The sequence below is a fragment of the Pezoporus occidentalis genome, unplaced genomic scaffold (genome assembly GCF_034315485.1).
Source record: "Pezoporus occidentalis ecotype Australia unplaced genomic scaffold, CSIRO_AGI_Poc_V1 ctg9, whole genome shotgun sequence".
Classification (NCBI taxonomy): domain Eukaryota; kingdom Metazoa; phylum Chordata; class Aves; order Psittaciformes; family Psittacidae; genus Pezoporus; species Pezoporus occidentalis.
This window is the reverse complement of record NW_026916262.1, coordinates 2,078-144,916: the sequence shown is the minus strand read 5'-3', so window position 1 is coordinate 144,916 and position 142,839 is coordinate 2,078. Positions and strand designations below refer to the sequence as shown.

At 39.5% G+C, this 142,839-nt stretch overlaps 3 protein-coding genes and 1 long non-coding RNA gene across 8 annotated transcripts; 2 read left to right on the top strand and 2 right to left on the bottom strand.

Annotated features, from left to right (window-relative positions):
- The first annotated feature begins 21,643 nt into the window (after positions 1-21,643).
- On the top strand, positions 21,644-42,782 carry LRRC72 (leucine rich repeat containing 72). Its single transcript, XM_062605013.1, has 4 exons — positions 21,644-26,859; positions 39,464-39,628; positions 40,901-40,928; positions 42,481-42,782. Exons 1-4 carry the CDS (start codon positions 26,733-26,735, stop codon positions 42,647-42,649), a joined length of 489 nt encoding a protein of 162 aa, XP_062460997.1. The 5' UTR covers positions 21,644-26,732; the 3' UTR covers positions 42,650-42,782.
- A 3,022-nt stretch (positions 42,783-45,804) lies between these two features.
- ANKMY2 (ankyrin repeat and MYND domain containing 2) lies at positions 45,805-67,171 on the bottom strand. 3 transcript variants are annotated; one of them, XM_062605012.1, is made up of 10 exons: positions 66,954-67,171; positions 65,262-65,326; positions 57,618-57,756; positions 55,667-55,765; positions 53,386-53,546; positions 52,093-52,307; positions 50,906-51,041; positions 48,632-48,760; positions 48,062-48,203; positions 45,805-47,339 (listed from the first exon to the last, which is right to left on the bottom strand). In XM_062605012.1, exons 1-10 carry the CDS (start codon positions 67,018-67,020, stop codon positions 47,119-47,121), a joined length of 1,374 nt encoding a protein of 457 aa, XP_062460996.1. In that variant the 5' UTR covers positions 67,021-67,171; the 3' UTR covers positions 45,805-47,118. The 3 variants fall into 3 exon arrangements, with proteins under 3 accessions (XP_062460996.1, XP_062460995.1, XP_062460994.1); XM_062605011.1 differs by lacking the exon at positions 65,262-65,326 and having other exon boundaries at positions 66,954-67,073; XM_062605010.1 differs by lacking the exons at positions 65,262-65,326; positions 66,954-67,171 and adding an exon at positions 58,448-58,693.
- Positions 67,172-67,325: 154 nt separating this feature from the next.
- Positions 67,326-125,608, top strand: BZW2 (basic leucine zipper and W2 domains 2). 3 transcript variants are annotated; one of them, XM_062605007.1, is made up of 12 exons: positions 67,326-67,347; positions 88,174-88,238; positions 94,630-94,806; positions 95,908-96,011; positions 99,317-99,382; positions 105,572-105,707; positions 109,334-109,443; positions 111,292-111,462; positions 111,944-112,090; positions 116,670-116,808; positions 123,403-123,525; positions 125,152-125,608. In XM_062605007.1, exons 2-12 carry the CDS (start codon positions 88,181-88,183, stop codon positions 125,178-125,180), a joined length of 1,260 nt encoding a protein of 419 aa, XP_062460991.1. In that variant the 5' UTR covers positions 67,326-67,347; positions 88,174-88,180; the 3' UTR covers positions 125,181-125,608. The 3 variants fall into 3 exon arrangements, with proteins under 3 accessions (XP_062460991.1, XP_062460993.1, XP_062460992.1); XM_062605009.1 differs by lacking the exon at positions 67,326-67,347 and adding an exon at positions 67,433-67,579; XM_062605008.1 differs by lacking the exons at positions 67,326-67,347; positions 88,174-88,238 and adding an exon at positions 67,458-67,579.
- LOC134156727 (uncharacterized) lies at positions 113,512-114,548 on the bottom strand. Its single transcript, XR_009962039.1, has 3 exons — positions 114,439-114,548; positions 113,988-114,092; positions 113,512-113,903 (listed from the first exon to the last, which is right to left on the bottom strand). It is a non-coding gene; the product is annotated as an uncharacterized LOC134156727 (long non-coding RNA).
- Positions 125,609-142,839: the final 17,231 nt, after the last annotated feature.

Sequence of the window (142,839 nt, the reverse complement as noted above, 5' to 3'; positions counted from 1 at the left end):
CACCCTTCAGAGAGAATGCTAACCAGAATTACCCATGCCTGAAATCTTGCTTTCTCCATTTTCTATGATGGAAAAAAAAAATCATGTTTCTCTCAATGGATCCAGAAAATACAAGGCATGTGTTCTGTAGAGATCCCAAATGAGAATTCGCTTCTTCATTGTCATTTATAAGTCTGTCAGGATCCTGTCCTCCATGTTTCTGAGACACTATAATGATGTCCAAAGGGCAAAATTTTGTGTGGAGTGCACACACCTGTCTAGCAGCACAAAACAGCCACAGGGAATAGAAGGGTATGCACTGACAAGTACAAATGACTGCCAGAGAGCCTTGTCCTTGCAAACCACATGATCACTGAACATGCACAAAATAAGAAGGAATTCCCAATTTTTCATAAAACTTGGGCCTGCCCAGTTTTAATAATGGCAGGAAAAGGCCAGAATTAGAATGAAGGCTGCACAGAAAGGTAGGTTCAAAATCTGGGTTTGTATTTTTATTGTTAGTCCCAAAAAGAAGACCATAAGAGCACTGCACTTCTGACTTGTTTCCAAATGCAGATACTTTGAGATTAAATACAGGCTCAGATAAATGACTGCAAAAAAGAAACTGACATTTATTACTTTACACCTTAAAACAGAAATGACTGTCAGGCTATTTTCTGTTAAGCAATAAGCATATTAGTAATGTACTTCAAAGCAGCATAAAATGTGATTTGGAGCATGATAAGAGAACTCCTCTGAAAGTGTGGTAAAATTGTAATAAATTCAACTGTTGAGAACTTGTAAGCTGTTGTGCAACAAGTTAGCATAGTTTTAAAGCTCGAACAGAAAACATGTTAGAGAACCAAGATATGCCCCCCCTCCCCCCCCCCCATTCTCTAACCAAAGTTTTTTTAAAATACTGAGGTTTTTCTATACTAAGCGGTACTTTTTAATTTTCACAGTAAATTACAGTTGAGAGATTGACTGGAAAACATAACATATATTCTCATTAATGAGAATGACTAATTAGTTCTGATTTATGTCTCCTTCATCTCCCTAAGAATTCATATTACACTTTTAATTTTCTCTACTTGCTCTTATGTATACATAATGTAGACAGAATAATTTAGGTCAGACTGTGGCTTCAAAGGAGGCAATTTATCACTTTTATCAAAAAAGACAGTAAATAGACGAAAAAGGGGGAAATAAGTTTATTTTTGAAATTCTAGAAAAGTGTACAGTAGAGTGAAGAACTGTCTGCAATAATAACAATTGCCACCTCTCCTTGAGCATTTGCAGTAAGATTTTAAGACCAGATTGAAGACGATGGGGATTATTACCATTCAAAACATGTTCTTTGATTTCTTGGTATGTTAAAGAAGACAGAAAAACAAAACAGGGCTTTACAAGTGAAAAAAGATGAGAATAACAGCTTGTTTATTGGGGTAACATTTTCGGCAGCTCTTAGGTGACACTGAAGTGTGACGCTTCTATTTGAAACCAACTGAGGGCAATAAAGCAGGATTTTTTTAATATATATAGGCACTGAAATCAACTGGACTTTGGTATCTACATACTTTCTAAAATGTTGCCCTCAGGAGTGAAAGTCCTTTTGATTTTCAGTGAGCCAGTCACTTAAATGCTTTTGAAAATTTTACCCTCAGGTTAAAATTCTGAACCTCCTCCTCAATGTTAAGCAGGCAAAGCCCCATCAACATGCCCCAGTTGCAAATAAAACAGAAATTGAGTAAAGGTTTTGAAGTCTGACTTGTTTCTTTACATGTAATTAACTGAACTCTTAATATATTACTATGTTTCAGTAAACTGCTTTGTGTTTCTAATTACGTGGTCTGAAGTGATTACAGTGTATTTAAAAAATGCACACTCTACAACAAACCAGCTAAGAAAATCTGGCATGGTGTCAGGATTTCCTAGGCAAACACTTGCCAAACCTGTTGTTAGATCCGAAGTAATAATTTAAAAACAAGCCTACAAGGTATCTGGAAGAGGATCCCTCCTTCCTTCCTTCTGCTCTGTCTCCCACTCCCTTACAAGGAAATTGCTTTTCCTTATCAAAACAGAACAGCTACTGACGTTTGTCTTCTGGTAAGAAGTCTATCCCTGCTACCTTCAGATTTTAGATTTGGCTAGTGTATATTCTTGTTAAAGAAAAATGTTACCTTCACCAGGAATGTTAGTGTCCAAATTCTTCAATCAGATAAACATGCGCAACTCCCTACTGAAATTAAGGAAGTACCTGAGGGCAAAACCTGGCCCCAAATTAGAATTTTAATAATTGTAATACTGTGTAATCCCTTCCCTGCCAAGAGACAGAAATGGCCCATCCTACACAACAAAGTCACAGACTTAGCACACACTCAGTATCAGGGTTTCTCTTATAGACCAGAATATAATTGAACAAAGTGTATACAGCTTATTTTATTAAAATAGATCCATGCAGTATGACAGTGCATTTATATAGTACTAAAAACCCCTCTTATCTGCACATGTAGGATCTGCTATAATCCAGCAAACGTTTCCACAGTACCACCCCAAACACAATCTTAAACACTGGGAACCTTAATGAAAATGGAGATGTGTCTCTCTCTCAAATGAGCTGTAAGAATATCTTGATATACTGGTTTTTAGTCTCAGCTACTGATAGTCAACCTTCCTACCTGAAGTTCATTTCTCTATGAAGTTCAGTTCTCTTTTAAGTACCAAACTGCTGCATGCAATCAATGAATGAGACACAATGAATGAGGCTGAATGAAATTAAGACACAGAACCAAGTATCACCTGCTGATGACTGCACACTGCCGCCCATTCCAGACTTCCTTTCCAGCAATTTGAATTAACTGGAATTCACATGTAAAAGAAAATGCAACAGAAAGAGCTGAGAGACCCCATGCTGACTGAAGATCTCCTCACCTGAATGCTCTAGGATCTGTTTTAAAACAGTAAAATTACATTTGTACTAAACTAAAGTTTAGTAAAACTTACTATGACTACAGTACAGCCTTAACTAATGAAGTGGCAAAATGCATACTGAGACTCAAGTTTTCAAACTCCTAGGGATAATTGCTTAACAATTTTTTAGGCATTTTTGCAGTGAGGATATTTAGTTGTTGCTGTTGACTCATACACAAATATAATGTATAGAAAGACATGCACACTCAGTTTGGCTAGAAGTGTGGAAAATGCTAATGCTATAAAGTCGAGAGGTGGGAATGAATTCAGTACACTCCACCCATTCTCCAGGTCATATGTAAAATTTAGTATTGAAAATACACTTCAGGGAAGTGAAAAACACTTCAGGGAAGAACAAAGGATGGAAATTCTTTGCAGCAGTAGGTGTCCAGATTTAAAAATCTTTTCCTGAATCCAAGTCAGAAAAAAATCTTCACACTCCTTACGGTAAAAATTTCAGAGCAAAAAGAAAATCTAACCACATGTTACTATTCTGCTTTTTTTTTTCTTTGATTAATCTTGTCTTTCAGTAATGTTGGTTCAACAGCAGCAGGATAATCCCTGCCTTAAGCATGACATTAGGTTTTAAAGGATTATTCATTTTATCTTATCTAAGCTTAGAAGTTTCTTGGTATGCCTTTACAGGAGTAAACAAATATTAGTTGTACTTGCTTAATCACAGATCTTTAGGCAAAACCATCCTCTAGTCTGAAGTGCAGTGGGATTTCAGTCCTTCAGCTAATGCTCTATATATCTATATGATCACAGCAAATTAGCATTTAGAATTAAACTGTTGTTAAAGTAATATGGTTACAAAACAACTTAACAATGAAGCTGCTGTCAGCAGAGATAATCAGCAATGATGAGTTTAAAATGACTGTTTCACCAGAGATTAAACTTTGTCCATACTTTTCATAACTGACTGTAGCAGTAGTTCTTGTCACAATTGCACCTGACATCAGTGTCCAGAAACTGAACAGGCCCTATAATGAATGTGTGTTTCCTGTACTCAAAACCTTGTCACTATTTATGTCTGTAATCTTCAGGCAATGAAGACATTCTTTTTCCAATGCAAACCATGGTTGTTGTGAGAGACATTTATTTTGAGACTTCAGTCTTAAGTCTATTTGGAATTACAAACTGGTTTGAATGACATACAAACAGTATTCAAGAAAGGAAATGTCAGAACATTTTTTTTGTTCACTTGGCCTTTCTGCAATTCTTCAAAGCTTTTCACAGGGTTGCTTTTCTAAAATTCATCCTAACTTGGGAATGTTATACAACTAAAGTTTTCATAACTGTGAACATCTGAAGTTGTTTTTCAGGAGAAGTATTTCCAATAAATTTCCACTCTGAAGAAAAACAGAATAATGGCCTCCCTTTTGTGAATTTTCAGCTAAAATGTAGCTCTCATCTCACACATTTGTGCCTGCCTGATTAGAACAACCTAACAGTTGTTACTGGAAGCGGAAGATCCTGCAGGTGAAAATCCCTGGCATGATTCTTCCCTGATGGTTACCAGACTGGCCTCCTGTAATTCAGGAGATGCACATTTCTTTTTTAAGGTTGGATGTAACAAGCCACCTTTGTATAAAGAGCCAGTAAAAGATGGTGTTTTGCATAATTTTTGGTTTTCTCTTTACTTGCTACTTTTGATACTTCTTGGGAGGTATGAAATCTTGCCTTCCAGCTTCCCTTCAGTTTTGCATCACAGATGCTCATTTCCATTCACCTGTTATGTAGCCGAATGGAATTAGCATCCCATACTGACTCCCTCTTTTACTTTTTCCATTGCAAATTCTGGTGAGCTGTTAGAGCATAAGAGGTGTGATGACTGCTTGGCATTTCCATGTCTGTCCACCTGGTTCCTTTGTGCAGGAAGTGCCTTTGGCAACCAACAGAGAAGACAAAGAGGATCAGAATGGTATTGCTCCAGAGATTTTTTTTTTTCACAGTTGAAGCTTCAAGGGAGGAAAAGCATTTGAGATACTTACTAAGGCTGCACACTTGCAGTGTCAGAAAGAGCCAGTATGTCAGGCAGGTCCGGGAGGCAATTTGGGGACAGATTTTGTAAAATAGGTATTCTGAGATGCTGTTAACTAGTAGGTGGCAATGCACTTCACACCCGTTTATGTCAAAAATGAGTGGAAAAGAATGTTTGTAATTTCTATGACAGATGAAAGTACCTGTTGCTGTGGAGCTCCTTACAGTAGTGAAGAACCATATCTGTGAGGGTTTTTTGCTTTAAAGAAATTACTTCGATAAAAATTACTTTAAATTACTTCTACTTCCATATGTACAAAGACTTACAGCATAATTTCTGGTTTATAGGTGTAGGAAATGCCAGTAAATGCTGTTATATCTCAAATGCCTAGGTTCCAGTTTTATATGCCTATATTCAGTTTTACATCTGCTTCTTACTTGAACTGTACCACATTTACATATGTAGCATGTCATAGATTGTGCACAGAATAGATACTTTGTGCTCCTCCTAAAAAATAATATGGAGAACATAAGGATACCTTACTCAGAATAAAATATTTTGTTCTGGGCAACCCAATCCATAATTCTTGTCAACAGTATCATTATAAGATCTATTAAGTGGTTATTTTATTACTATTCATTTAGTCAACAAGTATAAATAAAACCAAAAATGAATGGATATGATGGTTACTAAGGACAGCGGTATATATGGCCATGAAATACTTAATTTTATTTTACATTCCAGAAAACACTTACTGTTGAGAGTAAACTGTGTAAGATAGAACATTTATGAATTGTCAGAAGGAAGATCTATGCATGCTTTTTGCTGCCACATTAACTTACTTTAAGGGTCCAATTCAAACCTTTTTGAAGTCAATAGAAATCCTTCAACTGTCTTAAAGGGAGCTGGGTTTAGATTCTCCATGAAGTAACACCCTCACCGAGGGCAGTGCTCCCATGATCTGCGTTCACGGCGTGCACATTTCAAAAACTTCAAATCTGGCCAGTAGGTGGCATATGAGATCTCGACGTCTAAACCATAAATAAAGCAATGGCAGGGCACCACCAGCGCACAAAAAAGATGTTTCACAAGTTAAATCTAAAAGGCCAAAATGAACTATTACTATCTATATGCCCCAACTGATGTGGTCTTTTTATTAGCTTTTATTTAATTGGCATTATTGGATTCATATTTCCCTGTTAAAAAGAGTTCATCATCTTTATGAGGAGCATGGTTATAAAATATTTGATTTATCCAGCTCATTAAAACTAGTTTACATTTTTCAGTTTTTCCATTACTTAGTGTTTATTACTAATGTCAGCACACTTGCACTTATTATTTGATGGCAGTCCTTTCCAAGTCCTCGTTCCAAACATCTGAAGGAAGACTTTTTCTCATCCTTCTTGAAAGAAATTTAGTCTGCACAGAGGTCATTAGTGAATGCACCGCTCCCTAGAAGCCGCCATCCCCTCCTATATGCATTTCTTTCTAAGCACATTCAGCAGTGAGACTCCAATTTCAATCTCATGCCACATGAGAAACCTGCGGTTGTCCTTGGACGGGAGGTTTGGGAATCCTCCATTCCCATTTGAATCCTCTTTATATCACTAACTGTTCCTTGTTTTGATACAGTAGGTAATATAACAGTGACTTAATACCACATCACCACATAAGACTAAACACTACTTTGTGAAACTACAATACCTGAAAGAACTTGAAAATATCTTAATTATCCCACACACAAAGATTAAAGGAAGGAGGACAATCCCAGGAATACAGAGGCTGCCTAATGGAATCATACTTCAGGATTACTCTTGATTATTAAGGTCCTTTTTTGGCTAGGGATGTTAAAGAGGATCTGAAGTTGCTTATTGTTTGCTATATTACCTTCAGAAAACATCTGAGGAGCAAGAACGCTGAGTTTGCTCTCTAAATCTAGCCTTCAACTTTGTGGTGCACATCATCTCTGCATGGTAAAAGTTCAGGCTGTATCCTGAACCCTAATTGCTTTGGGATCCAGCATCAAAAGTTGGCAGTGTACTTGAAAATGTCTCATTAAACTGATCTTGTGATTTTGGGCCCATTACAATATTTTTTATGTCTTTGCATCTTTACTGTCAATTATGTGCAGATCTCAGAATATTCTCAAGATGTAACTCTTGCATAATTCACACCACAAACCCTTAAACTAATACCGGGGCAGGAGTGCCAGGAGGTGGAAAAACACGCACTATACTCAGAAACAGTGATTATATTCAGTGGCTTTATGTGGGGCAAGCTTTTGTTCAGGCAGTCTGCCTGGCCTGCCTGCAGGCAAAATCAATCATAGTAATGGTTCATCAGGTAGTACTGGGAAGTTGGCTTTCCTTTTTGTAAGAGTGTAGATTATTTAAAACCAAGCTGTGAGTGGGCTACATACAAAAGTGTAGATGGAAAATTTGTGGGACATGTGGCTTAGTGTGCACATGTGTGCAGTCAAACCCACTTTTCTGCTTGTAGTCTAGACATAGCCTTATGGCTTGGATTTGGAAATACTGAACCTCACATAGATGGAAGTAAGGTTTAATACCCCAAGGCAGATGGGTTGGAATGTGGAGAAAACCTAATAGTGCAAGTTAATTTAAAGTCTGCAGTATGACTGTGGTCAATCCTGCTCTTTTAAATGGGGAGGGGGGAATTTCATCTCATCAAAATTTGGCAGGTACAATTCAAGATAAATAGTTTGACTCTCTTAGTGACTGTGGGTTTGGAAACAAAATTAAGCTTCTAATATATTTCTGTAAATTTTCTTTCTGAATGTTCTGCTAAATACAACTTCTGTCTTGCAGGCAGCTATAATAATACAATCTTTTACATTTATAAAGTACTTTTCATCCTGAAAATTCCCAACAGACTTTGCAAACTGCATTCATTCAAAATCACCTCTAGGTGACTAAACTGCATAGGGAGCAACAACCAGGCATGTAGGCACAACACATACCTTGGACCATGGAAGTTTTGGTCAAAACTGCAAGACTAAAATTCTATCACTATTGAAAGAACAATACTTTTGTTACCTACATGAAACAGCTAGGACCCGGGATTTTTCAAAATACTCAATTGGTTATAAGCTCTACCAGTCCACTAAGGACCTGGGAAGGCAGAAACAGAGAAATGATTTGGTTGGCACTGGAAGAGTAATAGCCAGGATGTCTTAAAACTAATGCTTAGAGTGTTAGGCTTTCCTTGCCAGATATACCTGGATATCAGTTCCAGCTCCCCGTATTTTCAGTGCAGATGAGACAGTTGTCAGGTACAAAGCCTTCGTGAAGCTGCAGACAAGCAGAATCACTCTCTTACGAGAGGGTGATGAACAGAATGTTGCTAGCAATCATTTGCCAGACTGGTACACTCTGTTAAAAATAGAAAATACTAAACATAGCAGTAACTTCGAAAGACAATAGGTACTTCATGCAAGCAACTAATCCAAGTAATAGTATTAGGTAACTATACACATTAAGATCATAAGCTTTTTCATTACAGTGGAAATAAAATGGAGGATATAGTGAATAACTTACAAAACTGTCATATAGCTTTATATTTTGGCATCTAGCATCTTGAAAGATCCAAAAATCCCCGATACAAGTTAGAACTCAGATATCTGTTTCTTTAGAAGAAAGAACTCTCCCTGAGTTCAACTATAATTGTGCGTAAGTGAGGCAGGATCTAGCTAGCTGAAGAGTTGCTGCACTGTTCACTGAAATGCTGTCAGTTAAGACCGGAAAAGTAATGGACATAGTATATGGCATTAGAAATAGCAAACCAAACTGAAGCTGCATTTTTGCACACTGAGACAAAAGTCACAACAAAATAAAAAGGTATTTCACCAGCAGAGAGGGATTACACTGACTCTTGTTTTATGTACTATATCTACCTCACTCCTGCCAAAGGGCCAGTCCTCATCCAAGCATTTTAAGTAAATATCAATAGAACACTTATGGACAAAGCGCAACTCATATGGTACAGATAATAAACATAAACATAAAACATTTTAAAATGTACGTTTTCTGTTTCGCTTTCTGATTGTAAAGTATAATCTGCATACTTTTTGAGTTTTTGGAAGAATTTTCTTAAAGTTGGACCATTTTAATTTTAAAAGAAAGTAATGATAACAATTGATGTTGTTTCTTTGGACCTATTGTTCATTAAAATTGCTTTTTTCTTTTCCACACATGGTCTACTGGCCAACTTGTGTGTTGTTCCATGCCACAGGCTGTAAAGCCTTTTATACAGCATTTCTTTGTTTCAAGCATAACTGTTTCGAAAGACAAAAGGAACATACATACTCTATTCCTTTTTAAGTGTATGGAATGCAATTTTTTCTTGTTTCTGAGATTGCATTTGCAGGAGAACCATGGAAAAAAGAAATTTTGGCTGAAGTCTTTAAAAGAGACAAAAGAAAATCAGCTGTCCAGTCAGTTCACAAGGATAGCGTAGCTTCTATCATCAGCTTTACGTTTGTCTGAAGCAGACAGACACTAAAACAAGGCACTATTTTTCATTAGAGATCAAGAGTCTGAGACTGTGGAAGCCACAAAAAATTATGCAAATTATTAATTCTAAAGGCTACAGATATGGCAAAACATTTGATGCACACATGAGAAGTATTTAAATGTTGTTACTCTTTTTTAAATGGAAGAGTAAACAAAGCATGGATCCAATTTTACTGCATTTCATAAAGCTTTTTTAATATTGGAAGGCCAGGGGAGATTGCTAGATGATTATTGCAATACATCCAGGTACTTTTGTACTCAACTTCATAACCTGTATTTGACTAAAGAATGTATTTCAGGAAGGCACTGAAATGTGAAAGAAGACTTCAGCAGATGTAGAATCCATCTCTTCTGATAATTTGGACACTCACCCTTGCTACTGAGAGTTTATGTCTTATCTGTAGTCTGAAGATTTGGGGTTTTGTTTTTTGACTGCAAAAAGATTCCTCATCTTTAGTACTACCCGGTACTTTCCCTTGTAAAGGTACAGCCACACTAGGTTTCCGGAATCTTGAAGTCTTCTTTTATTTCTCTCTCATTCATCACTGTTCAGTCTCTCAAACAGCTACCAAACTACTCAGCTGAACACAGTGGAGTTATTTTTGTCTCTAAGAATATGGCATAAGGCCTTTTATACACAGACTACAAAACTTGAAGACATTCAGGACAAAAATCTAATTTAAGAACAATATTGTTAAATTCTCAGCAGTATCAAAGAATACCTTACTAAAAAGTTATATGTATCCCCACCTTTTACAAATATTGCTTCATCATGCAAAGAGATACTGCTTGAAAATTAATTCTTTGAGGTGGACCTCCCTTACCCCTGTTTTTGACATATAAAGATCATAAAACAAGAAGTGTGCCCTTTTCAGGCTGGTTGATGGTTTTTCATTGCATGCTAGTCATTTGTACCTCTGCACAGTGCAATTACACATTCTTTCAAGAAACACCTTACAACAGGAATTCCAGAATCACAGTATCACACAGTATCACAGTATGCTAGAGATTGGAAGGGACCTCAAAAGATCATCTAGTCCAATCCCCCTGCCGGAGCAGGAACACCTAGATAGTGTTACACAGGAATGTGTCCAGGCGGGTTTTGAATGTCTCCAGGGAAGGAGACTCCACAACCTCCCTGGGCAGCCTGTTCCAGTGTTCCGTCACCCTCACTGAGAAGAAGTTTCTTCTCAAGTTTAAGTGGAACCTCTTGTGTTCCAGTTTGCACCCATTACCCCTTGTCCTATCATTGTTTGCCACTGAGTAGAGCCTGGCTCCATCCTCGTGACATTCCCCCTTTATATATTTATAGACACTAATAAGGTCACCCCTCAGTCTCCTCTTCTCCAAACTATAGAGACCCAGCTCCCTCAGTCTTTCCTCATAAGGGAGATGCTCCACTCCCTTAATCATCTTTGTTGCCCTTCGCTGGACTCTCTCCAGCAGCTCCCTGTCCTTCTTGAACTGAGGGGCCCAGAACTGGACACAATATTCCAGATGGGGTCTCACCAGGGCAGAGTAGAGGGGAAGGAGGACCTCTCTCGACCTACTAACCACCCCCCTTCTAATACACCCCAGGATGCCATTGGCCTTCTTAGCCACAAGGGCACAGTGTTGGCTCATGGTCATCCTGTCATCCACTAGGACCCCCAGGTCCCTCTCCCCTACACTGCTCTCTAACAGGTCGTTCCCCAACCTATACTGGAACCTGGGGTTGTTCCTGCCCAGATGCAGGACTCTACACTTCCCCTTGTTATATTTCATCCAGTTATTCCCTGCCCAACTCTCCAGCCTGTCCAGGTCAATACGGGCACGAGACCGATAGCCAACAAGTACCGTAAGGGAAAGTTGAAAAGGACTTTGAAGAGAATCATCAGACTGTTTTCACTGTAATGTACTGGTTTACAAATAAATAATAGAGATCTTGCCTTTGGTTCTAAAGCTGGACACAAATCACGGAGTTGGTGTTTTCATGCACATGAAACTAATGTGTTCCTAGAACTTGCAGGGTAAAGGTTGGTGTCATTTGATGTGAACTGAGGGCAAGGTTATATGTTCAGGCGAGTTCTGTGGTTTCAGACCAGAATTTTCATCACCTAGAGGTATATTCCTTCTGCATTTCATCAGGACAAACTCTTGAACCTGCAGAAGGTCTTAGTAGTTACACTGATGCCCCACATACCAGCAGAGTGCTACCGTCCAGGTAGTGAATGCTGACATTTTAAACCACGCAAGGGTACATACAGTTGCTCCTCATGTTCCATAAGTGTTGTAGAAGTCACTGAGAAGTTTAAAAAGTAACTTTTACTAATAAACAAGGATTAAATACAAAGATTGGAAACTAATCAGAAAACTGGAGACAGAATATAGTGAATAGGAAAATGGAGCACAATATTAAATAGTATTAACCTGTTTAATATATCTATTTCATATGCACATCATGACTAATCACTTTTATATCAAATTATTTGCTCTACCTCAACCATTTCATAGAAATCTATGACTTAAAGCCAAAATAAGCCTGAGTTCTTGGGGTTTTTTGCTGTTTGTGTAAGTATTACTTACTTGTCATTCTGGGCAGTTAACCACATAGGAGGTCACTCCCCATGAATCACATTGCTTGAGCGGTGTCTAAAAGATGGCTGAGGTCAAGGCACAGAGCTATGCTGAGGGAATTTCTGCTGGGAGAAGGACTGATATGCACAAGGCAGGAGCAGAGGCTGGCCATGGAGCAGCAAACAATGGTAGCTCCAGAACATTCCTCCTCATCCAAAGCAGATGCTGCAAAAGACACCAGGAAAAGAAATACTGACACTCTTCCAAGATAACTGAATCAGTCACAGCTGTGGGTGTGGGATCTACATGGTACGGGGTCAACCTCTCTTACGATTACGTATCAACGTATGATTGTATTCTGTAACCCATGATTATGTATGTATTTGTCCAACAGAGAAACTGCCTGTTAGCAACAGTTTTCATACTGCAGAGGAAAGAAGAAACAGCAGGGAACAATATTTTGGTGAGAGCAGTGCCAAAGGTGAGGGGAAAAGTTTGCAAACCTATGCAAGTTAAACTGAAATGTTGAGCACTGTAGCTCTTAGTGCCTCAGCAGATGTGACTGGGCACTTGGTACAACTGAGAATTGGACTATTAATTTAAGAACCAGCTTTAGGCTCCTAATTTGGAGTAAGTACTGAAAGTGTTGTCTTAAGTACCAAGAGTTTATGAAGAAGCATTTTGTACAGATAGTAGCATAGCCTGTTGCCATGAGCTCTTTCAGTTTAGTCCACAGATACATAATGAACAACACACTACAGGAACCACATATTCTATTTTCATTCTCTCTTTTGTTTTCCCTGTCTTACTATTCTGCTATGAATTTAAAGTGATACTGTGTATCTCTGTAAGCAAAGAACCAGATTACACTCAAATACAAACCTGTAGCCCTATTAAGTAAAACCTTAAATTCTCATCTTCTGGCTTTCTGTGAGATTTTTTTTTAGTCTGTCACGTTTCCTTTCCCTATTGTAACTAGTGACTCCATGGGATACCATTAGTGAAGACTCACTAGAATTCTCCATTGTAAGATCTTCGTTTCATGCTGGCTTTTGTCCTAGCAGGAGATAAACCATCTCCTTCACTTTGTCTGGGACACAGATGGGTATGGGCAACATTCTTCCATTACTGAGTCATTAATCAAAAGGATCTATTTTTCCACTTTTTAGCGGCCTCCCTTTTTCAAAATTTTGTCATTGAGTAGACTGTTGAGTATCTTCTATTTATATAAGCCTGATCTTTTCCTCAGCCAGCTTGAAATGATTAGTTTAGTGTCAATGTTCTCTAAACCACACAGTTTTCTACACTTTTAATAAAATACGGACACTTGAGAACTTCCTGCCTCCATGGCTCATGGAAAGATGAAAATGAACAAAATGCAATGCAGCAATGAAGGGCACCATTTACCCTGATTTTTCCAGATACGGCATTTTGATAAATTATAAACCTTTTTCCTTGAACGTTAACTTATTGAAAAATATTTTGGAGTTTCAAAAACTCAGTGTTGGTATCGGTGAAAGGTGTGGAACCATTCCTCATTCTTCCAGGCATCTACTAAAGGATATGTTGTGGGACACCATCTGGTGGATAAATGTAGTTAAAGCAAATACTTATATTTGCAAAGATCTTTTCTTTTGTTCTAGAAGTTCATATTTGCTCTGATATCTTATACTATCGTTAGTCTTATCTATCTCACGCTAAAGGAAGGTTGGAAGTGAATCCACTATTCCTATAAAAAGCCTTCACAAGTATGGCCCCTAAGTAACCCAGAATGTGAAAGACCTTTGTGCTTAAAGTACTGAAATGTAACTAATTTTGAATGTTGATGATACTCATGCTTGCATTTCACCACTGATATTCTAGCATGTGCTTATGTAGTATTTATCACGCTTTTATTCACATCATGAAACCATCTCAGATCATAGAACTAGTTTACTTTTGGATGAGATCAAACTAGAAGATGCATTTCAAAAGCACACCCAACATTCTCCAGCCACAGGACCAGGCTAGAAATACCCCTAAGTAAACCTTCCTGAAATGTGTGGTGTGGATGTTCTTAGCATGAACTCCTTCCTGCCACAAATCCTTTCCCATTAGCCTGCACTACTTACTAATGTAGGCCTCCTTCATGTGGCTCACCTGAACGTACCTGCAGAGCAGAGACTACTTAGGCTTTGTGAATCTGACCGGAAACTTCAGTCCATCCAGCTAAGTGAACTTCAAAATGGGAACACAGATGGGGCAAGCTCCTGTGTGCCTGAAGCTTTGTTACATGGAGGTATATAATAGATAGGGTGTCTTTTTTAAAATTAAGAGACAGAATCCCATCTGTGTAAAATTAGTTATAGATTAGTATTGCCTATCAGATTAGTTCTTGCATTTAAATAGAGCTCTGAATTTTATTTTAAGTATGTAAAAAAGGTTTGACTGGGTCAGACAAATAGTCTGTCCAGCCGAGTTTTGTGTCTCCAGCAGTAACAAGAAGACAGGCTATTCAAAGAATAACAAACCCAGCTGTTTTCAGAGGTCCACTCCTCCTTCCCCTCCCACAATACACCATTGTTGTGTTAGGGATGCCAGCAGTACACCCCTATCCTATGGAGATATTTGTCTAATCCCTCTTTGAAACTGTTGACATAGTTTGCCTCTACAATCTTGTGTGCAAGCGAGTGCCAGAAGTTCACTACCTTGTATTTAAAGAAACATTTTGGTTTATCTGTTGGCTGATGTTGTTATTCTTATGAAGTTCTTCTATTACAGGATAGAATGACCAGAAGTTCTGCCTTCATCCTATCCACTCTTTTCATGACTTTATAACACTTCATCACTTTTTCTTCACAGCCTTCTCCTTGCACTGCTTTTTGCTCTCTCCTCATAAGGTAGATGCTCAATCCCTTACGAAGTTGCTCTTAAAGCCACATGTTGTTACACATCGTACCATGACATTTTTAAGTTTTATGAGAGTTTCTCAGCAAATTCTGGGATTCAGTTGGTGAAAAGAAGACTGAAGATTTCTGTATTATCAATCTGATAGCTGCTCTTCTAGAAAGACAGGTTACTTTTATTTATTGTTTATTCCTAACAGTTCAAAACAGTAATTCTGGAGAATAGAGTTTTATTTTCCTCCTCACTGATTTCAACCTACTATTTTGTATGCAATGCTGTTCATTAACTCCAAATTTAAAATTTTAAGGAGTACCTTATTTTTGCTATAGCAAACTAATATATTTACCTGTGTTTCTGTAAAACTTACACTTTCCTCTAATGTGCTATTTGGCTGTTCTTTTAATGCATTTATCTATATCTGCAGCTCGTTTAATTATGTTATGCTCTTCTGGAATGTCTTTAAAGTTTTCCTCAAAGGCTCTGAATCATATATATACAATGCCTTCTCTGACAGTACTTCTCCTGCTCTGGTAGCTTTGGCTGAACACTGATTTCAAAAACTTTCCTTTTCACTTTCATTTTTCCACCTCATATGTTAGTGGTTTAATTCTGCATAAGTAACAACTATTAGGTACAAGTACAGAAGCTTGTGGCCACAGGTAGCTGTCTTCTTTTCTCCCAGGTGAAAAATACAAACATTGGGCTGACTGTTACTGATTTATAGTACACAGAGGCCTCATTCATTCTCATTTCAAGGTCATCGCCATGTGATCTTTGAAAAACTTGCAGATAAGCATCGAGAAGTCCTCATGAATAACAATGACTAAACTGTCAAGACAGTAATAGTATGATTGAAGACAGCATCTTCTAAATGCAACATATACTAAGGAATGTGGAGAAAACTTCCACGCCTTAACAGTTATGATAAAACAGGATGTGCCATTTTTAATGTAATGGTGAACTGGATTACTGATTGGAATCAAGTCTTAAATGAATGGCTTATTTTAGCCAAGAAGAGAGGGGATCTGACATTTTGAATGAAGCAGAAGAATGTGCAGGAAGCTCAGAGAATATAATATCTTTCTCTGGCTCCTTTGTTCCTCTGCAGGAGCCACTGTATAGTATTCAAGAAAATTCCTTGATACTGCTAAGTTTCATACGAGCAGATTGACAGGATGCACAGTTTGGCACAAATGTCTATTTCTGATCAGGATTACAAATAGCAGAGGTGGCAAAGATCTGCTCTCACCTATACTGGTGGAGTAAGTCAAGTAATTGTTCAGGGAACTGTACTGCAAACACATTTAGTCCTTTGCTTTCATATGGGGTTCAGAATGCTGCAAAAATCTCATGGTATGCCACACAACTGTGAGTTCCATGCTGCACGCATCGACTAAAAACGTGGTGAGGCTGAGACAAGAAGATACATCCAACAAGGTTCTAAAGAGTGATAAACTGGGTTTATTTACTTCCTACATACATTTCGTAGATATAGGATGCATGTGAAAATTGGATGGCAAAGATTCCCATGCCCAGTACAACTAGGAATGTCATGTATACTAATTAACCAAACAGAAACAAGAAAATAGTTTGTATGTATTTTTGAGGTGCATACAACTCACAATAGAACAGGTTTCCAGTCTCAGCGCCAGATAAGCCTAGCCAAAAAGGATAATTGATTGGTTTTATGCACCATTGCACAGTGTCTAAAGGCATTCATAAATCTATGGTTGACTGCATTTTGAATATTGCCAAAACGAATACAATCCCCTTGCTGTTGACCAAGATCATAATATTTATATTGACAACGGAGACATTTGAATTATACATAGTCCCATCACATCTTTTCTATAAAATTAAGAGTCCTTTATGTCTAAAATCAAAAGCAGATTGCACAGTCTGGATAGTTAGGATTTTGTCAGCATTTTTCAATTAAAATTGCTTATTTGTTGCTAAGTTGTGTCTTTTTCATATACATATGAAAATACATTCTCACAGTATGGACTTGGATTCAATTCTACTTCCATTTTTTCTTGTATGTTCTTATAGTAAGCTATCTGCCCTCACAAAAAGAGATATAAAGAATTTTTTACTTTGTGAGGCTGAGAGAATAAAGCAATGTTATATTTAAAAATTGCCTCAAAACTTATATTAAATAGGGAGATATCTTTCAAGAAGAGTGACCAGAATCCCCTTGACAAAGCACAGGCCGAAGGACAGTACTTTCCCTGACAAACATCCTGCTTTTCAGCCAAAATTGGGTATAAAATGTTACTTCAGAATTTCTGGTGGAACATGAAAAAAAATCACTGTATTCTGTTAGTGTCCCAGGCAACAAGAATGCAGGATCATTTTTAATATACCAATTTTCAGGCACTTAAAAAAGGTGTTCTCAGACTTAAACTTCACTGCATGCATTTAAGTATTTTTAAAGAAGTTTTTAAAACTACGTCATTAAAACATGTTTAAATCAACCTTCTCTTTTTTTTTCTCTTCATGGAGCCCTCCTATTTGGGCGTAGAGTTGAGAGTCAGTAGATCTTGATTTTATTTCCATCACTGCCAATCTGTGCTTTCAGAATTCTGTGCTTTTAATTCTCCATACATGAAACATGGATAAAAATAATTTCCTCGAATAAAGCTTCAGGATTTATTGGTGTAAGTATCTCTTCACACAGAACAATGGTATTCATTTTGGTTGCTGGGCTTACAAAAAGGCTGTAAGGTATCTAGATACTCTAGAACAATTTTGAGACCTAAATTATTTGATCTTTCTTTGAGGGAACAGCTTAACAAGCCTTCACCTGCATGGAAGGCAAATAAGCAATCCCAGGCCAAGGCAAAGACAGCACCAGCAACACTCATCTTCTTTATGGAAGATTTTGTTGCGAAAAAGAAAGGGGCAAGTGGAATAGCCTCACCACTGCAGTATATCCAGTGAACCGTCAGTTACAGTTTGCTCATGGAAGGCTTAGACTGAAACTCCTGACGCAAATCTGGCAGAGGAGTGATTTGTGTCCCTCTGTATTCATTAGATTTGGGGCACAGAAGACTGCAGAAAAAAGCACACGCAGAAAGATCAATGCTAGTGATATGTTGTGCTGATACTAGGCACTCCCAGGGACAAAGGGAGTCCCTTTAAGTACAGTGTCCCTGCCCAGAAATTACCTCTGAATGTTCTCGTCACTCTTTATGGACAGAGGAAAAGGGCAGTGGGCTACTTTGGGCACCCAACTTCCACAGAAGTCACAGATGCAAATTTCATTTTCTGTTGTCTAGTTTAGTTTACAACCTGCCCTGTAAAATTATTTCAATTAATTCCCTTCTAGATACCTAATTTTTCCAGGGCATTGAGCATGGCAAGTTCACACAATTTTCTGAATTTCTGTAAGTGAGAGGGTTTCCAGGAGTCAGGCACACTAATACTAAGTGTTATAACCTGTATGTCTCCCTTTTAAACCTAGATAAAGGTCTGCTTGTGAGTGTTAGATATCAAGGTGTTACTGTTTCCTGTGTGAAGTATGCCACTGAAGCCAGGCATTGCTTTCCCCTAATTTTCACACAGTTACATTTCATAATGGGATTGTCAAGACAGAGGCACTTCCTTCTAGTTTTTTGATTGTACCTTTATGTCTCTATGATTGCACAACTTCAATCTTTTCTTTCTTCTTGTCTCCCATTCTTTCACTATCCTTGTGACACAAAATGGCATCTGCTGAGAGTCAGAGTATAATGAGAAGCAGCACAATTAAGAACTTTGAAGACTGACAGTGAAATCCTGCAGAGCACTGAGGGTAGAGGTGTTGCGCTCTGGTGTTGTCAGGAGGGCTGCAAAGGCACTTGTCCACACTGGCTGTTCTGCAAGAGCCACAAGGTCTGATTGCCTTGGCAAAGAGACTGAGGATGCTCTGAGATTATGGAGCACTGTTTTGGAATTTTACTGGTAGCAGTTCCAGACTGGAATGCCAGAGCTGTTTATGTATGTGATTAGCACAGTAACAGAGAGGGGAAAAAATAAAAACCCAGGGAGCCAGTTGCAGTGATGGCAGTTTAGCTTGTTCTCATTTGTGGCAGGGTGTTTTTGCTAGTGATTATTTGTTAAAAAACAGTATTTAACTGCAATCCCATCTACCCTGGAGTTAAATTTTCAGCACTGCTTACTAGTGACCTAGCATTGCTTTAAAAACTATTCAGATTTACTGGCAGTTATTAATGTTCTACTAGTACATGCTTTAAACCATTCTGAGAGTTAAGATGTTACTGCATGAAAACCTTGTAGATACACATCCAACTCCAGTATTCCCAACAATGGTAGACACAGGAAAACTATCCCAGTGCAGACTAGGCAATATTTTATTCCTGGCCTTACAAACTCACTTTAATACTGTGTTCAGTTTTGGGCCCTTCACTACAAGAGATATACGAGGGTGCTGAAGCGGGTCCAAAGAAGAGCAACAAAGCTGGTAAAGCATCAAGAGCAAAAGTCTTATGAGGAACAGCTGAGGGATCCGGAGTTGTTTAGCCTGAAGAAAAAGAGGCTGAGGGGAGACCTTATTGCTCTCTACAACTACCGTAAAGGAGGCTGTAGTGAGGTGGGTGTCTGTCTCTTCTCCCAGATAACAATAGGGCAAGAGGAAATGGCCTCAAGTTGTGCCAGGGGAGGTTTAGGTTGTATATTAGGAAAAATTTCTTCACTGAAAGGGTGATCAAGCATTGGAACAGGCTGCCCAGGGAAGTGATTTTAAATACCCCGAAGGTATTTAAAAGACGTGTATATGTGGCACAGACATGGTTTAGTGGTGGACTTGGCAGTGTTGGGTTAATGGTTGGACTTAATGATCTTAAAGGTCTTTTCCAAGCTAAACAATTCTGATTCTATTATAATATTGTAACCAAGGCATTTACATATGTAAAGTGTAGTTTCAGAAAATGTGTATGCTTTTTATTGTCTTTCACACTGAAAACAAGGACTAGATCTAAAAGCTATTCAGATGTCTAGAGTTACAAGGAAGTATCTAACGTCACCTTCCAAAACACCCAGGATAAATCAGTTTTCTTAGTCAATAATATTGCTAAACAATCAATCATTTTTAGGATTTTTTTAAAAACTTAATAGACCAGCACTTTGTACCAGAGCATCAAAAGGGAAAGTGCAATTGAAAGATTCCTAATTTTACCCCAAGCCACTGTATTTTTACCTTGGGATGTTTGATGAAGGTTGAAGAATGAGTACAATCTGTTGAAGCTGCATTCACACTTCCATCTTAGAAACCTGACTCTTCTCTTACCACTTGGGTATATTTGCAGTTCAGACAGAGGAGTCTGGAACAGGGTGTAAAAAATAAAAGTCCTAGACATAAAGAACGAATTAGAAAGTAACAAGGACTAGTGGCTTTTCAGAGGATGGATGTTTGGACTTCCTGAAAATCTGAAAAATTGAAGTGCATTGAATAGGAAACTAAAACTGTATTGTTATAGTGATAATCTAGCTTGAATTTCCTGGAGCGTATGTTCTTTGCTTAGATTTAAAAACCGGGTAAATCAAGGATTAAGGTTATCCTTCTAGATATACTAATTTCTTCTGGACTATGGGGACTAGTATAACCAGGGTGGGTTTTATATATATCTTACACAGCTAAACTGGATCAATACTAAATATAATAGCTATATAAAATACATATGTATTATATACGTATATAATTCCACATTAATCTATGATTTTTTTTTATTTTTTTTTTTTTGTAACCAGGGAAAATAATCATGAGGTAGACTAACTGGAAGGCAAATAAACACCAGCTGCTTTCTGAACTGCGTGATAAAATGGTGATGGTCTTGGACACCAGAAGCACAACAAGCAATAAACTTATGTCACTATTAAAAGATAGCAAGGAAACAAAGAAATAAGTAGAAGGCATCCTCTCCATTTTGCAAAAGTATTTGAAGCATCTGAACTATGTCCTTCTTGATCAGAAAATCTTAAACATTTATGTGAAATGCTTTGTTTCAAAGTAGTATTTTTTAAATCCAGAAGTTCAGATCTTACAATTCTCCTTTCCCTTCTGCAGTTATGTAAGTTTCCTGAATCACTAGAACTTCCTAAAAATGTTTAGCTTTAACAAAACAGTATATTTGAGTAATATTTTTAGGTGAAAAACTTTGTATCACCTTGAATGAACTAAAATAACAAAACTGTCTATGTATGTATGTGTGTGTGCCTAGAATTTTTTTTTTATTGCATGAGTATACACCTTTGAATGAAAAGCTATTTGCACTCATCAGTGAGTGGACACACAAAACAGGGAGCTTCCTTGTATCAATAACCTTTAACTTACAGCAAATCTTCTGTTCCCTCAAGGCAAACAATCAGGTAGCTCCAACACCTGCAAGTACTGGAAACATTTGTCTGAGAAGGAATCAAACTAGTGGGAGCCTGGGGAAATACAAATACAGTAAATGGATTGAAAATACTTCAGCTGGTGCTTAGATTGCACAGTCACGAAGTACTACTCTTTGCTAACACAGAATCCCAAAGACTTGCCAAAAGTTACCATACCGTGATGTTGGAGCAATTATCAAGTGTATTTAGAAGAGGAGAAAGCTGTATTATGGATTAAAACAGTGTTCATACACCAAACTGTATGAAGGTAGAAAAGCTCTGTAAGATGACAATGACTCTAAAAAGACTCTAAAAGTCTGCTGATACTTACATATCTATCACTTTTTAAAACACAGATATTTCTGTAGAAGTGAAGTGGGCTTTACCCACGTGATTTTTATACCCGTGCACATCTTTGTAATAAGAAATCACAAAATCAGCCTGACAGGCATAAAAGCCAAATTCTCAAAGCTACTAGTGTACTAGTACTTGGACTAGAAGTCCAAGTAGTTGTCTAAAAGCTCTTTTAAATTCCTGTAGTTTGAGTAATTCCTCTGTGTTTGACACATCCAGAGTTCATACTGGATTCTAATTGTGCTCTGCTACAATGACTGCTACTTGTTCGAGTTCCCTACCACTTTTACAGACATACTTTGAAGTATTTTTCTCCCCTGTAGAGTTTTGTGAACTTGAACAAATATCTTTGTTAGTCATGGGCCTAAATAACACCAACACACATCGGTATATATACCATGCCTACACATACCATTGCAAGCAAATACTGTGAAAAATTAGAACATGGGCTTCAGAAAACTTTAATCGAGATTTATTAAACCATTCCTACATGACAATGACAGCAAAATCATCATGTCTGACAGCTCTAGAAAAAACTCTGAAGTCAATATCAACTATGTAGTTTTTGAGAATCTTGCAGCTCATGAAGCTGCTTTTCAAGCACCTTTTCCATCCCTTCATCAGTCAATGCTCCCTGCACCATTTTTCTCATGTAGGCAAGAAAGAATAAACAGAATTGAACAGTTGTGAAACATAATTATGCTATTTTCATTCTGCTAATTAACAATAAAGTAACAAATTATGAATGTGATTATATGAACATAGGAGGAAAATAGTGGACTTTATCTAGAAGGTCTGTTCCAGGCCCAGATCCTATTTTCTGAGCAGGACAATACTGTAATGGTGGCTGTTGCCATGTACACAGATTTGGGACAACTGAGAATTAAACCAGTAAGTAACTGCCTTTGATACACTGCTGCAGTGTCCAAATACCAGTCAAACCTTTTACTAGCTTTAGCTACTTGCTAGTACCTTTAGCTAAGGTACAGTACCAAGTATATGCTAATAATTAGAGAATAAGAATACTAGTAGTAAATAGTGTATAAGTAATTAATTCATACAGCTTAGGTCAGTAGAGCTTTGATAGACTAAACAGAAGTTACAGGATACCAAAAGATCAAATCGGTGAGACAGAGGAGTCAGGGTTTTTCCCAAGACAGAATGCATGAAGAAACACTTTCAGTGCCAGGCAGCCAATAACTATAATGTGTCCCATATTTAGATTAAGATACATGATCAGTATTATATAAATTAAGGCTTTTTGTTTGATTAAGATAATAATTTTAAGAGTTCTGGCATTGTGATTACATTCCTTTACCCTTGAATCAATGTACATGTAAGTCTTACATGTATAAATTCAAACTCTTCTTCAGACTAGTTTTATTCTGTATTTGCATCTAATCATTTGCATGTATTTAGTATTACAGTATGAAATCACTACAGGGCATCTATTTGCCATGTTATATCTTCATGTCATTAACTGAACAATTGAACTACTGTACTTGTTACTGGGAATGCCTATGCTCTCTGAATACGTTGCCTGAACCCTCATAGTCCACAGATGGTATTAGGGGCCAGCAACAGATACAGACCTTCCAATAACCAAGGGAATTAATTTAGACCTGCTTTTGTGCATCTCTGCATGGCACAGTCTTGCACCACATAAACAGAACCTCATTGTCAACATATTAAGACAGAACACTGAAAGTTTGCATCTGAAAATTACTCTGGCAGCCATAACAATTAAAAAAGTATTTGAAACCGAAAAGTTTATGGCTTTTGTCTATATCTGGAGTTTATGGACAGTGGCAGCCCAGTGACAAAGTAGTCTCTGAATTAATAGGCACATTTCCATCAGACATCAGTAAGAACAGTATTGACTTCTACATGTAGCGAACTCTGCAACCATTATCTTTTTAGAAACTATTACTTAAAGGCTAAGGTGGTCAATTTTGTTAGGAAGCACTATTAGAAGTTTTAAACATGCATAATGTTTTTCAGAAAAATACAAACAATGTTAATAACTTGATTTCAAGTACTGAATACAGAAGTTTTACTTATGTGACTAACAGCAACACTTTTATAAATAACTTCTCTATTAAAGCATCCTTCCATGAAGCCTCAGGCATTCCAAACTTGCACATAAATTCCAGTTATCATGTTCTGGAAAGCATATGTGATCGTAGCAATGGAGATATATATATGTGTGCATGTATATATATGTTAGGATAGATACAAACCGTTGTGGAAGTGCACATACAACATTTTGAAACATTGGGATGTAAATTTGTAAGACTAGAGTAACAGGATCGTTTAACATATATCATGGTTTGGGTTGGAAGGGACCTTAAATATGATCTAGTTCCAACTCCCTGCCATGGGCAGGGACATAATGTTGTTTACATACTCATAAAGCACTGCAGCAGACAAGAATTTCTTTTCTGGCTGTCAATCAGACTTGGAAGCTTAACTGCAAGAATACTCCAGCACACAGAATGGCCAGAGAATGCTGAAATAAATGAAACAGATTGTGCTGATAGGAAGGTAAGACAGAGCATTTATACATCTGTTGGAACTCTTCTCCACCAGGCCTATCACATCTGTGATACTGGTGGTCTTTGTTCTCCAGGGTAGTATTTAGCTGTCAAGTCAGACTGAAGCTGGATTTGAATGAGCTAGGCCATCCATATGATGCAGTCTGCTGAGACAAGTTTGCCATAGGCTGCATGCAGGCTGTTTTGCTTTCTTCCCTGATATTTACTATTCTGTAACATTGTGTCATTTATATTACACATAATACTAGAAAGACTAAAGAATTCAAATCTCTTGTTTCCCAGGCAGTAGTCTAACCATTCAAGGTAATCATTAGCTTCAAATCAAAAATAGTCTGAACTGTTTAAATACAGGGTCAAGCTTGTATTATTTACTGGAAGAATAAAAAATCTCCCAAAATTCTGCTCCTGAACTTGTTAACGTCACTGGGATGTTGCCAGTGCCATCAGCAAGATTAATAGTATGAGTCAGAGAAGCAAGTCAAATGCCTGAATGCTTTAGACAGCACAGAGTATTTGAAACATCTGCACAGGGCTTGCAGCTACTGGACCTACAGAAGACCTGCCCTTGTGGAGCAGTAGCTGGAATGCAGGTGGGATATCCTGCTGATCTTTCCTCGGGGTTCTGATAAACACTGATAAAATATTTCCGGTAACAAGAAGAAAAAAGGAAATACGCATTGATCTACTATATTTTGCATTTAGTTCACTTCTTCCCAAGTGAAATTTACTTTCAACCTGAAAAGCAAGTTAATTTTACTAGCTTTTATGTAGCATTAGTATAACACTGGCAATTTTAAGTTTGTCCCACGTAATTCTTTTATTTTTTGATGGGTTCTGTAAGTATGTGTATGCAGAACTGTACAAACTTGTGATATGGAAAATAATTCTGCTTTCTTGGGGGGTTGGACCAGATGACCTCCAGAGATCCCTTCCAACATGAAACAGTTGATTCTATAAAATGAAGATGCAGTTTTTAAAAATACCTTTTGTGAAAAAGCCATACAGTACAGAACCTTTGAAAGTATTTTAACTGCATAAGATAGTAAACGAACGAACTGTGCAAGTACCATACTGTAATGGTGTATATCGTATCCATTTCTTAGAAAAAATGGTGACTGCAATCTTACTATTTTATTTTTCCTGCTCAATCTTTTTCTTTTTACACTAAATATACTGCAAAAATGCAAGCCTTGCCAGGGAGATGCATTGAAACACACTCAGCATTAAATAAGGGCCAAGAAGACTGCAAAGTTTAAGTTATCTATGTGAAAATAGATTTTACTTAAAATATTTGGGACACTGCATGAAGCAAAAATCTTACTAGTAGATTCAGAAATATTATTATTATTATTGTTGTTGAAATTATAGTCATTATTCTGAATATCCCAAAGGATAAGTGATCATTCATTTATGCACAGCAACCCAGGAACAGGATTAAACAGGTGATAGGTTATGTATTCAGGAAAAGGACAACACCAAACCAGTGCAAAATATGGTGTCAGTTCAGTCTGAATACAAAAATACTAATTTTCTGTCCAAGTTCCTTTAAACTTGGTGTGGATTTTAAATGCCAATTGCAAATGCAAGAAAGAAAAAGAGATGAATTTTACTGAAGTTTAAACAGTCTCTATTTAGGCATCCAGACCAAGTCCATAGCTACCAGTTAACTCATGAAGGCAAGCACCGCAAAAGCCCAAAACAAACCTCAACCCATGTAAGTCACACCTTTGTGTTGGAAAGAATCAAAATATCTTCTAAAGGTCTCCCCTCTCACCATACTTTAGATTACTAAATTTGCTTGTTCTATCATGTTATTTGGAATAGCTGATAATTTTATAATGGAAGTTGACTTTATCTCACCTTTCACAATTCTGAAGTGGCAGCTTTACCGTTCTCATTGAAAACTCAGAACTTTAACACAAAATGCAACAAACACTGATCTGTGTACCAGTTTTTCCTTCGCCAGTACATTTCCTTTATGTTTTTTAATACCCTAGAGATATTTTTAGAAGCTAAAAATAAGTGATTAAACACATCTCTGTTGTCAGTTTTATACTTTTAAAATGTCTGTCTTATTTGAGGTTTCTGTTTTTTTAAAGCTACCTAGCTGAAATGGAAGCCACCCACACATTTTTTTTTTCTCTGAAAATTAGGTATTTGCAATATAATACTTGTGCTGTAGCCCCATTCCTCCATCATACACACCACATCTAGTTTCAGTGGTCTGAACAAGCAAAGGCATGCACGTAATTAATTCCATGAGGGGCAGCTTATTCATATATTTGCAGACACAACTCTTGTTCTTTGTATATCAGTTGCACATAATTTACAGTGACTATTTCTGCTAACTCAAGTGCTCTCTGTAAATTAAATTCTAAATAAAGCTCCAAGTTTTCAGACATATTTTTGTTGTAGCTTGATCAAACATTTTCTATTGTTCTACATGCCCATAAGTGCACACACGCATACACAAACAATGGAAATGCCTTTTTCTGGTTTTCAGCTTGTGCTATGCAGTAAAACGGTTATAAAAATAACAACATGGCAACAGTTGCTTGCACATGTGGATGTCATAAAACATTCTGTGTTACTTTACAATCAAACGCGCTGTTGCAGCGACAGGCCTGTTCCAGAAGTGGGCACGGAAGGCATTTTCTCTGGCACCAAGGTGATTTGCAAGTTGCAAATAAGGGATACATACGGTGTGGATTAGCTGTAAATTAAAATCACAAGTGTTTTCTTTGTAAGTGACATTCGTATATATGCACATAGAATATATATATATACATACACACAGGATTTGTGCTTTGAAAACAAACAAAAACCAAACACAAACCCCAGACGCAATCAGGGATGTAGCTCTGTAGAGGGGGAAAAAAGGCACACACGTTTTCTCAGGACCGTGATCGAGCACACCCCCAGCAGACTTCCCCCCGCCCTCAGCCGTGCCCGCGCCCGGCTCTCCCGCAGGGCCGCACCCCTAGCCTGCCATCCACCCCCTTCCGCCAGCACGAAGTTCTGTGGTGATTTAAGGCGCAGGCTCGGGCTGCCGGTTCCGTGTTAAAGCGGTGCCGCTGTTTCTAAGTTAGCGCTGGCTCGACACCGTCCCCATCACGCCAGGCCAGACAGCCCTCGGCCACCCCTAACAAGAAACGGGATCCTAAAATGGTGGCGACTGCCAGCGGAGGCGGGCAGGTAAGCACAGCTACCAGAGCCGCAGCCGGGACGGGGCGGGGCGAGGCCGCTGCTGAGTGCAGTCCCTGGCCCCCCGCCTCTCCGCCCGCCCTCGCAGAGCCCCAGGCCCGGCCCCACAGGTGGGCGGTGCCAGCTTCGCCCCCTCGCTGTGCGGAGGGCGCCGGGTAAGCGGGAGCTAGCTGCTGGGCGAGGAGAAGGGCGTGTAGGGGTGCTGCCGGGGGAGGGAGGAGCTCGACTCTCCCGCTCGCCGTGGCAGCGGGGCCGCCCCGGGGCTCCTCCGGCAGAGGCAGCCGGCTCTGCCTGGGGAGGACTTGGCCGGGGGAAGCCGCGCACCTGCAGGAGCGGCTGCGAATACTGTCGGCGCCTGGGGCCGCGGGGTGCTGTGGTGGAGGGCTGGGGCTGACTGGGAAGGGGGCTGCCAGGGTGGGGAGAGGGTGGGATCTTGAATAACGGAGTCTGAGAAATAGAACTGTGGGGTGCAGTCTCCGTGGCTGTCTAACGCAGTACCAGGGATTTCTGTTCTCTTCAGAGAAGAGGTGTGCGTTCCCCATTGGTGAGGCTGGCCGCCCTGTGCCTTCCGCAGTCCGAGAGACGAACTTCAACACACATGGGGCTGTTGCACAGATACTGTTATCCAGATAGGACTTACTGTTCCGTCTGCAGTTTTTCGCCTGGGTAGAAATTAAAATACAGCCATTTCTCCCATGTACCTGACAACTGCAGTCAGGCTGCTGGTCATACCGAGCAAATGGCCACTGTCCCAACATCAACTCTGTGGAATAAGAAACTGAATCCCAACTACTTCTTCCCTCTGTTCATGAAGTAGCACAGGTTCAGCACATTTCCAAGCTCACCCACAGTTATTTTAGGTATATTCAGTGTGCCCAGAACATGCTGATGTCATGGTGCAGGCCATACAGGACCCTCTAGACATGGCCATCATGCTTCCAAGCCGTTTTGTGTTTGTAAAGTATCAATTTTGTGTTTTAAATCGTAAGTTCAGATTGGATATAATGAAGAAGTTCTTTACTGTGAGGGTGGTGAGGCACTGAAATGGGTTGCCCAAGGAAGCTGTGAATGCTCCATCCCTGGCAGTGTTCAAGGCCAGGTTGGAGAGAGCCTTGGATGACATGGTTTGGTGTGAGGTGACCCTGCCCATGGCAGGGAGGTTGGAACTAGATGATCTTAAGGTGCTTTCCAGCCCAAACTATTCTATGATTCTGTGAATAGTGATCTCAATTATGTTGGGCATAAAAACTTGTGTAATAAAGCCGTTGTTTTCTGATAGATGTTTTACTTTCTGTCAACCACTAGTAACAGAGTTCCATAATCCTTATGTGACTAGGTTTCATTCCTTTTACAAAATACAGCACACCAGTAACATACTCTGAAAATCAAAGTTGTGTCTACATTTTTCACTATAAAATGCACAAACGAGTTTTCTGGATGCATAATTTTGAAAAGTCATGTGCATGAAGTGAACTTGCATAAAATGAAGTTGCAGCTGTATGCAGCTGTAAGCAGTTTTCTCCCTGATCACCTGTGCTGGGTTGGCTGACCTGAGTGAGAAAACCGTTCTCCAGTCAATATACATTATTTTTTCACTTCATGTCTGTGAACTACGATTCTCCACAGGAGAGGAAAGTTAGTGTAACATAATTGTTGGAGTATTTTGATCAATTTAAAATAGAGACCATGGATTTAATATCTCTTTATTTCTCTGTGTTACAGTTTTCAAGGTGCTGTGATGCATATATTAATTTTGGTGTGCATATTAATTTAGACACTGAATGTGTATATGTTGTAATGAGTCTACAATTATGCAGTGTATTATGCTGACAAATGTACTGTGTACTGTTAGGCAGTAGAAAAACATCTGAAGAGCTGTGGCTTTAAGAGGACTGTGGATGTCTTAGTATTGTAGCTGGATGGACAGAAAGTAAAACATGTTTTTAAGTTTGGCTTTTACTAGAAGAAAAGCACACAGTAAATGGTAACTTTTCATAGTGCTTTTTGTATCAGAGAATCTCTGAACATCATCTGTATGTGAAATATCATGTTGTGAAGGAAGAAGTGGTGAAGATATGCTGCTGACATATGCAGCAGAGCTATACTCACAGTGAAATAGTTAACTGCCTCAGCCCTAGATAGACAATCCCAGAATTGCTTGAGGGTCTGTAAGTTCACAGGGTTGTGCATGAGCTTCTACCACAGGGAGCAGAGGAGTGAGGCTTAATGGGCTGATCTATGCCTGTTTGAACTGGCTCATAAGGCTGGGTGGAAAGAGTATCAAGAAGGCAAATGAAAAAACACAGGACCTGCCCAGTCTAAGAACTGCCAAATTTCTGACCTCCCTAAAGAAAGTTGTTACTGCAACAGTAAAACTCATTGGTAGCACCTTTGAAATTGCCACATTCTTACTACTAAGAATTGAAGGAAGGGCAGGGCAACATAAAGTGAGTATGCGAACACTTGTTTGGGGCTGGCAGTCCTGATCAGAGAACTGATCTCCTCTGGGAGCTTTAAGAAACAGCTTAAGATTTAGAGCAGATGAGGAGAAGAAACCATGGTAACTGAAAGAAGGCAAAGCTTTCATGAACCTGTGGGTGATCTAGGTTGATAGAGGTGTATGTTGTAGGATGAGCATGAGGAGAGGCTACCACGGAAAGATGGATACATGACAGGGCAGACTTCAAAGTTTTTGGAAAACATACTTTGAATTTCTGGCCAGGGCATAATTGCATATGGTGTTACATACCTGTCTGAAGCCTCACAACTGCATTTGCTGTTTGTACATTTGATATCATATATAAAGAACTAATGTAGTTTAGTAATTCAGGGACAAGGCTTTCAAGATTTCTAGGTCCTATGAATAATAAAATAAGGTGGCAAAGGATTTTGGTGTCGTCTAGTTTGGGTTTAGTGGAAATCAGGTGGTCTTGAAAAATCTAAATGTGTCCACTAGTAACTGTAAATTCCTTAGCACATCTTCTGATTTACACAAAGTATTTGATGCTTTCCAAAAAGAAAATGTAAATTGGATAGCTACTGTCAAAATTAGTAAAATATGTATTTTAAAAAGAAGAAAATATACATAAAATCTAAGGGGGAAGTTTAATTAATAAGTAAATTCTAAACAATGCAAGCATATGCAAGACTGAATTAAGCCTATCCCATTTTCTGATTTTAAACACCTTTATGTGTGCCCTCCCTGGCTTTGAATTATTTTTTTGGTATGGCATAAAAAGAAATGTTCAGATGGCAGATACAGAAGTGATCTGTCTTCCCATGAAACTATTTTGAGAAAGATGGTGCAAGCTGGCTTCTTTGATGATTGGAGAGAAGTGAATTACTTTTATTCTATACCAGTTTATTTAAACCTTGAACCTCAGCCAATCTCTGTATCAGATCATGCCTCTTTAACTGTTGGTTTGACATAATTTTCTGCTGGCTGAAACAAGAAAATGAAAAAAAAATGAAAAAAAAAATTATAATTAAAGTCAATCAAACAGGAGGGAATGGGCTTCTATTTTAAAACTACTACTGTTAAAGGGACATGAAAAAATGTACTTTTGGACACAGAAAGCTGTCATCCTAGGAAAATTGATTAACTTAGCAGTAGGTAGGAAAAGAGTGCTGCAGGCCAAAACAGATAAGTTTGTAAGAAAGACATGCAAAGTCTGGAAGGCACCTAGAAAGGTACAGGCTCTTTTTAAATGTTAGAGGAATTAAGCTCTACCTGGGGCAAATTAAATGCCTTAATACCAGAAAAAAAACAACAGATCAAGGCTTGGAGATCGTCAAGGTGAGACTGTTACTAGAGAGGGAGTAACACCAATTAAAACATAAACCTGTAGACTAGGTATGGAACAGCAGTGACAAAGAATATGAGGAAATTTTGGTTTTGCTACCTGAAAAACAGTATTCAGAGGTACACAGGAGAATTAGTAGCTCTGTAAGAGCTCTGTATGTCCTGTCAACATTCATCTCCCTGTCTTTGCTACTTGCAGTACTGTATTTTTTGGTTACATGTGCGTATTTGCAGGGTTTGTTTTTATGAGTTATTTGAGGAAGCCAAATAACCAGTTTAACAAAGTAGCAGCATGGGATAATCTGATTTTCATAAATACAGGAAAATAAAAATACAGCATCTCAAATTTGTAGGGTTTAGTCTTGACAGATTTTTATTTTTCAAATGCAGGATAATTGTGGCCATTCCCCCTTTGTACCTGGAGGGTTTGTTGAAAACAAAAAACACATGGGCAACCAGAGGCTAGGCTTCACAGTGAGAAAAGAAGCAGATCCTTTTAGGCTGATCATATGAGGCTAATTTTTATCAATCCTGCTAATTCTTTCTGAAACACTCGCTCTAGTCTTGTGATGTATTAAAGTCCACAAGGAAAGTTTTATTATGTCAATTGAAATTTGTCAAATAAAGATCATTATAATTATTCTAGTGAAAATCAAGAATTTATTTAAAGAATGACGAAGAGGATGACTTGACAGCTCGCTAGTATTCTCTGGTTAGTAGGCAATTTGTTACTGAGGGTACACTGGCAAGCTCAGAGTGTTACATACACAATTAAGCGCAAAACTCCAGCTGGACCATTGGAGATCGTTCCAGCCTCAGCAGATGCACAGTTTGATTTAAAGCAAGACTTACTGAATATGAGTGAGTACTAAGTTTATCTGAGGACAGGAGTGGAAAAAAGGCAACTTTCTCAAGATACACTAATATGAAAAATATTAAGAAATGTACATTGATGTACTTGGCTCCTCTGGCCCTATGGCTTCGCAATCCATACCACACCTACAAAGCAGTTCTCCTTTCAGGTTTGTGTCCCCAGATGCCAATCTTCTCCTCTTGTGTTCTGAGCAGGATTTCTGCTAACTGCTGAGTACATGGGACTCACTTTCCCTGGGAAAAGAAATGCTGTTATGGGTTAAAAACAGTGTATCACTTAGTTTGTTCCCATTTCTTTGTCACCCTGCTGCTTTGTTACACTTTCAGATGTGTAGAATGCTTTCACTATGTCTGGCATCTTTCTCATCTCAGGGTGAGAAATGATGTTGATTAGTTTCTGTGACATTTTGAGGAAAACAAATGTTTGAAAGAAACATGAACAGCAGAGACAATACAGAAAATAACAAAATGTGGCAAACAGAAGAGAAAGTATCATTGGTAGAGAAATATGGATGGGAAATGCTTTTCAGCCTGATGTGGTGTGAGGATGTGAACACATAGTCTGTGTCAGCCACAACAAAATTTTTTAGTGACTTTAAAATAAATTAATAATGATTTGAAATTAAACTATTTTATAAGGAATTTACTATTGCTTGTGGGCAAAGGTAGTATTAGGTATATACTATTGTTTGTGAGGCAAAGGTAATATTAGGTCAGGATAAAAGGAAGTAATGAATTAATGAAAGGTTACTGGGGTATAGAAGGGAAGCAGAAGAGAAGAAACAGTTGATGCTGATTTGTTGAGGCAAGAGTGATGGGTACCAATGGAAGGAATCAGAGTGAAAAAAGTGTGGCATATGCTTGAAGGATGTGACTAGGAAGATGAAAGCAATATTGAAATCTCCAATAATAACTAACTCATTCAAGTTGTTACCAGAAGGCCTGCATAGATTGATAACTAGAATATAAAATTCAGTGTGCAGCATAACAAAATAGTTATCTAATAAAGGCAGTCAGGTATGGTGAGAATAATTCATTATTTTTCATCTTATTTCAGGTGCTCTGAAACATTTATGTGTATTACAGGTTCTGTTTCTTCACAACAACCAGTTAAAAAACCTTGGCAAAACAGTGAAGGGGTTGAAAGGAATGATAAACTTGCAGACCCTGAGCAATACCTTGTTTTTATTTTGCAGAACAGTGAGCAGTAGTTTTTTAGTGTTTCTTAATCAGGATGTTTCTTCTCTGTTTCTGCATCATTTGCCAATAGCTTTTGAAGCTAATTATCATTTTTAGCCAAATTTGACAGAAGAGATCTATCTGTAAGACATGAAAATTCCACAGAGTGTACCTCAACTAAGAAAAAGCTGCCAAATGAGTTCAGAAGTTAACTCCTTTTGGCTGCTGGCTAGCCAGTCTGCTGGATGAGTAGCTTGGAGGCAGTCAAAGCAGTTTAGTGCTGCCTTTTAGTCAGAGCAAATGGGAGCATGAGATGATCATAGAGGTGGAGTTGAGAAATGGGTGTTATTACTGTTGAGAGTATTCACGATAGGTTATAGAACCCAAACTTCTGTCTCATTAATTCTGTTGCTCACAGCACTTACTCTCTGCATCTTTTTGGCAGATTGGGGATTTCTAGAGTCTAAGAATAAATACACTTTAGATATTATTATATATTTAGATATATACTGTAAGTATAACAGTATCTGTTAAGTAGCATACAGGCTGGAAATAAAAATAGCATAGTGTCTGAAGTTTCAAATGAAGTTATACAAGAGAGTGTTGGCTCTGCTAAATTACATCATAAGAAGGAGCCTCCAGGGAAAGTAGGATTATATGCTGTAAACCTATTGAAAGTGAAAATGTAAGCAGTCTTTTTCCATGGTTCCTGAAAGAATGTCATCATAGGTCATGTCAAATGCTCAATACTTTGAGAAAACGGGAGGCAAGTTTAGTGATGCAGTTAACGGAGGTGAATGTCATGAAGCCATACCTCCTTATGCATTCAGAAAACTGAATGTCTGATTGCAGGAAAGGAAAATATGGCTTGAAAAGTAAACTTGGTCTATTTGAGAACGCAGTTGTTTGAAGTGATATGGGGAAGTTTGGACAGACATCCATGTATGAATGGTGCAGTCACTTGGATTTAATGTTATAGCCCTACAAATTAATAGGGAGCTTCAACAAGTAACAGGGAGTTTGTCATATTCGTTGCAACCATTTGTGGGAAATAAAGACAAATAGGAGATAAAGTGCCACCAAGTTACTGTGAATGGCAGTTACAAAGGCACATTGGACTGGTCACCACCATAGAAAAGCAAGTGTTTGAGAACTATCAAACAGTACATAGAATGTACCAGTCTACTCTGATTTAAAAAAAAAAAAAAAAAATAGAAATGGTTCTTTTGTTTAAAGATCTGAGAGTAAACACATAGTATTAACTTTACAGCCCTTCCTTCTGACCTTTATAGTCAGGAAAAAAACCTGTCAATGTGTTTGTTTCAAAGAGATTTCATAATAATGAGTTCTCAAATTAGCAGGACTCTATTGGTTTAATAAAATGTGCTTTCATATTTGAAGCAAATTACAGCAGTAAATTAACAAGATAAATTTTAAATCGTATGCTATGTAGCATATCACTGTATCATTAATATGCTTACTTGCAATATTAAGCGTGAAATGGGTACAGAACTTGCACTGTGTGCCTTTGAAAACAGCTGCACCCATATATCATCTCTGTAGAATAAAAACTGTTTTGAGGATGGAAGAGTTCTCACTGTTGTGAGTGGTTTGTTTTTTTTTTTTACTGCTGGACATTGCGATAAAGCAAAAAAAGCACTTGCTGGCCTTCAGCAGAGCTCCTGCTTGCATAATACAGTTTATTCTTTTGTAGCTCTTGGGGACATTAGAACTATTAAAATGGAGCTGTCTAATACACTGTTATTGTTCACTTCAGAAGTAGCATCCAGCTGCTAAAATGTTGCATTTCTCTTCCTTAAGGCTCTCTTGTGACTTTAGGCACTGCCCTGCACGGGATTTGTAGCAGGATACCATTCTTCATCAAGCATTTAGGGAAGACACTCAGCTTCTAAAGATTTACTGGATGGAATGCTCACAACTGCAGCCTTTTGGGAGATAGGGAGGGTTTCTTTATGGGCTCACCCTGTGCTCACATCCCCCTTTTGGAATCCAAGAGTTTTGTTATGTACTCTGTAAATTGCCTCAAGTGATTTATTACCCACAGCTGATAACATCTTGCTGCTAGACCTCAGAAAACTTTTTGTTCTTTACTGTTTTTCTACCGCAGTAGTTCCTTTCTGCCCCTTGTGGGATAGGCACACTGTTTTCCTACACTCCAAACAGAGAAAACAGGCAGAACTGTGGAGGAAGAAAACATTATACCTTATGTGTGGAAGTAAAATTTCATGACCTTGACAAGAAAGTAGATAGCAGAGCCAAGAATTGATCCCAGGTGTTTTGTAAAGTAAGACTGACTTGATATGTACAATGCTTGGATTTATTATAAGAACAAGCAGTAGAAAAAAATCAGATACTCCAAAATAAACCTACAAATCATGCTTTATGTATAATCCAGGTTCAGAAGTACTTGGTATCAACCCCGGTTTGTGCCTTGGAAAAATCTTGAATCTTCATTCCATCCCTCTACCAAACATACCTGCTTTGGGAAACATTTTCCTCTCTGGAGTGCTATCACATACTTTCTTGACTCAAGGACAGACTATCACATATATGCCTAATATTCTTTCTGATCAACACTTTCTAGAAAAAAATAGGTTTGTATTACTTTGTTGGGTAAAAATTAACTTTCTTTTGCTGCCACCTTGTGGGTCTCTCACTACTTCTAAGTACAGTGATTTTTGAAAAGTCTGGTAAAGAATTAAAATATGTGAAGTTCTCTGAAACATGAGCAGGTGTTTTCTGTGGAGGAGATACCAACTGCCCATTCCAGCCTTACTGCACCCTCAAAATAACTGCTAAATGCCATCAAGCACTAAGCCCTCTTCAGAAGTCATACTTACCCTGAAGAACATGAAATAATACCTTGTAGTTTACAAGTCTGTGTGGAATGTTTACAGACATTTTTCTTTCTTCTGGTACCTCTTACATGCTTCTGTAGTATCATCTTTCTCTCCCAAACTGCTAAATTTACCTATAACAGGATTTTTTACCCTAGAGTGAATATGAGTCACAGCCTCTCCTCAAAAAGAGAAAACCAGACCAGTGCAGACCTTGGTAGAAGTCAAAATTATTAATTAAGATTTTTCATTCCCTGCTCTGATCTCAAGGTGGCAGCCTCCTGATTATTTTTACTGTCTCAGACAAACAGCATTTGTATAAGAAGAAAAATAGCATTATTATGTTTTTCATGTAGGAAAAAAATCCCCCACCCAACAAACTTTGTTTGTTTGTTTGTTTGCTGATCTGGGAATGAGCAGTTTCTATTTTAATCAACATTAGATCATTTATGAAACAAACTGATCTGGCATGTCAGCTGGGCTAATGTTCCACATCTGGCAAAGCGGCAGCACAGGATTGATACCTGTCTCTGCCTTGCAAAGGTTTGGTTATTCAGGTGATGGGAATGTATTTTAGTGAAGTTCCTAACAGGTGTTTGGAGCTTCGTACCTCAAGTCCCAGTGGAAGTTAGGACACAGGTTCTGAGAAACTTGGGCCCTTTTAAACATTTTACTCTTGAAGTTTCTTGATTTTTCAAACTCATCTCTCAAAACATCAGGAGACTGGGTATTTACATTGCATATTGTGTCTGTGGCATGAAAACTTTGTATCAGCTATGATGAAGCCTTAGGTGACCTAGGGCTCACCCGGTTTTAATAACTCCCCTTACAAATTTTGTGTCTTATCTTTAAACTGTCACACCTAAAAGACTACTGTTATTTAAAATAGGTATCACCTAACAATACGTAAGACAATCAAAGGCAAACACTTAGTGGTTTTGTCTCTATATCATAAAAAAATAGAAAAAAACCCACCTTCAAAGGTTTGAAGTACATGATGGCACCTCTACTCAGTTCTTGCCTGTGGGACTTTGCATACTCTGAAGTAAGCCAATGCTTGCAGTCCATGTTTAGTTGAGGAATTCTGCATATGTAAAGAGACTGTGCTTTGTTTACCCAGTGTAAGAACAATTTGATAATGTTTTGTACAAATTGTTTTGGCTAAGAGTGATCTTTAATTTTCCTACCTTGTGAAGTTAGTTGTTTTTCTTTTGCTGGATTTGGGTTTTTCTGATGTTGCTTGTTTTTTTTTCTGTACACATTTCGCAGACCTATTCCATAACCCACTGGCACAAGACCCAGGCTACTGGCTTTATGTGATACATCTCCTTCCTTCAGTACAGCTCTTTGACAGGAAGTGTAAGGATTGCTTTACTCTTCTCCCAAAGCATTGACAGTTGCTTTTGATTTTAATCAGTTTGGAAGAATAGGTGAATTAATCTTGCCTGTTCTTTTGCATGCTTTTATTGATATAGTAAAAGATCTAGAGAACAAATACCAATTTGTTTTTTGCAAGATTTGTCAAGGTAATAGGATTTTCACAGCATAAACAGTTTACTTTGCCAAATGCTTTTGATTTATGCCTTTTTAAACTGTGCATGTTTGTCTTGTATCTTGGTCTGTATAGTTCTGGGTAAAAGATAAAAGCCTGTGCTTAGAAACATGTACCTACATTTGTGCATTCAAACTGGTATATGCACATTGGTGAGCAAGTTTACTTAGATATGGGTAATATCCTCAGCTATCTATGTGTTTCTGTACAGTTTAAATATTTATATCACATTTCTCGGTGAAGTTCGTGCTGACCAAGTTTTCAAGTATGTCTTCATAAATCACTAAGAGATCTTTCACAGTTTGTCTACTGTAAATTTTAGGGGGAGAAGGGGGGGGGGGGGGATGTGTTAAGAACAGCCAGATGATAAATCAGACAATCCATAAACATGCCTCAGTGGACCCAGAAAATCGTCTTTGGTGATTTTTGTCTCTGGTGTTTGGAAAGCTGTGTGACTGGCAGGAGGACTGAAAATTACTGGAGAGCTCTGAGAAACAGAGCTCTGTTGATTCCTACCCCAGTACTATCTTATAAGAAAGTAGCAAGGAAAAACAGTGTCATCCTGAAAGCCTGCTCCCAAGTCTCTAAGAGTCAGAATGCAGGACTTGAGCAAGGCAGCCCCAGGACATCTGCAGGTGCTGGCAGATTGTGTAGCTTTGTTGTGAAGGAAAGCTGGTGGATGGACCACAGCTGCTGGATCTGACCGCGTGGCCATTTGCTTCCACATTCATTTTGCACTGGTACCTCCATCAGTCTCTTGCATATCTGATGATGTGTTAGACCTGTTCTTAGCATGTCTGTCAGACTGTTTTACTAATGATTGTTTTTGGCTAGGGAGTGAAGACTGAAGCTTAATGTGTTGGAAAATGTGTGTTGCATTTACAGCTCTAGAAACACTTCCGTAAAACTTCCTGGACTTAACCTTCTAAATACACTTATACTGTAATAAGTCCTGCATTAAGGCTTGTGGCATTAATTTGCATCAGACTGTACCTTGGACTTTCTATTTAGTGAGCTATTTCTCTAACATTACAAAGCTTCTTCCCCATCTGTGGAACATTACCACAGCATAGTCCTGGCTGTCTCCTTTACTCAAGACATGTGCTCACGCTTCTGTTACCTCCAGGCATGACTACTGCAGTTCCTTCCTAATTGGTCCCCTAGACACCATGACTTCAGAACTTCCCTGAATTCAGAATGCTTCTGCCAGAGTTATTTGTTCTAAACCTTTAGCTCACTTCTGTTCCATAGCTGAAGTACTGCATTAGTATGCAGTTTATATCGTTGAAATTAACATCGCCAACTTGACTTAGAGCTTTCAAACTTTCTTAAAAATTAAAAATATTACTGAATTAAATGCAAAACAGGAAAATTTGAAGGTTTTATTTTAATTGCACTCCAACAGTTTTCTCTGTAAACAAACAATGGAACTGAACTGGCCTTGACACGGGACTTGTTTTTGCTATTTATAACGAAGCTTCCAAATCTTTACTGACTTCTGCAGTAGATCTCATTTAAATGGTATGAAAAGTCTTGCTTTCTAGTTTCTTGGCTTAAAACTTCTGATCCTACTGCACTCAAAAGAAGAAACTTCATTTTATTGGATAGGGTTTCACCCTAAAGCCTTAGGAAGTATTAGCCCATGTTCCAATTTTGAATTGTTGTGAAATTACGTAGATTTACATTGCTATTGTTACAAAAGTCTGCACAAAAAAAAAAAGTGAGTTGCCTTCTGCATGCAGATGAATAGTGCCAGCCTTTTCAGCTGGTAAGGGAAATAAAATGTTTATGTCCCTTTTAACAGCAGTTACACAAAGAGAAAGGGAGTTGGCACTTCATCTTTATCACTACCAAAGGTCTGGTGTCATGCAGTCCATAGCTTTTGGGAAGAGAGTAGATACACCCCTGGAGACTACAGCAGGATCTAGCAGATGCACTCAGCCAGCCAGAAGAGTGATGATGCCCTCAGGTATTTATACTAACATAAAGAAAAGCATACATGTTTAGGTGACTAGAATTAGAAAAGGTTCTTCTCCTTCATCTGATAAAAAGTTGTTTGTTCTAGTAATAAAGTACAAATGAATCAGGAACTCAACCAATTTCTTTTAGGAAGTAAGCAGTAGTACCAGCAACAGGCAGCAAATGAATCCTTCTACTATGAGTATTGTAGCAAATGAGTTCTACTCTCTCGAATTACAGAATTGTCTTTGAAGGTAGCTGAACAAACAAAATTTCATTATTTTTCCCATCGTGTGTCTTGTGTTTACTTTTTTTTAGTTCAGAGCATCTCGAGACACTTCTAGGCTGAGCCTCAGTGACCAGCATCACAGAGTTCTGATGCCCCCTAGTGCTTTTGTAAAATAATCTCTTGAAGAAAGCTATTTCCTTCTAAACAGTGGTTTTAATTTTACATTTCTTGACTGGTTTTGTAAGCAGATTCCTTTTTATGCTTTCCAAGATTGAGACTATATTAATGGTGTCTTATAATAGCATATAAAGTAATTTTTAAAATTCTTAAAATATTTGGATCTGAAAGACAGCATGATCCTGGCACAAGAAAGTAGGTGAATACCACCTGGAACCTTGTGACTTGTACCACAGGAGATAGCCAGAACAAACCCTGCAATCCCATGCAATCTTACCTGCTATCATGGCGTTTTAAAGATAAGAAAACAGTATTGCGCATGGCTGACATTTTAAACAGTAGTGTAGATGAAGTCTGGAACAGTAACAAAATACCTGCTTTTTTTTTTTTTAAATTTATATCTCACAATAATAAACCTGAGAAAAGTGGATTTAACAGTAGTTTTGAGAAGGCTGGGAAAAAAAAAGATAGTTTAATCATATTGAATAATTGGCTTATTTTGCTGGTAATTTTCAGCGTAGGCATACAATTGTCTTTATCTCTACCATGCCATGCTTCATGTATATAGACAGTGTCATCATCTTTCTGTGAAAGTACAACAACAACAAAAAAGAGGAAAGAGGCATGGAAATGTATGTTTATGGGAAATAAACCACAAGAACTACATACACTTAAAAAAAAACCCCTTACAGATACTTGTTTCCATAGCAATTTAATTAAATATGATTTTGAACATTTCACATCATCTGCTAGGTTTTGGTTCATTTGAACAAGTACTTTAGGAGTAGGATGTCCTAAAGTCATAGCAGTCATAATCCTCAGCTAATGGAAATGCTGTACAGCCATTAATGTCTTCATTTGAACTTTTTGTTACAGGTTCTGAATTTGGAAATCAGAGAAATAAGTAAGTGAATTTTTGATTTTTTTCTTTTGCATCTCTGAAGTTTTATTTAATTTCCTTCTCTTGTGCCTAAAAAATACCCTCACCAGAGGATACAGCCAGGAAAAACGAGCTTTTGAACAAATTTATGGGCTTCATATGTAACATAGTTGCAACTGTATACTGTTCTGATCAGACAACCTACCCACTGCTGTCTGAAATTTAATATCGAAAGGTATTGCACATTTGGAAATGGGTATATAAAAATGCTATTTATTTATAAGATCAAATGCTGAACACAGGAAAAAGCATGCTTTAAGTATTAGAACATTAGAATAGCTGTTCTATATTATGGCCCAGAAAACTTTCTCCTGACTGGCTGTTCAACATACATACTCTCTGGAAAATATTATGACTTACAGAATGAAACATTTTTAGACTGTACTTGATGTTACATGTATTCTGTTCAGTTTCAAAACCCTAGAAATAAACGTAAAACTCATCTCTGTGTCTGGATTGAAGCAGCATAAATGTTGCATTTTAATGTGATGACATTTTAGATGCTATGTTTATAAAACTTCAGATATCAGGCTTGGGTTTACATTCTAGATTTACATGTGAAAATATCTGAAACATTTATTAAAGGAAATAATAAAGCCTACATGGGATGATATTCTTTAACAATTTAATTTTATACTGCTGTTCACTTCGAGTACAGCTCTTTACAGTCAAGCTATTTAATGTTTAAAAATTGTTTCCTGCTTCCAGTTGAGTTAGCTGTCCTTATTGATAGAATGGGTATACAGCTTCCTCTCCATCTTACTTAAGCAGATGCTTAGGCTTTTGTTATGGCAGAGAGTGTTACACTCGGTGGAGATGGTTTATATTAGTTATGTGTTACTACAGGTACATCTTTAAGAAATAAGTTCTTATAAGATCGGGTTTTAATATTGCATCATCTGAGTGAAAAGTGTTTGCTCTAACATGGAGTCCTTCTCAATTCTGCACTGATGTTGTGCATTTGCCACTTTTTTTTCTCCGAGACTGAAGCTGTAGCAGGATACAGGAACAACACAAGCTCACTGTCACGGATTCAGAGCTTGGAGAAATAATATTTGCATCATGGATAGTTAAAAGATCCATCGTGAAATAAAAGTGCATTTGCATTAATGGATATCATATTGCTGTGATATAATAAAATTAGTTTTATGATTTCTGTTGAATCAGAGCATTAAAAGTGTACAACAATTTCTTTCTTTGGGGGGGGGGGGAGGAGAGAAAGCAGTGAAAACAAAATAGCATTTTTAAGTCTACTATAAATGCATTTTAAATAATTAATAGCATGATTTTTTACCCCCTTAGAATACTGTGATTCTGACCTTTTCTTATTTTGTTTTGCTTTCTTAAATCTGGTAAAAGAAGGAAACCTTCTGAAAATGTAACGTTTTCAGATCCTCACAGTTAGGGTCACCATGACTTCTAACTTCACTTTCTACACAGGGAGCATGTAATAAATTAGCTCCAAAGTAGTTCAGAAGCATTCAGAAAATGCACATTTTCTTTGTTCTTTTTGCAGAGAACCATTTGAGAACCCTGAAGATGCAGTTTTACTTCGGGCAATGGCAAGATCTGTAATGGAATTTTCCTATGTTGACTGGAACAATGTAGCCACCTCTCAAGAGAGACGGCTTGAAAACAAAGCAGCAGCAGAAGCCTGTAAGAAGCTGACAGTCCAATTTAGATGAGTGTTTGCTTCCTGAAGACGAAAAAGTCACGCCTTTCTCCAGAGTGGAGATAAGCCCCTTAAGTAAGTTACTGTCTCTATAAAACAAGTACATTAAAACATGCACCTAATTAAATGAACTTCCAGCAAAAGAAGTACTAGTGTAACATTCCTTTTGTCATCAGATATGTAATACAGAGAGGGGAGAAATTAAGAAAATGAATGATAGTGCAGGTTGCTTGAAATGATATTCTTACCATACTTTTATTACCAGAAATTATTAAAGCTAAACTGCAAGTTAATTTTTAAGAAACTAAGGATAAATAATTTCATTCTTTAGAGTTTCTACAGAAGAATTAGACTTACCGTGTTCACTAGCAGCAATTTGTCCTCCGCCATTAACATAAAGATATAAGAAAGCAACCATTAAGATATTCTCATTTCTGAGAGGGATTAAAGTATCAATTTGTGTGCTGCATGAATGCACTCAAAGCTCTCAGTTTTATGAGGATACTCAGTACATTGGAAATGTGATCTCCTAAGACTGCTTATACCTGGCACCTAATACTCTCCTAGGGTACAGGCCTGTGCTTGCTGGTCCCTTTAAGAGAGACAGGGCTTGCCATACAGAGTGTGTTGCTCTGAGGCTGCTGATAGGTTTTAACACTCTTCTATAACCACATGGGTCATACTGTGCTGTAGCACTACACCTGTCACTTTCGGCTTCTAAAGCTTACCATCCCTAGGGAAGCTACTGGGAGACATGCATGGAGATGGAAAACAACGCATTTCCTCATATCTTTCTCCCTCCATTCTGCCAAAGACCTAGAGTCAATGCTATGTAAGGTATCAAAGCCTTTCTTCAGCCTGTGGTTTGTCTTCCGAGTTCCTTCTTTCTTCCCTGAATTAGCACAGGACAGTCTATGTTGGCAGGGATCTCTGGAGTTTTATCTAGGCCAACCTTCCTCTTGAAAGCAGGTCTGAGATTAGGTTATCCAGTGCCCTCAAGGGGAGTTGAGTATTTCCAGTGCAGGAGGTACCACCGCTTCTTGTCAATCTCTTTCAGTGTTTAATTGCACTCCAGAACATTCTTCTTACATTTATATGTAATTTCACATGCAAAGACTCTTGGGCCTATTGGCTAATCCGTCACTGTGCATGCCCCATCTTCTCTACAACTACCTCTAGGTGATCAGATCTCCCTGAGTCTTCTTTTCTATGGGCTGAGCAAACCAAATTCCTCCAACCCTCTTACCACCACAGTGGCAGGATCTCTCTTGTTATTTAATGTCTCTCTTGAACTCAGCTGACAAAAACAGGACATCTTTGACCTACTGTCTGTACTATACTTCTGTCTTTGCTGATGCATGGCACCCTTTACCTTTGGTGCTGCCAGGGCAGACTGTTAGCTCCAGGTGAGCTTATTGCTCACAGGGGCACCCAGGCCCTTTTCAGCACATCCCAGGCTGCTTGGGATTAACTCCATCCCAGATACAGAACTTTGTCTTTGTTAAAGCTTATAACTCCTTTCACCTTTTTGATATTAGAGTCCTTTCTTTTTGATTTCAACTTCCCTATTTTTCTTGCTTAAAGTTCCATGCATTTTGTAAATGCCATTAAATTAGACTCATCTTTGAGGTTTAAAAGCAGTAACTGTTAAAGAATTTTACCATGCCTTGTAATCTTTTTGAGCATATAGATGGGCTCAAAGAAGACAATGAGTTATTTTATATGTATATAATCTTTTAGTGGTGAAAAGTCCATCAAAATCTTAGTTTTGGTTTTCCCACTGTTGCTCACAAGTGTCCCAGGAATACATAGGCTGAACAAAAAAAACCCTACCATGGCATCTAGAAGCTCTTTATGTTTACTACCTGTTTGCATTTGTAGTGTTTAAATGCTGGATGTTGTCCAACAAGCCATAAGTCAGTAGTCACTGACTGCAAACACATCCAGAGGCAATGCTCTCCATATATTCATTTAAGCATGGTCAATTCATAGAATCATATAATTATATAATGGTTTGGATTGGAAGCGACCTTAAAGCTCACCCAGTTCCAACCCCCCGCCATGGGCAGGGACACCTTCAGCTAGACCAGGTTGCTCAGAGCCCCATCCAGCCTGGCCCTGAACACTGCCAGGGATGGGGCAGCCACAGCTTCTCTGGGTAACCTATGTCAGTGTCTTACCACCTTCATAATAAAGCATTTCTTCTCTCTATCTGTTTACCTAAAAGTGAACTAGGCAGTGAGAGCTGTGATGAAGCAGATGGATTCACAGCTGCTATGTTTACATCTAGCCAAACAGTGAGGGAGGTGAGAATTCAATTTTTCCTAGTGGGATGCAGAAAAGCTTTTTGAGTCACAGACCCTTGAAGGTGCAAGAGTGCGTCTGTTGGCTCCACTGCTGTCTTGCCATTTAAGAGCTTGCTTAAGGGACAAGTACCCTGCATGTGAACATTCATTCTACTTTCAGTTCCCTGTCATGAGATGTTTCCTCCAATACATGATTATTCCAGAGCCAGTCATCCACCCAGGCTTGTGCAGGACCTGTCAACCACGACTCTCCAACAAAAGAGCTGTTACCAGCTCAAGCTGAGGAAGGCAGAGGTAGCTCTGGAGTGTGGATGCAAACCAGGACTCCAATCTGGAGCGCAATTTCTCTGAGACTCACTGCAAAGAGAGGGACATATGCCATTCTGCCATTCCAAGCCTCTGCCATTGCAAGTTAGGATGAGAACAAATGCAACTCCATAATCCCACACTTCACACCTACTTTGAGTGTTCATACTTTCTCCTGTCACTTGGGCTTTTCTTCTTTACCAAGAAGAACCACTGGCTGGCAGAGTGAAAACAGGATTAGTGCTGTGGATTCTACCACACTGCTAAAGGGCTGGCAATTCAGAGAAACCTTGAAGAGCAACACACCCCTGTGAGCCCCAGATGTTCTGTGTAGATCAGGGAACCAGCAGGCCTTCTGCATTCCCAGACCCAAGGGTGGATGGTGATGACATCATGACCCCATATCTAAGTTCCAGGCGTGCATCTCTTGCTTGCCAACTGTCATGAAATGAAACTTGTACACCTGAGCTACAGGAGGCCTGTGCGTGACCCAAGGAGAATGTCACTGTATGTCCCAGGAGGTGTTACAGGTGAACAGAACTGCCACACAGCTCCCTTCTTTTAAAAACTTTCCCTTTATTATTCACAATTTTCTAATCCTTGAAATGAAAACACAGGTACACTCCCTGCACAGGTGCATTTATGTATCCTCACTCTCACAGTTTTCAATATATTAAATAGTACAAAATTAATAGCATTTTTTCTCTGCTTTGAGGATGGCCCTTATTCCTGTAAGTTGAAGGATACTGCCATGTTCAAAATACCAGTTACTCATCCAACGGTCAGAGAATCTCAAATGTTGCCATCCTTATGCAGGAAGCGATACTTTCAGTTGTGGCATTCCCACTGATTTCATGTAGGAAATCTGAGTGAAAACGTCACAGTTAGGGGAAGATATTTTCTAGAGGCAGTATTTAGTTGAAAACCTAAGTGAAATCAGTTCTGGTTGTATCGATGCACACAGGAATTTTCTATGTAATTCACCAAGACCAGGTTCAGCATGAACATTATTAAATACTAAGCATCTTCTGTATTTATGAAATAAGCAACAATTCCAGTGTGCTCTAAGGAATCTTTACCTGAAAGCTGAGACTTAGAAGCCATGATTCTTGTCAGTCAAAACATTTTAAGTCATTCTGGTCTTTCCTTCATTAGACCTTAATAAACCTAGAATATTTTTGATCAAGCCACTAGTGAAATAATTCTGTTGAAACACACATTTAACAGTTAGCTTGAGATATCTGAAACAGCACTGCCATTCAATAAATTTGCCCCCGAACAGACACTACTAGTTGTGCACTCACTAGTCAAAAATACTCAGTCATGAAAAGTTAGGAATTCAGATAAGCCTCTTTAGAAACTGAACTGCTACTGAATCCTTCAGATAAAGCTTCATGAAGTGGTGTAAAAAAGAAATTTAACAATTGGTTTCCCAGTACGTTAAAGTGAAGTTCTGTGTACTTTGAGAAAAAAAATATTTAAATTACAATTAAAATAAATTTTAGTGTCTGAAAACATAAATAATCCAAATCAAATGCTTTTTATTTTTCACTAAGTGGTTGATTAACCACAGATACTCGTAGAGTTTTACTATGCTTACTGTTGGTATACACACAAGGTAGGCCTATGCCACTCTAGCTTTTATCAGATAATAAGTACCTATTTTGACTATCTACAACAGAGCCTTAAGTATTTAAATACAAATGAGCCAGTATTTCACCTCATGATGAACAGAGACATGTTGTCTTGCAAAGGGAATCCTGTGTAAGCCATGCTGTAAGAACTCGGACATGGGCAGCATAACAAATTCCTTTGGACCCTGTGGTGCAGGGTCACAGCCAGAACTTTTAAATCCCTTCCTACCCTCTTCTTACTCCTCAGAACCTTGAATCTTCTGAAGGGCAATGTTAGCTAAGTCAGTCTCACTTTCCAGTGGTCTTTCAGGGGGCAGGGCTGGTGCCTCCATCTCTTTGGTAAATTCACGTTCTTCTGCTTGGTCAGTAGCGTGATTTGCATCTGCTTTGGTAGCATCTGGACCAGGGTCTGTCTGTTCTTCACTTGTAGAACTACCCTCCACTAGTTGCACTTCATCTAAACAAAAGAGAAATTGCATCATCACTCAACACTGAACTCATATGCAAGCAAACATTTTTATTACTGAAGAAAAATGAATTCTAGGAAACTCAGGATCAACTACAAAAGTGACTAATTTAACCAGGCTTCATCAAAGAAGACCTCACCCAGACAGAGCTCTGTTTAAGCTGGTGGAAGATTACTCTGAAAATGACCATATGCAAAGCTTTCAATAATTTATCTTCAGTTTTGCTATACTACTTGTGAATATATAGAGGAGCAGAGTAGGACACTACAGTTATTTTAGCTTTCAATTCAAACATGTTTTATTTATTCACACTGTTCTCAGAATGGCCGAAACATGGAGTACACGTAAGGGTTGTTTTTCTTTTAAAAAGACAGGCATGTATGATCATGTAGGAAGCATTTCTGCATATAACAGACTGAAGACATTTTTTGCACATGAACGGTTGACCACAGTGAACTCTGAAGTGAGTCATCCTATAATTTATAACCTGACTGCATGGAACAGCATCAGCTCCTGACTGCACCTTTACTTTTCAAGCAATGCTTTCAGAGAAAAATAAATAGTTAACTTTCTGCCCTGATTCTACTAAGCAGCGGCTGTGTGCTGTGCACTGTGCTAGCAGTTCTGAAAAGGAGGGAAGAGCCTAACTGGGGCCCAGGCACCTTCAGAAGTAGTTAATTGTGGTTTCATCAAACAAACTATATATCCTCACCTTTCTTTTGCCTTTTTTCTAGTTTCCTTTTTTCTTTGGCAGCTTCTAGTTCTTGCTTCTCGTGAATTTCCTTCAGGGTCTTACAGACTTTTTTGTGGGTAAACCAGTGTATTTTCTGGCAGTTCTGGTCGCAGTACATCACCTGAAATGTACCAGAGCTATCAATTCATCTTCATCTACTAAATCAAATGTACAATAGTCTTGCATCTCTTAGTGTACCAAGTTAGATCTCTCCATGTATAGTACTTAATGGTATTTTAAAGCAATTTCTAAGGCTACATGGAATGATTCTAACCTACATAAAAATCTGTAAAGCATAGTTTGTTTTGTTAACTCTGAACGTACAGAGATTTTACTCATTCTTAATTCTAAACACACACACTTGGAAATCCAAGTACTCCTACTAGTGAATTTTGGGCACCTCTCCCAGAAGTAGCTGGCTTGCACATTTTCAGTGTAGGCATACATGCCATTCCCTGTAAGTCTACACAGTAAATAGCAAAGCATTTGAAACCCTCAGCACCTCAGTGGCACTATTTTATGTGACTCATTATAACTATGGATTCTTACCATTTTACATACTGAACATCTTTTGTTTGCCCCCTTTCCCCCACAAGTTGTGCAGAATTCAGCATCCACAAATCCCACTTGGCCAGTAATAGCTTGTGTAAGTACAGAGAAAGCAGTAGGATCAGAACCCTGAAAGGTAAGACAAGAGGTGGAAATGAGATTAAAAAACAAGACTATCATAGGCAGACATGCAAGAAAAAAAACTATTAATGAACTCAGTGTTCTTCACACACTGTCACCTGCTGGTAGCTCACATACAGCAGGTTTTTACAGGTGAATGTCTCTGCTGGCACACAGATACATTCTGTACAGACAACTTTATACACAACGGTATTGTGTATATACAGCTATTCACTGTTGTGCTCAGTGTACTCAGATGTGACAGACTAAATGGTCAGAACTTGAAATCGTCAAAAGAACTATTTTCATATTAGGATTTAGATGCTATTTGCAGTATTTTTCCCATGCAATACAAGCAGGAAAGTTTAGTGTATTTTACTGGTAACCATAAATTGAGGCTAACTTTGTAGGCGATGATGTAAACGCTAGAGGAAAAAAATGCCAATTTGCTCCAGCTCCAAGATTCCCAGAGTGAATCCAAGTAACTGCATGCCAAACTGGACGTCTAATGCTGCCAGACAGATAATTTCATAGAATCATAGAATAGTTAGGGTTGGAAAGGACCTTTAGATCATCTAGTTCCAAGCCCCCTGCCATGGGCAGGGACACCTCACGCTAAATTGTATCACCCAAGGCCTCGTCCAACCTGGCCTTGAACACTGCCAGGGATGCAGCATTCACAACCTCCCTGGGCAACCTGTTCCAGTGCCTCACCACCATAACAGGAAAATTTCCTCCTTATATCCAATCTAAACTTCCCCTGTTTCAGTTTTAACCCGTTACCCCTTGTCCTATCACTACAGTCCCTAATGAAGAGTCCCTCCCCAGCATCCCTATAGGCCCCCCTTCAGATACTGGAAGGCTGCTGTGAGGTCTCCACGCAGCCTTCTCTTCTCCAGGCTGAACAGCCCCAACTTCCTCAGCCTGTCTTCATACAGGAGGTGCTCCAGTCCCCTGATCATCCTCGTGGCCCTCCTCTGGACTTGTTCCAACAGTTCCATGTCCTTTTTATGTTGAGGACACCAGAACTGCACATAATACTCCAGGTGAGGTCTCATGAGAGCAAAGGGCCAGGATCACCTCCTTCGACCTGCATCTTCTCCTTTCCCTTCTGTATTACACACAGAAACCCCATGTAACAAACCGTATTTCTTTAAAGGCACAAAAGACTACAAACTCCTCTAAGAAAAAAGGGGACAGGAAAGAAAATGGTTACTTTAAAGCAAGTCTTAATGCATCATGATCACTTATGTTTTCACACTGTTTATTTTTCTGGCATAGGCAAACAGTAGGGATTGCATTAAGCCTCAGGATATTTGAGTAGACTTAGAGCCACTTAAGATGGAGGCTATTTTTAATTCACTCAGCATAATCCAAACAAGTCACAAAACTGTTCCACTTCCCCAGTGTTACTGCATATAACATCAAGCTCTCAGAGACCATAAAGAACATTCTTAAAAAACAACAGTAACTTTTGTGTAAGATTTGTTTTGATGTAGTTAATAACACTGTAATGAAGTGTTAGCAAAGGCGTATGAGGAAAACTGAAGTGGGATTTTTTCACATGTAATTTTGATTTCCTAATTTAGATACAAATTTTGCTCTACGTTGCATCATCTTGTGTATTACATCGCTTGACAAAAGGAGCTTCACAGAATGTTTCTTCTTTTTCTACCACTGTGTATTATCAACTTTTTATGTATGCTAGAAATAATGAATGCATGAAATCTGGGAAATGATTAGGTCTTAAACTGAATGTAGACATTATGAAAAAAGAGAATGCAAAATGATTTTCATCTGTGTCTGAATCTAGTTTGTGAAAGCCAATCTGCAAAGAAAACCTGCATAGGCATTCCAGAGCAGGAAAAGCAAACAAACTCTGAGACAAGAAACAAATTGTTCTAGTTTTCTTTACAAGCAGAGGTATATAAGCATTCATGACAGGCACAAGAAAAAATTACTAGCTGAAGTATTTTAAAGCATCTGTGTGCAATATGGAAAATAAATATCCCAGTTTGCCAGAGCTGAGGGACATCAAAAACCTTTGTTCAATATAATACACTGCAGAAGAGATAAGTAGAAAGATGGTTTAGCTTAAACTGAATTTACTATGCAAGTTGCTTAGAAAGGGTGTTCTTGATAGGAAAGACTTACTATTTCGACAGGAGCAATACTTCTCACAAGCTGCTGCAGCAATGTAGCTTCACAGTAAGGAAACTTGCGGATACTTTCTCGAATGAGCTTCTCTTGATAGACAGGGAAGCCATCTTTATCTCTCCCTTTCAAGAGACTAAATTTTTTAAAACCAAAATCAAATAAGAAATCACACAGTAAATCTCAAGAACAAATACACAGCATGCTGTGCTCTGCCCTCCTTCAAACTACAGAGAAGAATTATAATGCAAAATAATTCAGCCACTTCACATTGTGTGCTCTGGAACCACTACTTACTGATTCAACCGCATACAGAAAAATAATCATCTACAGGTAGACCCTACATGTGACCTAAGTAGCAAAATGCTTTGTTGTGTTTTAAAAAGGAGCATTGTAAAAATAAACACTGAAGAATGCATGATCATTTAAAACCACAAATTCTGCTTTATTTATGTTTAGTAATGTGTTATAGTCCTGATGCCTCTCTATTTATCTGGTTGGTTCCTACCTTTCTATATGGATCACTGATGAACTATTTGATCTCAGTACATGAAAGCTGACTTCATCACTTCAGTATCAGGCAGAAATCCACAGAAGTCTCTGGGGAATGTGATCCTTCTAAAAGTCAAGCCACTACTTTGATACTTAAGATCAGGCAGCTGGCTTTGTAACTCTGAGTAGATACTGAAGATGTGTTTAAGTCTCACCTAAAGCCAGTGGGATTTGCAGTTCTTGGTTACTTTAGAGTTTTTTGAAGAAAAAAAAAAATTAAAAAAAAAAAAAAATCTCACCCTGTACGACTGCTGGAGAGCAAAATGGCAAAAGTAATGTTCCCAGATGATCCATACTAGATACTGAGGAATTCTTTCTTCAAGCCCATCACTCTGTTTTTCTGCACCACATGTTGCTCTCTACCCCTTCATGGTGTATGATCGCCAAGCTCTAACCAGTTCCAGCAGGTAGCTGAAACTCTAGGAGTGTTTCCTTTGTAACCCCAGGAAAGGACAAGGCCACTCAGAAAAAAGGGAGTCAGTGCCACCCTGATGTAACTGCAGCTGGAAGCATTTCAAAATTCACCTGGCAAATCCCTTATCCAAAACATCCAATCTATTATCACAGTTGTCATTTTCTGCTATCTGTGAAGCTGGTTCACCCATCTGTCTTCAGACCTCTGTAGAAACACATACCTTTTGATAAATCCATCTAGTTTATCTTCTCGCTCTTTTAAAAACGTGAGACATTTCTGGAAGATACAGCTGATGTAGTGCATTTTCATAGCAAGTACTTCATTCATATCTTTCTGCTTCATGCATTTCTCACAAATTAGATCCAGAACCCTGTAACATTTCTGCAGTGCTTCTGCTTCAGCCAACAGAGGGTTCTCTTTTACCAGCAACACAATCTGTGAGAAAGATTGAAGAAAATGGAATCCAATTAGGAAATGTATTTTTAAGCTTGTGCATTAGCATTAAAGGTTATATAGCTCATTGTAGCTAAATTTCAGTAGTTTCTAATATTCCTTCTGTCTTACACTGCCCTCCCCTTGTAATTCACAGTTCCCATACAAGAAACAATTAAAATTATGACTTGCACTAAAAATACGGATTTTTTTTCAGACTAAGAACCTGACCAAAACCCTTTCAAAAGAAATAGATACAGAAATTACCATCCACTGTCCTAAAATCTCATTCCTTCTGAACACCCAAAATAAACTGGATTTGTACAATTTAAGCAGTTTCGCAGAACACATCACTCTCACATAACCTTGTAGAACTTCAGGCAGACTAGTAAAGCACTGAACTAACCATTTTAAGATGAAACTATATCCTCTACTCCCTAAACTAGTGCATTACTGTTTATATGTACTGCAGATACCTATCTGACAACTGTTGACAAATTCCTAACTTTGCATGGCAAGCCCAAGGCATGTGGCTATGAATTTAGGTGAATTCATTTCTCTGAACTACGCTGGAGGAACAAATCATAAAAAACCACTGTTTTCAGCAAATACACTGGGAAGTAAAAATAAAGGTCTCTTGCCCATACTTTCAGAAACAGCAGCAGCAGTAGATGTTACTATGGTGAACCAGTGATGAAGGTAGGAAGATACATACTGAGACAAGCACTCAGAGAACAAGGAAATTTGTAAAGATAGGAAATTGTTTTGTTTCCATTTCAAGTGGGGCCAGGAAAAAAAGCAGAATGCCAAAAAAGAAAGCCATTTATGGTTGTTGATTTAAAAAAAATAAGAATCTCTCCGGTAGGCGTTCGTTAGATTCTGGTGTATATAAACACTGAAATAGCTTCATTTTCTAATCCTGTCTAAATGTTGAGCCCAATTCTTTCTCATTTTCAGAAGCATCTGAATTAACATATGATGCTTTTGATCTCAGCTTAACTCTCAGAAGAGCTGAGTGCTTTCTAAAATAAAGAAACAGTTCCCACACCAACAAACATGTACAATGTACACATTACTTCACCTTAACAGGATGCATGTTAGTAGTAGTAATAATTTTATGTAGAGGCCCAGCTAGTTTTACTGGCAGTTTTGGTTCTTTATCTAAGCCTTGTGGTTTAGTATAGTAGTCCAGCCTTTCACGGGGAAAGAAGTTGTTGATGACGGTCACACAGTCATGTTGACCTAAAGGCACACAAGGGAAAAAAAGAAAACAAAACAAAAACACACAAAAAAAAAAATCACTAGTGCAATGAAATAATAACAAAAAAAAAAAAAAAAGACCTAAACTGAAATCTAACCTAAGCACTACAGGGGAGAATTACCCACAAAGGAGCTTAGTGTGATATGCTTTGCACTGGTAACGGGCATCTCTTGCTATTCTTTTGTATGTAACTTTTATTTTCATTAAGGGACTCCCAGGAGGGAATGACTACATCAAGTTTCATTTTGACAGCTCTGTCCCCTTCCTGCATCCTCTTTCATTGGTAAGCCAGATCTAAGAGAACAGGTATTCCTCCCCAGAGTTATACTATGCTGGTAGTCTCATACTGGCATTAATGTTTTCTCAAGAGTTCTCTCCACTTTGTACTTTCAAAAATGAATGACAGTTGTACCGAGGCTTGTAGTTTTTCAGACCTGAAACAGACAGGAGCATATTAACCTGAAGTGGGAGAAATTATAAAAACTGAATATGCTTAAAATTTACCAAAAACCCAAGGACCGTGATGAAAGTAACCAGATGAGAGAAGCTACACCCCCTTCTTGTTTTCTGCATCTGACAATATGATGGATTACTTGGGTAAAGAGAAAGTAAAATTTAGCTGCTCTGGCTCAGTACTACATTCATTAAATTGACTGATTTATCTTGGCACTAATCCTATTAATCAGTAGAATATGACACAGACAACCACATTCCAGCATTTAAAACCCTCCACTATTTTAGAAGAGACTGTTCTAAGCTAATAGAGCATAGTGTAAGACAAATGACAGGGGAGGAAGTATCCTCACTTCCCCCACAGAGACAGCTGAATTAATTTTGATTGGACAGAGAATAAAAAAGAACAGGAATGGATTCCAATATTCAGACTTCTAGAGAGTAGCATATCTCAATATGCCTGAAAATATTTATTCTATCTTGATGCATTAAGATTTTATACAAGATTTGATACAAGAATTCTCCAAAATTATGTTCTCCAAAATTATAACATTCCCCATTCACCTAATAATTCAATTCAGCATCACATTGGAAAAGACTGTCCAAAGAATAATTAACAGGAGCAGACTTCTCTGACATATTAGTGAATAGTTAATGTTTTGCTATTTGAACCTCAAGTGAGCTATGTCAATCTTCTCTTTGAAAGAACAGAATGAGGTAAGATTGAAATTGAAACTGCACAAACTGCCTATTCAAGGAAATAAATCTAAATGGCAAGGTGGGCTCTTGTATTCAGAACACCTAAGGAACTTACAAGGGAGTTCTCAGATGTTTGAACAATGTAAGAAGGTTGTGTTCAAGTGAAAATACAGGTCCTCCTTTTTGGTTTTTTTTTGGAAGGTTATCTGGGCAGCTATAGGTGAGTCATTAAAATGACCCTACTTTTTCTGTTAGCATTATATCACACCTCCTTGCTAGAAAGAGAGAAGAAGTGGTGTATTTGGGAAAATTAATCATGGAATCTCCCAGCACTGTCAAAGTGAGTAAAGAAGTGTTTAGGAAAAAAAAGATGATAAAAAGAAACATAACAGAAAAAAGCCTGGTTGCATGTTTTTGCCCAGGATCACATATCATATTGGAACCTTTCTCTTGTTCTACTCAAGTTCAGGTCAGTAAGTACTGACTACTTCAGAACAGGTTCCAAGCCTTCTCCGTCTTCCAAACGCAGAGAGGGAAGGGCCAGAGGCAACCCTCCTCTGGCACACTGCATGCTAGTGGCAAAGCTCAGATCAGAGTTCCTGACTCCTAGTGCTGTGCTACGTTCATTCCTTCCCACAAAGGAAGCTCCAATTACACACTTTGCACTTCAGACACCTCCAATGTCACCAGCTTCCTCTTACTGTTTGGAAAGTGAAGACATTGAAAAAACTTGCACACATGGAGAACAGCAGCATCTGTTCCCACAAATGAGATCATTTGTGATTTTATGAAGCTAAAGCATGGGAATAGGACGAAATGTGGTAGAAAAAGCTGCACAACTGACTCAGTTCAGAACAGGTAGTTAAATAATGCTCCTCCAAGAAAAAACATCAGAATCTAACATTCTACTTGTTTAGGAATTTAGGAAATAAAATGACTTTCACCTTACCCACAAAAGCAGCCATCTGAGCTGCCGTCCTTCCCACAGAGTTGACAACATCAGTCTCTGCTCCAGCCTCTAACATCATCCAGGTGATTTCTTTGTTTCCTGAATTTGGGTGAAGATGTGGGGAATAAGAACTTGTAATTTTTTTATGCTGTAGGAAAAAATGTTTATTTCTTAAAGACCAGGAATAATGCTGAGAGGATTAAATGTTCTTAATGTCATTATTTTAAGAACAGATTAAGAAAAAGGCACAGTGCTGCCTCCATATTTATGGTTCCAGAGGGTCAAAGCAAAGTAAAACCTAAATTCAGGCAGGGTATAACTCTGCTCTCTGTAATGCACATTCAGCTCCCTCTGGAGCTTTTGGGAATCATAGGCATGTAACTACAAGGAGCTTGATCCTCCCAGATAGCAGTATAGAAGGAAATTCTACTAATATAGCTCGACAGTTCAACTACAACATCTGCTATTCTAAGAAGAAAAACAAATCCAGTACTATTATGTATCAGGAGCATAGAGAAGAGAACAGATTGTTCCTTTCTCCACAGCAGGAACTGGGTGTTCAGGCTGGGCTAAATACCAAGTAAAATGAAGCTAAAATTTTATGGGAAAATTAGATTATTTAATTGGTGCCCTTCAGAGACTAATAAGGACACTTGTCACCACTGTGTAGTTCTGCTTTCAAAGGTACTCTATCAGGTTTTGTGCATATGCTACATACAGAAAAGTGAATATAAAAGAAAGAAAGGGGTGGTGGATAGAAATGTATGTTTCTTATTTAAAAGCAAAGGCATTGTGTCAGTGTATAGTGCTCCTTTTGCACTCACAGATAACAGAACATAAAGGCAGCTTTCAGGAAAAATTCAAACCTGGGATGACAGGTTAAAAGCTCAGCAGCGAGCAAATTGTAAAAAGCCAGCATTTTCCACAAAGCTGCAGTCATTTAACAACCTCTGAGAGTTTGTTCCCAATATCTGCTGATACTGCTGATATTGCTCAATGCCACAGAATGCTGGAATTTCCCAATCTTTTTACCAAAGCTGCAGTAGAAAAGCAATCTGAAGAGCCACTTAAGGTTCATAAACACATACACCCTTCTTTTTTTAAAATTATGATGAAGGAAGATGAAAGAGGTTAAACTCTACTTGCTAAGAAATCTTAACTTCCCTAGAACCTCTTTTTAGGGGAAAAGTGCCTGGCCTACTAAAGAAGATACTTAAAATAACCTAATATTCCCAAACCTAACCTTTTTCCCAGAAGGAACAATGTTCTTTATGGAGCATCTTTTTCTCACTGAAAGAAGTAATTGTTCCTTTCACTGGGGAAAAAGAACAGCAAAAGGAAAGCTGCAAACCACCACCTGAGACAGAAGATATACACAGCTATAAGCAGTCTCATGGGAAAAAAAAATGAAAAAAAAAAAAAACAATGTGATAAAGCATTTTTTAGAACTTTCTAAACACATTTTTAAAAGCCCAAAAGATAATAGGAAAAATAATGGAGAAAGGCAAAATTTGAAAAATACTGGATTGATTTGATAAGCCTCAAATATTACTAAAAGCTACTTCCTAAAACAGGCAGTTTGGTGCAGCATCTTTTTCAGTGTAACACAGTATAATTCAACAGAATGCATCCCGCTGCACAAGAAACTGGCACATGAGACTGAATTTTGAGGTCTGGAACAAAAAGGACAAGTACAGACAGACTGTATGCCTCAAAACACTGAATAAAATTGAGTTTTATATGAAAAAAGATCCCAAGCCTGAGGAGTAGCTCTCCCATTTGACTGTCCTGATAACTCAGCTCTTCTTGACATATTTGCATGTTTCACATAAGAAACCGTAAACCTGAATAATAAAAACATGTTAACATTTTCCTTTAAATAATTAATTTATGGCAAATTGTGCCCATCAATGTATCAAAAATTAGTGTTCTAAGTGCAGTAAGAAATTACCTGAAAGTCCGGCAAACATCAAGGCAGTATATCCATGCTCGTGTTCATTGCAGTTAACATCAGCTCCATGTCGCAAGAGCAACCTGCACATGTCTACTTTCCCTTTGTAGGCTGCGTGCATTAGAGGGGTCATGCCATGCTGACAAGCAAAAGAGAAAGAAAGTAGCATACATAAAAGAACTATTTATATCTTTTGATCTTCATCCCACTGATAACATGTACTTGTACATACATATTCAGTATAACTACCAAAGCCTCATGTAATATTTGTTAGAAACAAAATCTTCATGAAAATACATGGTTACTAAAAACATGCAGTAGATTGTCCATTTCCATATCATTTGCTCTGACGGTGCTGACCTCTACTTAAAAACAGACCACTGATGAATAAATGAAAACCATTTACTGCCAATTTGTCACTAGGGTTTAGTGTGTTAAAAACAACTAATGCTTCTGTTAGCAGGAAAAGGCTTGGTTTACAGAATTTGTTTTGTTCCTACATGATTTCTCTTCTGCATTATATGATAAGCAGCAAGAAAATCAGGAATAGGCTCTTGCTGCTTTTGCCATTACAAAGATTTACAGTTTCTGAAACCCATCTTGCTCTTTTTTAGTCACAATTACTGGTAATTGTGCTATCCTCCTCTCTCCCATTTATCTCCTTCGTGATCCTACATCAGCCAGAGCTCTGAAAGCCCTTGCACAAATACACAGCTCTACCTATAATTTAACAATGACACCATCCCAAACCGTGCCTTTGATAAATGGCACCAGTGCAAAAAACATTAGCTTCAGCAAGGGAGGCAATGAGTTTTTACCAGAATGCAAACCCGGGCAAACCCTAGGGGAGATTTCAGAAGCAGGGTGAATTGTTAGTGTAGGCTCTCTCTTCTCAAAGGACAGGAAGAAGAACATTCCCGTTTGAGGAAACTGCATGACATTCTTGTTTTAGAATCTAGCATGCTTTTTCCAATATGCTGCTTATTTTCACTTAACATCAAGTCAGGATTCATGTTATCAGCCAAGACACAGTAATTGCCCAAGAACATTCTCCAACAAGGGAGCGTGCTTCAATTTGTCCCTGAAGGAAAAATAAATGTCATTTTCTTCCTTTTTTGCAGGTTAAAGCTGTATGCACGAATACACTCAGGTACACCACTACTGCAGATCTGTAAACACACAGTAATGGGATACTCTGAAATAATGCAACTGTCAGTTTGAGCCTTAATATATTTCTTGTTTTAATTTATGATAGAATAAAACCCGTGAGTTAAATTTAACAGTATAATAAAAAAAAAAATCCTAAAGATGATGGAAATCAGGGAAATTAAAACTATAATAACAATTTTTAAGTACTAGACTGTCATTATTACCCATCCTAACTGAAAGCAATTAAAAAATAATTACTTTATGCATTATATTTTAGTAATGTGAAATATTATGGTAAACTGCAATATAAGTTGCCATCAAAGAAACAAAAGACCTGAAGGGATCACTTCAGAAACATAAAACAGATTTAAGATTAGTTTTGCTAGGTTTCATTTGGGGTCCTACAAAGTTTAAGTAAAGACTTTCTATCCTAATATTTATATGTTCCATTACATTACATTGACAGCCATTCCATTTTCATGGACCCATCCGAGCCTGGAGTCATAGTATGGATTCCTCTCCTTTAGCACTACAGAGAAGAACTGCTGTAAGGGGAGATGAACACTGTAAGGTTTTTGACTGGAGAAGGAACTTAAGAAAACAATGATTTTAAGTTTGGTTACATATTGAATGCCAGTTGTTTCAATTAAAAAAAACCACCTGAAGATGGCAGGACAAATTAAAAGGTTGGTTTGTTTTGGGTTTGGTTGGGGTTTTTTTGTCATCCTGGGAAACTTTCCTTTTTGCCTCCTGGGAAACTTCTTTAAAAGCCTTTGATTAAATTTTAAAGGTGTCAGGCTGTGGTTTGGATTAAAAAAAAAACAACCTATCAAGCCAAAAACATGCAGACAGTTGTTACGAAGTTGGATGGATAGTTACACTAATATCAGCCTTTCACATTCACAGCCAACAAAAAAGGGACAGGCTAGAAACAAGCTTATCTGGAAAAGCTTGGTGTCCTATATTACGTCCTTGTGCAGAAATCGAAATGACTGCAAATACTCTTCCCAGGCTGAACATCAAAGACAGGTCGAGCAACAGTCTGTTTTCTGACAGATGACATTTGGATTTTCAAGACAACACACTTAAAAGACTAAACTACAAGACAAGTTTATTAAGCATAGAGATTAAATAAATTATTATTGTTCCAGTACACAACATAGGATAAGGAATCAATTTTCTAGCAGCTACTATGTAACATTATTTTGACCAAATATCCAGTCTTTTAACCTTATTCCCTGGGACAAAAAAAAAAAAAAAAAAAAAAAAAAAATCAACCCCAGTTGCTTGTTTATTTTGCAGGGATTGTATGTGGTTTACAAGGAACAAAACAAACAATTTCCACCTTCTGCAGGGCTGTAAGTATTCCCTATATGTCTGACGGTACAAGGATAATAGTTTGCAGCACCTCTAGAAGTTACTTGTCTCCTCCCTTGACTAAGTTCTTCAGGTCATCAGCCAAGAGGGACTCCCTGGCACAATGGGGCTATGTCGCATGGCACAGCCAGCCCAGCCATTACATACCACCCTTCCCACTTCCTGGTGCTGAAAACCTACCAGAAGCAGACTGAGGGATGGGATTCCAAGAACTAAGGTGACCTAATGCTGCCACGGGTGGTGAGCCAACTGAAGAAAAAAAAAAAACAACAAACAAAAAAGATCCTACAGGCTCAGTGGGCTAAATCAGCTGGATTTAGGGGAAGAAAAGGATTCATAAGGAGGCAGGAGTGTCAGAGGAGTACCAGAACCAGGGACAGGCTGGACTCTACCACCAGATGTTGGAGAAGCAGCAAGCAGGTCAGCCTCTCACTCCAGCACCTGGGAGAGATGTGCTTCCACAGGATGAGTAAAAACAGATTTGATTTCTAAAAAGAAAATAACCTGGAAAAGCAACCTTCTGCCTTCTAGGGACTAGAAAGAAAGTTTTCAACAACAGTGTTTCTTTGCCTTCATTGAACAGAGGAACTGGGGAGCAGGGTGGCCAGGGTACAAGAGTTGGGACAAAGGAAGAAAAATACAGAGACCTCCTTGCATGCCAGTAACGTGCATATTCGGACGAAAAACTGTGTTGTAAGCATTAAAACACTCATACTGACTGTGTAACACACGATACACGTATATTTTTAAAAGCCATTGTTTTCTGGATAACATGCCTCTGATTCCTTACTAAAATAGCCACACTGACTTGTGTTACACAAGAGAAAAGAGGAATCCCAGTGGTCCCACCATTCCCAGTGTTTTACCCTTCTCATGCTCACTTCAGCCTTCTTCTCAACCATGGAAACTTGGCCAAGATGTGGCACGTCTTAATGGGCTGGATCACACTGCCGCAGCTCCCTCAGCAGGTATTAAGATACATCATAACACTGCATGTGTAAATACCAGCTACCTAAGTAAATCAGGAAAGGGCTGTAAAACCCCTGACAAACTGATATAGACACTTGCATGCTGACAATGTTAATGCATCCACATCTCCAAGCTCATTTTGCAACAAGGAATCCAACCCCATATTAACATGGAAAGTGCCTTGTTTTATTCTTCAGATTCAGGCAACTATACCAGTTCTACTCATTCAGGAAATTTCCAACTGAACACCGACTGTCGGTTTGGCTTTTATTTGCGACAATACTTGGGAAGTTACTTTTTAGGGAACAAATGATGAAAAAAAAAAAGGGCAGGTGGCACAAGTGTTCTTAACTGCACTAGTTATGTATGTCTTCAAAATCAACTCTTCTAAATTGAAAGGAAGAGCACTACTGAAATTAGACCAACTCATCAAGATTAGCTCAGGTAGCCATTTGGAACTGGATTGTAAAAATATCTCCAACTTTTAAAAGAAATGGTACTGAATGCTGCTATCTAGAAATACGTAAGTTAACTTTTCATGGGATGAAAACCTTCAGAAATGTCACCCTTAAAGCTTTTGAGTAACACTGCCCTTACCTATCAAACTTACTGCAAGCAAATACATGCACAAATCATTTTAGCTATAGCTAAGTAAGAACTGATTATAACGTGAAACACTGTTCAATGAGTGCCAGTCGTAGCTACAGTTCTGCTTTATAATCATGCTGAACTGTAGGCTTCACATATGTAATACATTACATTCATCTGATGATCCTTCTGTTCATCTGCAGTGATGAAAAGCTACAGTCTGCATCAGTCAGCAACCTGAACTGAAACCAGGCAAGTCTTAATAGCTGCTGAATTTTCTTTAGTTTGTGTATTTTGGAATACTATAGAAAAAAAAAATAAAAATCAGAAGATAGAATTCTTTCTCCTCCATAAAGACTAAGGATCTGGGCATTTTCTGCTGGCATAGGAAGTCCACACTGGAGTAGCAAGGTAAACTGAAGAACCCTCCACTGAACATAATGAATATGAGTAAAGCTACATATCTCACACACAAATAAGCAGGCTGCTGCTTCAATTCCCAGGAAGCATTCAGGTCTGTAATTAGCATATAGAAGTGGACTGTTTCTACAAGATTTATTTTGTTGCAGAAGTGAACAGCTGAATTACCAAACTAGAGGAAAAAACTAATGCAGCTAATGCCAAATGACAGTTCTATATATAAGATTATGATGAATGACCCTAAAATTAGTTTAACTACAGAAAAAACATGAAGCCTTTTCAGGTCAAGTCTCTCTACCGGATCTGCAGAAAACATGGGACTGTAGCAGTACAGTGCTCCTTTGCAACCTCAACCACCAACAGGACTGAAGGAAACTTTCAGTTTCCACAGAAAAACATGCTTCCTCTAGACTGCCCTTCTACAATAATCTGAGAGATCTCAGCTTCCTTCACCCTGCAAATAGATGGAGTTAAAATCAGCGAACTGCCCACATGAAGTCACAATGCTATTTACAAGCTCTGTACTCCCAGGGGAAAGAAAATTCCTGAACACATTCTTCCATACTATGTTTCCAAATCAGCAAGCACTCCATCTAAAACAGGACAAAAACCAACTACGCAGTGTGCATTTATAAATGAAACATTTTGCATTTGTTTTGCATCCATTTCCATTGCCCACCTACATGTCCATTTTAGGACATCTGAGCTTAAATACCCCTGAAGTTTTAAAGCTGCCAAACTGTTAAGGACAGGCTTTTTGGAAGAGCTACATACTGTTATTTCTTTGTTTTCATGAATACACTGATTAAGCCTAAAGACCTTTCCTTTCTTCGACTATCTAAAGCCACAAAGAAACATCAACAACAAAAATCTGATTTGGTCAGAAAGGCTGCTAGAGAAAAAGCAGGACTGTATCTGCTGGATATCTACAATCTTCTGGAAGAGGGGCATCTGTGAAAGTAATCTGAATAAACGTGTCTTACTTTGCTTCCAGTGGAGCACTGCAGACTAGCAAGTCTGGGCACATGGGCAGAAAAAACAAATACTTTTCTGTTTTCTAGATATATAATAACAGCTGAAATATGGTGTCCAGCTCATGCCTACAGTTTTGAAGGAAAAAAACTCAAACAACTGGAAAGGATTTGGAAAAGAGCCATGATTATAGCTCAGCTGCTGAAAAAAACACAACTTTAGGCAAGTTTCTTAAACAGCCAGTGCATTTGGAAGATGTTAAAATGTGACCTGGTCCTTGTCTGAGGGTACATAGGGAAAAGACTGGTGACTGACAGTAGTGTTCAATCTAGAAGAGGCAGATCTAAGCAGTTCAAATACAGGATAAACCCAAAAATTAAAAGGGCATCTTTGTGTTTATTGTTTAAAATCAGGAAGTGCAGTATGGAACAGCCTGCTTCTGGGTGCTATGGATTCTCCAGCCTGTGGAAATTATTAAATTGTGACTGCATGTTTGCTGTACTACAGCTAGAAGAAAGACTTACGTTAAACCTGTGCTCATTCTGTGGATTCTCTCATGTAAAAAGGACTTAAAGGAAGAAAATGAGTTTTTAGTTCCCAACTGAATTGTGCTCCTATTTCAATATCTAAGCATTCAATTTTCAGCTGTTTCCTCATTTCTTAACATTAATAAAATAAGTAACAGTAGTAATATAAACACTAATGTGAATTTCAGCATAAGCTGCTAAAGCAGCAGAGGAAGAAAATAAAACCTGATGCATTCAAAGCAGTCTCCAGCTGTGGCAACATTGAAAAACAGATGAAGCTAATGTTTAACTGGGTTTTCACACCCTCTATTTGCATCTAGATATTAGAATAACGCATTAAAGGGAAAATGGCTTACAACAAAAAAATTCTAAAAGTTGATGTGAGATGACTGATGGATTAAGACTCCTAAACAAATCTGAACCCTTTCCTGTTTAATATGCATCATTACACACCACTCTTGGGGATAAAAGGAGACTGCAAGAAATCCATTACACCTTATGTGCCTTGGGTCTATTTAGGCAGATGTGAGCATTAGGCAAGTATCATTAATACTTGTTTCTTCCTTAACAACAGCCTGAGGCATAACTTGGTTTCTATTAATAAACCATATTCTCCCAACAGTAATCCTGCACATTGCACTAATCCTTCATCAAGAGTGCAGTCATTCAGCACTAGTCCAGCAATTACACTAAAGGAAAAGCTTTTACAGTCCATACAATAAAGCACACTTGCAAACATACTTATATTGTATCTTGGGTTCCTTCCTAAAGTTTACTGTAAGCTTAGTTTGACAAGTTTGTCAGAAGCTTGTTGAAATTCATACATTAGAAATTAAGGTATAAGTATTTAACTGTATTGAAGAACAATCAGAAAATGAATCTGTTGGCAGCACAAGGAAGGCTATCAATATTCCAAAAAGGAAACCAGATGAAGTGGTAATTTTGGCCCTGTCCAATTTTGGGCCTCCTAGTATGACAATGTGGATAAACTGCTTCCATGTTACACTTCATATTAATATTGCATGCTCTAGAAAAAATGAGCATCACACAAGGTTCCTTTCTCCACAAACTTCCTCCCATCTTCAGGTAGCACTTTATATACTACATGTCTACCACATCAGCCTCTGCAAAAGAGAGCGTGTTTTCCAGTTCTTACTCAGCTGCTCACCCTCCAACTATGCTTATGGTTCTGCAAAGATGAGGCTTTGGGTGATAAGATGCAAGCATTAGATGAAGACAGGTATCTTTACCCATGCTGTCTGCTGCTGCCTAAGCACAGGGAACCAAAGTTTGGTGGAGGGGACAAGAAGTCAGGGAGCACCCCCATCTGTCTTCCTGCAGTGTTCATCTCACCTTACAGACACCCAAGTTCATGCTTGAACTTGAGAGAAAATACTGCCAGGGTAGTACTTTAAGTCACATTAATCTTTAAAACAATTAGTAACATGTAACCTTTCTTTGGGAAAAAAAAAAAGCGGTAGCTCTTCAAAGGTTCATTATTCAGCTGCAGGCTGGAAGTACCTTCAGGATAACTCTGATTTCCAGCAGTCTAGATAACAATATAATGTAACAAGAAGAAGGCCTTCAGACCTAGTATTTTCCTTGCTAAACCCAACATAATGGCTATATAGTTTCACTGTACCTCATCCAAGCAATTGACACGGACATTCTTGCTGCCTAGTAGCCTTCCAGCCTCCTCAGTGTTTCCTTCACGTAAAAGGAACAGACAAAAAGAGAGAAAAAAGTGGTGTGAGAAAAGGAATGAGAATCAAGAGGAAAAATATCAGTTCTATTCCTGATTAAAATTAAGACCTTTGTAGATTAACCACCAGTAAATCATGTAATAGGGGTTGGAAGGGACCTTAAAGATCATCCAGTTCTAACCCCTGCCACAGGCAGAGACACCTTCCACTAGACCAGGTTGCTCAAAGCCCCATCCAACCTGGCCTTGAACACTGCCAGGGACAGGGCAGCCACAGCTTCTCTGGGCAACCTGTGCCAGTGCCTCACCACCCTCATAGGGAAGAGCTTCTTCCTAAAAATCTCATCTAAATCTGTCAGTTTAAAACCATTCCTCCTTGTCCTATTCCTACCTGCCCTTGTAAAAAGTCCCTCTCCAGCTTTCCTGCAGGCCCTTTTTAGCTACTGGAAAGCTGCTCTAAGGTCTCCTTGAAATTCTGTTTCACAGTACATTCATTGCTGACTGTCCTTTGCTCATCTCTGACACAGAGAAGCATTTTAATATAATTGAAAGTTAATCTCCAAAACTATAAATAAAATCTTATAGGTTCCAACTGCCCCAAAACTACACATAGAAATGCATGGAACACATCAGGTGTTTTTAGTTTACCTCCTACTAACGAACATAGTTCACTATTTTCAAAACACATTTTGGAGTGTAGCTATTCAGATAGGCCTGTGAAATTTGTGTTGCTGGACCGTGAAACCCAGCTGTTACAGCAAGTGTGACAGAAAGCCCCCCAGCAATAAACATATGCACCATGGAATATGGTGCAACTGCAACACTTACACGACATGCAAAATAAAACAGTGCAAGGGATAAGAGGTGTAGAATACCCTGGACAAACTGAAGTTCTCTTAAATTAAGAACATCTTGCCCACTAGGACATCATAGTCTGGCAACAGCACATAGGGAAACCTGTAACAGGCTAAAGGACTGCATTAGCCCCAAGAAAACATATTTTTTTCCAATAGAAATCATTAGATAAACTTCAATGTACGTTACTAATACAAATACATGTAAGAAAGATGTAAGCTTTCCTTGGCAGTCAACAACCCCAAACTGGGCTTCCCCAGCCCTAACCGTGCAGCACTACGCACCTCCTCCACGCCAGGCAGGCGGCCCCTTTGAACCCCCTGGATGGCACAGGCCTGCCCCACGTTCGGCCGCCGTGAGAAGCGCCCTCGCTGCCAGACGAACGGCCATGTTCCCGGCTGGGGAGCCGCGGGACGAGGCCCACGGGAGGGTGCTGGCAGGCTAGCCCTCACCACAGGCCCAGAGGCGCCCCGCCATGCCCAGGGCCCAGGCCTGAAGGGAGCCCGCGGCGCAAGACGGCGTGGCCAGTAACGGCCAGAGCGCCCCGCAGAGGGGCCGCGGCGCTGCTCTACGCCCACCACCACAAGCCCTCAGGGGTGCTACCGGCGGGGCCACCCGGCCTCTACGAGGCCCGCCGGAGCTACGACGCGGGGCAGGGCATAACCCCCGCCCGCAACCACCTCACCACACAGCAACGAGGAAGTGAAGGCGGTCGGCCCGGGCCCACCGGGAAAGCACTACCACCCTCAGCCACGGAGGGGCGAAGGCCCAACTCACCTCTAGCGATCACTCCCAGCAAATCATTCTCCTCTGGGCTCAGGTCACCTCTCCGGGGGGGAGCCATCGCGCCCCCGTGTCCCACAGGCGGTAAGGCGGACCCGGGGCGGTGCAGCCCGGGGAGGCGCGTTCGGACGGGTCGCGGCAGAGGTTCAGGTCTACAGCACCCCTCTCGCACCCCCTTCCTGCCGCCAACCGGGCGATACGCGCCCCCACCCCGCTCCTCATGGCGACTTCCTCCCGCAGCTCCGCCCTGCTAGGGGACGGCCGCGGGGTAAACCATTCCTGCCGAGCTGTGGGGAGGATAGGGTGCCGGTTGGCCCCTTTCGGCGGTTTCCCAGATCGGTACTGCTAGCGAGAAGAAGCTTGTTTCTTTTTTGGTCCTTGTTTTGAGGTTAAGAAACAGGATGTGCATTTATTTTTTCCTTCCTTCTAGCTTTCCTGCGGCTCCTACTTTCTACCCCCTCGGAGAGGTGCCGGCAGTGGTGCGGCCGGGCGGAGGGGGCGGCCGCAGCGGCGCGCGTGTGTCAATGTGTCTGTCCTTCACTCCTCCATTGTCTTCTGCTGCTGCTGCCGCCGCTGTCGGGACTGCCCTCCGCTCCCCGGACCGCGCAACCACCCGATAGGTGCGGCCGGCGGCCCTAACTCACGGCCGGGCTGGGGAGAGCGCGGCCGCTGCCGGGCGGGAGCAGTGCCTCAGCCCCGCGGCAGCGCCGCCCGGGCCGGTGATGTCCGTGGGCTGCGGCGGGGCAGCTCCGGGCGGGTGAGGAGCGGGGCCTGTGCGCGGCGGCCATGGCGGCAGTGACCGGGTGCCCGCTGGGGAAGCCCGTGTGGGTTTGCGCGCCCCGACCGGCCTCGGCTGGCGGGCCCCTGCGTGGGGTCAAGCGTCCTTCGCCTTAGGTGGGCGCGGGGAGTCCGCTGTCAGCCCCGAGAGTCCCGGGCCGGGGGCACTGGGTCTGCGGACGCGGGGGGGAGGCGGCGGTGCGATGGTCCCCGCAGCAGCCTTGCCATGGTACTCGGCTGTCGGTCTGTCCGTCCTCCTTCCTTCCACGGCGTCTGCTGTATTGCTTGCTTATGGCTTCGGTTTGTGGGATTCGTTTTTTCTAGGTAGGGAAAGGTCTTGGTTCGGCTGAAGAGGCCGAATAAAGCCCTGGTTGTGTCGTGGCATCGTGCCTCCGAAAGGAAGCTGGCTTCGTTGACTTGGGAAGGGAAGTAACGCGTTTGGGGTGTTCGGAGTGGTGCCTTTTGTTAGCGCCTTTCTAAAATTAAACTGCCGGTGGAAAAATGATCTTTGTTACAGATCCAACTTTCCACTCCTCCGGCTGCATCTCGGTAGGCACAGGGAAGAGCTTGCAGATACGCGGCAAAGGACAGAGACCGAGGGTTAACATCCCTGGTTTCAGCGTGCGTTTGTATGAGAGAGAAAAGCAGAACCCTAGTACTCGATGCTGACTTTTTACCCTCCTTTGTCCTGTTCTTCAATATGTGGGTTGGGTTTGGTGTTTTTTTTTGGGTGTTTTTTTTTTTGTTTGGTCTTTTTTTTTTTTTTAGTTGGTGTATCCTTTCTTTTAAGAGTCTGTTTTTTTTCCCCTGTAACTAATTTTTGAAGGCATAGCTGTATCAGCAGGCTGATTTTTTTCTTTCCTTAGTACTTACAGGTCATCTCGTGGCTACTTACGTGGAACCTCTCTCAAATACTAATCTTGTTCTCTATTTTCACGTTTGTCGGTTGCTTGACTGACTTTCAGGAATGGTAAAGTCCTGTTTGCTTCCTGGTTCGTAGAAGTGTGGTCTCTGAATCTAGTGTATCTTTGTAACTACTTGGGTACAAAACCAAAATGTGGTACGATTTTAGTTTAACAGACGAGCCAAATTGTGTATGTTTTCCTGATTAAAAAAAAATCACAGAAATACAGGGGTGTATCATCATCTAGTTTTACTTGAATCAACAAGTTGCTTTGGACTTCAGATTATAACAGATTCCCTTGGTATTTTTTTTTCCTGTGGGAAACCAGAAATGTCTTGAGGAAATGCTATCAAGGTCCAGAAAGATATCCCTGTGTAGTGCTAAAAGAAGTCTGTTGCTGGCTCAACTGTGAAGGCAGAAATTAGGGTTTAAGTGGTCTTTTGTTGGTTCACTGCAGGCTGTGAATTTTACCTGCTGTGAACAAGTTTTGTGATGTTATAGTATGCTGATAATCTCTGTGGCACTATTAAATAATAAGAGCTTGCAAGCTTCCTTTCACACTAAAAAACCCCAAAACTGTCAGGCAGTCAGTGTACAGAAGTATGCTTATTATATTCTTTTTTTTTCATGTGAAAATGTCAGTACTGTCATTGCACCTTAGTTCACAGAGTGAACAGGCAAACACAGCTTTTCCTTGGCAGCCTCACTGCAGCTCATTTGGTTACTAAGGCTGCAGGAGTGCAGAGGTAATAAAATACTTTAATGCTAGTTAATAATGTTTCATACTCTTACCTATGGGAGGCTTCTGTGTGACCTTCACTCCCATAGTATGAGACACTTAATAGTCTTTGCTTTATTCTTGCGAGATCGTGATGAGGTAATGAAGTGACATTCCCTCCATTTTATGTATGGAATTTGAAGCATGGAGGCAGCGAATGATTTTTCCAAGGTGGCGTAAGGAGCCTGTGTCAGGGCAGGGAGCATGAAAATGTACGTTCTGTACCTTTGTGTCTTGCCTCTTAATGCACTTTATTTTATCTACTGTATCTTTTTGTTTCACATGTTTAAGTTGTGGGTATTACTGTATGGTAATTAATAATTTAAATTGTGGGTGTTACAGTGGGAGAAGGAACTGTTAACCTCAGTGCAACTCAGTATACTATTTCGATTTCAAATCATAAGTATTACATAACAAAAAGTCCTTATTTCCTCATCCAGTGATGCATCTGAAAGCAGGTACCAGTGATGGCATTTTTTCCTGTGTTTGGAGGTGTGCTTGTGGGAATTTATGATGACTGTTGTAATCAATGTGTAGGTGATCCTAAACACCTCGTGCAGTAAAATAACAAGGATTTCCTTAATTGAGTAACACTCACTTTTGGTGAATGTACAAAACAATAAGCTTTTTCTTGGCTCAAGCCTAGGGGAGAGGAGACTACCTTATGCCTTGTAGAGTACACTATGAAACTCTCAGTCTTTGGACATGGGAGAGAGGAAAAGGAGATGCTGAACTGATTTCACTGGTTTCAAGCTGGTTTCTGTCAAATGACTTGGAGAGAAAGTAATGTGAAAACCTTCCTTGTGTCTTGGAGGCTTACTTGAATTAAGGCTATGTATTATGTTGCTCTCCCAGTGGTAGCACAGGTCAAAGATCCTGTAGCTTCTTTCTGTGCCTCAGCTTGGCAGGATCATAAACTTGGTCTGACCCACTATGTTTTATCTAGGGAAAAGAATAGTTAAAACAAGTCCTGTTATTCCTAAGAGTTATTCTTCTAGCTCCCATCTTACTGGTTCATAGCTAACGACCTCTTCAGCTAAGAGTGATACCTTTGTGTTTACCTTTGTATTTGATAGCCTGCAGTGGGGTTTTTGAATTTAAGTAAATTTAGTGTCTGCAGCATCCTCTGATTATAACTTTCACAGCTGCTTGAAAAATAAACCTCTCTTTATTTCTTTTTGAACCTGCTGCTTTATAGTTTTATTTGATCCCTTAGTCCCCAGTTCCTGCTTTGGAAGACAATGCAGAATTGTCCCCGATCATCCTTGATGTGCATCAGGCCTTGACAGACCTGGTTTATCCCCTACCACTCTCTTTTTTTATTAAGCTGAAGTCTTAGGTCTACTTTGTCTTTCCTATATGAAAGCCATTTCACATGGTTCTGAAGTGCGTTTTTGTAAAATGATTCTGTCCTCTTCAAGGCCTGGGCTTTAGGAAATCTCCTTCACGTGAAGCTGAGCCTTCCAGACAGATCTCCACTGGGTTTTGGTCCTGCTATCTCCAATCCTTATAGTTAAATCTTGTCCTAAGTGAGGAGTATCTAAGGATTATTCATTAGATCAATTCAAGTTCATAAAAGTTCAAGGGTTTTTTATTGCTAGAAACATCTTCTGTTTTTTACTCACAGATCTCACAGACACTTGTCTGTGGGTAGGTTGCTTTTCTCCCTATGGCTTTGCATAACTCTGACTTCATTAAGTATTTTTATTTTATTGTAAGTGGTGGGTTTTTTTAGGTTTCATCTGATTTTGGATCTTGGGACAGCCACTGGATCTTTGATATGATCTGTCAATGTTCTTAAGTCTTGTTTTTTACCAGAAAGTAGATTATAAAAAGACTGCAAAAGAGTAACTGAAAGCAGCAAATTACTGTTGAGCACAATGCATGTTTGAACACAACAGGTATACCTTGGAATGACAAGGTATTCCTGTAGCCCAGGCGTTCATCTGAGACAGGGATGGAGATTTCCATGTACTACCAGTTCCCAGGGGGACCTTGCAGAAAGTTAGGCTTTTGAATTTAGGAGCAAATCCCAGCATTTGACTTAGGCTATGTCCAAAATCTGTCAGGATGAGTCCTATGCTCACTTCATCTGCTTTTGAACCCTGACGTGAAGCATATGAGACAGAAGGACACCAAAGTATCCTCCAAAAGGTTGCCAGGTCCAGACTATTGAGTAAGCAGGGTTGAGGTGAGCAGCACTCTCTAGTAGGAAATATAGGACAGAGCAGTGTGAAAGTACCAGTTTGGGACTTGAAGGTTTATACAGTCTGATTTAACACAAATGTTGGTGGTTGCTCCTAGACCTAATCTGACTGAGCGCAGCCAATTTTGGCATTTCTTCATCTAGAATATAGCCATCGTAGCAGCCATCTGTAGAGGTTTCTTTAGCAGAAACTGCCCAGAAGTTTACTTTTACAGGCCGCAAAGTGTATTTTTTAGTATATGCTTTTATTTCTGTGTATATCTTTAACTGCTACTTATGCAAGGGCAACCCACATAACCTTCCCATAGATAATGGGGTTAATGGTGCAAAGAAGCAATTTCAAGGCATTCAGGTATTGTGATGGTGAGGGCAATGTGCATTCCTTAGATGAATATGTACTTGTACTACCTGGTTAAAAGCAGGTATGTGTACCCCTTGCTCCATTTATATGCTCAACATTGGATCTGTAGCTCAGGAAAAGAAAATAAATTGCTCCTTTGAAGGTTGAGTTCATATTCTCTTTTTTGTTCTAGATGGTTCTAGTATGAACAACTTTCTCAGAGAATACATCTTTTTTGCTTTACGTATGATTCTTTTTGATTAAGCGAAATCCAAGCTTTAAATAACTTGTTTCGTGCATGTCAATTCCATGTAGGTAGGTACTACGATTTTGTTCTGAGTGTAATGGAAGAATTGGCATACAAGCAGCTTTTTGGCTGATCAAGGACTGAGATGTGTTTAGCGACTGCAGAGCAGTATGAGTCAGAGGTCTGGCTGAGCACCTTTGCATGTTTTTTCCACTTAAGCTTTGCGAGTGGTGGCAATGACCCAGTCAAGCAGTAGCATGGCTTTTGCAAGAGTTGATCTGCAATGGCTTTTCAGACAGCTGTTGCTAAAATACATTCAGTACTTCAGAAATGTAAAGTAAATAAAATTACATAAAGCTGCAACAGAAAGATACCTCTGTGTAGAGAGACATTGAAAAGCTTTATAGCATGTATAGAACATGATCCACCTTTGGAGGAATCATTAGTGCAATACTGGGAAAAATAAAGACCCTGGAGGTCTCAGCAGCAGTCAATGACAAACCTTTTTTCTGGTGAAGAGTGGTGGAGGCACTTGATTTAAACATATCTATTTTTTTAAGCCAAGACAAGTTTATTTAAATTGTTTACAGTCACTCACAAATCCATGTACCTGTTTTGCAGGCTTAAGGTGATTGTCTAGGACAGAGGAAGAAGGGTATGTGCTATTAACTTCAGACTGCTTTAAGAGACATCATCTTTAAGTCGTCTTCTTATTTTCTGTCCTCATTCCTCCTTTTCAAATTCAAGAATTCTTATGTTTGTATTGCACGCAAGGCAATAGTCTATCACCTGTACCTGTCTTACTGCCTGAGCCTACAGATAAAATAAGTTCATTCTGATATCTTATGTGCAATAAATTTCGCCTGTGAACTGCCATGGTTACCTATTAAACGGTGCTTGGATTTGATTTCTGATTCTGTTTCTTTTTCTATATGATTAAACAGGATTGATCACCTCAATTGGAGCAGTTCATGCTTGGTAATTTAAAATGGTAATTATCTGTTCAAAGATAACTAAAATACTTAAGATCATGCAAAGGTAATGCTGGTGAGTGAGAAGAAAATTGACAGAAAAAAACATTGCTTCTTCCTAGAGAGCGGTCGTGGATTGCAATAGTACCCTGCCATGCCTGAAAACTGCTTTGAAGTTGCTGTACTATACTTCTTAAATCTAGCTGTAGATTTTGTAAGAGACTGCAAAAGTCAAAATAAAAGCTATTCCAAAATAAAGGGCAAAATAAAGAGAGAGTCCAGTGACCAAAGGGATGCGTAGAGTGATGTGGTGGCCATATTTATGGCAACGTAGTGCTTCTTAAGATTCTTACATGCTGTAAAGCTGAGAGCAGAACAAAACACTTGAGTTTCAGAGTTTAACAGCTTTGGCTTTCTGTAAAGTGTGATTGTATAGTGAGAGCACAACGAAGGCAAATCATGTATTTGTAACATTGCTCAGAAACCTTCTGACTTGAAGCAATTTTGTGATGACGTTGGGTAGGTGCAAGTCGCTGCTCATGTAGATCAGATTGCAGGACTAGGAGGTGCTTGATTACTGCTCTGTAGGTAAAGTAGTTGAGAGGTTAGCTGGTCATGAGTTGGTACAGAAACTGAAACCTGGGTAATGGCTGATACATGCAGTTAAGAGTTTTTCCTGTTCAGTCTTGTTCCCACTCCATCTTTAGATACGCTTTTATCACCAAGTACATTTTAATGTAGTAAATAAATCTTCCTCACATGGCCATACATTACTCTTTTGTTACGTATTTTGGGTTTAAAATTTCTGCAAGTCAGGCAAATATTTCTAGGCAGTGAATCGGTAGTAATTCCTACTGTAAAAGGACTTTGTCTATAAAAGCTGCTGGTTGCTCTTCATCTAAGCACTTTTGAAATGAGAAATTCTTTTTTCGTCCTAGTACAGAAACTATAGTTTTCTGCAGGGATTTTAAAATTCATTGAGTACTTGGTATAAAGGCATGTTTTGGAGTCCTGTGCCAAGTATTTGCTCTGCAAAATCTGAATTGTTCTTAGGTCAGAGAACTTTTGTACAACAGTTGCTTGCAATTATTGCAGACTCATGTTAGTGGATAAAGATTATTGCTTTTAGTCAGCCTGTGAGAAGGATGGATTACTTCTGGTGAGGATTAGAATTGAGGACAGACAGGTCAGGCAAGGAAAATGCCAGACACAGTCTGGGGCAGGGAGGTATGTCAGGGACACATAAAGTAAGTATCTCCTGTGATGTGTTGAATCCCGGTGAGTTACACCCTTCTACAACTCCTCAGCTACTTCAGGCAGAACAATTGAATATGGCTTTTGGGGTTATACTTCATTGTAATAACCAATTTCATGTATTTTCCTTAAATGTGGGGGGTTTTAATGCAAAAAAAAGGAGTTTAAGCAGTTCAACAGTTTGTAATTTGCAGGCTTAAATGATCCTTTCCTTTTAGGTTTTGTTTTCATAAATAAAATCCTCTACTTCTCTAGTAGTGTTTTTAAGAGGGAAAATTCATTCTATATGTTGAAGTTACGCATTAGTCATTTTTCTTCTGATAAGGCACGGGGTGAAATCTTAGGAGCATGTTACTGAGCATTAGCAGATACAGGACTTGTTATTTATTTTCGGTGCCATTTCATGCCTCGGGTGATAGAAAATTAGAAAACCAAAGTATGTTATTTTTTTTAAATACTCAAGGTGAAGTGAAGCCTTTAGAAAGAAGAGGGGATAGTGAGTTTCTTTTCAATCTACAACCTTCTCTATATGTGCCAGAATGGATATGAGTTTGGTTAGAGCCTTGTTGCTAGTTTTGTCTAGGACTCTGCACCTCCCTAAGGTTGCTCCTGAAACCTGTGCTGTTAAGTCTCTTAGGTCTGCTTTGACTATATTATCTTTATGCAATATTTCCTGTGACTCAGACCTAAGGATCCCCAAACCATCAGCCAGTGCTATGGAAGCCCAATACTGAGCTGTCGAATCCCATAGTCTGTCCAAGGTGTTTTTCTTCCAACATTTTGTGGCAAAAAGAGGCCTCAATCAGCGTGTCCCCAGGGTTGGCTCTGCCTTTGAGATTCATTGTCCTGCACATCAGTCTTGACTTCCTTCCCAACACCTGCTCTTCCTGTGCTCAAGTATGTAGATGAGGTCTTTTGCCAGATCTTGACTTTGGCTATCTTGTTTTATGGAGCTTTATTTGAAGACTTTTCCTTGAATTAGAGAAACAAAAGTATACTCATAATTTACTTTTCCAGAGGAGCCAAGGAAGGGGCTTTTTATTTTCAATAGTTTTATTCCTGTTAAAATGTTTATTGGTTTATGCTGAAAAGTGTCTTCCTCCCAGTATGCCCTGCTGTTGGTATGTCAATTTGTTTGCATTGCTGAGCCTTCAAGATCCTTCATCACGATAGTGGACGACTGGTTGTTTAGTGACCTACACTGCTAAATCATCAAGGTGTCAGACTGTCAGGTCTCTCCTGTGATGAAGTTGTGCAATGCTTGAACTTTCAGCTCTAAGTTGTGGTCCAGAGCTCCCTGAGGCCAAATATGTCAAGCCAAAGCATTTCATGGGTAGCCTGTTTGATACTTGGATCAGTTTAATCGCTTAATGCTCTCTCTGAGTTGGTTTTGTTTCCTGGGTACAGGAAGACCTGATTCTTTCTCCATTTTCCTTTGTCTTGTCAGTTTAAACAGTTGTTGACCTTTTCAAGCTGACCTAGTAGGTATCAGCACTGTAAAAGCAGTGTTACAGTATGAGGAGGTAACACAAAAATCTTTTGAAGCCAAGGGAGAGCAAGATGTCAGTGTTGGGGAAAAGGGCACTGTTGTCTTAGTCTGGACTTAGGTGTTCCCTATTTATTGTTTTTAACATCCCTGTTACTTTTTTATTGTAATCCCAGTATAAATGACTCAGTTACTGTTAATAACGAGGTTATTGGATTACTGAAGAGTTGATTTTAATTGGTGCTCTCAATAATTAACTGATTAATAAAGATTAATACCAACATAATCTGAAATATCAACTGTTTTTGCAGCATTGTCAAGGATAGGGGTAAAATATCACCTTTTGCAAAGCCTCTGATTGAGAGTCATGTTGAATTTCTGCTTTCTTTTATTGTAGATTTAAAAAAAACCCAAACGCTGGCACCTCTGCTACCTTTGCCTTTTATCTTCCATTAGCAAAGAACACATGCCAGGTTTTCTAGTTCTTCAGCTCTACAGAGCGTAGCAAACTAGGCAGAGAAACATGGAGGTGAGATACAAGTGCATTGGTCTGCATGGGCTTTAACAGTCAGTTCATTGGATGTGAGTTTGGCTGTATTCATGACTCAACAGACATATATTTTGGGATTTGGCATCAGTTCACTTCTTAAAATTCGAAGTAATGTTTTTTTTTTTTCTTCGTTGTGTGATAGATGCAGTAGCTGTTGACAGTCTTTTGGCTATTGAAGAGTTTCTGTTTCTTTCAAAAGGACAGGAGGTGTAGCGCTAAAAGGTACATACCCCTTTTCACTGAAAGTTAATGCATTTTGTAGAATCCTTTTCTGGATCCACATTGAAGAGCCCTAGGTTAACTGGCATGGCTTTCTGATGTCCTCAGAGAAACCTGCCAAGCCTGTCATCATTTTTTCTCAGTCCAAAAAAAAACCCCAAAACAACCCACAATTCTTTCTTTAGCTGTCTCTTTAGGAAATCTTTAAAATTCTTCATATCTTGCATCCTCATAAGAAGTGGGTTGTAGAAATCTAATGTAACTTCATTGTCATTCTTACTCTCTTGTATGTACATATGTGCATGCACCTACAGATACACATCCTGTTGAACATTTTTTAGGTTATCTCTACAAGGAGGTTGCTGATACTGATCTTTTCAGTGTATGACAATGATGCTGTAAACAAGAAAATAGATTTCCATATTAATAATGTCAAATATTGTATTGAGCTGACATTGATACAGCCTAAACACCTACAAAGCGGATGTGTGCTTTTTCTGCCAAAGGAAGGCTGGCTGCTGCAGTGATGCTTTGTGCCCATTTAAAATTATATTAAACTTCTTCCAGTTAGAAATCCATAACTCCTGCAGTTATGCTTGGCTTCAGAAACTGGGTTGGGTGTGGGTGGGTGGTTGTGGTCTGACACTGAGCCTATTCTCTCAGCATGTTTGTGGTACACTGGATTTTGAAACTTCTCAGCCAATAGTGGAAATTCTGTGAATCATTTCAGAAAGATAAACAAGCAGGTCTACTGAGTTAACTATAGAACTGAGTAATACACCATTAGTAATTGTCCTAGTGTTAATTTTGGGTGTGTAATTCTTGCCTCTGCCTGAGATGTTTTTATGTATCACTGGCAATCTGTGTGAAAATCTATAGTTCAATCTGCAGATGTGAATTTATGTGGCTGAAACTGATGGAGGAAGTTTGATCTAGTTCAAATATCTAAGAAGTGTCTAAAGCTGAAGCTGTGAAGCTGCTCACAAGAGACTCCCTTAAGGTCTCAGGCTAAGATGGGCAAGCAGAATATTTTAGATAAGCTGTTTTCTGGAAATGTTTGCATTTCTCCTTTGATAGTGGAAAGAAGCAAGGATAACAGGGTCAGACTTAGGTGTCTGTTGTTATTCGTTTTAATGTTAGGTTAAATGCACCCCATTTTTGGATTCTGACATTTGGCTGCTTGTCAAGAAAAGTGGATGATACAGGTTTTGTCTTAGTCAATTCCCTCCTAAAATGATCAGCAGTGAATTAGGTAGTGCTCCTCACAACCAATAGTACCAATTAAACTGTCAGGTGTTGCATTGAACTGAGCTGACTGACAGCTGTCTTGCTGCCATTTCCAGTGTGTGGTCATGAAGCACTTGAGGAGCTGCTGCAGTGTAAATGGTACTGCCCACAGGTGGGGTTTGCTGGCTCTGTGTTGGAGTAGGGTAAAACATTGGATACCTGCTCTGGTCTACATGTGGGTGAAACAGATGTCTCTCAATAGCTTTGATTAGCTATTTGTAATGTGATTATGCTGTTAGCACATGATGTTAATGCCCCAAAATAGATAAAAATTAGTGAAGGCTAATTATTTTTTTATATTTTAGTGAAGGCTAATTATTTTTTTCTAGCTAGGGTGATTTATATTGCATTTTATTTGACTTCTTTTCATGGCAATGTTTCTTAATTCTGAGATTCTGGCCATCTGTTTATATATAAATGTATTTTTGAGAATGGCGTTTTCATCTGATTGCAATCACTCTCAAAATTGTTTATCTTTTTGAGGAGCAAAACTATCAAGATGCGTTTATAGCATTCATAATAGCCATTGCTTGCAGTGCTGCATTTATAGATAGACTGTGAATTCTGTGGGTTAGTTTCATGGACTTCAAAGTCTCCTGAATTTGGATTACCAACAAAGACATATTCTTGCTTTTGCGCATTTATGTTTTCAGGTAAGTGTTGCATTTAATGTTGTTTATATCCCGATACAGCATGGAAGAGGCTGAAGTAAAGGGGAGCTGGACTGTTGAAACTGGGTGAGGATATGGTGGTTTGAGCACTTTCTGTGACTGACTGTGCATGATATATTAAAATAGAGAAAAATTTGCCATATGTGACTGCTTAGCATTTGAGTTTTTTAGTTACCAGAGACAGAATTTATTCTGATGTGTGAATAGTGTTTGAGTCCAATACTCTCTCACTAGCTTCTTTTAGATATTCTGTGGAGGGTGTGATGTTTAATATCTAATTACCTTAGCTGAAGGTAGTTGATGTTACATGGGATTTCTGGTTTGGCAGAGTGATACAAAATATAATGAAAACACAATACAAATGTAAGTAGCACATAAAAAAGTAAAACAATTGCATACACAGTTCGGTCTCAGTGCCAATGTGATTCGTATTGCCAGTCTCTGCAACATACTCACCATCATGATGTTGGGCATCCCCAGTCACTGGGAAGAAATACATGGGTTGAATCACAATATTCTGTACAGATTGCCTTAAAGCTTTTTGTTTTTATCACTGATGACAGCTAGTTTGAATGTTTGCCCTCACCTTAAAGCCCTTGTACAAAATTAGTAATATAACATGCTGACCCAGGTCAGTCCTCTTGGGTTTTTTGCTTACTTCTCACCTGGCTTTACTGAATTTGCCACCCAGCTGTTGCAGTACTCCCAAGTGAGTATGATGTCATGGGGGATTAATACTTGTCTTGTGCATTTGTGAATTTAAGGGACAGCCTTATGGGAAGTACAGAGTGAAAAAGAGCTTTGTTGGGTACATGATTCCTCTAAGTTACCTGACCTCATACCAAAGCTTGACTTACTGGGAGAAATTGGCCTTTGGTACAGACTCTGGTGTCTGAAAGCAGCCTGTAGAATTAGGTAGGTGTAAAAAGAGGGGGATGTAGTTGTAGAAAAATATAGATAGATGGGAGTGCTACATTTCTTTCATGCTTGGCAAATGTGCAGCAAATTTCAGATTATAAGGTTGTATCATCCATGTGTTTAATAGCCCTTGGTAGACTCTTCCATGAATTCCTCTAAGAGCTCTCAGGCTTCTGCACAGAGGTGGAGAAATGCCTTTCTGAAGTAAGGCTGAGTGTGCTGCCAAGCTGTGGGTAGGAGAGCAAGAATGTGACCCTTCTCTGCATGTTCAGTCTGTGACAGCTATTCTTCTGATTCACCTAGGATCATAGTTGATCATGTAGGTACCCCACGCCATACGCTCTTCAGTGGGTTTTAGGTTTTGGTTTTTTTCAATGCCAAATTTGTGGATATGAATCAGTATCTATTGCCATAGAACTAATTTGGCTTGGTCTGAGAGGAATTGTGTCCATCACTGCCTCAAAAAAAAACTATTTGCAGGTTGAAGCAATCTGAGTGTTGTCTACTTTTATTCCTCGCTCCAGGAATTTGTTTACCAAACCTGGTGTGTTCTGTCAAAATGTTCAACCCACTCTTGAGGAGGAGGAAGCAGCTGCAGGGAACATGAGACTGCTTTTGGAATGCAGAATGATACAAGTCAGTAATGGACTCCTTTTCTGTCCAAGTGAATGCTGCTAACAGCATAATCGGCGTTAGCTGGTATGTTTAGAATAGTTGACACTATTGCAAAGCATTGTATGTTTCCACTGCTGGCTCTTTGTGCCATCTCTTTTTAGCCAGAAATAATAGGAATTCAGGTATCTGGAAGCTGATTCATTGTCCTGCATGTAAAAAGCCACTTGTTAAGTTGGTAAACGCCTTTCCCTTGAACATGCTTTGAAGAAATAATTAGGGAATTCTAAGGTAAAACTTGCTCTACTGCTTACAGCAGTTGTCATTTCTTAAAGCCAAAGCCTGCACTGCTTGCAAGTGTGTAGGAGGTGCTGGCTATTAATACATCCCTCCTCCAATTACTGTATTTAGTTCATGAAATAATAAACTGTTAGGAACTGGAAAGCATTGCTTTCTGGGGAATGCACACTTTGTATTTCTTTATTTTTAAGCTTAGCCCTTTGTAATTCTGAAGGCAATTGATGGGTTTTCAAATGCTACAGCACTGTATCCTGGAGGCACTGGTGATCATGATCAGTGTGTTTGCTGCTGCTTAGAGCCTTAAAGTAGCAATAAAAATGAAAGCAACACATCATCTGATTTTATTGTTGTGATATTTGAATTGTATGAGTAGGGGCAACACTGTAAAAACTTTCAGTGGGCTGGTACTTTAAAAAAAGAGAAACAGGGTGGACTTGAATAGAGGAGTGATACTACTCCAGAAGGCTGCTCTCCCTGCCCTGGCCTTCATTACTGAGCTGTTGTGTTGTCTTGTGTCTGGCAGACATCTTGCTAGGATTGAAACCTCTCTGGTATCTTTTTAACACATTTTCTTCTAATCCTATTCTGACATCTGCACAGTCCATTGAAAGTGGTGTCTTATATAAGAACAAAACATCATTAGCTTTGGAAGAGTACCATCTTCTGTTTTTCTGACTTCACCTGACCCTGATTTCTGCTGATCCTTTTTATCCTCTTCTAAAGAGGTTTTCCTGCTGGAAAGGCATGCAACCTTGGAGTTGGATGACTAGCCATTACCTTAAAATAAATGTTAATTGGGTACAAACTGATCTGTAGCAATACACCATCTCCATTGTCTTGGGGTACTCCAGTGAGAGGAGCACAGCAGCCTAAGAGAGCTCTCGACAGGCAGAGAAAAGTTCCTACTAATACCTTGTCCTTGAAGAATTATATCTAATTCCTCCTCTTAGTTGCTGAAAGAAACCCTATTACTGAAAGATAACTTTGTATGTCTCAACCCAAGTGTATAATTTAATATTCCTTTTTTTTTTTCCACTGACTGTGCCATGACTGATGCATTTTTCATATGGTTGCTGATTATGAGACAGAAAACTCCATTGCCTCCATGATTTGATTTACAGTTCTCTTGACCTTGTAAAGTGCATCTGGAGTGCTTCGGTCATGGGAGGTGTTTGTCTTGCTTTTACTTTGTTATTTGGTTGAGCTGCTTCTGTAGAAAGTCTTGGTTGCTGACCTGAGAAACACTAACTCTCCTTAAACACATGCAGTGAGCTGAACCTCTTAATACAGTGTGTGTAATTGTACATTAATTTTTGGCAGTGTTTTTTTTTTTTGACTTCTTTTCAAGAAACATCTTCCTGTGCATCCCAGTTGAGCAGTTAAGTGATGAGATTTATGATGCAAATTTTGGAGAGTTAAGTCTTCTTGTTTTTTCTGGGATTACTTATTTCTCATCTGGATAACTACTCATGGGTTCTATGCCCAGTTGGAGAACTGCCTGGAGAATTGTACATAGTTTTATTTTTTATGTAATGTGTGGTAAGCTTCAGTCTCTTTTGGTATTTGTTTGTACTTGCTGCAGGATGAGACCAATTCCACTTGTTTCATCTCATTTCTCTCTCCCACTAGGGATACTAATAAAGGACAAGTACTTTGTTGGAGTGGACACTTTATTGTGGAGAAACACTGTCCTGTGATTAAAAAAGAAATTGAGGGATGAGTGGAGGGAGGGAGATTAAGTGCCTTAGGAGCTCCAGAAGCTCTTTCGGGAAAGACAGGGTGTTCAGTGTGTGTCGAAAACCAACTACGACACTCTCTTAAGGTAGTACACATGATAGCCACTGGTGACAAGGGCATGCTTCCAAGTATGAAATCAAAGGTTGGTATCTAGTTGCTTCATGTACTGTAATGTCATAAGCAAAATTAATCCATAACAGAAGGTGTATTTTTCACCAGTAAACATGTGGATTAGCAGTATCCTTTTTGTCATGTAAATAGTAAAGCATAAAGTTGATTATATTTACCCTGTACATTGTTACGTGACTGCTTAGTCACTGCAAGTTGCCATTAAGGTCGTTTGTGCAATAAAATCAGTGAAGGGATTTTAACGTGGCAAAAGCCTGGCTCTCTCTACCATTTGAAAGGAATTGCAACTTTGAGACAAAGGTTTCATAAACATAACACTGCTGTTGGCCTCTATGGGCAAAATAGCAAACCTTCTAGCTGCTGGTACTGCCCTTCCTGCTGATTTGTACCATGGCTGAAGTTACAGACCTCCACATTATTAATCACTTCTTTAAAAAACAAAACCAAACCCTGTGTTGTTGGAGCGGAAGGCAAGAGTTGGGAAATGGTGGTGAAATAGCACAAGTCAACTTGTGTGAAGAAAATCCGTGGTGTTGCACTGTCAGGATTTGGTCTTTGCCAGCTCCCCAGATGTGCAATAAGGGAGAGAGGAGAGGTGGCTTCTTAGTGCCTCTCTGGTCCCTTTTTCAGCATGTGGGATCCCGAGCAGTAGCAAAATAAAGCTTCTTATTTCCTTATTTTTCAACAGTATCAAAGTAAGCTTTAGCAGGGGATAGGGAGTGTCACCACCGCGCTTCACATTGCGGGCTAGCCATTGTCCTGCGTCAGGTGTATAAATAAAGCACTTTTTCTTCGCACTGACCAGACTTGGGAAGTGTTGGCAGCTGAGGTGGATTTCTTAGCCTTACAGGGCTACATAACCTGTGTTAAAGCAAAAAACACTTCATAGCTGTCATGTCGGTGAATGCTGCAGCAACTGTGCAGACTGCGTGACTGATGTGCATCATGATCACTGCACTGGGCTGTTGGGAAGTGCCTGCAGAAAAGAGGAGCTGTGAGAGTGTCCGCAGGGACTCAATGTCCAGTTAGAAAGTGGGAAGCCTGATGAGGATTTGGCAAGAACCAGCGGCTGCCTTGCATCCGCTCTGTCCTGTCATCCCTCTACATCACTCAGTTCCTCTGTACTGGCAATGATTTATGATTTTTCCACTTACAGGTTTTGTTAGCTCGTAATCTAGCTGCCTGCTGCTTTCCTGGGGAGCAGAAGCAGCTGCTGGCTCTGTGCTGACGTGTTTCCTCTCCAGCAAAAGCGCTAGGGCAGCTTTTCCTCCATGATGCTCGAGTTTGGTAGTTTGCTTTTAACATAATTCCTTCGCTTCCTGCTGGAAGAAGAGGAAAACCCTCTTTATGTTTTCATCCAAAGTCTGGAACTGCAGCAGTGAGAGGATGAAAATACCTAGTAACATTGCTGGATGAAAAAGACTCAATAAAGCCTTTTAATGTCCTTGGATAGTCAACTTCTTGGGGGGGGGTGGGGGGGGGGTGTGGGTGGGGAAGAGATCTACTTTGATATGTGGATTGAGGTTTTTCCTTCATAGAAACCCTGCCTTTCTATGCTTTTATTTTATTTGACTCTGGGATGAATACTCCTGTCTTACATGATGTCTGAGCAAGGGAAGGAGATGGAAGTCATGCCTGCCAAGCATCTGTTCCTGTGAAAGCTGGTGGTGCTGTGTTGGTGGTGTTTTGGCAGCTCTCTCCAGCACCCTGTCAATCAAAAGCCATCCCCACAGCAGCAGTAGCAGCATCCTATGGGATCATGCTGCTGGAGCCCTCCAATACCTTCCCAATGGCTCACCTCTTGCCCCCGGGGGCTCCCTCACCATTGTTACAGTGCCCTGTATACGTACAGCCAAAAATCTTGGTAGGGAGTTTTATTAAATGGTTGTTCTTCTTTTTTATGTTGTCTGGCATGGATTTCTCTGACTCTATAACTAGGACAGCCGAGTTTCGCTGCTGTGAGGCAACTGTTCTTGAATTCATCATGAGCATGTTAATGTTTGAAGAATCTCAGATGATTCTGAGATTTCAGTTAAAAGAAGTGTTAAAATGATGCTTAGAAAAACAGTATTGGTTTGACTAAAGGGTTTCAGTATTTTATTTTTCAATTTGAGCAATACATTTCCAAGAAGAAATGTTTTCAGTATTTTAGCTTGGTAGGAACTTCAGATTTATCAAGACTTTAAATAATTTAGGTGTTAATCATCCTAAGAATTTCTTTGTGGTATGGATAAAATGCTGTGGTTTTCTAACTTGTTAATAAGCAAGTTCAAACTTGATGAAGCCCTGAAATAAAACTTTTACTTTATCTGTTGCTTTTTTTTATAAACTAATTGTATTAATTAATGCTGTATTTATTGATTAATTCTGTTACAGTTTTTATTAATTGGGTGAGAAGGGGTGATCGATTACAGAAGCTGCTATATAGTATATGTCTGGATATCTAGAACTGTAGATGTCCCTCAGTTTTATTTTACCTGCTTAGGACTTTTAGCATGTAAATGAGAAGCAGCTGTAGGGGAAGGCTGAACTTGTGGACTTCAGGCAGTTCCAGGAGAATTTACCAAACCAACAGCCAAAGTATTTTTGAAGTATGAATCTGTTTTACTGAAGCCTGTTAACAAGAGTGGGAGTGGAATTTGGCAAAATGTTTTAAGTCATTCATCTTTTAATTTTTCTGATGAATGCTGTAGCTGCAAGTTAGTTAGCAGCAGGCTTAGATCTTTTGAGGTTGGTGTAGAAAATAACCCCATTCTGGAGTGTGGTGCCAGGTTATGTACTGTTCTCTGACATGTCCGGCTTCAGTCTGCCCAGCTTCTGACTTACCTGCTTATAAAGTATGTGGGTGTACTGGAATTTGAACACACGAGTTTTCTGCAAGAGGTTTTCTCGATCTTAAATGCAGAATCAAGAGTAAAGCATCTGTTGCTGAGCCTCTCCCATCTTCTGTAGAAGAGTGAGTCTGTGAAAGGAGCGTGATAAGGAGCTATCACTTCCACATCTCATTCTCTCTTTCCTGCTTGGCAGTTCTTACGAATCCTGGAGGATGCTGGGCTGCAAGATTCAAGTTTGACTGGTGGTTTGGGTTTTCTTTTTGAGGCTATTTCCTTTCTACCCATATCCATCCTTAAGATCTTTATTTCTTTAAAGCCATTATGACTTCTCTAGCTGGTATTTTAAAATTTGCCTTTGGCTTTGACCTACCTAGATCCTGTGCCTTTCAAAATGGAGAATACATGTAATAGTTTAAGGTCCTTTATGATTTCAAGGCTTTATAGCTGCATCACACCTGAGAGGCAGGTTGCACAGCAGTGCAATCAAGCATACTGTGTCAGTTTATATGCTGCCACTCTGAATTTACAGCCTTCAGCCATCACTGTTGTGCTGTTGTTGGTGTGTTCTGGAGTAAAAGCATTGCATTCACTTTTGTAAGTTTTCAGCTATCATCCAGCACCTGCTGTGGTGACAGCAATGCTTCACAATCTTATTTGCAGTAGCTAGTGTCACTTGTAGTGTAGATACATCCTGGGCTGTCATATAGATCACTGGATTGGTTTTGCTCAGGCTTATGCAGGAGTTTCTTGAAAGGACTGACATGGTTTAAGCCCAGCTTATGCTCTCCCTGGGCCAGTATTTACGGGAGTGCATTATAAAGCCTAACCCTCACTCCAGCAGTTTAGACTGCACTGCATTTAAAGCTAAATATAGAAGAAGGCATATCCTGTGTTCCTAGTAATTAACTATTCAAGAGTCTTTTCTATTGCACTGAACCCTTCACCATTAAATCTGCCACAAGTGGTGAGTCTTACTTTAACTGCTTTTTAAAAGAAAATTTCATTCCCAGCTGTCTAAAAGGACATAATTTATATTCACAGGGAGTAGTTTTAAAATCCAATAGTCAAGCTTCAGGTGCAAGCAGCTCTTCTCACAGTTTAAAAAGACACTGCTTCAAAGGAAAAGAGAAGTGTGCTAGAAATTTAGCATATGCATTTATATCTTTGACAGCAGCTGGAAAACTGTACCAGTATGGCTTGGTTGAAGGTCAGGTATCAGTCAACTTATAAAGCATCTCCTGTTCCTCGACCACTGAGACGGCTAAGTAGGGGAAAAAGCCTTTCAAGCTCTGCTGTGAAGGCAGGCTTGGATCCTACAGCACTTTAAGGAATCCTGTAATATGAATGATTTGACATTTTAAACGCTTTGCAGATGTGCAAATAGTTTTTCCAGTGTTGCAGTCATTCCAAAATGCTCCTCAGTCTGTTAAAATTGTAGCTTTAAATCTTGGTGATGAATGGGAGCCTCTCACTTTAACTGCTTATTGATCTCTGGTTTTATGACTTGTAGGAAGCAAAACCAGTCTTCGCTCTGAACTTTACTGGCTATTTCAGGTGCATGTGGGCAGTTTTTGACTGTGGATAAATGGTAGACATAGACTAGGAAGCAGTGGTTTGCCAAGTGAAATGTTTGAAATGCTGCAGAAGTGGCCAGCTAGTGATGCTGTGACTGGAAGAGGTAGTCTGGTGAAAGGGAACGTATTGCATAGCTGGAGCATTATTAACAGAGTTGTTAAATGAACTGTCAGGGCTAGAGAGAGTATACTTGGATAGCAATGTGTGATTAATTGCATCTTTCTAGCCATGGAGCTTGAGTTTCTTTTCATTCATGGTAGGAAGAAGTGTTGGTAAATGTATGTACTTTTAAACTAGATCTGCAGAGTCCACACTGCCGAAATAGAAATAATACAAGATTTTGTAAAATTAAAGTTACTAGAAGAGCATGCCCGAAGGACAGCGCTTCTTGCACAGTAAAGCTTAATTCTGGATGAGCAAATCATACATTGCAGTGACCTAATGACGTGCAGGGTGTGGAATAGGTGGCTTATAAGTCTCAGTGCTGGCAATTGCCGTTGGCAGGACAGGGGATGACCCGTGATGATTGCCATATGCTGCAAAGCATCCTTGCATTCACTGCTGTTTGCATGCAGCTGTCAGTGTAGCTGCTCATTGTGCAATCTGCGTCTCATGTGATTAAATGAATTATATCCAAAGCTGAAAAATAGTTTTGTTTTCTTTAGATAAAATGGCATTAATATATGATTACTTCCCAATTTTTTTAAACATTGAATATTGAGATTTGCTGTGAAGTTTTGAAGTATTATAAGCCAAATATTTTTTACTGTTGTATGATATGCTGTGTAGGTCCTTAACTGTGTATTTATACACTGAGTTGAGGGGAGGTATTTGGTTATCTTTTGTCATTTTTACAATGCCTGTTTCTATGAACTATAAGTTACTAAAATACAGTGATGCTTGGCAGAAACATTTGAGCACTATTTGATGGTTAAAACATTGTCTTTGTGGTTAGACCACAGTCATGTCTTTAGCAGGATGGAATGTAGCCCTGGGAATCCATCTGTCTGGTGAACATCACCATGTGCCCTGCTGAGCCATCCCAGGATGGTTGCCAGTCCTGGTGGCTTTTGTGCCCCCGAGCATCCCCATGAGCTGTATGGGCAATGCTGCTGAACTCTTGCCCCAGCAGTAAGGGCAGAAGCTCCGTCACCTTCCTGCTTGGGTTTGAACCTTCAGGTTTTTTTTTATAGGGATGCGAAGAACAAGGCTTTGAGAGAAGCATCTTGTCAGTTATTCTTGGGTTATACTGCTCTTCATCTTTAAGATAATGCGAAATATTCTTATATTCTTTGAGTATACATTAAGAACTTTATATCCCTTTCACGTGTCAGGATTTTACTACACTGAATGTTTATTTTGCCTTGTCTGTAAATGCCATAGTAAAAGCTTTTTGTTTCCTTTTTTTTTTTCCTCCAGAAATTTTATGAATAAGAATCAGAAGCCGGTGCTAACAGGCCAGCGGTTCAAAACTAGGAAGAGGGGTAGGTTATTGTTACATTGTTTTATTTCATTTTCCTCTTTGTTAAAATTATTAGAAACAGGGCAGGTGGAATAACTGAAAGTTCAATAGGATTAACGTTTTCCTCTTCTTCAGCCATGCTAAGAGTGCAGATGATGTTTTTAACTAAGCTCTATGAATTCTAGTATTTTTGCTATATATTTTAGAAGTTCCTGTAAAATTTGTATTTATTGGCTATTAAGTCTTCTCTAAACCTCAGTTAAAAAATTAGATTCTAATATTTGCATACAAGGAAGAAAACTTACTAGATGTTTTTCAAGTGTTTCTTAAAATGTCATTTTTAACTAAGAAAGCAAAATATGAACTTTTATTTAAAGGTTATGAAAGGAAAATTGTGCGACGTTTTTTGCCAAATCAGCACAATCTCTATAAATGAACCTTTCGCATCTAAAAATGAATTCTCCCACCTTCCTTCCCCAAGAGATTGGCCCTGCTTTCTGTAACAATAGAGATTAGAAAGCTCCTGTTTCACAAATACTGAATTTACTGTTAGGGTAGTTTGGTTTCTTGTTGTTAAAGCAGTTATCATTGCATAAGTCTCATTTTTCTCATTGTGATACCAATTTTCTGTAAAAATGACCATAACTCTCTTTATGTACAATATTGGATCAATTTTTAAAGAAAATGAAGAGGTACTAATTATACTGATCATCCAGGTATTTTGTACACTGAGTGTCATCTTAACCTGCTTGCTCACACTGTACTTGGAGTTCATTTGTCTGAGGTTAATGCCCAGCACTTTGAGGCAGAGAGTAAAAACAGATGTAATACATTTTTTTCGGGGGGAAAAAAAGTCCATGAAAAGAGGCTTAGATTTTTTTGCTGTTGCAGTAGCACACAAAGGTGGGGTTCCTGTCTGTCATGTAACAGACTTTTTTCCATCTTGACTTTCCTGTTTCTGATCAAAAGCTAACACCTAGCCTTAACATCTTTTGCCAAAAAATGTGAATAACAACATTCTCTTAGTGTGAATGAGAGAAACAAGAGGAGTTCTCAGAAAATGACAAATTCTGACATAAGTCTGAAGAGCTGAGTGAGTGTCTTAAGGTCTAGAATGATCACAAAGCTTGGATGAAAACTGCAGAAACAGTTTGATTTCAGCGATGTTAAAAAGCAGTGCCAGCTTTCTCTTGTCTTTCCTCCTCTGCACACATCTTCAGTTCAACTGGTGCGGTCTCTCAAATGGAAAATGTCCTTACTGTGATGCACATAAAATATTTGTAGGTATAACTAATTGAAAAAATAAGTCTGTATTGTTTATGGCTAAATGTCATGATGCTCCAGTAGTAGTGGGATTAATGTTCTATCGGCATGGTCCAGAACATCATGAAGTAGGAGCTGTACATGGCATTAACTAGCAGAAGCACAGATGTAGCTAGAGGAGTGGAATTACCAATCTCTGTAGAAATACCTCAGTTAGATCAACTATTAAAAGCAGTCAGATATGGATACTGCTGGATTGATCCAGTCTATCAATCACTAAGTCAGTTATGGTACATATGTTATTTGATATAATTGTCTTAGGAAATGTTGTCTCTCATAACAGCTTTCTCTTCAGTCCAGAATTTGCACTGTGTTTGGTACAATGGGTCCTAATACAGATTTAGTCTTTGACTTCTATTAAATGCAAGTAATAATTGGTATAAATAGATTTTACTTGTAATTCTGTGCCTCCCTTGAATTTCTGTTACAGTGATTGGAAGTGACACTAGATAACTCATTAACTACATAAAAGAAGGAAAAGACTGGGGGGAGGTCTGGAAGATTAAGTGGAGTGTTTGGGTTTTTTTTTTGGGGGGGGGGAAGGTTTGAAAGATTGCTTAAATGGAATTGGAATATTAAATGGCTTTACTATAGAAATTTTAGCATGCAGACACTTCCTCATGTTCTTGAAGCATAATACCTCTTCTTCAAATATGATGGGATACTGGTTTCCTTCACATTTGAGGATCCTGCTTAGAAAATTGTAGATACCTGTTTTCTTTCTAGAGGGAGGGGGGCTTGAGGAAAAGAAACGTCTTTCTACCATATTTATTCCCTTCTGTTTGTATATACTTTCTGTATCTTTGAAGTGTCACAGGCTGTTATATCTTGGACTTTATTAGGGGGTTTTTATGCTGACTTTCAGTAGATCAGGGAGTCATGAAATTTCCCTCAGGTAGGACACAGTGCAGTGGCTGTGGTTTGACCACGGCATTTCAGTCAGAGGCTATTCTGTTGTGTGTAACAGGCAGAAGGTGTGTGACTTGTGTCCCATGATAACTTCTGCTCTGCAGCTCCCAGGAGCACTGCCTTTGGAGGAGACAGTGAGGTGTGACATGGCAGTCAGGCATCTAACAGATGTCCATATGGACTGTTAGCACTGGTCAGCTACCTGCAATTAATCTCTGAACGTGAACAATTTCTGAGCTTTCAGAGAGCTAAAGACAAAGAAGATTTTTTTTTTCTTTAAAGTTTGAAACTGTGCTTAATGTCTGAAATATTTTTGAGATAGGACTATGAAATCCATGGGCAGGGGGGTTGGAAGCAGATGATCTTCCAACCCAGGGTCCCTACCAACCCAAACCATTCTGTGTTTCTAAGGAGCTTGTAAATCCCACTCCTTCCAGTTCTATTGTTTGACCTAGTAAGAGGTGTAAAACCTCAAACAATAGGACATAGTGACAGCCATTAAAATCACTTTAAAAAGACTTGAAGGAAAGGAAGTTATGTTGTAAAGGGAAGAACTTTCCAAGGGAAAGGAGGCATCTCACAGTTCCATATGAGGTTTGTGGCAATCTGGGCAGCTAAGCAGTTCTTAGTAAAATCTCTGTACCTGTTGAATACCGCTTCTTTTTGGTGAGGGTTGAAGTAAATGGCATCTGGCCAGTATTTGTGCTTACGGTGTAGTTATGTGAGGAGTGGGTTGTATCGAACCACATGCATGCAAACTGATGGCTGTGTGTGTTCTGAAATGGAAGAGGAACAAATAGGAGTAGTGAAAATGCCAGTAGGTAGTAAAGAAAATTTCTATATATCCAGACAGTTGACAAATCCATAGGCCAAAAAGCTTTCTGAAGCATTAACAGTGTGTATTGTTTAAAGTAAGTTGACAGGCATTACCTGTGACCCAAATTTGCTCCCGTGGTACAGATAACATAGGGTTAATATCTGTTAAAAAATAGGACAAAAAGGTAAATGGCATCATAAGAAGAAGCTAAGGAAAACAATGCATATTACTTTCAGGGAGAAAATCATCTGGTAAAAAGTCAATACCTTTGTGTTAACATGAAGTCAGAAGAGGGGCCAAACGGCATCTCGTTTTTCTTCTACAGAAATGCACTTGTGGGCCTCCTATTGAGAGGCTAAGTTTTAAGAATAGGGGTATAAATGTGATTTTCATAGAGCAGAGGACAGGAAATGTTCTGGGAATGTGATGAAAATGAGAAGCTCCATATAGCCGTGCTGCATTGGATATTGTATGCATCACATCTGCAAGCTACACCTGCCTCTGCTAGCCTGTGATTGAAATTGTGCTTGTTTAGTAATTGCGTACTTGACAGCTCAACACACTGTCACCCCTTCTTGATGATGGCTTCTTAATCACCCTGTTGTACTACATCAGCATATTTCCTCTTCAGTACATGAGCTTGGTAGGAAAATGTTTCAATAAACTTATAAATAATTTTTCATGCGATGAGTTCACCTCCTCTTCCTGTGTGAATTTTTAGATTGTGATAGACAAGAAAATAGTAGGATACTCCAGAGGGGAGGAGGACTTCTAGGGCAGGAGAAGAATCGATTTAAAATAGCTAAGAAATAGCACTGAGCACTGTTTACCCAGGATACCAAGCATATAGCACCTTCCAGTTTAGATGCAAACATCTTAAATTTTTATTAAAAATAGATTTGAAAAAGAAAAATAGGATTTTTTTTTTTTAACTCCTCTGTTAAGACAGAACTCTGTCTTCTTACTGGTTAATGACTTTTTTTTTTTTTTTACCCTGAAAATACTTATTTGGTAACTCGAAAGAGAATCATTGTGCTTAGAGACTTGTTTCTGGGTGGAGCTGGGTTTCTTGCACACAAACAAAACTGCCTGAAGTACACGTACTGAAGTACTAAATTAAAAGGCTGGCTTGCTTGTGGGTTGGTTGCTTTGTTGCTTGTTTAGGGTTGTTTCAGTACTTCAAGTTGGAAGAGAGCTCCAACAGTGTATTTAGAAACCAATCTGATAGCTCATACAGGACTGTAGTAGTATGCTTCTCTGTAGGTGTTTTCCCAGATCAAAGGCATGTTCTTCAGTTTCCCCACTTGATCTCGTCTCGTTTGTCCACCATGGGCATGCCCTGCAGATATGAGAGTTTCTCAAACAGCAGACTCCAGATCTTCATCACAGCCCAAAGTCAAGGTAACACAGCTGAGAGCCCCAAGGTCTGGGGTGAAGTAAAAGCCTGGGAAGAAGTCATTTGCAGTCCAGAGAAAGAACATATCGAGTTCATTGAATGATGAGAGCTAGGTTGAAAGAAACTAGGTTGACACTGTGGTTGCATGCATCAGTTTAGGACTATCTGGGCTTGGGAGCAGGTGGTTTCATGAGCATGAGTATCCGTGTAGTTGAGTAATCCTCAGCTTTGGTATAAGGAGGTCAGATTTGTGGCATGGGGCAGCAATCCACATGGAGATGGGTAATAAGAGTCAACAAGCCACTAAAAGCTAGGTGTAGCAGGGGATTACTGGAAAATAAGATGATGCTTCATATTTCCAGTGCTTCTGAGCTCTTGACAGACAGCTGTGGAGCTGCTGTTGGCTGTATGCTGCCGGACTCCTTGGAAGGATGGGTTGACTAGTCCCCTCAGCTTCCCAGCAGCCTGGGACACTGAGTGGAAGGGAGTGCTTTGTGCCACCTTCCAGATAGGATTATGACAGGTGAGGGGGATGTGTTGGAAGAGAGGGAGAATATGCAAGTGATGTCTGGAAGATGCTAGAATTGAGTGCACCCCAGGTGCATGCAAGAGACCAAGAAGAGAAACTTTTTTATGTTAGAAATACTAAAGCAAATAAAAGTAGGCGCTGTGTCTAAGTTAGTTACTTAATTGCCATGAGACTATTGTGGCAGTAAGAAACAGATTGGGGGAAGAAAGGCTATCAGAAACCAAGGTCTTTTGGTTAATGACAGGGATAAAAAGCTGCAGTATGAGTTGCAGGGAAAGGAAACCTGCAGCAAGAGCATGTGTAAAGCCTAGAACCTCTTTTCCCAAAATGCCTGTGAGAGTTACAGCTGGTGTATTTCAGGCTGCAGTAACGTGTTTAGGAAGGAATTTTACTGATCCTCATTCATCTTAGTAACTAAACCTCTGGATTTATCTTCTGGATATAATATGTGCAGGTTTTTTAAGAACTTGTATCAACATTTGTGTCAGCAGGTGATAACAAGTTTTGGGTTTGTTGAATGCCACAGAACACATCGCAATTTTGTTTCTGAAGTTATTTGGACAGTAAGAAGCATTTCATATGTGCCTTTATATAAAGGTGGGACTTGTTTTGTTAAGAAGCTTCAAGTGTCTGTAGTAATCTGTTAGCAGCCTGCAAAAAAAAGCAGCAGGAGGTATGGATAAATCTACCTCGCTTTATCTGGAGGTTGTAGTTACATCTGTTGTGGCTGATAGCCTCGAAGTCCTTTACAACCCTAACTATTCTATGATTTAGACATAGGGATGCTCTCTGGGGGTCAGACTGTACTCTAATTGAGGTTCAACAAGAGATAGCTGTAGAAAATGCAATGTGAGCTGTGCATGTCTGTGTTCCTAGTACTGCTCAGGGCTGGAAATATGAAAGATAAATTCTTGGTTACTCTGTGTTGCCTGGTGTTAAGTGTTTACACCAACCCTTTTTATTAATACCTTTTTGAAGGTATTTTAGATATGTGACAGTAATTATTTAAAGAAAAATATCAAGAAATGAAAAATGGAGTATCCCTATAGTCAGATTATGTACACATAACAGATATTTCCTTTAATCTGCTGCAGACTTAGCAAAGCATAACAATACACACATTCAGTATCTTCAAGAAAAGGAAGAGTATGAAATTTGAAAACCATTTCAATAGTTGCATTTCTTCTGCTTTATTTGTTTATTTATTTCTGTATGTATGTGTATTGGTGTTGGGGGAATGAGGAGGAGAGGGAAATGAAGGTAAACACTGAAGAATTTCCAGAGGCAATAAAAGCCAAACAGCGAAACTTTTGGTGTGTTGACCAGAGTGGGAAGAATATGTTTGGCTGTTATGGTCATTTCAGTTGCTGACTGACAAGGGATTTTAGCAGAAAGATTAAATGATGACTCTCTGTCCTTTTCTTTTATTTCTGTTCCAGATGAAAAGGAGAAGTTTGAACCCACAGTCTTCAGGGATACGATTGTCCAAGGCCTCAATGAAGCTGGGAATGACCTGGAGGCTATAGCCAAGTTTCTGGATGCAACAGGCTCACGACTTGATTACCGCCGCTATGCTGACACACTCTTTGATATTTTGGTAGCTGGCAGCATGCTAGGTAACCTGCAGTGTACTTGATACAGAATTTTGATGATCAGGCCTGCTTCTTTTAATCTGCTGTCTTCCTTTACAAAGTGTATATTATAAACTGTATTACAGTTTCACTTACCTAGAAACCTCTTCATCTTGTATCATAGCATTGTTTGTAGTGCAGGAATACCTAGGGACTTGATGGTGTGAGGCATTCTCCAAATATCACAGAAATGGATACTGCTGCAAAGCCTTTGGCCTGAGCTGAGAGGACTTCATTAGCATAATATAGCACTCCAGGTTATTAGCTGTTGCAAAGCTTTCTTTGTAGACGTTGCAGCAAAGGACAGCTAAGAGAAGAAGTGAAGGATCACCAAGAGTGCTTTGTGGATGTTCGTGGGGCATTTCTCCCAGGTATTGGTAGCAGCTTGGCAAAAACATCCTGTTGACCTTCCTCTGTATTTTGAATACGTTGGCTCTTTTTACTGCTCAGGTTGGTTTGATTCCTGCTTTCTGCTCTTTGGTTAGAAGAAAAGATGTTTTTGTAAGACACTTATGGTAATACAGGAAGCAAAAGACAGTGGAAATATCCAGGAAAAAACCTCTCAACAAAATAAGCCAGGAGAAAACTTCTGAAGACATGTTTTCAATATTTACATGCACCTGGTAAGCATTAGAGGGGTTAGGAGGATGTTCCAAGTCCTCAAATTAGTAACAGACTGCTAATAGTTTTCTCTTTGGAAAGGATTTACATTACTGTGGTGTTTAAAGTAGTAGTTAAAAAACAAGCAAGGGTTATGCTCTAACCCATTCTTATTTGGTCACATTCAGGGCTCTCAAAACTAGCTGCGGTTCCTTAGTGTGAACTGAATCTCTGTCCTGTGAGGTTTGTGTGATCTAAGGTGCAGCATATTAGCCAGCCTGTCCATTCTGTCAGGTGCCACCATGGCCTTGCAAAAGCCTGTCTGTTCCACCATTTCCCCTGCTATCTCTTACGTTTGCCTTTTGCTTTAATGATACTTACATAACATTTAAAAGACATATAATTACAGATCATTCTCTAAAGTGAGAAATTGTTCCTTGTCTTCTTCTTTTCTTTTTTTTTTTTTTTTCCTTTTACCTGTTTTAGCTCCTGGAGGCACACGCATAGATGACAATGACAAGACCAAGATGACCAACCACTGTGTATTTTTTGCAGATGAAGATCATGATGCCATCCGAAATTATGCTCAGGTCAGTAAAGGTGTTTGATTACTGATTCCCGTTTCTGTATCAAAGGGGTTACAGTGGAACATCTGCAGACTGTCTAGGCTGCAGTAAGCTAGTTACAGGAGAACTGAAGATCCAGTTAACCAGTAATCTGCCTTAACCTATACATTTTGGTTAAGAAAATAGAATGTCTAAAATAATCTGATCTGAGCTAGCAGTGCTTTATTTTACAAAAAGCAGTCTTACTTAGTCTGCTGCTGATTCAGCATAGTTTTAGACACCATCCTTATTATTTTTTTGCATTATTATACATATTATATATAATTTATATATTATATATAATATAAATTATATCTTTTGCATTTTCACCATCCTTATTATTTTTGTGTATGCAGTCTGAAAGCTTTGTACGAATGTATTTTTAGAAACAAATTAATTGTGTTAAAAATACAGTGTATATCAGAAATAGTTTGGCTAACAGGACTAGGGCAGCGAATGTCCTCCTGTACTTGGCACTGGTGAGGCTGCACCTCAGATGTTGTGTTTGGTTCTGGGCTCTTCACTATGAGAAAGACATTGAGATGCTGGTGCATGTCCAAAGAAGAGCAATGAAACTGGTGAAAGAGCCTAAAGCACAAGTCGTATGAAGAACAGCTGAGGGAACTGAGGTTGTTCAGTCTTGAATAAAGGAGGCTCAGGGAAGACCTTACTGCTCTCTGCAACTACCTGAAAGGAAGTTGTAGTGAAGTGGGGGTTGGTTTCTTCTCCCAAGTAACAAGTGATAGGACAAGAGGAAATGGCCTCAAGTTGTGCCAGGGGAGGTTTAGATTGGATATTAGGAAAAATTTCTTCACTGGAAGTGTTACCAAGCACTGGAACAGCCCAGGGAAGTGATTAAAAGACCTGTACATGTGGCACTAAGGGACAAGGTTTAGTGGTGGACTTCACAGTGTTTGGTTAATGATTGGACTTGATGATCTTGAAGGTCTTTTCCAACCTAAATGATTCTATCGAGTATATGAATGACAGAAAGTACAAAGCTGATGCCTTCAACCTTTAGTCGTATAGCTATTTAGGAATTGGGCATATATTCCAAGAGCTTTAATTTCTCCTATGGATGTGATATATAATTTCTTTTTGCAAGAGTAAGGCTTGCACAAATAGGTGTATGTGCAATTAACACAAAAACAACAGTGAAGCCTAAAACATTATTGAAGAGAAGCTAATGTTGTGTAATTCCTTAATGGAAGATAATAATTACATGAGAAAATATAGTAAGAATTCTCTTGAAAGTTCAAAGTCACCATGCCGTTTGAATGCAAGTAGAATTGCATAAAAATGCAATCCCATTGAAACTCCTTTGTGTCAAAAGTAATTTGTTACATATTTATCTTTTTAAATAATTATTGGGATGCTGGAGAAAGTAAGTGAAAACATAAAAGCCACTGGCCCTCCTAAGGTGTTGAGCGTGGTAAGCTGCTGAAAAGGTGTGTGACTGATTTGAAGGACAACGCATATTTGCTAAATAGTAGAAAGCTCCTTTAAAAATACATCTTTGATAATCTGAAGAAATGAAATATACTTATTTCTAGAAAGGGAGTCAGTATTCTTGTGTGTCAGCTTTATCATCTCTTAAAACCAGGGTATTCTACTTCAGAAAAATCTTTGTTATTGGTAAAAGCATTGATTGTGTCTTCTTAAATTTTAATGTTTTAATAGTTTGATAATAAAAATTGGTAGTACCAGTCTTCCAAGGAGAAAGTGAACTTTAAAGTAAAAGGTTTCATGTTGGAAAATGGGAAGGAAGGCTTCAGGATTTGGAGCAGTGGAATTTTCAATGTGTTCTCTGCATTTCAAACCAAAAGCCACCAAAATAAGTCAACGTGTTGTAGTTAATGCCTGAAGAGATGTATCCTTTTATACACCTTGCCTTTTTTTTCATGCATAATGGGAAATAGAGCTCTTACTGAATTATCAAAAAGTGGAGTTAGGCTAAAAGATTATTTAGAGCTTCCTTAACTTCTAGGTAATTTATTTCTCTGGCTCCAATGTGAATCATTAGTGTGGCTATTTTGGGGGGTTTTAGTCATGGCAATAATTCAGACAGTGAAAGGTCTTCAAGAAAAAAAACTAAAACAGATGTTGATATCTTAGCAGATTATTTCCTTATGAAATATATTTCTATCATTTACAGGGACTTAGAAAAATTATGAGATTTTTGTTTGGAAATATGAACAAGATGCTAGTTTGCGTTTTCATCTTACACCTTTTTTATAAGAATTCTGTGTGTCTCTGCTCTCAGCATGGCCACAACTTGATTTTCACTTGTTCTGAGCCAAAATATTACAATTTAGGATATTTGGATGTATTTCCTGTTCTATGAAAATTTTCTAAACTTAATTTCTCCCACCACTACCATCCAGCCTGACAACAATGTAATTTGTTTCCCATCTAAACCTTCTCACCTGTGACAGTAAATCATGTATTTTGTGCTCTCAGTACAGGGTGAGAACAATGATTCATTTATTTAATATTTTATCTCTCCATTCTATCTGAATGCACCCTGCACCTATGCTGCTTCTGCTTTCATAATCTGTGGTGATATGATGGGAAACAAGTGGTGAAAACTGGAGAGCAAGTGTTTACAACAACATACTTGTAAAAGCTATGTCAAATTTTCTCCGTCTTTCCGTGGCAGCAGTGTGTTTTGTTGTAAGCATTCATGTTAGTGGGTTTGACAAAGATCCTGCATCTATTGAGGATGGCCAGCAGTGCTACTCACTTCATTGGCTTACACCTGACAACTTCCCCAGTGGGCTGTGTTACATGGGGAAGGGTGCAGAGTTAGCCTCCTGCTCCTTTCCCTTGCTTTTAAACTATGGGTAAGGTGAAGAGTAAAGTAGGAATAAAATTTTGAGAAATGCGAAAAAATAAGATTCTGAAACTGCTGTAAATTTTCTGATCCAAACATTGCTCTATGAAGCAAGAATTGCAAAACTTGTATTTTTCCACTGGTGAACAAATTAATAGAGAAGGCAACCCAGCAGATAGCTGCAGAAACACCATTCTGCTGGCTTCTTATTTCCTGGAAGCAGTGTCTAAAGGAAAACTGCAGTGGAATATTAGAGTGTGAGAGGTCAGCAGTGCTTCCTACTTTTTCTTTCCTGCTGTGGAAATAATAAAAATAAAAATACTTCTTTTCATGGATTACTTAATGATATTCTTTATGGATTCAGTGGTGGCAGTCGTCTTGTTTCCCTTTGCATTTTTTATTAAGAAGGATGGCTGCAACTGTTACATTTTTACGGTTAATCTGTGTTTATCTTTAGGTCTTCAATAAACTTATCAGGAGATACAAATACCTGGAGAAAGCATTTGAAGATGAAATCAAAAAGGTAATGTTGGTGGCAGTCTCCTTGAGCATTAGTATTTTTTTTACCCTATGTAATTGTATAATGTGTATTCATACAATTGTGGCACTGTTACATATTTTATTTAGCTCTACTGGAAAAGAGGATGGAATCCACAGGTGACAGCTTTAGTCTGCAAAATTAGCTCTGTGGGATTACTGCTGGCTGCACTTGGTGTAGAGTAATTCTGAATTAATTCTTCCTTTAGTTGCTTTGACCAAGCTCACCTTCTTATCTGAGGCTTTTTTATGCAGAACTTCAATATGCTTTGGGGTGTAGCTGTTAATGGGACGTGGTGTTACTATCCTGCTAATAGAACAGCTCTCTGGGGGTTTTCCACAGAATAAATGCAAATCTGCTGCGCAGAATGGCAGCTGGTCTATGATTATTAAACAACTCCTGCATTGTAGAATGAATCCTAACCATAAGTTTTTGTATTTGGGGCTATAGATATGTGCAAGAGAAAGTCATCACTGCTGGCAGAGTGCTCAGGATTTGCCTGTTAAGCTGCAGCGGATATTTGTGGATACTGTTTTGTGATACTGGATTCAAAGGAGGCAGGAAAAACCTGGGTAGAAATTTTCAAAAAAATACAGTTTTATTTTGTCTATTTTGAGTTCCTAGTAACACATGTAAATATCTTTCTCTAATGGCCTGAGTTAGTAATAAACACTTGCTGTGCTGTGACAGGCGTTCTGATAATGGCAAAGCCTGTCCTGTGATTAAAATACAATGTTTCTTAGAAGAAGTAGTGGTTTTCCATATTATTTAAACATTAGGAAGGTTGCTGCAAGGGTCAAGTAAGGGTAAGTGGAGCATGATGCCTCACCACCCCTCTTGTGGCTGAGTAAATTTTGCTCTGATTTATACATTCTTGCTTATATAGGAAATTATTTTTGCACTTGTGGCCAGTATGCCTCCTAACTGATGCTGATTGCGCAATACATCATTCTAAAGACCTAAATTTACCTCTATCCCCACACAAATCTAATGTTCTTGCTGTTAATTACTATAATCATTGACATGAGAGCGCTGACTCATAGTATTCAAGTTTCAGAGAGTGTTCAGCATATTAAACAAATGCCATGTCAATTCAAGCCGCCTCCTCTCTCTTCTGTAACTTGCTTGGTTTGGAATCCTTGAAGTTTCCAAGAATTTACTTTGCACACTTAGTGACAAGATGAGACTTTGGTTAATATATGATAATTTAACTCTTCAGTTGAGGAACAAGTGCCTCTGATGTGATTTTTAGCCATACTCAAGTTTGAGAGAAAGCAGTACTTTGAGGTACAGTGTGACTGGAGCCATTCTGCTCCTTTAAAGCCATTAGAAGGATCTTAGCCATGGCAGAACAGGGTCAGAGTGGTCTTATCCACCTTGCAGACTGCAAATCTCAGTTTTATGTACATGGGTTTTATACAGTTTTGATGTCAGATCACGTCTGGTATGACACATAACAAGATCAGGTTTGCATGCTGGTCCTAGGCTGAGGGGAATATTTCCACCTGCCCTTCTGCTCTTATTGCTGGCATGAATCTTGGTGTGGCTCCTGGGGACTTCACCTTTCAGCATGAGTGCTGGTCTCATTCCCTTACTCAGTTAATACAGTTTATCTGAGAATTAAAAACTAGGAGGGTGGCTGTGAAGGAGTTTGGGCCTGTGTATCTCATCTGCACTGGTATTGCCTTAAAACCCTTGATGACTGTAGATGCCTCTTGCTTACCTTCTCTCTCCACACAAAGTGACTGGCTTCTCACCAATGAGGTTGTTGGGTTTTAACTATTTAATGCTTTAATCCCTGTGTGCAGTAACTTGAGTAGCTGCTCATGGAATATCAAAAGAGAGATACATTAGTATTTCTAGATGGTATCTGCAAGATTTAGTAGTTCAAAGACTACCGCAGGAAGCCCATGATTAGAAAAGCAAGAGGGTTACTCCTTGATGCTGTTTGATGGGTCACTGTCCCAGGAATGCAGTTCTTCTGGCAAATTCATTAGGCAGCTAGGGTACTGAGGGAAAATTAGCTCTTCTCACAGAAAAAAATCATGCTAAAACACCCAAGGAAATACCAGCAGTTTAAAGAAGCAGATGGTATCAGTAGGATTTCTCTTTCAAGAGAGATTGTTTTAAATGGCAGTATTTGTTCAACTATTTGCTTTATCTCTTCTAATTCATCATTTTGTCGTTTGGACATTGTTATTTCCCAGAACCTTTCCCTTTATTGTCTGTCTGTTTCTATCCTTCAAATGTTTTATTTCTTAATTCTTTCCCCACAAAATTGCCAGTTATTCTTTTGTCTAGTGACATAAACAAACCTTACATCTAAAGTTTTATATCTAAATTATATTGTGCAAGCAATTTCAAAGAAGGCAAAGATGTTTAAGTGCATTGCTCACATGCTGGTTTTTGATATAGGCAACTTTAGTCCTTAGTACACTGGACAGTGCCCATGGCATAGACCTTTGACAGCATTTTGCAGTAATTTCAGTTCCAAATTCTCAGTTGCAAATTTGTGTTCATCTTTCTTACATACGTATTTCTGTTCAGGTCAGTGGATGAAGAATGCAATATTAGCTGTATGCATAGTATATTTGCATGTTTAAGTAGCATCCTATATAGTTGTTTTTATTATCAAAGTTGGGAAAAACCACAGTTAAGTATGCTTTGTCTTAACAGTGGTAAATATTAGTGAGTCATATGAGGACAGCCTGAAGTACTGGGAAATACTATGAGGACCTTTGTTCGTGTTCCCATTTTCCTAATGAAAGAACCCTAAGTCAAGCTGGGAATGATGAAATAAGAGGAGAGTAATATTCCAAGATCAAATGGGGAGTAAACAGAGATGCTTTAAGTCAGTTAAATGAAGGACAAGAATCAGTCAGTGGGTATCTGTTATGTTAGCTGCCTTCTCCATTGCTGACATTTCAGTGCTGTCTACAGATGTCAGATGCTAAAGCGATAGACCAGTTCACATAATGAAGATATAAAAAGACACCACACTCCCTGTGTGGGTAAAATGCCTTAATTTTCACTAATAAGGTTTCAAATTGCAAGAGGAGAGCAGAAGCACTTGTTTTGCTTATGTGCTTTTTAATGTTGCATTCATGTCTTTACTTGCATGTACCTTTTATGCCCAGAGCTTGGGCCTAAAAGACAACTTCTTTAAAGACAAAAATAGCACAGAATGGCACATTAGGTCTGGTCTTGTGCTTGTTAGGCATTCTGAACTCCCACTTAAATAGGTGGGAGTTCTTATAGCTATAATAGAAACACAAAATTGTGAGCCAGAACTGCACATTTTATGCCTGGAATCAGTCTGCATCTGTAACAAAAGCAGTAATGCCAGTGCTCGGCTAACAGCAGGGAAGCATCAGCTTGGAGAACTTTCTGTGGGTGGTTTGATACTGTTCTCAAATGACTTGGACATTTTCTGACTTCCCTGCTGAGGTCTGTAATTGTGATGGTGAAAGAAGAGCTCTTAAAGTAATCAGCAATAAAAAAAATGAAACAACAGCTTTGGACTGAACATTTTGTTTTTTCTGATGGTTTTTAAGTGGGTTTATTAAAGGCTTTTATTCCTTCTGTCACCCAGTCTCCCCCTAAATTAGACTGTTTCACAATTGCTTGAAAGTACAGAATAATATCCTTGAACAGCGGAAAATGACATGTATAAGTTTATTTGAGCTGCTTTTCAGAAGTATTAGTATAACAAAAATTATGCTAGTATCATGACCGGTAAATAATGAGAGACATGCAGAAGATAAGGTTTCTGCTCAAAACATACTGCAGTGGCATCTAGTTCGAGAGCACTATTTCAGATTGATGCTAAGAGACTTTGCAAGAAGCATGTTTCAAAAGAAAAGGAAGAGGACGAGACTGTGAACTTCTTAGATACATTATGTCAGACCTTCCAAAACATTTGAACAATTGCAGATTTCTCAAAAGTAGAGTTGGTAAATATTTGAAAGTCCTCTTAGAATCCTTCTTCACCTTGGACTGTGTTACTGGCTTTGCAGCTGGATTTTCTGCCATTGTTGCTTTAGTGACTCGGATCTGAAATGAAGGCGTATAACTCTTCATAACTCATTGCTGACAAAACCCAGCTCAGAAGTAGGGCAAAACCTGGTCTTCCATGTTAAAGTAGTCAGGCTGACCACTTTCTAAACAAAATCATCTGTTGCTCATACGGGAGCAGGAGGAATAAGGGTTAAGTAGGCTATACAGAGAAATAATTTCTCTAAAGAGAAAAAGGTCCAATTCCCATTTCTTTTCTTGTGCAGATCTCATTATGGTACAATATTGTTGATAAAGCTTATATGACAGCTTTAAATCCCCAGGACTCCATTTTACTTTAGGCTTCTACTGAAATTCTGTAAAAATGTTTTCAGTCTTCTCATTAAATGTGGCCCTGAAGTTCCTTTACCTGCTCCATTATATATACCAATTAATTGCTGCATTTGGAAATACAGCACACCACTTGTTTTTCATCCATATATTTAGAAATAATAATTCCATTCATGTACAGGGTTTTTTTGGTTGTGAGTCACACTTTGTTGAAATAAAATTACACCTTGAGATTTTATAGTTTAATAATTTTTCTTTTAAGCTAATACTGCATGTTGCAGTCATTTGGCTGAAGCCAGTTAAAAAACAAACCCAAATGATTTGTCTGTGGCTGAATCATTCAGGCCTGTGTAAGCTGTAATTTAAAGCTGAGGTTATTATGTAAGTGCTACTGTATGAATGAGGGGTTTTTTTTTCAGTTATGTTCACTGATACAGGGCAGAGCTATTCATAAAACACTGCATGAGTTTTATTAACTCACTTTGCTAGTTATCTGGATTTATAAAATGTTACTACATTGAGAAAGCTTTACAATTTATGTTAAGCTCTTGAAGAGCTCTCACTGTCCATGGTAACAAACAAGCACAGGAACGTGTGTGCTATTCTGTCTGTTTGTATGGGTGAGATTTGGTAATTGAGAAATACTGTTAATGTGGAAACTGGGTGGGAATTTTCCATCAGAATGAGTTGTTCTGCTTTGCTTGCATCTATTGCTGCTTTGGAGAAGGAAGAATGGTGTCGTGACAGCAGAAGGTAGATGAACAAAGCAGCGGTAGCTGAAGGAGGAAATGAGAATTCCTTTTAAACTCCAGAAATGGATGTGTGCAGGCTTTCATATTTTTTTCTTCTCTTTTCTTGTGGTGACAGTAAATTTGTAAGCGAGCTTCTGGTGGCGTCAGCAGCTTTTTGCAATGAATGGAGCTGCCCTTCGCTGTCTAGCCTCCTTTTATTATTTAACAGTAATGTTACTGACAGTATCTCATTTTGCGCAACCTTTTCCTTATGTAAGTCAAAGAGGTGTAATCTACTTCATAACTGTGCTTTAAAGTCATTCGTTTTAACATAGAAAGTTAAGATATTTAAAAGAGACCTAATTGCCATTTTTAGACTTCTAAGAGGCAAATACATAGTTCTCTAGAACTTAATTAAGATAGTGAGATTTGCGATTTTTTTTTTTTTTCTCAAGCTATTTGTTTCCTCTTGTAATTAGTAGTGGGAATGGTGAGGTCCTAAAGCAGCTTTTGTTCCTGTCTGTCCTTTGTCAGCTTTATCAAGAATGTCTGAACTTGAACTATATTTCTCATTTTAGCCAATAGAAAATTGGTTGTCATTGTTCTGTGTTCTCTTCCCCAAAAGCAAAACAGGAAACTTTCTCATCCTTTTATTGTTTTCATGAGTAAGGGTTTTTGTAAGCTAAAAAATGAACTGCAGCTGTGTGGGGTTTAGTCCAAAGTCTGAACATGTGAGTGGGCAGGCTCCTGTCAGTGTGCTGAAGTCAGCAAGTCTGTGGTCCTGTAATTCCTGTGGGTCTCAAGCCTGTAAGAAGCACTTTTAGTTTTACACGTATATACGTATATTTGAAGAAGACAGGCTTTGTCTCCCTGAGTAAGGCCATATTCCACATGCTTACGTCCTTACAGAAAATGAAGTTATAAGCAATCAGTGAAATGGTGCTGCCATGCTTCATGCAGACTTTTGACATGAGCACCATTAATCATAGTGAGACTTCTTGAGACATAAGAAATTAAACTGTCTGCTAATATCCATGTTTACTTGTTATCATTGCCTATGGCTCAAATATTTAATTTTTTGTTGTTGTCTGGCCCACAGCTTCTGCTGTTTCTTAAAGCCTTTACTGAGACGGAACAGACAAAGCTGGCAATGCTTTCTGGCATCCTGTTAGCCAACGGGACTCTTCCTGCTACAATTTTAACAAGCCTCTTCACTGACAATATAGTCAAAGAAGGTAATTTTCTATATGATCTTTTTTTTTCCGTTAGCTTTAATACGGGAAGCATTTTATTGCAACATGCTTTGTATCTTGAAAGGCGGTAACTATACAATGGAAATGGGTATTTTAAAGCAGAAGTGTATACAGACAGCAACAGCCGACATACTTCGTGAAATCTAATGTGAGGGTAGTCAAACATAGGAAAAAAGCAACGAAAAGCACAAACAAACCCCAAAGGATTGATGTTTTCTGGAAGTTACACGTGTGTGAAAAAAATGTAGAATATATGTATTATTGTGATATTATAAAGTGTAAAGTGTAGCATCTATTCCTGAGATACATCTACTAGCATTTTTTCAAGTAATGCCAGTATGTTGTGCATGTGAGCGTCAAGTGGAACAGAGAACACATGCAGGCCACGTGGGTTTTGCAGAAGGAAAAAAATAAAATTAAACCCCTTATTTTGCCTTCAAACCAGTAGTGATCAGTGACTGATGCACTTTCTCATGGACTTGTATTTGCTATATGATGAGTAACTATTCTTTCAATCCTGGAATCACAGAATGGTTTGGGTTGGAAAGGACCTTAAGGTCATCTTAGTTCCAACCCCCCTGCCATGGTCAGAGAAACCTCCTGCTAGACCAGGTTGCTCAAGGTCTTAGGGTACAGTGACTTTTTGAAATTACTTTTTTTTTCCCTTGTATTTTTTTTTGTTTGTTTGTTTGATTTTTGGTGGGTTTTTTGTTGTGTTTTTTTTGTTTTTTTTTTTTTTTTTGAGGGGTTTTATTTATCTTTTTTTAGGAATCCACGCTGGGGTCCTGTTTCCCAAATACTTGCTCAACAGTGTGTTTCTCTGCAGTTACTGACTACCTGTAATAATTACAAATGAAGTTGTTCAGTGTTGAACAGTTTTCGTAAAAGCTTTTTGGTTTTGTTAAAGAGCTGTATATTAGCTAAAATGTATTCTAACTTCGTGTTCTCATTTGCAGCATGCTAACCATTACATTTGTTTTCTACACGCTGCAGGAAGAAAAGCCACAGCTGTAGCTTTGCTCTGTCATCACCACAGATTTTGGAATCAGAATTAACCTAGGAGAAAATGCAAACAAAAGCACTAATCCATGTCTTAGGGTGATTGCCTATAATATTTTTAAATCAAAGTCTGTTCCTAGTTATGGGAAGACAAGAGGCATCTGAAAACTCAAATTTTTAAAACTAAAGTAATTTGTTATAGTTCATACTTACCATTTTAGAAATACAATTTTTATGTACAAATTGTAGAACAAATTCAATTTGTGTTATGAACTTCTGTTTCTAGAAGCCCTAAACTTTTGTCAGGAGCATACGTATACTTTTGGTTCTTGGTTTATACATACTAAAAATGTCCCTGTGTCTGCATGTGAGTAAAAGATTGTTCAGTCAACATTCTGGAATAGATCTTTTATTGAAGAATAATTAGAGATGCTAAGATAATTAGGAGAAAAAAAACAGTAAAAAGAGCAGGGTTTAAAACAGGTAGATAATATAAGAATAAACTTGATACTTTCTTTGATTTACAAAAAAACAATGCTGTGGGCAAGTGAGGTTAAAATACGTGAAGAAACAATTAGACAAGCTGAGGGAGTTGTTGATCAGCATGAGTATTGTGACCCTGGCAAAGAACTGGCTGTTAGTGAGATAAGGGTAAATTATACAGACAAGGGATCTGTCAAATTTGAGGGCAAATGCCTAATTCATTATAAGATTACCCTTTTTCAGTGTTGTCATTCCTTTTGCTGTGATCTATAGATGGGAAAAAAAATGTCTTTTAGGGATGGCTGACATATTTCTAGCAGAGACAGAGAAGTGTCTGAGTAGTGGTAGAACCTCATCAGGGTTAGGTGTGCCCTTCATTGTCACCCATGCTGGAAAAACAATGTAAATGCAAAAAACCAGCTAACAGGTTTAATCACTAAAATAATGGCTGAAGTTACTTTCTGTAAATGGAGGAAAAACAGAAAAAGGGACGAGCTATGTAAAGGAAGAGGAAGTGGCAGCACATGGATAGAGTACAGAAATGGCCAATGTAAATTTGGGATATACATTAGAAATTAAGTTTGAAAACGTGGGTAGTGAAGCCCTGGAACAACTTCTTTCTAACATTGGTACTGGCATGATACTTGTTTTATTTTAAGCCAAAACTAGAAAAAGACTTTAGGACATGGGTACTGGGACAATGCTTGGTGACAGTACTTTTGGTATTGAACACACAGGCACATTTTGGATATGCTGCGCTGTGTTTGCAGATTCAGAAATTACAGGTGGAATTTATGCCTAGGTCCTTGTTCGTTGACCAGGCTTTGTGAGTCTTGACTAGTCAGCCTACTATACTTAAGATTGCTGCATTATGCTGGTTTCATTTGGAGCCACCTGTACAACATGTAAAACAAATCTAAAGTAGTTGTTGTAGGCCTTTCTTGTCATGGCATTGTGCATCCATGGTTCTGTGTATCAGTTCCTAAGGGTCATGCCTTGAAACTAAGCTCTTGAAATAAGGTCATCAAAACTGTTGTATCAGTGCTATTGAAGTTTACATTGCTATGGGAATAATCTCTTATGTTCCTGTTTGATGACTCATTTAGTCAATGTATCCTATAAATAAAAAGAACGGGTATCTATCTATAAAGTGCTAAGAACAACGAAGCAGCTTCCTACCAGTAGGTCCCATCTAGCTCTCAGAGATTCAGGACTGTTTGGAGATGAAACAGACAATTATGACCACCGGCTGTAGCATAGTATAAAATTATCATTATCACCACCCTGAACAGCACTGTAAATGTTGATATGAGTATAGTATGGAGAAGCATAACTGGCCTATAGGAGACCTTCCACAAGGATAAGCTGGCTCTCCATCCCTGAGACCTTTCAGCTTCCTTCAGCTCCTTGCACTTTGCTGCTCACAGCCAAGAAGCTGGAGCAGAGCCATTGGTGGTGCTGCTCTAGAAAATAGGAGAAGGCAAAAAGGGGGTGTGGGGCTAATGGTTTGTTAGCTCCCCTGGGAAACCCAAAGCTAACAGAGGTAGAGTTCATTTGATTTAATGCTCAAAATACTCAGTCATGCCTTGAGGAAGGAATTTTTCCACTTAAAATCGTATTTGTGCCTTGTCCTATCAGCTACTCTATGCCTTCTACAAGGATGCAGTACAATCAGTTACCTTGAAGTTGCAAAGTTATTTAACCCTATTCCAGGACTTGCTAAAAAGTCCTTTAAAGATACAGGGGTTTAGTTCTTATTCCTGACTATCCTTTATTATTTTGTGCCTTCATTTCATAACTGATTTAATGCATATTTTTTCCTTTTGCATTGGACTTTATCTGTAAATTGAGGAGGTAGGAAAAATAATTGCAAAGTAGATCTTTGAAGAGTTGACTGGAGATGGGTGCTACAGAAAGAAAAGATTTTCAATCAATCTAGCGTGTGTCAGGAAATTAATACTTCATTAAAGAAAAAAAATGAGCATTTCAGCTCTATGTGTTTGGTTCCATCGTCACAAAGAAGTGTTTTCATTCTACATTCTCATAACCACTTTCTAACCTTGTAATTCTTATAGCCATCTCTAAATCGTGTTGAAAATTGCTGAAACGTGTTTTTCCTTGAACAGGGATTGCAGCCTCTTTTGCTGTAAAGCTTTTTAAAGCGTGGATGGCAGAGAAAGATGCCAATTCTGTTACCTCTGCTTTAAGAAAAGCCAACCTTGATAAAAGATTGCTAGTAAGTACAATATATTTTCAATAATCCTTTTTTCTCCTTGGGAAAGAGAAAGAAATACAATGCAGATGGGAGTTTGCAGTAAGCATGTTAACTCCCCCTCAGACTCATAATTTTTTAAATATTTTGAATCACAGCAATATTGTTATGGCTGTAGCACTGATACAGGTTCAGGAATATTAAATATCACATGATTTTACATTCTGTCTGTTTTTCCTGTAGTCAGATGCCATCTGAAATACTGTCTATATGGGGCTTGGGAATTAAATGAGTTTTTTTCTAAGCACTGCTAACAAAACACACACCACCAGCAGCTGTGCATGAGGATTTGTATTTTGTTGAAATATGTTTTACTTTTGTAAATAACAAAGTATAAAGGGTTATAAGTAAGTTTCCAAAGTGACAGTGTTTAAATAGTATAGTGAAAGCACAGCCATCTGGGTAGCATAAATGGTCCTGCAGTGATCACAGGAGATCTAGCAGGAGCAATGCAGGAAGGCTTTCAGCCTTTGGACTCAAAACCTGTGTTCTGAGTTTGTAGCAATGCCCTGAGGTATTTAGAGTATATATGAATATTCATGAGTCATGTGCCTTTCTCTCTCTCTGTCTTTCTGAAGATGAGTCTTTTTTTTCCTAGTCCTCAAAAAAGATTGCTGCTGTGGTAATCCAATCAATGCACTGCAATCCTGTGTAGCACTGCCTGGAGAATTTCAGCAGTATTTCCTGTTTCTACCTCAATAATTTATGACTAAGCAAGAATCTTCACAAGTGAAGCAGCCTCGCACACCCCTTCATCTCATCAAATTGTATTTGATTTTAAGAGTCCAAGTCATAAATAATTTGCCATAAAGCTGGGAAATGGGCTAATTACACTGTTTATTAGAGAGGGGGAGAAGAGCAAACTGCATCTTCTATTTTGAACTTGATTGACTTAAACTTTCAGCTGTTGGCTCTCATGCTGCTATATTAAACAATTATAAAGCATCAGGTGATGTTGCCTAGCATAGATGCCGTCATGAAAGTTTCCTCTTAATCTCATTGTCAGTCAGTAAACAGATTAAGGGTCTTTAGCTTGTTTGTTAAAAAAACCCAACTCTACCCCACAAATCATTGTTAGACACTAAGAACTGGCTCGTAAGCAAATGCGATTGAATCCTTGCCAAGATGGGACATTTGCTGTAGCAGTTTTTAAGAGTAGTTTTAACTTTTCTAAGTAGCTGGACTTTCATAAATCATAGATTGACAGTGTCTTTGAATTAGCAATGCCTACAGGAGTTAGTGGCAACAGTACAAAGCCAGCTATGTTTTTCCACTGTACTGTACTGTACTAACAGTACAGTGGATTTTGTGGTCTTTGTTAAATGATGCATTAGTGGTGATCATCGCTCATCAGGGGAGCAACATCAGGCCAGAGTGCCTGAGCTACTTACATGTGTGTGGCTAAGCGTATTTCTCCAATGAAGTGGATGCACTGGGAAGGCATGGTAAATGTTCTTCATATATAATGGCTTTACCATGTATTTCTTTGTACTTTCCCTACAAGACTCTTGGAATCTGGCTGGAAAAGGTATAGTTTCTCTGAGGACTGTTTTGAGCAACATCATAAGTACACGCACTTCATGCCGAATGGGTGTTAGCTTTTTTGCATAACTGGCCATAGTTTTTTTCCTCCACTATAATGAAACACAACAATATGAATGAAGTGTTGACTTTTCCAGTGTTGAAGCACTTTATTTTTTTAAGTGCAGTACCAGGTGATTCCCACTGTTCATTCTTAAAAATTGTTCCTTCAGTTCTGTCAAGAGTTGTCATTGCTTATTTATTTAACAGAAAGCATTCCTGTCTTCCTAGGAACTATTTCCAGCCAACCGGCAGAATGTGGACCATTTTGCCAAGTACTTTACTGAAGCAGGTCTAAAAGAGCTCTCAGATTTCCTTAGAGTTCAGCAGTCACTGGGGACTCGTAAAGAACTTCAAAAAGAGCTGCAAGAACGTCTCTCTCAGGAATGCCCAATTAAAGAGGTAAAGAGTGGGGTTTTCCAGCTTTCTGTTTATATGATCATAGTCAAAACCTTAAATCAACACCAGGTAGAGGGGAACAGATATGTGCATCTCACAGATTTCCTCTGATTTTCTTTGAATTATTTTAATGTATTCATCCATTCACTCTGCTTATGATTAAAGCAACAAGACATCCTCTGGATTTACAAGTGCAGCTGACTATGGTTTTCTTGGTTCAGTTATGCTTGATGAGAATGTATTTCATTTAACTGGATTAACTGTTAGGTTGGAGGGGAGGGACAAAATTTATAGTCAAGTTAATAGTAATGTTGCTAAAAAAAGCACGCTAAATGCTTCCTTTTCATTATTCTTGTTCCAATGTTGTTTCTTATTACTTCTATACCATGGTGTTATTTGTAAATGACTGCAAATATTTGATGTCAGCATTGTTTCTGGTTGATCGGAAATGTTGTTTAAGACAGCAGTTTACTTCCTGCTCCAGATAGTGCTTTATGTAAAAGAGGAAATGAAAAGAAATGAGCTGCCAGAGCCAGCGGTGATAGGTCTCCTGTGGACCTGTGTCATGAATGCTGTGGAATGGAACAAGAAGGAAGAGCTGGTTGCAGAGCAAGCCCTCAAACATCTAAAGGTGCGTGTGTGGGTGAAGAGGGGAAGGGCTGCTATGAAGTAACAGAAAACATTCCACTGCTGCCAGGTTTTTGCCTGTTTAAATCCAGGAGATTGAGTGTTTTGAGGGCTGACACTGAGCACACTAAGTACTGTGTATAGTCCCTTCGCCTTTAGTCAAATGAATGCAAAATTGAGATATTTGAGATTATTGAATACCCCAAGGCATATAGCACAGAGAGAGCAAACCGATGTGATCACAGCCTGAGCACATCTGTGTTGTGCTTTCTTGGTATGTCAGATCCTGAGTATCTCCTTACGCTGGGGACAGTGCTAAGCAAATGCTGAGACTCAGCGCTGCTCACACCTTACTAAGGTAAGGCTGCAGGAACTGTCTTTGCCAGAAGCAAAGAAGTTTTGGGAGCATGGTGAGGCGGCACCTGTGCTTGTTTTGCACAAGCAGGACTGCTGAGTTCAGAATCTGTGAAATGATCGTTGCCTGTGTTGACTGTGGGAGCTGGATACTCAGCAACTTGTCAAATAATAACCCAGGATCTGGCTTGAGAGCATGTGGACTGTATAGTGTAGTTACTGTCTGATCCAGGCACTGACCTTGTGGAAGAGGGAACTGAATACATAGGAAGACAGGCTGCAGTTTGCTAAGATTACAGATCGCAGTATCACAGTTGGATCTTGGTACAGAAACTCTAATGACCTGGAAGTGGGGAAAAAAACCACCATCCCAAACCTAAAAACAATGCAGAGACATGAGAGTCATTGCTATGGTTGGTATTACTCATCTGAGTCAGAAGGAATTGCAATACAAGACAGTTGAACTGAGAACAGAGACTTTTCAGCAGAATTACTCTTTTTAAGCTGCGAACCATGACCAAGAGAATACTCCCTCATAGTCAGGGCTACAAAGATTTGCCCTAGGACAGAAGCCAGCTATACTTTATGGTTAAATGAATGTTAAGCTTGATCTGAATTCCTTTCTTTCTCATATTGGATGCCTCTCCATACTTGGATTTCCCATGTTGGTTTAGCTGCTACTACTGCTGTCCTTTCATCTGAATTTGGTTTCCCAGTCAGTCATCCTAGACATGTAGTCACTTGGGATCTTGTGCAGTCTTTGATGATAAAACTGAATGCCTTGAAGTCTTTTCAAGTGACCCAAATAGCAGTAGAAGGAGGAGATAGTTTCCAGAAGGGGGGGGGAGACATTGTTTTTCTTGTTCTTTTGATGTAAAAATTGATCATATCTTATTGAGTTGTAACAGAGTATCCATTGAGATTTATTGTCTAGTACTGCAGGGCAAATCAACAAACACTTTTTGGAGTATTTGAGCATTGGGAAAAGAAACATAGCTGGCTTTGTACAAATATTGTTGTCTCGATGACTAGTCCTATGCATCTCACTGACCCAGTGTATGTAGCTATGTACGTAACCCCACTAAATGAAGTAAGGGATCTTGCCTATATCAGGTAGGCATCCTTCCAGCTACAGCCACTTTCCAAAAACAGAGGATGAGTTTGTATGTGGTATTTTTTATTTGCACTTAGAGGAAAGATTTTAACAGAAGCAGTAGAAATAGAAATTTAGGCTTTGCTAGTTGCTGTTTTACATTTCAGTGCTCAGAAATGAACAGCATTTCTTTCACATCCTTCTGTGGATAGGTGGTGACAGATCTTGGATTCCTCAGTTTGAGCTCTCAGCTGACCCAGTGTGTGAGCCAACTTCAGAAGTCGGTTTAACACTGTTAATGTGACACAGAGCTTAGTTCCCATGTCTTTGTGTGTTGACATGCCCTGAAACAATCCGGCATTGTTTCACCCTGGTGGCATGGATCAAGATGCCTATAAATACGTGGTTGACACAGGACATGCCAGGTGGTGGGATTTCTTGTGCATGGCTGTACCTGGCAGATAACTTTCACAAAGCACAGTTTCCAAAGTTTTGACATCTGGATACAAGGCTCTTTGATTTATTGGATTTCTTTTAATAAGCTGTATACGAGGCACCCCTGAAAAGATGTATAAAGGCACAGAATCACACAATCAGCCAGATTAGAAAAGTCCAACCACTACACCATGACTGCCAAGTCCATCACTAAACCATGTCACTGAGGGCCTCATCTACATGCTTTTTGAAACCTTCCAGGGACAGTGATTCCACCGCTTCCCTGGACAGCCTGTTCCAATGCCTGATCATCCTTGTGGTGAAGAAACTTCTCCTAATATCTGGTCTGTTACCTCTTGTGCTATCACTTGTTACTTGAGAGAAGTTTTCCTTTCAGGCAGTTGTCAAGAGCGGTAAGGTACTCCCCCGAGCCTTCTCTATTGACCTCTAGTTCACAGTTCTTAACAAACCTTACTGAATGGGTGGCTTCCTAATGCAGGTGGTGAGCAGCCATGAACCGGCGTGCCCAGTGCAGTAAATGTGATGTGTGCCATTCATATGGCAGGGCTGGCGAGAGCTGAACTGCAGAGGAAATGGGGCAAGCTGTTAAACCCTGAATCTTACAGGGTAAGCTCCTCGTTGTCCCAGTAACCTCACTGTGACACTGGGGCTTAGCCCTTAGGTCACCTCCAGAGCAGAGAAGGGATATTCCCCATGGGTGTGAAGAATCCTCCAGACAAGTTGCACTGCAAGCCAGGCTGTGGTGTGAGCTTCATGACCCTGCAGCTGCTGACCTGCTGTTGTTACCTAACCTGGGGCAATGGAAAGTCATGCCAATTAGTTCAGCCAGCAGTGGGAGAAAGCTAATTTTATGGTTCCTTAGTCAGTTAAACACTTGTGAAACTTACAGTTGTAAGTCTGGACCAGTTGTGCAGTGAAAGGAATGTGAAGGGAGTCAGTTGGATGTGGCAAAATGAAGGTATCTTACTTCTAAATTGAAAACACAGGATTTTGATTATTAATTCCTTAACACTTATGGACAGCAGCACTTCACAAACCTATGGATGGAGTGGGTTCTGCTGAGGCTATTAGACAAACAAACTGCAGTGTGTATTGCCCTGCCTCCCTGGTGCTTGCCTAGATACCAGCTGGAAACTCCAAGGGCAAAAATAGGAAGAAGAGGGAGTCCCGCTGCCCAAAGCCTGCACAAGTTTTGTAGCGCTTTTACTGAAACAGTAACATTGTTTCTAAAGATGTGGCTATTCCTGCCAGATGTGGAAAGGCATCTGTGGTGTTAGCTACATCTAGTCATTTCTCATAGTTACTTTGTAAGGGAGTTTCTTCCAGAAGTACTAATATTATCCACCTACCTAGCTGCTCTTGTTACAGTTGCAGTGTGATTCCTTGATCTCTCTGTCATAAAATTAATAGCTGATAATTATTTTGTAAAAGACATTCTGGACAAACCTTTCAAATTTCAGTTGATTTTCAGATTTTTTAATATTTTTTTTCCATGGGTCATGTTTAGTAAATCTCTTGGGATTTGGCCTCTTGTAGAGAAGTCCTGAAGTGTACGTACTTTTGAACGTGCCCTTCAGTGCTGTGGCGGCAAGTGTTTTGTTACCACCACATCCATCTGCAGCCCTGGTCACACAGGCCAGAAAAACATCAAATTGAGAGTGTTACTACAAACCATAGAATCATAGAATGGTTTGGTTTGGAAAAGACCTTAAAATCATCTAGTTCCAACCCTGTGCCATGGGCAGGGGCGCCTCACCCTAGACTTGTCCAGCCTGGCCTTGAAAAAAGGCTGAGCTGCTCAGTGCAAGAACAATTTAAATACTAATCTTAATATATGTTTAGCCAGGGGCTCTGCAGACCAAAGGTGATTTGTCTTCCCTTCAGTTCTGAAAAATGCTTTTAATATTACCTTAAATTTAAGACTGCAGTCTTAGCTGGACTCGTCACAGGCTAAGAGAAAAGGAAATTAGGAGATATGGATAGAAATATTGTCATTTTTAAGGAAAGAATGAACAAGATAGAGTCCTTTAATGTCATTTTTATTTTTAAGAGCTGAAATAAGAGGGGGAAAAATTACATAAAAAGGAAGTTTTTGGTTTATCTTAATAAATTCCAGGAAAAGACAATGAAATGTACTGCTACTGTTAATACTGCTAATGTTAACATGTGAAAATGTTTATCAAAGCAAAGGTTGTCATGATACCCTGATGGTGTTAACGAGAAAAAAATCATGACACTTGATGACAGTTAATCTGGACTAATTTAATTTCATTTCCTGGGACTTCTGAAATGCCTGTGAAACAAGAGATTTATATTTTCATGCAGTTCATCCTTGGATGTCTTACTTTATGAACATCAATAAATATCACTCTTGGATTAGCAGCATGCTACCTTGTGAAGTGTACAAACAGCAGTACTCGAAAATGTGGACTTTGTAAGTTAGTTTTACAAAATTCAGTATCTGTAAGTGGTACTGAAATTTAGCTCACAGCATGCACATCTTACAAAAGCTCAGGGATGTTTATGTATATGTGTTGTATGCATTTAAGTAAATGCAATTGGCAAGTAAACCTAGGGATTTTGGAATTAAATTGATGCATACATTAAAAATTTGCATTAGTTTATTTCCTTTTTCATTATACTAACATGCATTTTGTCTTTCACCTTCTCTTCCTTTTAGCAATATGCCCCTCTGCTTGCTGTGTTCAGCACTCAAGGCCAGTCAGAGTTGATTCTTCTCCAGAAGGTGCAAGAATACTGTTACGACAACATCCACTTCATGAAAGCCTTTCAGAAGATCGTGGTACTCTTCTATAAAGGTAAAAGTCTATATCCCCTGTTGTATCCTGTGTGTAGATTCTCTATGCCAACCACTCACCTATGACATTACAGAAAATTGACGTTCTCTGGGTATTGCATATGAGAAGGTTGTGTTGGAGCTGAACTCTGGAATAACCTTATGCTTTGATAGTTCAAACCAGTGTGTGGCAGCAGGAAAAGCGAAACAAGCCCTTCTCTCTTTGTTGCACTTATCCCATAGTCAAGAAGCATAAGCAGGATCCACACACTGCGCACAGTCTGTTGAAGTGCAGCTTAGTCCTTGTAGAAAAACAGTTCTAAGAAGACATTTCTGTACATTCCTGGCAGATTTAGAAGTAGATTACAGCTATGCTTTAAGAAACCTGGGAAGTGCAATCCCTTTTGGCAGGAAGATTTTACGGTTTGGGGTGGTGGGTTGTTTTTTCATTTGTTTGTTGTTTTATTGGGTTTTTTTGTTCCTCCCTCCCTGCCAGAAAAAGCTTCCCTTATTGTTCTTTCCCCTTTCCTTTCCTTACCCATTCCTGGCAGGTGCCATAGTTTGACAGATTTAATTTTTATTGTGAAATTGACTTCTTCACAAGTTTATTCTGATCAGGTTGTCATAGAGACTAATGGTCTTGCACTGCATGACGGGTGCCAAACGGTTTGTTCTGACATCCTTGCTATAAATAGTTGAAGGAGAAAAATCAGCAGGAGCAGAAACCCAATACTGATCTTTGTTCACCCTGTTGTGTCCAGGTATATGTTCAAGGCAAACAAGTTCAGACTGTTGAAATAATTTCATGGTTTCAGAAGGAAGTGAATTATGTGGGTTTATTTCCATCCTTGTGTCAATATAGCATGGCTTCAGTGATCAAATGAAAAAGCAATACACTTTGTCCCTCTGCCCTCAAATTCTACGATTCATAAACACTGCTAATGACCAAGGACAAACTTGAAACTGAAAACTGCAGCAAGCACTTTATTCAGTTTTCTTTGGAGAAGAAAATTCACTGTGGACATGGTGAATGAGCACTGTAATTGCTGTGCACTCAGACCAGAAGTGATGGTTAAACCAGGAATAGTCTTGTGTAGGATTCCCATCAAAATTTTGGTAAATTCATTACTGCCTTAGGCTGCAGGGGTAACCCTGACATTCCAAAGTATTTTAAAAAAAGAAAATAAATCACTAAATTGTAAGTTTAATCTACCATGCTCCAAGAACCCAGTTCCCATGTACTCCACTTACCCCATGAGCTCTTGCTCTGACTCTGGAGATCTACTCGGGCAAGCTTGTTAGGGTGAGAAGGCTTTAGCCTCAGCGCTACAGGTGCCACAATATCGTTTAGGATTTGCATAATACCTAGAAGAGTGTTTGGAGCTACCGTATGGCCTGTGGGTAGAAGCTGTGAGTTTAGCATGTCCAGCATGTGCAATACTTGCTGTCCCGCTGTTCCTGCCTGGAATATCTTGGGCAAGCACGCCAGAGCACCTGCCTCTGCCATCTGATGCAGTCATGCAGTGGCACAGCTGCCAGCCCTTCTTGGCCATGCTTAGGCTGAAGCTGGATTGGCAGACCTGCTGCTGCCTGTTTGGCAACTGCTTGCCTGGCTTTACAGCAACTAGCTGTAGCTCCCTTCTGAGCTCTGGACACAGTAAGGAAGTTGTCAGCTCTGTCTGCCTAAGGCAGTTGTAGATTTAAACAGTGTCCATTAAGTAGAGACATATTATGGCATTAACCAGGGAAGATTCTGGGAGCACCAGTCCTCCATTTCCTGTTTCTCCCACATTATGTTATCGAATTTTAACAGCTCATGGCTTTGGCTTGTCCAGAGCCATGCTGCCTGCCTCCTCTTTGTTTCAGTACTGGTAGATCTCACCCTCTCCTTCTCCCCAGTTTATATCTATCCACTTGAAACATGCCATAACGTCTTTAGAGAGACACACTTCATTGTTGCCAATAACAGCATATCTTCTGTTTCCTAAGTCAAGGAAAACAGCCCCCAAACAGTTGTTTGGCTGTGTCAGTGGTGAGGGAACAGCAGAAGCACGTGTTTCCCTTTCTGTTGTGCTTCAAGGGTAACCTGCACAGGATCTGGAAAGGTTTCAGGGTACCTGATGTGCTTTTTTTTAGTGAGAAATATAGGCATCTGAAGTATCAGTGGATGGGCAGACAGAAATGCAGCTATCTACCAGCATGAATATGGTCAGTGTATTGCTTATTACTTATTATGAAGGAGTGCTTCCTGGGCATGAAAATAGTCATCAATGATGGTAGGCACCAAATGCCACTCATGCTTTGACATATTTAATTTTATGACTACTCTCAACAGCATGTCCAACATCTTGCATTTAAGTCCTTCCCATGCTTCCATCATAAAATAGCCCTTACTTCTATGGGAATTACCTGAAAATAGCTAAACATACTAACAGGAATGATGGGGCTTATTAGCACCTATAAGGTCTTTGAAAGCCTGTGGTGTTGTTCTGGGTTTTTCACAATCCTGTCTCTAAATGAGGAATATCCACTTTTCCCTTAATGAAAGCCCAAGCCCTGTTTTCCCTTATGTGGTAGCAGCTTCTCACCAGCTTGTAAATATTATTTGCAAAAGCAGTTCTCTAGTCAGCTAAAGCTTGTTGACATTATAATATTATATCTTTGTGTGCCCAGTACAGTATAGAGAAAAATAAGCTGTCCACTTTTTTACTGATCTCTGGCTATAATGTTGCTTTTCTGGTCATCACTTAAAGCCAGTGCAATTGTAAATCTGCCAGCTGCAGTGTGAGCAATAATCTAAAAGCCAGGTGCAGAATAAGAGTTGCTGAATTCTCCTGAGTGACACCTAATATGTTTGCCAGCCTCCTTGCTAGTTATGCTTGTATCATAAGATGGATGGTGGTTTTTAATCCGTTCCATGTTGCAGTGTGTCCCTTAATGGTGGGTAAAGTAAGTGTTGCTGTTATGGGATTACGTTTATCATATTCACATGCACAATCGCCTTTCTTTTAGTCAGTGTCCAACCTGGAGATTTCAAATGTGAAATCTTGATGCTGTTGAAATTAATAACCATTCCTTTCATGAGGAAGGAGCAAACACCCTTAGCAGGCACAAACCCTCTGAGCACTTTTGCATTAGAATTCAAGACAATGTTTACAAAATACCAAAGGTTAAAAAAAAATAAATACGTAAAACCCAAGTACATGTGAAGTAGTTCTCTGAGTTGCAGCAGCATAATTGGGCCTCAGAGATACTGTCCTGCAATAGAGAGATGTTGTACCAAACGATGCAGACTGTCTTCTGAAACACTGCAGGAATCGTGTCCAAGAACAGAGTCTTCACATTCCACTTGATACACAGGTTTTGGGTTTTGATGGAACACAAATATCTTCATTATTCAAGTACTTTCTTTTGGTACTGGATGCAAAAGTTTGCCAGAAAATAAAACAAAAACTGACCATAAAGACCATAGCTGTACTGTGGGTGACATTCCTTGCATTGTAAGAGCCCTTGCCTTAAGGCTCTGCCCTCCCAACTGGATTAGCTGCAGTAGAGTTGAATGCTGCAGATTGACTGCGTTGGCAGCTGACAGGGTGTGTTTTTCCCTTTCCTGCCCATGGCTGTGCGGTTTGAGTTGAAAGCAGAAATTCATTCAAACTGGGTGATTTAGTACAAAGCTGAGACCTGAACTTCAAGGAAGTTTCCAGTTAACCCTGCAGTAAAGACTCTGCGCTCTGCAGTCTGTGGTCTTCAGCTTCTCCCTCTCATGGAGGATGCCCCTAGGGCTCTGGCTGTGGGTGGTTTGCGTGGCAGTTGGCTGCACCTGCAGGAAAACCAGCTCTCTGGGACTGACATCACCTGGGGCTGCAGTGAGAATGATGTGCACACACCCACAGTCACAGCCTTCAGCTGGTAAAATATAGCTATAATGAACTTCAATGGGGAATAACTATATATATACAAAATGAATCATTTCCTCCCTCCTCCCGTCCGCCTCAGTGTTCCCATTGCTTCAGAGCAACCTGGAGTTATGATTAACTGCACCCTGTCCTGCATGATTGTTTAATTGAGCATCTCTTTGCTGACAGGAGAATATCATCTCTTATGAGCACTGGAGGCATGAATGTATTACAAATAATATTGCTCAGAAATGAAAGGAGAGTTGCAGTTGTCCTTTTTGTAGCTGAATGCATTTTGTTCTTCTCCGTTAGCATAGGAGGCTTATTGCCATGGAGTTACGCAGGCAAATTTTTCATCCACCTGACTTGGGAATGGCTTAAGCTTCAGGGCACACGGTGAGATTACATGCTGTTATTATCAGGTTTGGGGAGGGAGGGAAAAGTTCACCTTTTCTCTTTGGCAACAAACCCATTGAGATCCACAGTCCACAATCAAAAACTGAACTGAAATCCTTGTACTCTTGGACTGAGGTATGAGCCTACCTGGAAGCAATTCCTTGCATGCTATCAATATAGGCTGTAATGTAGCAATGGGCTTCTGCAGCTGCTTCTAAGCAGCAACTTTGTGTTCTTAAATAGCCACAATGCCCAAGAGCCAGCTTGGGCTGGGGTTGCAGGGTTCCCCTGAAATCTCTCCTGATTTTTTTGCCTGTCTCTGAGGATCATAAGATGTGTCACAACCTGAGTAATTCATAATGGTTGGACTTCATCATCTTAAAGGTCTTTTCCAGCCTAGTTGATTCTATGATTCTGCACATATATGTGCCTGAACTTCAGGGCTATGGTGAATGTAAGCTTTTTACATGCAGGGATTAAACTTCCCTGGAGACATTCAAAGCCCACCTGGACACATTCCTGTATAACATTATCTAGGTGTTCCTGCTCTGGCAGGGGGATTGGACTAGATGATCTTTTGAGGTCCCTTCCAATCTCTAGCATACTCTGTGTGTGTGTGTGATACAGTTTCATGAGCATCCATGTGAACTATTTTCAGGTTTGCTAAATGAAAATCCTGATTTGTTGAACGCTGTAATAATGCCTTTGAGCTGCTGCTAAAGACTACTGGCAAGTATTTAATGCAGTGTGTTTGAAACCTCTTTCTTAGCTCCAGTGTTTCTGTTGAATTGGAGAAAAAGTTCATTGTGGTGAGTTGTGATTTCAGGAAGATATGGCTTTATGTGCCACTTGTAGAATTCCAGAAGTGCAACTTCATATATACTGAAAAAAGCCTAAAGCCAGTGCAGTCCTGTCTTCTGTGCATTTTCAGCTTGCAGCTAGTTGCAGCAAACTGCAGAAGAGGTTTTATTTTGGAAGAGTGCCTTAGAGACAAGGTAACTTCCAGTCAAACACTTAAATTCCAGATTTTCAGGGAGACTTTCCATTACTGTTGAATGTCTTAGGATAGTTTTGATTAAGTTCAAACGTATCCTTGGCTGCTTCCATGTGTTAGTTATTCAGCAGCATATGTGAAATGTGTCTCCTCTGTCTCATTTGATCAGATGCTTTGGAGTTTTGGTGTCATTTATTTCAGTTTGCCTTCTTCCCTTCCCTGCCACAGCTGCTCTAACCTTTAGGCTGAAGCAGGAGGTGATGGTCAGGGTAGGTGCCTCTGCAAGTGAACACCCCGTGGGTGGTGGGGTGGCACCAAAGAGCTCAGGGAAGCAGTGAAGGACTCAACATCAGTGTGTTGATTTTTGCAGAGCATGAGGGGTAGTTTGTTCAAAGACAGAAAGAAGATAAGATGCAGAAAGCTGTCTTTAGTCCTTTTATAGAACAAATAGTTTCTTTTTTTTATTTAATTTTTTGTTTGTTCTTGCCTCTTGCATTACATAACTGCCAAAATGCCATTGTGGATCCAAGGTTTTGCCTCCATGGCTATCAGTTACTGAGATATTTGGCTTGGCTGGATCACAGGAGCTTTTTTCCTGGGGCTAGAAGTCTGTTGCTAGACCTAAATTTGCATCTGTTAGAAACAGTAAAGTGTCCTTGCTGTTCATTAGGATTTCTTTATTCTGAATCATACTCAGCCTCACATTCCCTCACTGACAGCTATTTTATTCTTGGTGCTTGACATAATAATGTCAGCAGTGCTGTCCATCTGAGCTGGTCCCTTAAAATGGGGGGTCTGAATACTGACCTTAAAACTTACTAGCTAAAAACAATAGAAAACCTTTAGGGTAAAATGATTGCAAAAATCCCCTGCTGGCTGATTTTAACTGTTCAATCAGGAGGTATCTGTCACTTCAGATTTCTGCAACCGTGCACAGTTCTGTGTTCCAGCAGCCAGAAAAAATCATGGGATTTCTTATTGTGATAGCTTCTCAGATGTGCAAACTGGTCTATTTATTTATTTTTTAATCCAGCCATCTCACATGGTGTATTTAACTCAGATGAATAGAAAACTGTCTTTTACAGAAGCATAATATTTGGTACTTTATTTCAAGCCTAATATATTGCACATTTTATTACATCTGGAATCCCTTATATGTATCATATTCTGTAGTTGTACCCCAATACAGTTCACACACAGTTTGTGCCACTGTGATCATACTAACTTTTGTTATGCTGTCTTTAAAATAAATCTTCTCTTGTGTTCAAAGTCTTCTAACCTCTGAAAAATTACACTGTTTTTTTACAAACACTGCTCTGTGTTTCAGCTGATGTCCTGAGTGAAGAAGCTATCCTCAAGTGGTATAAAGAAGCACATGTTGCTAAAGGCAAAAGTGTTTTTCTCGACCAGATGAAGAAATTTGTGGAGTGGCTGCAAAATGCTGAAGAAGGTACAGGTTCATTTACAGAATGGTGGTAGTCTGTTCACAGATTAAATGTATTTTTTCAGGTTTTGGTTGTACCAGGCCTATGAAGTATACAGACTTAGAATAGGAAACAGCAGGCACCAATGCTCCAAATTGTTTCCAGTCATGCTTGAGCCTAACAACACCTGCTGATTTTTAATGTTTACTGTGACCTTGTGAAGTCCTTAAATCATCTGGTACCACTTGTCCGTAGATAAATTCTTGAAGCTTCTGCAGGGAGGAGCACTGCACTGATGACAGCATAAAGCACCTTGATGTTAGCACATGTAACCAAACAGCTTTCTGCATCAGTGCCTTTTCTGCTATTATCATCTGTGCTGGCAATGTGAACGTATCATAAGCCTGTGCCACTGCAGTTGAAATTACTTTTAGCTGAATGGTCAGACTAAGATTATGCAGGCTGGTTTTGGTGGTTCACAGTGGTTACTGGGGAGGGAAACTAGTTTCTTTAGTCTCTAACACTGCTTTTCTCATGTTCTGCATAGGAAAATACATTGGTTTGTACTGAATAAGTAAGTTACTTTTTTTGCATGGAAAAGGAATTCCACATTAATTGGGAAGATCAATCCATGTGTAATAGATAAGGATATAATCAATAGTGTTCTTTGCAACTATTTAATGTAATTAGTTTTAGAAACTTGGATGGAATATGTTGCAATGCCAAGGAGCAGATAAACTTTGCAGCAATTCACATGTGCAGGTAACAGTATGAATACATTAGCTTCTTTCACACTTAAGACTTTGGACTACAAATCTTGGGCTAATTGAGCATTTCTTCCCCCTTTTAGTTGTCTTCTTGTATGCCTTAATGCTGCTCTTTATCTTTATCCTTTCCTGCATGTCCCCTCTGCCAGATGTCCTGAATTACAAAGTCCAGTACAAATGAAGACAAAATGCTGCTGTGAGAACATGCAGACCATGTTTGCTCTGAGCAGTCTGATCCAACGTGTAGTATTTGTTGGCAGGAAGCCCCTTCCTGCCAGGTGAACACAGATAGGAAGTACAATATGATGCAGAGTAGCTTTAGGTGACAAAAACACCATATAGGTTCTGATTTCTAAATTCTGTTCCTGTTTCTACCTCTAAATTGCTTTTATGCTGTAGAAATCATAAGTTTGTACAGATTTCCTACCTGCTGTAGCGTAACACCACATATGCCTTTCTAGATAAGCTGTATGATAACGATTGATATTTGCGGAGCAAACAGTTTAAAGAGTGCTTCCTAGATGGTAGCAATACAGCCTGCTCAGAGATTAGAAGAGCAAGAAAATAAGGCTGATCCCTTATTAAACTCAGCTCAGATATACATTGCATGACTCTGCAGATGAGGACTAGAATAATGCCAGCAGTCTGGTTAAAATTTAGTGTTAGATCTATGAATGAAGAGGTCCACCGTAGAGGGTTAGCAGAGTAGATCTTGGTCTTCCGAAGCTGTGTGTTTCTTTCTGGCTTATTTGGTCTGCCAATATTTCCTAAGAAGTACTAGGTGTGATGAAGATTTTGGAAGGGTATCTTGTTATTTTTCTAGAATCAGTAACATCACTGACCTTGTGCAACCTGTGTGAAGTGTTTTACTTTCTTCTTTTCTAGAGTCGGAGTCTGAAGGGGAGGAGAACTGAGACGGTTCAACGAAGCACAGTCTCAATCTAGGTTAATGCCAAGTGCGCTTGGGAATGACATATGTTCAAGCAAAGAGGCTTTACTTCAGTGTCATACAGAAAACTATAGGCTAGGCTCTCCTTTTGTTTAGAAGAATAAAGGTTTTTAATGGAGCCCTGAGGCATTAGATGCTTTACTTGGGACTCTACCTCTGGCTCATTGTACACTAACTTAGGCAAAGACATTCAGCAAGGAGCCATATAGAAAAAGTGGAAATGAAATACTTATGGACTCCTTTTTATTAACGGTCTTTTTCAGGTACTATGGCATATGAACACTCCAATTTTTGTTTATAGAACTGTTTGGTCTGTGTTTGTAGCTCAATATTGGCTTGTGTATGTGATTTGACACCACCACATTTTTTTGAATAAATGGCTTTTATATCTTAGTTTTGTGGTGTTAATGTGTGTGCTTTCTAAATGTGGCTTGCCAAAGTTCTTACGATTCTTCAAGTGAAAATTGCACAAGAATGGCAAGAAACTGTTTGCATACTTCTTACCCCCCAAAATCGCATCTGTAGTTAATTTGGATCATTAGTTAATCTTTATTCCCATGTTATGTTTAATACATTTCCATAATATGATTATATTACCATATAACTTTGGGCAGATTAACCAAATTCCATAGCAAATGTTGATTCATTCTATTAATTAATTCAAAGAAAATATACAGGAACAAATCTGTGGAGTCCCAATTTTGCATGTACAGAATTTATGCAAATGACAGAATAAAATGCTGTTCTCAGTTACTGGCAATAGCTAAATCTTGCAAGAACACATCTCATTTTAGAAGTATTATCTTCAAAACATCTAGAAGTCATTACATATGAAATCTGAAATTTGTTTACATAGCATGATGTTACAGTCAGGCATATGACTGAAATACATAAATGAATGTGTAAACTTCTTAAGATCCATCTTACTTTCTTTAATATTCGCCTTATGTCTTGATGTGATGCCACTTACAATTCCAGTGCTTGAGACCTGGCAAGGATTTTGCATAAACAGAGCCGATGAACATGTTTGTACATGCATGAAAGCCTCAAAACCCAAGCCCAGAGCTCGAGGTCTGACACTGTGGGAACAGCACTCAGGATTAGAGTCCCTGGAATCCTGTGTTATGCCTTGTGGATGTGAACCCAACAGCAAAGGTACAGTGCAGCACCATCTCCTGACTGGCACTGTTTCCCACACAGTAGTTGATCAGGTAACAGTTGCTAATTCTTTGTTTCTCACCAGTCCAGTTTCATTGGAAGCAGTCTTCTCCTGCCCCATGCCCTACTTCGCTGTCCATGCCTCTAACCATGCTGATGGCACACAATGACTCTAGCAGCACACTGCACCACTCCAGTTCATCTTCTCTTTAAGAATGTTACTTAAAACACTGTGTATCCTTCCCTTTAACATAGAGTTAAATCCACATGAAGTACGAGTGACTGGAGGATTAGTAAGCTTTAGAAAAGACACCCTTGTATTCCTATGAAAGAGCCATAATGAACTAATGAAATGCTGTATTTTGTCATTAGAAACCAATAACCTAACAGGTAGTACAGATTTTTCTATAGAGAAGTCAACGCTTCATATAATCCACAGTTGTAATGGGGTTGTAAATGTCTCAGTATGTATCTAGCTTTACTGGAAACAGCAAACAGCAAGTGGAAATCCAGTGCTGCTGAATGCCAGCTTTCCCTAGAACAGCATTTATTTTCGTTAACAGGTATTGATCTTTGGAAGGGGAAATATGCCATGTGGGTATTTCCAGTAACTTAGAGAAGACAGTAAGACAGTCGTATTAAAAAGCAGAATGGATGCTGTGGCTGCACGCTTTCCATTTCAGTCTTTGTTATTACAGAAAATAAATCTGCCAAGCACTCCTGACCTGTTGAGTCGTTACTGATACAGAAGCACTACTGCTAAAGCCATTTCAAATTCAGAACTGCAGCTTTCTGAGGTCCTTACGAGTATTCACTTGGGTGTATGTAAAACTGATTTTCAGTATGCTCTAAAACTCGGCCTTATTCCCAAGGTGCGGATCTAGAAGGAGGTGCAGAGGACACCAAGGCTGGCTGTGGGCTGGCTGGGCCATCTGCTGGAGAGAGACATCATTGTCTGCAGGAGGCACTTGGCAAAAGGCAGCAGGTACAGGATGCCTGCTTGAGTCTGTGCCCTCAGCTTGCAGTGGCTATAAGCAAAGCTCACTCATGCTCAGTTGGATCCACTTCACTGACATTCAGGTACCTAAAAGGCCAGGCACCCACTGGGTTCGACTCAATCCTTAGGGGTCCCTTCCAGCTTGAGATAAGTCTATGCTTGCTGGCACAGTCTCCCCGGGCTCCATTTAAATTTTTGTTGGAAAGAAACAGGTGATGTAGGACAGGGCCCCACTGGCCAAGTTGTTACCTGTGATTTAGAGCAGAGTGAGGAGTTGCACTCTGGACTGATGGTATTTGGCCAGTTTTCAGTTCCACAATTCCCAAAGCCTGACTCTGTGTTCATACTATGTCTAATGTTTAGCTCCCAGGAGCCCCTCTCAGCTTGCCCTCATGCAGCAAAATGCTATTATTTTCCTTAGACACCAAGTGTTTTCTAGTTTTCAGGAAACTTCCCCACTTAATCTTTGAGATTAGTTCACGTGGGGATTTTTCACACATATGTTTTCACCCACTTTACATATATGCTGGTAACTGAACTAGGTAGGGGCACAAATATAAACAGACCTGGGTTGCACCAGACTGAAATTCAGTATAAACTCATGTAATGATCAAGCTTTTCAAGAAACATGGTTTATAAACTGCGCAGGGCTTCTGATGTGACACTCTTCAGGCAAAGCACCCTTCCCTGGAAGCCTTCACAGAGTCTGCATTTCAGTTAAAAATACCCACAACCCAAAGCATTTCTTTAACACAACCCTTGAATTAGTGTTTCTCTGCTAAAGAAATGAAAGATACAGTCAAGACCAAATATATTCTTCAAATACGGAATCAGTTGTCTTATAAAAATCACAGAATCATGGAATAGTTAGGGTTGGAAAGATACTTCATAGAAAATGTGCTTCACATAACATATTGGATTTAATTTTGAAACATCAGTGGAATCTGCATGTTGGAATTATATCTCTTACTCAATATCAGATTGCAATAGGATGCCCTTTAAAATGGGGATTATTCAATTTGAATGTTTCTTCCCTTTGGGCCTCTCCCTTCTGAAATCATGCAGAGATTTTAATTAAGAGAGCCCATTTATATAATTTTAAAACATTCTTCTAGCATGCAGATGCTCTCTAGAAGGGACTGCATCTTCCTTGGGATGCAATAGTGAGTTGGGTTTTATGGTCTCCTTGGTTAATGCCCTGGCTAGAAGTCTGAAAGATGTTCATACGGTTACCATCTTACTGCTTCGACTACTTAACTGCATTGCAGGCTTGTCAGACTGTGTCAGGCCTTGTACAAAGGGGGCTCAAACCACAGCACTTTGTAATCCCACAGATCACAAATGATTACTGAGTTGACACTCCCTTCAGCATTTTCAGCAGCAATCCTGCTTTAACCCATACCATGTTTTGGCTGATAGATATTTACCCCCAGGACATGTGGTAATGACCTTTTGTGCCAGCATCCCTCCTGCCTGCTTGGCCAGCACAACCCAAACCCAGTGGTCAGACCTGTGCCAAAAGGCGTGGTGGAGAAAATTCACACCACCAGTACTTGGAAGCTTTGTTTATATATAATATAAATAATATAATACTTTTAGCCTGAACACAATCACTTGCTGCTTGGAATTTACCCTACTGTGTATGAGTAACTGAGGTGACAAGCGGAGAAACAAGTGATTTAGCCTTCTCCCTTTCTCTGCTGTAAGAAATAGTTGGGCAACTAAGATTGTTTAAGAAAAAGCACAATTGATTATCTAGGTGTCAGAATTGCTTTCAGTTTCCTTTTAATATGTCTTAGCTATGCATTATTTCACCTCTTTAGCTTTCTTTTTTAAATAAAAATTCCCTTCAGCGGGGATTCAGTGGGGTTGCTGATCTCTGGCTTCTGTTTGGAACACCTTCCTCAAATTGTGAGCTTCAGGATCCAGCAGGGTCAGCCCTGGGGTGGTGGCAGATGTAGGGCATGTGATGACCCAGCCTCGCAGAGCCTGTCTGAACAGCACATGGAGAAGAACAGAACCTGTTGCTCTCAAATATGCCCTTACTGAGGCACTGGTAAATGGCCCAGTAATGGGTCTCCTCTGCCACCTCAAAGGCTTTCCTTTAAGTTCCCAACATGTTCATGGACAAGAATAACTGCCTTTAGAATCACATTTGCACTTAAAAATGGGACTTCCAATTATCTAAAATAAGGCTTGTGGACAAAGACAAACCAGACCTTTCTCAAAAAGAGCCACAAATAATATAACATGGATTAACTGCAGAGAACCATTCAGTGCTGGCTCAGCTGTGCTGGTTCAAAACAAGGACAAATTATGTCAGTGTATCTTTTCCCAAAAAAGCCACATCTTTTGATTTTGGAGGGGAAAAAGACAAATCTTGAGGGTTTGCTGCTTCCACATCTCCACCATTCTTTTGGTTTTGTGCCGTGATATTTAAGGAAAAGTTAATTCCTGGTCCTTACCAGCCTCATGGGACTTTAGAGCTTTCAACAAATCCAGGGAGGGGAAGTTAGGACAATGCCTGCAGATGTGATTCAGGCAGACAAGCACACCCAGACTGTGTGTGTGTAACCTGTATTTGGTCTGTGGGACGGAACTAGCTGTGATGGTGTACCTGATGACCTACCCACTTGCTATTTTTTCCTGGCAGGAATCATGTCACTCCACACAGGAGCAGGGGTTTCAGATGCAGAACAGTGTCCTTAGTACCCAGAGAAGAAGGGGAGTGAAGAGTATGTGCTTGCTTCCCTGCTGCCCCTCCCATGAGGGATGCAAGAGAACAACATACTTGTGCAAGCCTCAGCCATGGCTGAGCAGGACTATCTGTTTTCAGACATACACAGGATGTGTCCCCTATTTGCAGGAGAGGTGTTGATGGACTGCATGTGCCACAATCCACCATCTTCTCCCAGTCAGCGAGAGGCCAGTGCTGGAACTGCTGATGTGACACAGCTGCAGACTGACAGGTAACATTTTGGTACTTGGATCTGTCACTTACACAGCTGCTGGCTGCCAAAAACTCAATTACCTCAGTCCAAGTGTCTCATTTAGCAGTTCAATGTTAATGACTGCCTCTGTGTGCTGCACTCATCGCTAGTACTGCTACTGATGGTGTTACAAGACTCAAGTGTCTGCTTCTGTACTGTCCAGCACCCTTCACCCTATGGGACTCCAGGGAAACTGCAAACTGCTCTGGAACTCCACTAGCAGGGAAAAAAAAACCCTGTGAACATCAAATTTCTCTGATTTAGTAACACACAGGGATAAAAAAAGTAAAGATTCAACCCACAATGAACAAATGACCATACCATGGCAACTTCACAGTGATGATTAAGATGCATTTGCATTGCAGTCTCTTCCAGTACATTAGCTGCCTGAGATTTTTCTGTTTATTTTCCCCGATGAGGTTTAGGAACATTGCTGACAGGCCAGCATAACTCTCTCCATATCATTACTGTTATTGCTGGGATATTTGCATAACCCTGACAGCTACAAATTATGCCAGAAGAAGTAACAAAACGGTATTGTTGATGTATCCAAGGATATGACCAAAATAAGGTTTGCAGCCAGACCTGTGTTATTAGACCCACTAGTCTAGCTGAGAAAAATCAATAAGCTTTCAAGTACATCAGTCCTTCTCGAGGACCAAAATAGAAGTAACAGCCTTGAAACAAAAACCAATTGAGAACAAGTGCTGTTAAATTCAGTTAGATTTGTATCCACAAGACCACCTGAGAGAAAATAGATGGGATCTGTGACGCTGAAGGATATTCTACAGGGAAATGTGCAGGCAGATAATTTATACGTTGTGGAATAAAGAAGACACGTCAGTGGAAGGTTAAAAGTAGTCACAGAATCTCTCTTTTACTCTGTTGATGACCAAAAGAAGTTCAAATACAGGAGGCTCAGACTTACCCATCTTTGCTTAAGGGTCATAGATAGCACTGCACCAACTGGGAGAGTGTGGTATTTAGCATGTGGCTGGGTGCCCTCCCTGCATCAAATCCATCCTTTTCTGCCCCTACGATCTAGGCCCTTGGGATAACACAGTGCAAAGAGATGTTCTGAAAGAGCCTGGTGATGAGGCTATACTTCCACAACCAGAAATTTCTCTGGTGTCAAGAGATAGGAGCATTGCATGGACAGACCTGCATTTTAACAATAAAAATGTTTTTCTTGGTTTTATCAAGACAGTGGGATTCTGGGGTTAACAGAGATGACACTATTTTTTTCTTGCTATCACACACTTCACATCTTCTGCGTTTTGCTTTCAGCTTAAGACGTTAGTGAATCCAAAAACCTCTGAACCTGTAAAACTGTTCCAGAAGAAATCATTAGGGCTGATTTGTAATCAAAGGGTTTCTTATCCTCTACCCAGCTGAGAACGTACTGAATTCTCTCTCCCCTCACAAAACGTGTAATTCAGTAAATCCAACATGGAGAAACCTTCAACTCGCAGACTGATCCTTCTCACACAACCTGATGTCTCACATTCCTCTCCCTCCCAGGCTGGCCCAGGTTTCCAAAAAGACTGGGGAAACATTGTGTCATCCCCAGCTCAGCTTCTATGCCTTGCAGTGAGCACCACCTGCCCCCCTGCTGGCTGTCGAAGCACCTGTGCAGTGGCACCTCCTGCAGCCCCTCATCTAGGGAAGGAATGAAGGAAGGGAGATCTTTCTTACTCAGGGGCTGTGCTGGTTTTGACCCCCCGTGGTGCCCTTCCAGCCTCCCCGCCGAGCCCAGGGAAGGCACAGCACATGAACAACATCTGCTGGCACAATTCTGCTGTTCCTCGGGAAATCTGTGCCAAGTACTAAAATAATCATAGCAGCCAGATTCACAGGGATGCAGTCTCCAGAGGCCCCAAACAGGCCAGTAGCTTGTCAGGGGAAATGGCAGCACCTGGCAACACTGCAAAGACAGAGAACTGGCAGTCATGAGAGAAGTACAGGATACAAAAAACAGGACAGGAATACAGAGCAAATGCATAAAAATCAAGGTTACATGCTGCCGCTTCTGCACCAAACAGCATGCACATACTACTCTCCCTTGTGCTGTTTCTCTCACAGGCACACCCAAGTCCCTCTTACCAGTGAGCAGATTATTTTATCTCATTTTTTTTTCCATTTATTTCAGCTTCCAACTGCATTTTGTGCATAATCACATTCACAGTTTTTGTCAAGGTTTTCTTGGTTTTGTGTTTTAATATTTTTATAAATAGTTATATTTAAGTGATTTATGTAGCATCTATGTCATTATGTTACAATTCAGTGGCTGCTACAGCAACTGAAATGACTTGTTTTTTAAATAAACCTTCCTGAAACAGCAGCTGATGGTGGTCCTTTAACTGAAGAATTCTCAGGGCAAAATGCAGCTCAAATGATGCAGGCCCCCCTCTGAATCATTTATTTAAACCTGAATAACACAATCCTCCCTTCAAGGACTAGAAAAGCGATTAGCCACTTGTTTATACTCTGCCCGTGTGCAAACTCACTTTTACACACTAAAGTTGAGTAGCTTAGACGAGATTCAAGAATCAGATGCAAGCAAAAAGAATCGGCATGGATACATCAAATATATATGAATACATTTACTAAAGAAGTCCTAAAGCATTGCTTCTCGTGACCCTAAACTCAAGATGGTTTCCACAGGGTCTGGGAGACGTCTAAAAGCTGTGAGCAGATACGGCTAACCTACTGAAGAGGAACACATGGTGGTGCTGATGCTGCAAAGCAACCCTGTTTTTTTAACGTGAAAAAAAGACAGAGGAAACACAGATGAGCAGTGTGATCTTTTGGGGAATACTAATCCTCAGAGAGGAAAAACAAAAAAAGGACAACTTATTCCCACATTAAGGGAAGAATCCACTAGGGACAACTGTAACTGTAATAGTATAGATGGGAAGTTAAAATAAACTAGAGGAAAAGTACAAAAGCACTGCCTTTCTACAAACCTAGAGAGTGACAGCAGAACAACAACCTTTTTTTGCTCTATCCAAATTTTTTTTCTACAAAACAGTTCACTCACAGGTGACCAGTGCTCCAGATCTGTCGGCTCCTAACACAACTGATTTTTTGCTCTATCCAAATTGCATGAAGAAATATTTCCTGGGGAAAGGTAGCCTTCAGAAGCACTTTATTTGGAGTTATGTCACATTCATTTAAGACTGCAGCCTTTAAAAAAATAGGTTCCTGTTTAAAATGGTTTGCTACTGCTGAAGCAGCCTTGTTTTTCAACAGCATCCCAGTTATTCCTTTGTCAGCTGCTGTGTTTCAGTGGCATCAATAAGGCACACAGCACCAAGTATACTGTGAGATGTCATAGCTTGGGCTGCTTTAGGGAAACTGTGCTATCAAGTTTCAATACATTTCCAGAAGAAAAGCCGCTCTTGCAGTGACAGGCTGGCAGCTTCCAGAGCAGACATCTCTCACTCATACATGGAAGGTGGAAATGAAACACAAGACAGTGTCAAAAAAACTTTTAAGCTTATACTGGGAAGTAAATTAATTATTTTTAACTTGAAAATCCACCATTTAAAATTCTCTGCAGAATTAAGTTTAGATTTACCTTTATGTTTACTTGAAATTCAGTGTACTTTCTGTAAAGCACAGTAACTGCAAACTTCTCTCATTTTGGGATTCTTCACTTAAACAAAAAAAAAAAGAAAAAAAAAGACTAGAACAGCATAAACCCCTCTGTGTTCTTCCTTCAGCCCTCATTGTTTGCTTCTCTTACGGTCTTGCACAAGGGTTCTTGACCCATGTGAAAGTACATAACTAAATGGAAACTGCATTAGCACACTGGCAGAACACTCTTTTCTTTGACCATGTAAACTATACAGAAAAAAAGAACAAACCAAGGTTAATAGCAGGCTGATTCATATCACCCTGTTTTCAACTGATGGCTGCCTCTATCAGCATCAACTAGGAACATGGAAAACCACAGCTTCAAAAGGGCTAACCCTAAATTGGGAATGGAGGCTGGCAAGCCAGGCAACAGAAAGAGGCAAGTCTTGGGACTCAAAGAAGAAACTCTGCTGAAAGATAAGCCATGCCCTATCACCTTTGTCTTTCTTTTAGGGAAATTGTACCAAGCAAATTCAACTGACACAAAATTCCTATGTGTTTAAGGGATTAATTGCTGCAGATACCAGTATCTGGCTGTCAGCTCATGCAGATTTTTGGGCACTGACAGCAGAAAGCACTGACAGTAGTATCCATCAGCAGCTAACCTGTGGGATAAAATATGAAGCCAAGTTTAAATAAATAATAAGCCTATATATTGCTTAGCTTGCATAAAGTCAGAAATGCACTCCACACCAAGACAAACAGGCTGATTTTCAGTATGACATGTCTGCTACTCTGCTAGAGTTGGATGTATAGCTCAAGAGCAAAGCAGTAAATTCAGAACAAGCGTGAGACTTTAGGGTTTTGCTGTTAAATTCTGGGTATCACCTGACACTCCAAGTAACAAACAAGGTTTGTTTCTTCTGTTTCATAGTTAGTAGGTACCTATTCCACTTGGTGTCATCTGCTTGCAAGAAGACTACTGGGAACTAAAGAGCTCACACAGGAACATACTCATGAGCACTGCTGCTTTACGTTTTTATGCAAGGGCGTGATACTCCTTTCATGCTTTCAAGGGAGAAGACTTCCAAGGGAGAAGACCAGATGATGAAACTGCTTCCCATCTTGTGCGCAGATGATGATGCATCAGAACTGGCTGGCAGTGGCAGGTTGTTTTCCTAACTAGAGGATAGAGTCATAGCTTTTTCTCTGTGTTCCTCACACATGCGCAAAAGTACTGTATTCACATTTCTAGCAGCTCATGGCTGTAGGTCTTCTTTTTGAAAGCAAAGAAGCTAGATTATGCTAATAATGCGTATTTTAAAGAAAGATTAATTGCTAGGGGCAATTGCCTTCCACATAACAGCATAAGTAAGTTTGGAGTTGGCTGCAGGAAGCATTAGAACATTTCACTGCCTAAATCTAGAATTCTGCCTTTCTCCCTTCTAGACTTAACTAAAAGCATCCCAATTCTAGGACATCACCAAATCCTGGTCTCGAAGAGAAGGACTGGGCTTTGGGTAAAAGCTTTCATCTGCTACTATTCAAAATATCATTAGACTGCTATTTTCAGACTCCAGTTTTTTCTTTAATACATTAGATGTGACAAACTCTCCTTACCTTAATCCTCTATCAGCTTAATTCAAAATGGATTTTAAATGTGCCAAAAGGGGATCCTTACAATTAAGATCTTCAGAAAATCCCAGGAACTAGCTTCTGAACGTATAAAATATTTGCTGTTTTTACTTTTTTTAGAAGGCTGATTCTGAAATACACTTCCCTTTATAATTAGTGTCCTGGTGCTATTTCGGTTTTTTATTGTTCCCCCCCCCCCCCCCTTACCTGCCTATAAACCTGAGAGGGACAAACTTCACCAAGCCTATCTTTTGTCTGGCAAGCACTATTCATGGGACGATTCAAAATAGGTATCAACTCAGCTCATAAGTAGACGTGCTATTGTTAAACTCCAGCGTTATTTTCACCCCTTTCTCTGGTGGAAGTCATAAAGAATGGCCTAAAAAGCTGCTCCGTCCAGAACACATGCTTGCCTGCCGCTGCTTTTGTTTGAGAAGAGTCTCTCTTCTAGATAGTTTTCTAATAGTGATTTACCTTTCCAGGCTTCATCTGGGAACTTTATGCCCTTTTGATTTTGGTCAGAAAGTTATATTGGTCAGAATATAAAAAAGTTGGAAAGTTGTATTTGGTCAGAAATGTATTAAGGATTTATCTTTCCAAAAGCAGAGATGAACAAACCATTATTTCTTCAGTTGTCATTTGTAACTTGTTACATTTATTAAACTGAACATTTGCTATGTCACTGTGATCTTGGGAGAAGCTAATTTCTGACCTAGCTGAGGGTTGCTCTAGCCACTGTACTGAAATGGCCTATTTTCCTGTCCTAATTTCCCCTTCTCAATCTTCAGTGCTCCACTTCACTAAAAAATAAATGAATAAAAAAGACAAACTGTTCTTCTGCAGAGAAGAACCTCTAATGCAAACACCATAGGCAAATTTATTCTGTATGCCAGAATCATCTCTCCCTCATGTCTGGCTTGTAGTGATCATCAAATGAAACACCAGCACATCACTTTGTAAGTCTATCTATAAGCCATCAACAGCTACGCCTACCCATGCTACTCCCCGCTGCCTGGTGACAACAAATGCTTCTTTAAGGTTGGGAACAGAATGGCAGGAGTGCAACAGCACTGCCAGGGAACTGAATTTGTTCCAGGAAGTGAAGACAAATTAATCTGCATGCAAACACTGTGGCACAACCAAACTGTTACTAAGTCAGTAAATAACTGGTTTATGTCCACAGTTCATTTGCACTGAATTAAGCTTAAAAAAAAAAAATACAATCTTGATTGTTACTGCAGATAACATTGTAAGTGCATGTTTTCTTGACTCCATATATTCTACCGGCTGCATTACTGATAACTAAGTTGACTAACTGACATGACTGAATAACTGAGGCAGTTCAGGTGACGAGATGACTCAGATTTCCCTGCCCAGTGACACAAGAAATGACTGGACATTGGAACCCCTCCTTTCTGTGGAGAGACATGGTTGGTCATAAACAGCATTTTACTTCACAGACTTCGCTGACCTTAACACAGATCCTACAGCCATTATCAAACTTCAGACATGCTTACTGGTCCAAGCACAGGAGCATGCTTTAATGGTCAACTGCCAAGGTAGGATAAGCCCTTTATTTACTCCAAGTTAAGCCAGCTGAAACTCTGTTCCTTTCTTTATATACACTATTCACCTCAACACTAACAACTAAAAATGTCAACTGTACACAATGAATGCCTTGAAAACAATTTTGACAAACAGCAAACGCTTGGCTTGTTTTTTAGGGCTGATGCAGTAAGCTTTATAAACAATGCTACAGGACCTTTTTTCAGATATAAAAGGAAAATGAGAAATTCCCTAGATGCTGCATCTTCATAGCAACAAGTACAAAAATACTGATTTTAACAGTTGTTTGCCGTTTTCCTGTAGTGTCTTAAAAGAAGCAAAAAGACAGATGCCAGCCTTTAAAAAACCAAAACCAAAACAAACAAATACCAAGACAAATTAGCCAGAGAAGAAACTGTGCAAGGTCCACTACAAGCTTCTTTAAAATCCTAATGGAATTAGCAATGATTTTCACACGCCTGATTGTCTTACAACAGAATGCATAAAATTTAGACTAGTATTTTTTATTTTTCCTACTATCACAAGTATTTTGCTTATGCATTTAAAAAGAGAAAGTCAAATTAAAGTCTAAATTGAGTAATTACAAGTACAGAGATTGCACGAGACATTCGTGCTCCTGGAAACACCTGGTGCTTTCTAACCCTGTTTTTTCCCCTCCCCAGTTTTGATGCGCATGAGCAACTTTACACAAACAAAGAAAGAAAAATGACTTTACAAGATAAAGAGTGAAATGAAATACTCAAAATGCTGTCAGCAGCTCACTGTAAACCTGGGAAAAATTAAGCGATAAAAATCAATTTCCGCATACGATGTTTCACTCGCAATGTTTTAGATCCTCTGTAAGTAAGAAAAAAAGGTCACACTGTCTTAATGTTAAGAAAATAGTATACACTTTAAGAGAACTTCATATACTTGAGCATCCACATTTCAAATTTGTGCCTCAGGAATGACACAGACCTTTGGATTTCAGGCACATAAATAACATAAACCAGCAGTAATGATGTGAGATCAGAGCCTACAGAAGCAGAAGAATTTGCATTCAGTGTTTCAGCAGAAAGCCCCATACAGAAAACCTCCTGAGAACAACCCAGCTGATGTGAGCTGTACAAGGAAATAAAAAGTAAACTACCCAAACAGCTCCATCTGATGCTCTTCTGACTAGTAAGAACTGTGATAGCATCAAGCCCCAGTAACTGTGTTTTCACTCCCCTCTCTCCTCACAAGAGCATTTCCTTGCACACTTCTGTGCCGTCTGGAAGTGCACATCAGCAGCATTACAAGTGCCCAGTGTAGTCCCCACCACTACTTTCATTTCCCATGAAAGAACAATTAATTCATGCTGTTCATAGCTCCTCCTGTTGCCAGCAATTCCATTGAAAGACATCAAAGAAGGGCAAGAGAACAAAGACTGCAAGAAGAAAGCAGAGAATGAGCATCAGAAAAAAGTGACAGAAGAAAATGAAAAGGATATTCTGCTCTTGTTATGTCTGGCAGCTCCGGATTCATGTAACAGATGAGAGTGCAGAATCTGTCCCCTACAGAAACAAAGGGTGAAGGGACAAATACTGAGGACCCTCACTTGGACCAGTTATTTAAATAACCTTCAATAAAAAATAATCAAATAAACACTATCTATGCTTTTCCTACAGAGAAGGAAAGATCCCCCCCTCCAACTTGCAGTTGAGAGCCTTTTTATAACTAACAATTTGTAATTATCCATGTAAAAGAATTAAGCCTATTTAGTTCTAGACAGAATACAAGCTAAGTTCTGCAGCCTGACATGGAATAGGAGCACATAGTCCTGAACACTATCTGAAACTGTAGCAGTCAGCACAGCCAAATGCTGTAACAGCAGAAGTATTATCCTAAATCAAAACCACATTATTCTAAGTTTGTACTATAACTCGTGAACAAAACTGGAAAGGCCGTGAAGGAACAACTGGCTTAGTTTGTCATAGTTCCATTTATTTAACTGGACCCTCTGATTATTTATACCAGCTGAACACCGTGCCCCAGAGTTTATGGTCATGGGAACAATCCAAGTTGCATTAGACACGGTTAGATGCCTGCCTGAAGAAGTAACTTGTAATAGGTACTTCCCACCCACAAAGGGCTGTAGGAGCTGTGTCCCTTAATATGTAACACCAGCATTAATTAAGAAAGCGGAGGTACGCCTTTTAAAAATTAATAGTGAAGGAGATCCAAGAAGGGCAGCGGACAATAATATTGAATAATTCAGCACTATAACCAAAGGAACAACAGCACTGTAACTTTAGATGTGAGCATTTGCAACAAAATCCAAGAAAAACATTTGATATGCTGACGGCTTCTTGTGTTCAGGAAAGGGTATACATCCGAGATAGTCTTTCCTACTGAGTGGGCATCAAACAATTTCTGAAACCAGTCTTTACAACAAAATCAAAAGCAGCTGATAAAATTGCACCAAGGCAAGTGACTTATACCGGTCTGTGCCAGATTCGGGCCCAAAAGATCAAAAGCATCATCCAGTAGAGGCAGTAGTTCATCAGTAAACCAGGATTCTCAACAGGGCAAATTAGCCACACCAGCAACTCAGTTTAATTAGCAAGGGGAAAAAAAAGCACAACAGATTTTTCACTCATCCTGTCACTTCACAAAGTTGCAGCAGCAGTGACAGCCTATGTCTGTCAAGCCTAGAAACAAACAAACAAAGCTTCAGCAGCTGCTGAGCAGTCAGATTTAATCTGCGGTCACAAATACTGAAGAATTTTAGTTTGTTACCTGGCTAGCAGCTGAGAGGTAGAAATACATCAGTAAAAAAATAATGAGCCTTTGTTACTGAATGAGAAAAAAATGTGCATTATATTTAATTGCAGAAGTCTGGCAAAATATCAGATGGTTTAAAAAAAGCATTAAAAAAGATGGTTTGTGGTTTTTTTTTTGTTTTGGTTTTTTGTTTTTTTTTTTAAAGAGACCTGAGTGACAGACCAGGAAGGACAAAGCCTGCTGCTGCTCAGCCTTTTTCTATCTCACTGCTGGTAAGGACTATTAGCCTGCTGTTGCTCTCCACTCTCCTTAGCAAACGAAGGGCAGCCAAACTGCATAATCCAAAATGTTTTTGGTATTTCCTTCTTAAATGGTTTTGATGACAGGTTCCTATTAAGAACTGTGAATTCAACAGAAAGTAGATGCAGCTTCTTCTGCTTACTAGGAACTGATCATCAAAACTTCTCTGGCACTGAACCCCAATTAAGTAAAATTTCCGTGCTATGTATCCTTACAGACATCCCAGGGGAGGAACATATGTCTCCTTGTCTTTTTGAAGCCCAGCAAAAAGATAGGAAAACACCTTAGACACTAATCCTGTGAAACATGTATGCACTGAAGTAGCTGATAGTTATCAGATTTATTGTGTTTGTTGTAAATGTCTGGCCCACGGCAACTGGGGAGAAAGTATTCACGAGATACTACTGAATGGGCACACCACTCAAGCCAATTAGAAACAGTGACAAAAATTTGGTACTGACTAGTAGGAAATTAATGGTACAGATGGAGGATTTCATCTGACTAGCTACAAGTAAAAATATTTAACGCTCAAACTAAGAAAACACGCAGATATAAATATGGAACAACAGGCACAGTGAAAACACGGAGTCACAGAATATTAGAATAGTTTGGGTTGGAAGGGACTTTCAAACGTCATCTAGTCCAATCCTCTGCAATGATCAAGGGCATCTTCAGCTAGGTCAGACTGCCCAGAACCACATCCACCCTGGCCTGGAACATCTCCAGGGATGGAGCACCCACCATCTTTCTGGGCAACCTCTGCCAGTGTTGTACCATCCTCATTGTAAGGAATCTTTTCCTCACATCTAGGTTGAATCGCTCTTCTTTCTGCCCAAAATCATCACCCCTCATCCTGCCACAACAGGCCCTACTAAAAAAATCTCTCCCCCTTTCGGTATTAGAAGGCTGCAATAAGGTCTCCATCGAGCCTTCTCCAGGCTGAACAAGCCCAGGTCTCTAGGCCGTTCCTCATAGGAGAGCTGCTCCATCAAACATGACTGTTGATAAATATTTATATTTAAAAATTTTAAAGAAACAAATATGCAGCTAGCAAAACTATAACAGTGTTATAAATGTGGCTCAAATAAATTGACGAGAGCCAGACCAATGAATCAAATTGGTTTATTGAGCAAGCGACAGCAAGCAAAACAGCGCTGGGCGCCCGGGGAGTCTCCACTCTGCCAACGGCACACACCCCACTTCCCCAAAGTCACTCGTTTTATACTCTTCTTCACCCGACATACGTGTCACCTCCTGGCGTCCTCTGTGTCTGTGTGATCTGTAGATAATGAGGCCCCCCACTATCGGCTCCTGGTTCCTTATAAGGCCCCCAATGTACCCTTAAAAACTTGTCCGGATTTCCAGGGACCCAATCTGAGGCTATTGTTTCGCATCCCCAGTAGGCACAATAATATTCCCCGGGGTGATTACAATATCCTCTTCCTGGATTTGAACTTGGGCAGAAGTAAAATCCCACACGATCTAAACACGGGCTTCTAGGTACTAGTTGACAGAGGCTAGCAGTAAAAGTGGGCCCTCCTGATGTGGTTATACTTTGGACTACTTGTTGATCTTCCCATCTGTACAAGGTCCACTTGAAAAGTTGATGGACATATCCTTTTACCGGGATTAATGTCCACCCCCATATCCAGTAGATGATCCAGAAAATTGGTGGGTTACCTCCTCTCATAAATCCAGATTTCCAATTCTTCCCTTGAAATCTGGTAGGGGTCTTACTACCCACCTGGCCCATCGCCTCTTTCCACCCTAAACTTTTGGTAACTATGGCTCTTCTATATCCCCACCTTAGTATGTCTCTGGCTCCAACGCCTACTCCACTGCCTGGAGCAGCGAGGTCATTTTTCTTCTCGGCAGCAGTCGCAGTCTACAGGGGCTCAGCCATAGTTGAATCCTAATATCCTTGAGGGCAGAGTTTAGGGCTCTCGGGTATATGTTCCCCTTGTTCCAATCATCTCCCCTTCTGGATACAGGTAGCCGCCCTTAAAGGCACTTATGAGCCCACCAGTTTTCTGATTCTCAATAATCAATTTTTATTCCTGGTTTTCCTTTGTTTCCAATAACCTGTACCGTCTCCGGGGATATCTTACATCCTCGGGGCAATTTTTGACCAGTTGATCTTTCCACTCCTGAGCCCACTAGGAACTCAACTTCTTGTTGCCAGGGACCCACTTTTAATTTTATCAAGGGCTCTGTTCTTTCTCGAGTCCCCAGCAGATAGAGCCCCTGACACCCCTAATCTCCCTTGAACATCTTCTCATCCATCATCCTTTTTCTACAGTCTTTCTTAACATGTCCTTTTCCTCCACAATAGAAACAAAGCACTGTTCCTCGCTCTTTTTCCCTTGGAGGCCTCCGGGGTCCCGATCCCTATTGTCGGGATTCAGGCCCCTTCCTAGGAGGGGGTACCCTCTGTCCTTCTCTGACCGCTGCTACCAGCATTCTAGCCTGCTTCTTTTGCGTCTCCTCTTCCCTTTGAACATATACCTTCTGAGCTTCTCTCAGTAGTTCATCTAAACCGTGGTCCTGCCAATCTTCTATTTTTTCCAGCTTCTTCCTAATATCCATCCATGATTTAGCTACAAATTGTGTTTTTAGTAAGGCTTGCCCTACTGGAGTACTAGGATCTAGCCCTG

Coding starts and splice junctions, on each gene's coding strand:
- LRRC72 (XM_062605013.1), top strand. CDS start 26,733: ATGGCAACAGTTGCTTGCACATGTGGATGTCATAAAACATTCTGTGTT. Junction 26,860..39,463: donor GCATTTTCTCTGGCACCAAG/GTGATTTGCAAG, acceptor CCCTTTTAACAG/CAGTTACACAAAGAGAAAGG. Junction 39,629..40,900: donor AAGAGTGATGATGCCCTCAG/GTATTTATACTA, acceptor TTTTTGTTACAG/GTTCTGAATTTGGAAATCAG.
- BZW2 (XM_062605007.1), top strand. CDS start 88,181: ATGAATAAGAATCAGAAGCCGGTGCTAACAGGCCAGCGGTTCAAAACT. Junction 105,708..109,333: donor TGACAATATAGTCAAAGAAG/GTAATTTTCTAT, acceptor TTCCTTGAACAG/GGATTGCAGCCTCTTTTGCT. Junction 109,444..111,291: donor ACCTTGATAAAAGATTGCTA/GTAAGTACAATA, acceptor CTGTCTTCCTAG/GAACTATTTCCAGCCAACCG.
- ANKMY2 (XM_062605012.1), bottom strand. CDS start 67,020: ATGGCTCCCCCCCGGAGAGGTGACCTGAGCCCAGAGGAGAATGATTTG. Junction 57,757..65,261: donor GTGTCAATTGCTTGGATGAG/GTACAGTGAAAC, acceptor TTTGCTTGTCAG/CATGGCATGACCCCTCTAAT. Junction 55,766..57,617: donor GATGTTTGCCGGACTTTCAG/GTAATTTCTTAC, acceptor ACCCAAATTCAG/GAAACAAAGAAATCACCTGG.